The sequence below is a fragment of the Hakea prostrata genome, chromosome 7 (assembly GCF_041222555.1).
Source record: "Hakea prostrata isolate BN-2017 chromosome 7, UWA_Hpros_2, whole genome shotgun sequence".
Classification (NCBI taxonomy): Eukaryota; Viridiplantae; Streptophyta; class Magnoliopsida; order Proteales; family Proteaceae; genus Hakea; species Hakea prostrata.
Genome location: NC_142606.1, coordinates 69,975,960 through 70,098,117, shown reverse-complemented (window position 1 = coordinate 70,098,117; position 122,158 = coordinate 69,975,960). Strand labels below are relative to the sequence as shown.

At 38.3% G+C, this 122,158-nt stretch overlaps 2 protein-coding genes and 2 pseudogenes across 3 annotated transcripts; 2 read left to right on the top strand and 2 right to left on the bottom strand.

Moving 5' to 3' along the window:
- The first annotated feature begins 775 nt into the window (after positions 1 to 775).
- LOC149011906 (guanine nucleotide-binding protein subunit gamma 3-like) lies at positions 776 to 7,414 on the top strand. The gene is given in 6 exon segments (XM_089164447.1): positions 776 to 1,461; positions 1,464 to 1,540; positions 2,608 to 2,660; positions 2,837 to 2,881; positions 2,958 to 3,002; positions 6,999 to 7,414. Coding segments are annotated over 6 exon segments (597 nt in total). The 5' UTR covers positions 776 to 1,394; the 3' UTR covers positions 7,309 to 7,414.
- A 16,905-nt stretch (positions 7,415 to 24,319) lies between these two features.
- LOC149011905 (subtilisin-like protease SBT1.4 pseudogene) lies at positions 24,320 to 27,182 on the top strand (annotated as a pseudogene).
- Positions 27,183 to 42,640: 15,458 nt separating this feature from the next.
- Positions 42,641 to 51,490, bottom strand: LOC149011904 (TMV resistance protein N-like; annotated as a pseudogene). The gene is made up of 8 exons (XR_016174567.1): positions 50,832 to 51,490; positions 48,946 to 50,044; positions 48,306 to 48,590; positions 47,505 to 48,148; positions 46,986 to 47,418; positions 45,630 to 46,874; positions 43,779 to 43,977; positions 42,641 to 43,635 (listed from the first exon to the last, which is right to left on the bottom strand). The product of XR_016174567.1 is annotated as a TMV resistance protein N-like (transcript).
- Positions 51,491 to 84,212: 32,722 nt separating this feature from the next.
- Positions 84,213 to 97,794, bottom strand: LOC149011903 (uncharacterized). The gene is given in 9 exon segments (XM_089160680.1): positions 84,213 to 84,743; positions 87,434 to 87,466; positions 87,858 to 87,920; positions 88,119 to 88,430; positions 89,357 to 91,063; positions 91,066 to 94,322; positions 94,480 to 94,764; positions 95,120 to 96,218; positions 97,013 to 97,794. Coding segments are annotated over 5 exon segments (6,726 nt in total). The 5' UTR covers positions 97,561 to 97,794; the 3' UTR covers positions 84,213 to 84,743; positions 87,434 to 87,466; positions 87,858 to 87,920; positions 88,119 to 88,430; positions 89,357 to 89,526.
- Between the last annotated feature and the right edge of the window lie 24,364 nt (positions 97,795 to 122,158).

The following is a 122,158-nucleotide window of genomic DNA, read 5'->3' as shown; positions in this document are numbered from 1 at the left end:
AACATCACTTAATCTAAAATTCCCGATTGGCACATGCCTGGCTATATACGGGAAAACCCCCAAGTCTGAAAAACTCATATAAACTAATGTAAATATACAAAGAGAACATAAGTACACAACTAGTGAAGAAAAGTATTGAAATCTATAATTCATCATACAATTATGTTGAGTATGACTCATGCTTTACATTTGTTGTCAATGGACAGTGGGTCCTACGTCACTTGGGCAAAAATCGAATGAAAAATCAAACGGAATTCTGCTAAATTTTGTAAATTAGGTGATATATTGTCGAAAAATCGACTTTTCACGATATATAACTAATTTTTGAAATAGTCGATATCACTTATTGTTGCGACACACGATGATATATTGCCTGACATCTTGTACTTTGGTTACCATTCTTCTGATAGAAAAAACGAAGAAGAAGAATTCAATAATAATATATAGGTAAAGGTGAAACTGACCACCAAGGCAGAATTGTTCTAGTGGTTGAAATCAACACCTCTTAGTGAAAATGTCTTAAAATCCATCCCCGGCTTAATAAAGCGCCTTTGAAAAAAAAAAAAAAAGAAACCGACCGACAAAGGATTGTTATTACCCGAAAATTGGAGAGAATTGAAAGTGAGATGAAGGGTTAGTTTGTAATTGAACCAATAATTAACCGAAAAAAAAAAAAAAAAAAGTAATTGAACCCAATAAGGCAAAACAGGAAGCATTTTCGCATCAAAACCCAAAAATGCCGTTTTCTCTTTCCTACCTGATGGGTCACGTGCGGTCTGAGGTACGGCGTCGTGCTGCTTGTCGCCCCCATCTTCTGCAACCACGACGCCACAGACAGTGGAGTGGAACACAGCAGAAGAGAGAGAAAGAGAGACTCTCCCTCCCTCTCTCTCTTACTCTAATTTGCGTTTTCTCAGAATGGTTTCTTTCAGATATTTGCAGGCTTTACTCTGGCATTGGTTCTCCCTATTATGTATAACAGAGAAGAAACGTCGAAGGAGAACAGCTTTCTCTGCTACCTACTACCACAGTGATGGGTAGTGGCTATGAAGAAGTCTACTATTCCATTTCCAAATCCAAAGCTGCTTCTTCAGCACCCATCACTCTTTTCCTTTTTCTTTCATCTCTTTCTCTGTTTTTACAATCCCAAACCGCATTTAAATGACTAAGCATTCATAATTTCTGATGCCGTTCAGAGCTTTTACAGTGCTGTCATTATTTTTTTTTCAGAACTTTCACTAAGTTCTTCTGTCCTGTATCTATTCTTGCATTCATTGCTTAAACCCCTAATTTCTCCTACTTCATTACTTCCAACCACCCTGCAGAAACTCGTAGTTTCCTGTTCTCTTTGTTGCTGGGTTCGTTCGATAGTTTGGTTATTCGTTACAACCTCAATGGATACGACAACTCCGAGTGGTTCCTCTGTTCCATCTCTGCCGTTACCTTGTCCCAAGTCACCTCCCTGTATCCTGATTTGTATGGGAAGCGTCGGGAGTTGCTGAAGGTTCAGATGATTGAAAGAGAGATCGGTTTTCTGGAGGTGAGCTCTGCTACAAATAACTACTCATTTGATTAGGTTGACGATTCTCTTGTTCTTACTCGTATGCATTTTTCCTTTACCAATTCAAAGTTGCTCTTCAATACTTCTAACCAGACAGCTCTTTTGGAAGTTGAATGGATCTTGAGTGAATGATGGGTTTTATATCCATATTAATCATGAAATGACTAAAAAATGGCACCGGAAGAAAAATTGTGAAAGGGCATCTCTGCTCATACTAAGATTGTTCTCTCTTAACTAGTTGGCATTATTAGTAAAAAGTAGATCCTCGCTTCTTCTTCTCGCAGAAGGTTGATCCCCCAAAGAAAATCCCACTCAGCTGTAGCCTGAAATTTTCTACTAAAAGAAAAGGTGTAGCCAGTGCAGAAGGCTCTGGAAATTGCTGAATGAGGCATTCATACAAAAATGTGCTGAATCACATTTCTTGTACTAAGCTTCCTTCCCTTATCTCTGGTTGACGACTTCTATGTTTTAACTCATATTCTGGTGTAGTTTATTCACTTTCCTGCTGATTGAACCCAGTATAAGGTTCATCCGCAATTAGAATCGAGAGTCAGTTCCAAATTGAAATTTTTTTTCTTCTTGTAGGTAGAAATATGCTAAGCCCTCGTTCCTTGTTGTGGCTCACTAAGTGGGAAGTCAATGCCTTGCATTAGATGGGTCCTGCATACAGCATATCTTAGGCCATAAAGAAATCTTAAAGATGAATTCTTATCAGCTCCGGATGATCACACACAAATTGTTGGGCAATGTTAAACTGGGAAAAGGTTAAGACATATGGACAATGTCTACTTAGCTGTGATGATCATGATTGCAGGTTTTTTTTTTCATTCCAATGGTATTACAACATGTGATCCAGAGTTGTAATGATTAAAGTTTGAGTTATTAATTCAATAATGATTATTGAAACTAAAGAGAAAATGATTTTCTGACAAAACCATTACATAAGCTGGGTATGTTGAAAAGTACCAGAGTGAAAAATGAACACCTTATCCTTTTTAATTATTGCGTATGAAAACTGAAATTTCACACGATTTAACTGCAAACAGGATGAGCTAAAATCACTTGACGGTCTTTCACCTGCCTCCAGAATATGCAAAGAGTAAGCATGATCCATGCCCACTCCTTTTTCAGTTCTCATACTATACTGTTTTCCTTTATTCTGCCTGTTGAGGGGAATTGATCTTGAATGTGAAGCATGCCAGGTGCTTCTCTTACATTTGATTTATACATGTAGTCTATTGATCTGTAGTTGACTGCAGGCAATTCTTTTGGCAGGGTTGACGATTTTGTAGGGGCTAACCCAGACCCTTTGATTACTGTGTATGATTCTTTGGCATTAACCTTTGTCCATTGAAATTCAAATGTGATCAAAGTTTCACAGTATCTATTTTAGCAGGGAACGGAAGATTCGTAGATCCCGTCGCATCTGGAAGTGGCTCTGGTACTTCTTCACCTTAAACAGTGTTTATGTTCTGTCTACTTTGAGCATCAACTATGAAAAATATATAATTGTAGTAACTTGAAGCAAATATATAACTTGTAACAGATGAGCATGGGGATGAAGGAACTGGAAAAAATCCATCAAGTTAAATTTGCATTTCTATGATAAGCATATTCTTTGGATAGAAACATAAATCATTCTCTTCCGGTTGGAAGGAATGTGTCATTTTTAATATATATCTCTAATGAGACAGAATTTGAACATATAGTTGAAATTGGTATAAATTGACAGATATTAATTCTCTGAAAAATCACGTAGGCTTAATACAAAATGGCAGCATTTATGCATAGAAAGAATGCATCTGTATCCTTATATTTTGTTATTTAATTTAATTGTAAGAATCTAAATTCAGATTATGGTTTTTAAGCCTCATTCTTATTGATTTATATCTTAATTAAAACTTTTTGAATTGAGGTTTGAAGAATGGTTCTATGGCTTACATGTTTCCTAGAAATGCATTGTTATAGGCCTCAACTAGAATGATTGCGTACATTCTACTAGTTTTGGTTTCCGATGAAGAGCAAAATTGTTTCTTTTACTTCGATTTGGTGGTAAAATGTCAGCATTTTAGTAAATCCAAACCCCAGAACTACATTATGCATATTCTGGGTTTTTGTTGCTTTTATTATTGCTACTTTCAGAGGCTATTGAGGGTTTTCTTTAGATTTCTGATGATGGAGCATGTGTCGTCTATGAATCATTCATCTTGTGAAGACTTTTCAAAGTGATTTTGCCGGTAATGGGTCAGCGGAAAATGAAAGTTTTGAAAATGTCTTCCAAGGTCTAAATTTGTCAACGTCTCAACGATTTGGCCGGGGAAGAAGGTGGTGGAAGAGATGTTGCTGTAATACCTTAACTGCCGTCAGTGGCTCAAGCCATGGCACCGGCTGGTTCTTATCTCAACAGTTCATCTTGCCCTTCTTCCTCAACCTTTCAGTTCCAAATCTCTGCTTCTGCATGTTCCATCTCTCCTTCTCCCTTCAACCACTAAATGAGTTGAAGTGGGAGGAGACATGGTTGGGATGGGGTGGAGAAGATAGGTTGCAAAAGAGGTGGGGGTATGTTTTGTAATTTCTTTGCCCAAATGGCATTTACGTAATTTTAACTTTAATTTTTGAATGACTTAATAGGGTAAGGGTATTTGGGTAATTTTATCCATCATTTAACAACATAATTTAACTGTAGGTAACTTGTAATTATGCAAGTGGGTGCCATGTATTTTGGAGATACTAGTGGGTGGTCACTAGTTTTACCCAAAAAATAGTGGGTGCCGTGTAATTTTCTCTTGGATCTTTTATTAAGAACCAGCAGGCTCCCTAGGGCGTCAACTGTTTCTGTTGAGGTCTGTAACTCAAAGGACAGCACCTAAGTTGAACAAAAAATACTCTGGAAACCCTCCGGCTAGGTCTGGTTTGACTTCCAAACCTTTGGAGCTATGACGGGAGGGTATAGGGTCAATTTTTTATTTTTTATTTTGTCGTTGTTTGGGGGGGGGTGTTCTAGGGTTTGGTTACACTAAAATTAATTCTGTTTTTGTTGTCCCATAGTTCAAAATTGATCCTATAAGTCTAGGCTGTAGAAAGTAGGTCTCCTAGTTGGATCAGGACTCTTGAGGTGTTGGCTACAGTTAGGCTTGGAGAGGAGATAGAAATGGTGTAGGAGAAGGTAATCCCAAAAGGATTTAGGCTTTGGTCGAGTGGTTAGAGAGATATCAGTCTTTTGGATGAAATTAGGTTTTAGGGTTTTTAGAGGTAGAAGATGAACTGCAGAAACTTTGAAACTAATGGAATGAAGGCCTATTGATGAATATGGAAGTAGGGATGAGAGTAGGGAGGGGTGTGATCCTATTAGTGGATGGGGAGGGAAATAAGGTAGGAAATTCTAGGGGTTTTGGATGGAGGAAGAATGGGGTAACTTGTGCAAGGGTTTGGGGAGGGGAATAGGGTAGGGGATGCTGCTTCTTTGGTTTGATATGATTGCTCTTGAAGATCTTCAAACTCCTTTAGTGAATTTCAGGGTTGCCACAAGCTTTGAAGATGGTGGACAAAATTGAAATTGCAGAAAATTGTTTGAACACTCAAAACCCAGGTCATTGCTTGTTTATTCAATTCATCAAATCTAATTTGTACATGATATGAGGGGCTATTTATAGCCTCGTTACATTGAAGGAAACTAACTAGGACTTAACAAAGGAAATCTGCTTGGACTCAACTAAGGCATCCTATTTGGATTAGAATTCCCTTGTGCCATTAGACTTATCTTCTAAATGAGGAAAAGGACTCTTTAACTAAGAGGCTCCTAAACAAATACAACCTGCAAAATAAGATATCAAATTAAGACGGAATCCTACTTGAAAATTGGATTCTAACTAGGACATCTACTCAGATAAAGATTCTAACCAACTGACCAACTGAAAAACAGAGAGTAGATCCTTGCTCCCAAAATTATTCTGGAGCATTTTGGAGCCCAAAGGAGGTGGGGAAATAGTCAAATTACCCCTTCATAGGGTTCAGTCAGGAGGCTAGGTGTGCCAATAGGGGCCTGGTTTGGGCTTAAATTCTGAGGGTCCCTATAGTTGCCAATCCTGGTTACTTCAAGAAGACTCATTGAGGAGTTACTAAAACAACATTTTTTGATGATTACAAGTTGAATTTTTTTTTGCTCTTATTCTAAAATTTCTTCCTCCAGTGCCTGCCCCCCCAAGAGGTTAAAAAAAAAAAAAAAAACTTAGAGTTGGGGAATGGCAGCAGGATGAAGTTGATGCATCAGACATTATGGATGGACGGGAGATGCCATTAGGCATTGGGCCAATGGATTCTTGACTCTTTCTTGGAGCTCCCTCCTTGGCCAATGTGGCATAAAGGAGTTATTTATAGAATTACGGGAGTAATAGGCTCTTGTGGGATTCTATGGATGGGTGGGATTAGTCTAAATGGGGGTTATCTATGTCAGGGTAAGCTACTTAACTATTTTGTTTTTCTCCAAATACTTTAAAATTCTATGAAGAAGTTGGCTTTGAACCAGATCAAAACTCTTGGAGTGATGGTAGGTTTCCTTCATAAGCCAAGACCCTATCTTGAACTCTGCTCTGTAAAGTTTTTTGTTGTTTTCTGAATTTTTTGATTTATTTTTCTTTTCCATCTCAATTTATCTTGTTACCCTTTTTAACCTTCCCCTGTGAGAACCTAACAAATCTCCCATTCATTTGTCACAATGACGAGTTGATAGATGGATTGTCTATCAAAAGCTCTCGAAAACCTGTTACCCCCTATATAAAGTAAAAGCGCATGTTAGGCCTTTTTTATATAGGTGCGAGATGTTAATAACTAATGTGTTTCTCAGCTGTACATGACCTCTTCTCTTGTACGGTGACTTTTCAGGAATTCAAAATATCATGAAGATTGAAATCCTGACGATTATACCAAACCCTTCGCCCAGCAACCTAATCCAATGTAGTAATTACTCGTGTTACACAGAATGGAGGTTGTGATATACCACCCTTGTCTATCTGCTACTTCTTCATGTGTAGTGATGGAGGGTTCATAGCTAACTAAAAGGGGAGGTACTTTGTTATTTACCCCTTGAAGAAAAATTATACCGATGACTGTTTTTGGACTACCAATTGTGTTCCACTCTTGTTTTGCTGGAGCCTAAACCAAGTTGAGGGTTAAACCAGAACCCGCAAATGCTGAAATGGTTTTCGTGGCCTCTGTAAATATTTTGTGTTTTCTAATTCATCATGTTTGTGCAACTTCATCCCTCTATTGTTTCAAGCTGCAGAACCTAAGCAGAATCTCTATGTTTAATGAAATTCCTAGCCTCCGCCTTTTGTGCTTTGTAGGTGCACGATTCACACATATTTGAGATTTGAGAAGTGTTTCCTTACCAGTTTAACATTTGTCCCCATCCCCCAACCTTTTTCTTTCTGGTCAGTAGCGGAAAGAAGTCATGCTTCAGTTTTTCGTGGATTTACTGCTGCTGCTGCTGTAGTAGTTGCTCACTTCATCCAGAATCACCAAGCTGTTGTGCCTGTCAATCATCTGTAAACTTTCTGCGTTGCCACGGACTCCACTGCTGCCAGTTGAAGAGAATATCTTGTGGTAAATGTTGTTCTCTTCCCAATCTTTCCTGCGCCGGTTGCTGCTCATGCATCAGATGTACATGCTCTTGCCCTAAATTGACAAATTTATGTTGTTGTCCCAACTGTACAGAAACATGTGTTAATCCTTGTTGTCTATGTTATTAGGAATGCTCCAGCCTCATTTATATTTTGAAGTTAGAATTTTATTCAATGAAAGAGTATCCAAGTTGTAAGAATTCAAATAAATTGCAGTGAGTAATAAACTATGAGATACTTCTATCGGAGTTTTTATTTTCTCTGTTTTCCCAAAGGCTCTGATTGTTTCCTCATAGAAGAGGTAGAAAAAGACAGTTCTACACTGGAATATCATTTTCTGCTGTTTTGATGTAGAATGCAAAAAATGATACTGTAAATCAAGATATCATGGGAATAATTTACACCAAAACCAAAGGAATAAGGTTGTTTGGTTTAGGGGGCAGGGTGGAAAACAATGAATAGATTTCTTAATTTGCTACATTTTTGTGATGGATTCAAAAGTTTCTAAGCTTTAGCCCCAACACTATTTTTTTTTGGGGCAATCTATCCTTACTCAGTGTTGGCTTGTGCATGGGCTGCCCATGAATCTGTTGAGGTTGCAAAATTTGCTAGGAAGTGCAACCTGGTTGAAGACTAGTGTTGGTGTGGTTATTTGTTTGGTCAGGCATAGAGTTTTCAGTTTGATGAACTGTATGCTTTGAATGTGTGTACTTTGTAAGGTTGTGGAAAAGGATTGAGAAAGAAGGTCCTCTTCATAATTGAGCTGGTAACCCAAGTCACCATATAGTCCTGTGTGCATTGTGAATGTGTTTTAACTGGTTCTTTAGTTTTTATGGACAGGAGACTTGAGTTTATTATTTGACAGAAATCTGTCAGCTAAGGAGGATCTCCTGGTGAGAGAAGTATAGGTGACAGAAATCACCTAGGGAGGTTCTAGACAGACCTCACTTTGAAGCACCCAAGGCAAGGAAATTGCCAAGTGATCTCTTTACCCCCAAGTTCTATTATTTCCGGCTAGAAACGAAACTAAACATTCAAGTTCAGGGAGAGATGAAGGGCACTGCGGATTCCTTTCCTCTTCCATGGCCCTCTTGAGAGCCCAAATGCTGATTTGCATTTTACCACAAAATGACCATTTACCCTATTGAATGTGATAGCCCATGGAACTCTTTCATTTGATTTTGAGCTCCAAGAACCCTTGAGAGAGAACAGATTTTTAGTTGCTGCAATTTTTTATTTTTTATATTTTTTTTCAAAGGATAAAAGGGGGAGGGGAATAAGAAAACAGACAAACTTGATTTATAGCAGCATGAGCTGCAAGTTTATCTGCGACGGAGTTCCCTTCTCTAAGGGAATGCTGAATGGTAAAAGATTCAAAAGTTGAAGATGGATAGAAGATATCTTGTATAAGGTGCTTGATCTTCTATGGTGGAGCTTCTTCTTCGTTATTGATCATATGAACAACTGCTTCGTTATCACTTTCTAAGAACACCTTCTTAATGTTTTGGGCAATGGTAATTTGGATTCCTTTCCTGATGACAGCAACTTCATTTGGATTGCTCGAGTATTTCCACCCTTGAAACAAAAACAAAATAGGGCTTTTCCCACATGATTTCTCGCCACTCCTCCAAAACCTGCTTGATGATTGTTAAACCTTTGTTTATAGAAGCCCTATCTACATTAATCTTTATGAATGATGAAGGGGGCAATGCATCTAATAACTTTGTTCTTCTTCTTTGAGGTGATGTGATGAGAAAACACCAACTAATCAGCAGTTAATGATTGAGCAAGCCTCTAGATTTGATATGGGTTCTTATGAGGTCTTTGGTGACTAGCGTTGTTGAGAGCTAGCCAGATCAGCCACATAGCAATCAGATGAAGAATGAGAGCTTTGATCTCATTGTGATTTTTTCCTGCAAATTTAATCCAAGTTGAGATTTAATCAACAATATTAGCTGAGTGTGCCCACCAATAGATACTAAATTGTGCCTAAACCTGTTTTGCGAAGCAGCATTGTAGAAAGATGTGATTTGTTGAGACTTTTTCTTTCCAACAAAGGCAAATGTTGTTTATCCTACAACCTCTTTCATATAATAACACTGGATTTTGGAAGTTTATCATGAAGAACCTTCCAAATAAAGTGAATGATTTTTGGGGGAAAAGGAAGATGCCAAGTGAGACTCATTGGGTGTTCAGCATAATGGTTGTGATTCTCGATGAACAATCTATATGCTGAAGTGATGGTGAAAATACCTGAAGATGTTTGATCCCAAACAATTTTATCATGAGCATTGGATAAAGGCAAAGGTATGCTAAGTATTCTCTTAGCATCATTGGGCCACCAAGTTTGAACTCTGATCTCAATCCAAGAATTGTTTCATGGTCAATAAAGAAAGAGATTTTGGTGGGAGCCTCATTTTGAAGGGGAAGAGGGGCTTGAAGAGCTGAAATGTCAGGAATCCATCTATCAAACCAGGGATTTATCTGATCCTCGTTGCCAACCATCATGAGAATGCCATCCATCATCATATTTTTTGCTTTAATAATTGATTTCCACCCCCAAGAAGAATTTGAGGGAGTAGTTGTTTGAAGAAAACTATATTTCTTGAAGTATTTCTCCTTCATCATTCTATACCACAATGAGTTTTTCCCTATACCTAGCTCCCAAGGTCTTTTTGCCAATAAAGCCAAGTTCCAAGCTTTCATAGTTTTGATATTCAAGCCACTCAATTTCTTAAGATTACAAATTGTGATCCAGTTGACCGTGTGAATATGAGACTTTTCCCCATCAGAATCAATAGAAATTTCTGTTAACCGCGTCAATTTCATTGAGGGTCTTCCTAGGAAGGAGAAAAGAGGACATGAAGTGGGTGGGCATTGCTTGAGTAACAGATTGAATAAGAACTGCTTTCCCTAAGTCTTGCTTTCCACCCTTGTAACCTAAGATTCACTCTTTAAATCAATCCATGACAGTGCTTCTACTTGATTTTTCCATTGAAAAGAGGGATACCAAGATAAATATCCATCTTGGAGGAAGACAAGATATTACAATTTTCAGTTAGAAGTCTTCTAGTCTGATTGGGAGTACTCTTGCTGAAATGGGCCCTAGTTTTTTGAGTATTTAGTAATTGTCCTGAGTACTAAAGGTACTTCTCTATGATTTTTTGAAAATGATCAGTTTCTTGTGCAGATGCTTGACCAAAGAGGATTAAGTCATTAGCAAAAACCAAGTGTGTGATACTTTTTCCTCCCCTACAAATCTTGATACTTCTAATTTTCTTCTTGATTCTAGCTTTTTCAATCTAACTAGACAATAGCCCAGCACAAAGCACAAACAAGTAAGAAGATAGGGGGTCCTTTTGCCTCAAACCTCTAGTATGTTTGAAGAAAGTTGTTGGCTTTCCGTTTATGAGGATGGAGAATAGAAGAGTGGTAATAGAGAACATGATCCATTTGATCCATTCTAAAGGAAAATTATATGCATGAAACACTTTTTCAAGAAAAACCAACTCTATTCTGTCATAAGCTTTGCTCATATCTAATTTGATGGCCATCATCAATTTTTTTTCCTTTCCTACTCGACTGATTCTGTGCATAATTTCATGTCCAATCAAGATTTTATCTCGAATATGCCGACCCTTGATGAAGCCATTTTGATTGAAAGATATGATGTTGGGCATAATCTTAATGATTCTACTAACCATAAGTTTAGTAATGATCTTATTGCTTTCATTACAAAGACTTATGGGTCTGAACTCATTTACTGAGGTGGAAATGCCAACTTTGGATATAAGGGAAATGAAGGTTTCATTTATTTGGGAGGAGAAGGTTGATGTTTCGAAGAAGTGTTTCACATGGGCAACAAGATCTTGATGACAAATTTCCGGTTGCTGCAAGTCTATCTTCCTAAATTAACCAAGAAAGTCTATCCTCCTAAATAAATAACCATTATAATTCACTTGGCCAAAACCCTATAAATGCCCCCTTTTAAATCAACAATTTTTTATGAAGAACTTTTTGTGGTTCCAAAGGGAATCATGGCAAACATTATGGATGTGGTGACGTAGGTAAGGGTGTCAATTGTATACCAAAACTGTTTAACTGTACCGAATCGCACCGTCTAAAACTGTACTATACCGCATAGTTCAAAATTCGGTACGGTAGTATCGAAACCAAATTTCTTCAGTACGGTTGCGGAACGTACCGAAACTGAATTTCTTTGGTACGGTTCTGGTTTTAGGTACTCATACTGTCGGTATGTACTGAAACCGTACCAAATTAAAAGATATAAATGTAATTTTACAATTAAAACACTGTACCTTTACCCTATCCATAATTCCCTATTTCAATTTTTCGTTTCATCTTTCACTTCTCTTTTTAGAGTTACTTGTTTTGTCTCTATTAATTAAATTTATTTGCTTTGTCTCTGTTAATATCAGATTCTATCGATTGTTTGATTGCAATTTCATTAGGATCTCAATGAACTAATAACAAAAGTGGCATGGGTCTATTTGTACAAAAAGTGTACCGCACTAAATACTATGTTTAAATCTTTTTCCGTACCGATTTAATACCGATACCGTACCGAACTGTTTTGCAAATACTTGAAACCGTATCGTACCATGTAAATTCGGTACAATATAGTTTTCAGTATTCAAAGTTGGTACCATACAAAAACGTACTGATGGACACCGTTAGACGCAGGGGGTGATTGAGCTTTATGTCAACGTTTGAAACCATAATGGGGTGACCATTTATATTGTATACCTAATAATGTATACAACTTTACCCAAGAAATAAAAATATAATATTACATATGGTCAAAGGAAAAAGAACAGACAATATAAAGTAATGAGAACATTAGTTTCCTTTTCCTTAGGAAATAGAAGATTCAAGCAGTACTGATAATTTTAGATTTTCTTCCCCTGTGAAACCTGTGGAGATTAGGAATGACCATGATTCCAGTAAATTCCATATGAAAATTCTGAGCAAATACTGTGTTCAGAAAGCCATCAGAGATGCTAAAAGGGGAAGAAGTTAAAGAACTTTAGTTACATTACATGTACAGTTAAGATCTGCTTGACATTCTCTGCAATGTGTAACGTGAAAGTGAAGGGAGAGATGATTGTGATAGGTGACCTTAAACGTGAGAAGTTATGTTGCCTTCTGCTTTTACTAAGATTTACTCAATCTGCACGAGAAATCCATTTCTGCACTTCTAGGCTCCCAATAGCTCTCTCAGTAATCGTTAGACATGACACCAATGTCGAAATTGCTTGGGTGCTGCACAATTAATGTGCAGCGAAGACCGAGATTTTAATCTCATACTGTCTATTTTTAAAAAGTTTATTTTCACACTTTCTGAAAATGGACGGTCGAGATCGAAATTTCGATCTAGATCGAGATTTCAAACGTTTACAGCACAGTGCTGCGCATCAATTGTGCGGCATTGAAGTCGATCTCCACCAATGGGAAAACATATTACACATTATAAAAAACAAGAAGAAGAAGAATAAGCCTTGCCTAGTGGGGAAAGAAATGGATGTAGAGATTTAGGGTTTCATCTTCCTCTTTCTCTTCCTAGTGGAGGCGGTGGTTCCGAGAGAGAGAAATTTCAGGTGGGGGCTGCAGGTGTTTTCCGGCTGGCAAGATGCAAGTAAAAGATGGGTGAATGAATTCTCTAAGACTGCGTTTCTTTGCAAATGTGGGGTGGAAAAAAAGGGGTGGAAAAAAAACATGTGGGCCCCATGTATAGTGAGGTGAAGGAGAAGGAAACGAAAGGAAAGAATTTTGTGAAAAAATGATAGTGGTAAGTCCCACTTTTTACGTTTCTAAACTTTTTTACAAAATCCCACCAAATTTGTGAGGTTTCAAAATAAATTAGGGTGGGAAAGTTGGGCTGCTACATCATCAGACAAGTTTCCTCACTTTCCCACCCTAAACAATTAAACAATTAAACAATCTACAATTTTGGGGTTTAAGGGAAAAGTTAAAAATCTACACTTTTTTCAAGAATTTTTTCACCCCACTTTTATTCCATCAAACAAACGCAGCTTAAGGATTGGTCATTGGAGGGTAATTTAATCATAACAGCCGTTATATTTCAATTTCAAATTAATAAATGAATAACATATTTGGTTTTGTTAAAAGTGAACCACTACTAATTTTTTCCACTTAAGGGGGCTAAAGAGTTTCAATCCCCACTTAAGCCTTAAGGTGGTCACAAGCAAAAATCTCTTCTTGTTTTTTCTCTTAGTAATGGACAAACAAATAATTCAATAGGGTTATTTTAAAGAAGTTATTTTCTATATAAACTTATTATCAATAGTCTTTCGACCTCACCATCAATAGATTCAGTAGAACCTTGTAGTTAGGTTTCTCAATAATTGATGGAAGACTGAAGCTTGAGGTGAACACTCAAAATGGCGCTTTCAAGGGAAGAAAGAAAGTGGGATCAACAAACTCATTGATGAATAAAAAGTTCGGTAGATTTTGGAAGTTCTGTTGTTTCATGGAAACTTTTTTTTGGTCATCTTGTCGATCTCTAGACGCTTTATATGGTGCGAGTTCTCTCATATTGGTTGTTTCACGGAAACTTCTTTTTTTGTCATCCAGTTGATCTCTAGATACTTGATTTGGTGCGAATTCTCTTATACTGGTTGTTTCATAGAAACTTCTTTTTTGTCATCTCGTTGATCTATAGACACTTTATTTGGTGTGAGTTCTCTTACCACGTAAGAGAAAATAATTAGTGAGCAGAATCTACGGCCTTCTTGTTATCTCAAACACATTTTATTCCTACTTTTAGAAAGGAAACACAAGAAGGGAGAAAAAAAATAGAGGGGAAGAGCATCTTCCATTGGTGAATTGCAATGATAGGTTTTTTGGACAAATTTTCATTCTTTTTCTAACTTATAAGACCATTCAACAAGTATAAATTTGTCTTTTCGGTATTAGGACTTTGCCATAAGAACATATTTCTAACACAAAATTTCAAAGAGGTATAAATATAATAGTTTACAAAATCAAGAAATATATATATATATATATATATATATATATATATATATATATATATATATATATATAACAAAAGGAAGAGAAAATTCAAAAAAATGAAATAATATATGTTTTTAGAAAATGATATCTTAACTATAAAATAATAAGACTAATGAAGTCTTGAGTTCGAACCTTCATCCTGTTACTTTCATGGGTTCAGTCCTTGTGACTGATTTAATGATAAAAAAAAATAAATAAAAATAAAAAATCATAAAACGTGAATCATGTTGTTGACCGCATCAGCATCAGGGAGCTTCTAATCATAACAACCGAAGTTAATTAAAGAAAGATTTGGTTTCAATTGTATCCATTTGTTATGAAATGTAGTCTAACATACATATTTATTTTTCTTGATTAAAAAAAGATCTTACATATATTATGGAAACTCATTCCAAAAAAAATCAATTCTTTTTCAATGAATTTTTTATTGTTATTGATCTCTTACTAAGAAAACAAAGAAAGTTTGTGGGCCCATTTAATTTGACTAGAAAGAAAGTTTGTGGGACCCTGTATAATAGAATCCAAGATAGAAAAACCCTAGCCATTTGTTGCTTTCAAGTTTGGATCTAATAAGTGCATTTTTCGGATCTAATAATTTTGATGAAGATAAGAAATCATGGGCAAACATTATGCAAAATTGCTTCAGTTCAACACCATAAATGCACTCAACTTTTAAGTGAGGAGAAATAGACTATTAGATGGAGATCTCAGTGTATCATTGATAAATATACGATAGAGATCAAATTCTCGACCGAAATGCCGGTTCGTCAACATTATTGACGTGGTGATGCAAGAGAAATAGAACATCATTTCAACGTCTAGAACATATACGTGGGTAGACGACATCCTCAAGCAAAGCTGGTTTAGATCAACCAACTTTGTTCAAATAATGAACTACTTCCAATTTTGTCTTCACATCAATCAACTCCAACACAATCTTTTTCACCGGTAGATGGGGCCAGTCGAAAAAATAGGGAACATGATGCAACAAGAAGCAATCAATTTTAGTGGGTTTTCCGTGAAAGGGATCATATGATTTTTCCCTAAGTGGAGAATCTGGGGTTTTGGTACATCCTTACAAATATAAGGCTCGATTTCAGTGCTGCACAATAACTGAGGTGTCTACGGTTGGGATTTAAAATGGCGGTCAATCTCGACCATCCGTTTTACTTTTTTTTTTTTTTTTTTTGTTAAAGTTGGTGTAGTTCAAAATGTTAAAAAAAGAAGCAAAACGAGTGGTCGAGATCAAATCTTGACCACCACTTTGAATCCTCCTCATTCACAGCTCAGTGCTGCACATTAATTACACAGCAATGAAACCATATCAAGAGAGTAGACCGGCAAGATAGGATATTAATGCATGCAAGTGGGGTGACCATTTATTATATACATAATAATATATAAAATTCTACCCCAAAAAGTAATAATATAATATAATAATGAAAAAAAATAAAATTGAATTGAATACAAATGCTCAAGGTTTAAAGTATTGATATCGAATATCATATTGATACTTGATTTTTCATCTTTGGGCCAGTTTGCATTTCTCTTTCAAAAAACAAATAATTCAATAGACCCATTTTAAAGTAGTTATTTTCTATATTTATTATCTTTTTTTGGCCAAATTTAATTTTTAAATTTTTTTTTTTTATATGAGTTTTATCCGGGCCAGTTTGCGCGTACCACGATTACATCCTCAAATTAATGTCGTCGAATGGGTGCGAACCCAAGACCTCTCCGTGAGAGATTGAGCCTTTAACCACTTTTCTATATTTATTATCAGTACCTTTCGACATCACCATTAGTAGGTTCAGTGGAATCTTGTAGGGTAGGTTTATCAGTAATTGATGGAAAATTGAAACTTAAGGTGAACATTTAAATTGAAGCCTTTCCCGGGAAGAAAGACATCAACAAAGTTATTGATGGTTAAAAGCTTGGCAGATTCGTTTAGGAAGCTTCTTGGAAAGTTCTTCTTTTTCTTGTATTTCAAAATACATCTCATATAATAGGTAGATAGATAAAACCAAGTTGTGAATGGAATGCACCCATACAATTGAAAGATTTTCACATACATAGATAGAACAAATTATGAAATAAAAGGTAATCCATTTTATTTTTACTTTCATAAATGAAACTCAAGAAAGGAAAAAAAAAAAGGTGGCGGGGGGAAGAACATCTTTTATTGGTGAATTGCATTGATTATTTTTAAGGTAATTTTTCATTATTTTTTTAATTTATAAAGACATTGAACAAGCACAAATATATTGTTTTCTATTTAAAACAAACAGGGTTAGCCACAAGGATACATTTGTAACACAAAAATTTCAATGGGTGTAAATATAATAGTTTACCAAATGAAGAAGCATATATGTAATTAGTTCTAGAAAAAGAAGAGAAAAACAAAAATGATATGACATTTTACCAGTAAAAAATGGTATCTCAATCATAAAAGAGCAAGATCGAGGAAATTTTGAATTCGAAACTCTGTCTATTCACACATTCTCCTCCTTTTCCTTTCATCCCTTTTAGTAATAGAGCGAGAACCATGTTGGGGGCCACATCCGTGTAGGGGAATTCTTTAATCATATCAAGAAGTGAAGTCAATTTACAAAAGAAATTTTGGTTTTAATTGAATGCATTTGCTAATAAGTCTGGTCTAAATATATATATATGTGAAATTATTGAAAAGAATATCAATTATCTTTCCAATAGATTTTGGATTTTTTTTGAATACTTAACAAGGAAGAAAGTTTGTGGGACCCTGAGTAGTGATAGGAATCCCTACCCATTTGTTGCTTTCAAGTTTGGGTCCAATAAGTGCATTGGTTGGGTACAATCTTGACAGAGAATAATGAATGATTTAAACCAACAACCTAAAATTGGAAAAATTGAAATAGTTAAATGGGTATCTAATGATGTCAAAATTTGTGTACATCATAAGATTCTAACCATAATCAGGACTAGATTCATTTCAAAAAAAAGTGCTAAGTGCTTGCTCCTCGTCATATTTAGATTATCCCATAGAAACTATTTGTGCAGAAATCTAAAACCTTATTTTATTCACAATTACAATTCTAGAAAAGAAAAAGAAAATGAAAAAAAAATGATATAATATGTGCCTTCAAAAAATAATATCTTAATTATAAAGTAATAAGGCTAAGAATCTTTAGTTCGAATCTTCGTCTTTTTATCCACGTGGCCCCAGTTCTTATGACTGATTTGATGATCACACAAAAAGGAAAGAAAAAAAAATCATAAAACATAAATCATTTTGGTGGAGGGATCAACGTAAGGGAGTTTCTAATCATAACAACTGAAGTTAATTAAAGGGAAATTTGGTTTTAATTGTATAATTTCTTATCACATTTGGTGTAACATACATATTTATATTCTATCAAGAAAAGAAAGAACCTCTCTATATATATTTATGCAAATTCATTGAAAAGAAAATCAATTCTTTTTCAATGGATTTTGGATTGTCATTGATTTCTTAGTTAGACTAAGGGAAAAATTCTTAAGAAAAACGATATTGTAACGCTCCTGAAAGCATCCAATCTCTATTTTCACTTGTATTATTTTGGACCCGTATTTTTCTAATATATTGTAAATGCAGCATGCTTTTATGTCTTGCCATTTTGCTTGTGTTTCTAGAGAGATCAACGCTATAGCGGATCTTCTAGCTAGGAAGGCTCAGCTAATTGTGTATATGACTGTTTGGCCATTGTCCACTCTTTAGTTGCGGTCCATTCTTGCCGCCTCCTCACTTCCTGCCACTTGAGTTCAATAAAGTACTCAGGATTACCGGGGAAAAAAAAAACATGTGAAAGCTGTGGAAGTTACGAATGATTATGATTCCAATAAATTTCCGTATGGGAAATTCTGAAATAATACTTTGATTATTTCAAAGCCAATCAGGAATGCTAAAGGTAGTTGAAGAACCTATGTTACATCTACTAGTTGGACATGTTTGCTCAATCCTCGATGATGTGCTTCACATTCTCTTCAATGTGCAATGTGAAAATAAAAAGAGAGATGATTGTGATAAGTGGCCTTAAACTTGTGTTATGATGCCCTAGTAAGTGAAAATAAAAAGAGAGATGATTGTGATAAGTGGCCTTAAACTTGTGTTATGATGCCCTAGTTTGCTTTACTGGAAAGCTTAATCTCATTTTTGAAAGAAAAATAATAGAACTGTTGCGTCTAGAACTTCTTCGAGAGTCGGATAGTTGGATAACCTCTTGGAGGCTTCTCCAATTGAATACGTAGCTAAGATGCCTGCACTCACAAAGAAAACAAGAATGGGCCGGCCTAGTCTTGGCCGGGAATTGCCTCCGACGCCCAAGTTAGTCTAGGCAACAATAGAAGACCTTGAGATGGTTCTCAAGGCGTAGAGACTAATATTAAGTTGAATCTCATACCTTTCTTTTTATAAGATGAAGGTTTATATAGAGGATACCTGGAGGCGGCGTCTCATTGAATTTCGCCTATTCAGTTGAAGAGTGGGCGAGAGATCTTAGGAAGCACGTTCCCTTCTTTGGCGGGCCTAATAAAGCTGTTATTCCCTTATCCACCTCCCCAAATCTCGGAGTGGATATGATGGGTAGTTATCTCTAACTAACCTTCTTGACTTTGAATGTCTTTCACTTTACGAGCTCAAGTATGGCTCCTGAGGGAATAGATGCACCTGCCCGAGTGGGTGTGTGTCCCTCCCAAGGGACTCTTCGAGTCTCCCGAGGGAGGGGAGCACACTTACCCGAGGGGCTCTTTGAGTCTCCCGAGGGAGGAGAGTACACCTACCCAAGTGGGTGTGTGTGTCCCTCCTGAGGGGCTCTTCGAGTCTCCCATGGGGGTTCCGCCATTCCTCCTGAGAGTGTAACACACTTCACTCGAATGGGGTGTGTTTACTCCTGAGACCCCTCGGGCTATATATTCTCCACAACAGAAATTATACAACAAGACCCTTATGCCTAAAAATTGAGTTCCCCTATTTTTCTTGTTTGGGCTAGCTTTGCATTTCTCTCAAACATATAATTCAATATACCCATTTTAAAGACTTAAATAATTTATCTAAATAAATTATTTCCCTCCAAGTACCTATATTTTCCTTGTAGGAACCATATTTAGGGCTAATTTAGAGTTAGATTGTAGAACTAAAATGGAACTAAAACTACATAAGTTCGAATACTCTAAAACTAACTTGGTTCTTAGATCAAAATTGGATTACACAAGATTTAAAACCAAACTATAACTAAATCGATCAGCACCTTTAAATAGAATAAGATTCTATAGTTTTAGATTGATGGAAAATAAATTCAAACCCAAGCTATTAAAATCATAACTTTATTAAACAAAACATCCTTAATAATAAGATAAACTTATTTTCATAAAATAAAATTTTTATTATTTTTAAATTTAGATTGGGGTATGGCCAAGGGGAAGGGAAACTATGATAAATTGAAAATTGAACAGAAATATTGATTCCTTAGCTTTATAAGTTTAGTACAACAATTCTTTGAATTTGAGTATCACTAGTATATAATTATAAATGCAAATCACAAACTCTTAAATAAAAAATTAAAAAAATGTATTAAAAAAAGAAGAAAGGGGATTCATGAACTAGTATAAGGTTGTCCAAACAACTTGGAGAACCAATTCAGCTTTTACGTAACCCTGAAACTATAGAATGGCCTTTAGATCTACTCCAAATTAGGGGTGTAAACGGACCAGATTCAGATCGGATAACGGTAATACTATATCCGCATCCTAATATATTCGGACGGATTCGGATAATATCCTATTAGTTTTCAAACGGATTCGGATGATAATCGGATATTTATTTTCTTAAGAAGATTCTTCTAAATGAGCATGAATACAGATTGAATACAAGTTTTTGACTACTTGTTTACATCTTTACCTTTTTATTTGTAAGGGTTAGGTTTGAAATTTAAGAATTTAACAACTTTTGTAGTTATTTTACTAGAAAATCTAGAAAAATAGTCACACATCAAAGGTAAAAAATTTATAAAAATAAGAATAATAAATCTAAATAAGTAACTTAATCGGATAATTTTATCGGACAGATAATAATCGGTAAGCAAGGGGTATACCATATCTGCATCCTATTAGTAATCGGACGAATTCGAATACCTCTAAATAGATGCGGATGCGAATTCGGAAGCGGATTTCAGTTATCCATTTACACCTCTGCTTCAAATTCTCTCAAACATCTCTACTCAGGCATCTACTATCACTTTTTGCCACTTTAATCCTCCACTTTGCTAGAATGTTGTATTAATAAAACTAATCAGACTGTTAATATAACTGACACTACTAATAGTTCTATATATAGTAGGAATGCTATCTGCTTGCACTCTTTGTAAATATTTTTTGGAATAGTAATGAAGTTGTGCGTTTTTGTGATAAAAAAAATGAATTAATTATAAAACAACTACGAGTGATAGTAAAATAAATGGTTTTTATAGAAATTCTGTTGTTATGGTTAAGCATTCTCAGCAACAAATACATGTTATCATTATACAGTTAAGTACAGTTATATTTTCACATTTATAACTTCATTTATTGCTATGGTTTCAAATACCACAGTTATATATAAACTATATTACTATGATTTTTTTAACATAGTTCTATTTCGAGCTAAAAGAAAAATCGCTACAGCCATTTCAAATACTATTGTGTAAACTATACTGCTACAATTCAAAACTGCAGTTTTATTTTTGTAGTGTTGCTTCACTTCTAATTACCACCCTAATAAGTTTTGTATATTATTGTAACTTTTAGCTGCAATTTCTTTTTCCATAGTTACAATGTTTATTTATTGCTACGTTTTTGAATACCGTAACTTAAAATATCTTAAATTATTACAATTCAAAATCGTAATTATATTTTTGTAGTTAAAAGGAATTTTTTTCCGCTAAAAGGATCATCATATTAAGCGAAGAAAAAATATTAAAAAAACATCAATTAATACCGTATAAGGAACCAACTTCCGCTACTCGCAACAATTGTTGCTCCCAATACACACTTTCTCACTGGTTCTTGCGCAGATTAGAAAACCACTAATTTATAAAACGAAATCTAGGATGTCTAGAGGCATCCACATCAAGTTCATTAAAGATTGAAGCTGATCAGGGAATGTTAATATCAAAAGTTCCTATCCTTGCTGCTGAATTTGCCAAAAAATCTGCCACTGTATTAGTTTCATGATAGCAATGTGAAATCTTCCAATCTATAGTCAACAAATATTCTTGTAACTCTCTCCATATATGAAAGATATACCAATGTATTTTCTTCTGCTGTATTAAAGTCACCACAGCTTTTGAATCACTTTCTACCCATAGCTTTTTAATTTGTAAATGCCTTGCCCAACGTAATCCGTGAATGAAAGTTTTTAATTCAGCCTCAAAGTTGGTTTTAACATCTAAAAACATACTGAAATTGAAAACCACCGCTGTAACTTTATTTCAATATACTCCTCCACCGCTAGACCTTCCTGGATTGCCTAAAGAAGACCCATCAATATTTAGTTTAACCCAACTTACAGCAGGAGGATACAAAAAAATTTCTTGTGGAGGAGCAGCATTAAAGACAGAGAAGTGAAGGCCCAGTCTTCTTGCATCTGACAAAATGGTAGGAGTAACTTTTCTCCCATCCATTTTAAAGCCAAACTGTACTAAGTCTGAAAAAATTAAATCACCACCTCATCAGTCCTAAAATTTAAAATTTCAAACTGATTTGATTGCGGACCATCCAAAGAACTATGTTAGTGGCCGCATCCGCATTGGGGACTTCTTTAATCATATTAACAATTGAAGTTAATTTATAAAGGAAAATTTGGTTTTAATTGTATCAATTTGTTTTGAAGTCTAGTATATAATACGAAATTATTGATTAAAAAAATCCGTTTTTTCCCATTGTATTTTGGATTGTTATTGATTTGGTAGTTAGCCAAGAAAAAGTTTGTGGGACCCTGTGTAGTAGAATCCAATATAGGAATCCCTAGCCATTTGTTGCTTTCAAGTTATTGGTTGGATACAATCTTGACACTTGGAGCCTAGAGGATCACTAATGATTTGAATCCTTTTACTTTTTTTTCGGTAATAACTGATGATTTGAATCAATAACCTAAAATTGGACCGATTGAATGATGTCAAATCTGTATCTACCATTTCTCGTAGAATCTCTAGGAGGAATCTACCCATAATCCCAAGTAGATTCACTTTTGTATCTTTTGATAACATTTTTTGGTAAAAACTTTCATAAAATCCACACCATGCATTGTTTATGGAGAAAGTAGCTGGAGTGAATAAGAATTGGAGTCTAGAAATTTTTGTCGTGGTATAAAGGGGCTTTATTAAGCCGGGGATGGGGATATTAATTATTAATATGGCTTAGGGATAGTCAAACCCACGACCTCTTCACTAAGAGGTGTTAGTCCATCAAAATAGAAGTAAATGTTATCATATTTTTGTACCATACATTAGGAGAAGAATCCAGAAGGAATTCACAGGGGTCCCACTTTTGACTTATTTCTTTAGAATTCATTGGTGGAGCTCTCTCCTAGTGTGATGTAAATGTGTGAGGGGAGTACAGAACTCTATTGTAATAGGTTGAGGATCCTGACTCACTCTTAGAAATGACTCTTTGAGGACCTTGACGTTACACGGTTTATATGCTATAATTATTTTTGAGAAAATTTCAACGCCACTTCTTGACTTATTGCATACTGTTAATGTTGCCTTAGAGTAATTAAATTTATCATTCAGACTCCCTATTATTGATACGGTTAGTCTAAGTTTATTTATTTATTTTCAACATTACCCCCATATTTTAAGGAAATAAGATGGAAAAGGAGAGAAGAACACCAAAAAAAAAAAAAAAAAAAAAAAAAACTTACGAGAATGGAAATTATGAAGATTGCATAAGGAAAAAGAAGAGTAGTTGTGACAATAAATAAAAACGAAAACAAGTCAAACGTAGGGTTTCTCAATCAAGGGTATTTTTTTTTTTTTTTTCTTCAAAAAATTTAACTTGCTTATATCAGCACATAACGTTGATTTCTTGATAACAAAGGGTCTCACTAATATAAGTTTCTTACTATAGAGGTTCTGATTGATAAATTAGATAGCTCAAGGGGTAACATTAATTTTAAGGGATATAGTAAGAGAGTATCTCCGAAAATTTCCCATTATTTTCTCAACTAACAAACATAACAAAAATGGAGGTTTAACTTGTGCATTAAATGCACAACATTAAGTTGTGTATGGCCGTGATCAAATTGAAGGGTGGATGTTGAAATTTCGACCACTCATTTTGCAGATATTTTTATTTTTTTTCACAAGAAGATTTGGTTGAAAAAGTTTTAAAAAATTATATAAAGAACGAGTGATTGAGATTTTGATGTTGACCACTCATCTTATCCTCACCATACGCAGCTTCATGCTTGCAGTAATAAAAGTCTATTCAAGAGATACAGACTACATAAAATATCTTGAAAAAAATTAAGTGATTAGCTGCTTTTAGGTTTCTCTTTACAAAAATAGCTCTTCAATGTTTATTTTATAAAACTAATTAAAACTGAGTTTGCAATTATAAAATTAGGAAAAATAGTGTTTTTTCCACTTTTTTGGACATTTTTACCCTTAAAATTGACCATGTCGGCATAAGGGTGAAAATGTCCAAAGGGTATAAAAAATAATGACTTTTCCCTTTTGGACATAATAGTGATTTTCTCGCTCAATGCGATCAGTTTTAGGGGTAAAAATATATCCATAGAGGTAAAAAAAAATTAATATTTTGACTAGTTTTGTAAATAAAAACTGAGTTTTGGAGTAAAACATTAAGTTACTATTTTTGTAAGAGAAAACCTAAAATTAGCTAATCACGTAATTTTTTTCAAATATATTTCAATTTTCTATCTATAAGGTGGCATCGGGCCCACTAAGTATCAGATATTAGAAAAAAAACCATAATAAAAAGCCAACCAGCGGTAAAAGTAGACACGTGTGACTACTATATTTGCTCTAAGAGAGATGCGGAAAGATCCCTCTATAAAATGAAGCCAAAGGGTGATTCTTTCCAGCACCGCAACCGGTTTTTCTTGCTACGACAGACAGAGGTTTGTTCGTAAACCGCTTTAATGCGTTTTTTAATTTCCTGAAGCTCTAGACTCAGGAAGGATTAGCAGAAAAATGGAGAGAAGGATTAGTGTTGTTCCTTCCGTCTTCTTTTTTCTCTTTCTCTACTTCTCTCTCCTCTCCACTGCAAACATATCTTTTTCTTCTGCTTCGGAGCCAGAGACCTTCATCATCCATGTCTCCTCATCACAGAAACCGTTGATGTACACAACCCACCATCACTGGTATTCCTCGATTCTTCGATCTCTGCCTCACTCGCCTCCTTCTTCCCAGATCATCTACACCTACAACCACGCCGCCACCGGCTTCTCCGTCCGCCTCACACACTCTCAAGCAGCATATCTTCGCCGTGTTCCAGGCGTTCTCTCCGTTATTCCCGACCGGATCCGCCACCTCCACACCACCCACACACCTAGCTTTCTAGGTCTTGCGGAGGAGTCTGGTATCTGGCCTAATTCCGATTATGTTGATGATGTTGTCATTGGCCTCCTCGATACAGGAATCTGGCCGGAGCGACCTAGCTTTTCCGATTCTGGATTGACCGCTGCGCCTTCTAATTGGAAAGGTATCTGCGAAACTGGTCCTGAGTTCCCTGCTTGTACCAAGAAGATCATAGGTGCCAGAGCTTTCTACAAGGGATATGAAGCCGCAATGGGGAGACCAATGAATGAGTCCCTCGAATCCAAATCTCCCAGAGACACGGAAGGTCACGGCACACATACCTCGTCCACCGCCGCCGGATCTGCCGTTAAAAATGCTGGTTTATTCAAATACGCGGTTGGAGAAGCGAGAGGGATGGCTACGAAGGCGAGAATCGCCGCCTACAAGATCTGCTGGAGCGTAGGTTGTTTCGATTCCGATATCCTCGCCGCCATGGATCAAGCCGTTGCGGATGGCGTTCATGTTATCTCTCTATCTGTAGGAGCAGGTGGTTATGCTCCTCCTTACGATCACGATTCGATCGCGATCGGAGCTTTCGGTGCGATGCAGAAAGGCGTTCTTGTTTCTTGCTCGGCTGGGAATTCTGGACCTTCGCCTTTTACTGCTGTCAACATTGCGCCATGGATCCTCACCGTCGGTGCCTCCACCATCGATAGAGACTTTCCGGCCGATGTTGTCCTCGGTGATGGAAGAGTGTTCACCGGAGTTTCTCTTTGCTCCGGTGAACCACTCGACCGACAAAGTAGGTATCCGCTCGTCTACGCTGCCGACTGTGGTAGCAGATACTGCTACCCCGGCGAACTCGATTCCTCCAAAGTAACCGGAAAGATCGTCATCTGCGACCGCGGCGGTAACGCGAGAGTGGAGAAAGGGAGTGTAGTCAAGGCCGCCGGCGGTATCGGAATGGTAATGGCGAACACCGCCGAGAGCGGCGAAGAGCTCATCGCCGATTCACATCTCATCCCTGCAACCATGGTTGGCCAATCCGCCGCCGACAAGATCCGTGAATACGCACGATCGGATCCGGCGCCGACGGCCACCATTGTCTCCAGGGGAACGGTGATTGGATCTGCAATCGCCGCTCCCAAAGTCGCCGCCTTCTCGAGTCGTGGTCCGAATCATCTGACGGCGGAGATTCTCAAACCGGACGTCATAGCTCCTGGGGTCAACATTCTAGCCGGTTGGACCGGCGCGGTTGGTCCGACCGATCTGGATTTCGACCCTAGGCGCGTAGATTTCAATATCATATCTGGAACCTCCATGGCATGCCCTCACGTTAGCGGATTAGCGGCTTTGCTACGGAAGGCCCACCCTGGGTGGACCCCAGCCGCCGTGAAATCTGCCCTCATGACCACGGCTTACAATCTTGATAACTCAGGCAAGAACATCACTGATCTTGCCAACGCGGGTGAATCCACACCGTTCGTTCACGGTTCAGGACACGTGGATCCAAATAGAGCCTTAGACCCAGGTTTGGTGTACGACGTAGGTGTAAATGACTACGTGGCATTCCTCTGTGCCGTTGGATTCGATTCGAAGCAGATAGATATCTTCGTTAGGGACCATTCCACTGTGGACTGTGCTTCGCACTCACCGAAATTGAGTAGTCCCGGAGATCTCAACTACCCATCCTTCTCCGTCGTGTTCAAACCTAAAGCTGACGTGGTCAGCTACGATAGGTTTGTTACAAACGTTGGTAGTGTATCGGATGTCGTTTATGAAGCAAAGGTGTGGGGTCCACCGACGGTTGGGATTACTGTTAGCCCGAGCAAGCTAGTGTTCAGTGCGGCAAATCAGACACTGGGTTATAGGATAACATTCTCTTCTTCCTCTTCCGACAGTTCGATCAAAGATCAGACGGCTGCATTTGGTGGGATCGAGTGGAGTGACGGGACCCACGTGGTGAGAAGCCCAATAGCAATCAGATGGCTTCAGAACTCCGACTACGGTGTCTCATCTTATCTGGCCAGCATTAAGGAAGAAGAATCAGGGAGATCAAGCTTCTAAGTAGCATATCTGGTTTTTTGAAGAGGAAGAAGGGGTAGAAGCTTGTAATTTGTATATTGTTTATGTGTAATGTCAATCATGTCCACTAGATCATGGAGATCTGGGCTCTATTTATTCTGTTTCTTTTTGATAGATCCAGGCCCTATTTATTTGGTTTCCTAGAGGATGAAGAAGAAGGGGGCAGAAGCATCTCGGTGAAAAAAAGAGAGAAATAAATTAGTCATATATGACAACTAAGTAGCTGGTTAATCAAGTAGATTATCTTTTTGTTTGCATGTAAAATGTTACAAAACTTGTAATTAATGTATGCTTGATCAATTTAATGTAAACTAATTTAAGTAACATATGTGCACTGGTTTGAGTTGTCCTGTTGTAGTATATTTAAGTATAGACAACATGCAAGTGCACTTGTTTTGTGGTATTCAAATACAAGTTTGAATATAATTTTTTTTCTTCCAAACATTTAGTTATGTTTTGACAAAAAAATGTTTTTAATCTATCTAGTATATATATATATATATATATATTTCTTAGGCAACATAAATTAATAAATTCATCTGTGAAAGCTATGACTTAGGTTACCAAAAAAAAGAATGCCATGATTGAAATATGGATTTAGGTTTAATCTGTTACTGATATTTTCAATGTCATTTAACATGGTTTTATCCTTATTCAAGGATGAAAATCAAAATCAAATTTATGAAACAAAATGAGGTTAGAAAAATTGTGTGGAATGTTCATAATTTGACAGAAGAAAGTGATAATGATGCTTAAGCATGAAATAACTGAATTTTAAGTTTCCTCGGATGAGAGGTTACTGACATCGGAATAAAACATATTATATGAATCATGAGGTTCCAAAAATATAGTTTTCCTATAGGCTGGATGCCTCATTTGTAATAGTTGGGGATTGCACTCAATTGATTTGTCTTTTTTCATGTGGGATTCATTTATGACCTCACATAATTTGTTTAGTGTTGTGTTGTTGGGTATACAACCTTCCGGGTTTGAGTTATTGCATACGGGATTTATTCTATGTTGTGTCATCGATTAAATACTGTAATCTGGGTTGAGTAAAGCTTTTCATTTCGCTTTTCTTCATGTGGGTTTCTATGTTTTGAGGAATATTGACATACTTTTTTTTTTTTTGTGGGGGGGGGGGGGGGCCCGTCGTTTTTTTTTTTTTGTTTTTTTTTTTTTTTTTTTTTTTTTTCCCTTTCGGGTTTTTTATTGTTTATTTTTGGGGGTCCCCCCATGTAGATATTTCTATCCAGATCGCATAGATCGACTAAAAACACATTAGTATGATAATAACACAAGATGATGATGAGCATACCTTTCTATGGTTCTATTGGAGACGAAGCGCAGCGGAATATCTTCTTTATGTCTCCCACTAGGAACAAACTTGTGGTGGAAGTTGATTCTATGATCAACTTGATGTTGGATCTTCTCCTCTAGACTCCTCCCTATTCACTGGCTTGATGGTATATCCTTTCTGACTAAGCAGATGTGATTGTGATTATGATTAGGGTTTAGAGGAGGGACCTAGCATCCTTTATATAGGCAAATCCGTTAGATCGTCCATCAAGATCTAACGGTTCCTATTAGCCCACACTAGCCAGTCCATATAAGAGTTCTAGTAACCGTATATTACCCATATCAGACCAATAAGAAACCAAATCAAAGTGTAACACAATCAATGAAGCCCACCTTATGTGGAATATTCAATTAATATTCTAACATTCTCCCACTTGGGCTATATTGATTGTGACACAGTTGAGTAAAACAAAACTTCTCCTTTGTTTTAAGAAAACATTTGAAAAAGATACATTGAAAACATTTTGACCTTTATGTGCACAACTTTATATTGGTCTGAGGATAATCCTAGAGCTCAATCCCTTCACATAGAGCCTTAAGTACCGAATCATGGCAATGATCGCATCTTTTATGCAACACAGACCATCCATGGTCACAAATACTCTTAACTTTACTGAAAATGGATGCAATATGGTAGTGTGGCAACTAATGACACTTTATAGAAATCCTCATGTGTCATTCTGTTGTCAATCCAAATCTCTCACTTTATGGTTCCCACGAACCTGACTCAATGCCACGAGAGAATATACTTTATGGTTCCCACGAACCTGTGACTCAATGCCACAAAAGAATATACTTTACGGTTCCTACGAACCTGTGACTCAATGCCACGAAAGCATGTACATTATGGTTCGAACCTGTGACTCAATGCCACAAAAAATGAGATTATATGTACATTATGGTTCCCACGAACCCGTGTCATCTTTATAACTCGAGTTTTAACTTTATGTGTTACATGACACACCTTAAGGCTAATACATGAATGCCTTAGCTTTTGCTTAAAGGTTAACACATACCTTAAGACTTTCATAACATGCAACATGATAATAATGTGAAGATTAATATGTCACCAAAGAACTTTATTGAATTCAAATAAATTATCAGTGCATACAAGAGACAAGTACAGATAGAATACCTTATTACACAATAGAGCAAAATTCTCAAACTCCCACTAAACAACCGCATCTAAGTTTCCTCCTAAAACCCATAGTTACCGCATGTCTATCAAAGACGTCTGGGCAGGGACCCTTAGTTAGGGGATCTATAACCATATTATCTGTACAAATATGCTCTACTGTGGTGTCACATTCTTTAACCTTTTCTTTAATAGTCAAATACTTAATTTCCATGTGTTTAGACCCCGTGATACCCTTTTATTGTTGTTAACAAACAACACAACATTGTTGTTATCACAAAGATAACCGGATAGATCTATCCACAATAAAAAAATAATAATGTCAACTGTCTAATGAGGTTCCTTAACCAAACAACTTTTTCTTTAGTGGTCAAATACTCGACCATCATGTATTTAGACCCTATGATCACACATTTCTTGTTGTTAATAAACAACACAACTGAATTGTGATCATAGTACAACTGGATGGGTCTATCCAGAATGTTAAAATAGAACTGTCAATTATCTGATGAGATTCTTTAGTCAAACAATTTGAGTAACTGCCCCATAACATGTAGCAAACTCAACCTTTATGATGAAATAAGTAATTTTACCTTATTTTACACTTTTCACAATATTATCCCTCATGCCATCAAGGAAAACAACTTCAAGTAGACTTCTTATTATCCGGACAATTAGCAAGGTCAAATCTATATATATATACCTTAATGCTATAGGTCTGGAACAAGCTTGTAGATTATCTTATCATCAATTGTCCTCTTCAAGTATCTCAAGATAAGATATTTTCTTCAATTGTTCTCTCTCAGCATCCTTTATAGGACAACCGTAATAAGCTCATGTATCTCCCTTGAGAATCAAAACCATTCTCAAGTATGCAATCTAGCATACTGAACTTCTTTAAATATAAATTATATATGCCCTCTAAGAAAGATCCAATAAATAGCATGAACAATCCCTATGGATCTCAATGCCCAAGACAAAGATGCCTTACCAAGGTCTTTTATATCATAATTCTCAAATAACAATTGCTCGGTCTTTATGCAAAGAGGCCAACGTCACTACTAGTGAGCAATATATTATCAACATAAATAATGAAAAGATAAAATTTCTCCCACTGACCTTGCATATATATATATATATATATATATTGATCTACAAGTTTCTCAACAAAATCGAATGAAGTCACAACATTATCAATCTTTAAACACCATAGTTGGAAGCTTACTTAAAACCACAAATTAGACTTCTTGAGTCTACACCAAGATGATTAAAATCATCAACCGCAAAATCCTCGGGATCACAACACAAAATCCTCAAAGCTAAATGACATGGACTTCTTTATTAAGGTTTTCAATTAGAAAGGCAATCTTCACATCTATTTGGTATAACTCTAAAAGAGTCCTTAGAAGAGATAGGTGAGAAAATTTCACTAGTCAACTTCCTCTTTATGAGTAAACTCTTTAGCTGCCAGTCTGGTTTTAAACCTTACAATCTTTCTTCATGAATATTTATTAGTCTTATACACCCACTTAAAATAAATGGGTTTAAAGCCTTTGGGCAACTTAACAAGCTTCCCAAACATCATATTGTCTCATCAACTATATCATATATCTCGTTGCACCCAATCATAAATCTAATTAAAGACAACTTTTTAGTAACTAGGGTCAACCATAATGCCAATGTTATTTTCATGTTCATTATATCAAGTAGTCTGGGAACAAGCTATATTTCTTGGCTATATCAAACTCCAGAAAACTATTTAAGAATTCACAATTCTGTTGTCTTAACAATGATGGTAAAACAAGATCTGAGTAAGAAACAAATTAACAATGAAAAACTTTTATGTTCCAACTTCGTCAATACTTGATTATTCAACCTTAGATTTGCAGAACAACTCAAACGCTAAAATGGTTTAAGTTAGATTTATGAATAATTTGCAATGGAAAAGGGAGTAAAAAAAGAACATATTTGGAAAGGAACATGATCAAGGATATAAGAGGTTGTTATCAGGGCTTCACCTTATAAAAAATAATTCAGACAAAATAGTTTTCATACCATACTGTTCACTATGTTCACAAATGTGTGATTAAGCCTTTCGGTTACACAATTTTGCTCGGGACTATCAAACATAGTGAACAGACCAACTATATCCGAATCTTCCGAGTATTTGGCGAATGGGCCCTTAAGCTGTCCACCATCCTCATATCAGCCATAATACTTTCCTCCCCGGTCAGATCTAACAATTTCTTAACTTCAGTCTAAAAAATTCTTGAAGATCTTAGAGATTTAGATTATTCTTTAATTGAATACAAAAACCATATTAAGAGTGGTCATCAACAAATAGTGGTCATCAACAAATATGATGAAATAATAATTTATACGCAAGGTGGCGGAATAAAGACCACTATCTAGACACCAGGACTGAATGGGACAAGAGAAAATCAAATCTTCAAACAAGAACCAAATAATCATAACTTTCATTTTTGCACTTAGTTAACCAGACCTTATACTCAATGCAACTTCTACTTACAACAATCATCTTTATTTATAAGGAAGTTTTCACAGGTCCCAAATTGTTAGTCTGACCGGACTCTTAGTCTTTACCCTAAACATTTTTATGAGTATTGATGCTCATAAGAACAAAGTTTCTTCTTGGAAAAAGGTATTGGTCTTTATAATTCCAAACTCAGTAGAGGATGCAAAGGGCATTGATGGATAATAGCAAGGGTAATAAAAGAAACATTAGAAATCATGAGTTTTATCTTAAAAAATAATCATCCTGATGAAATAATCCCTAACTCCTCCAAAACCATCACACCTTATGATAAAAAACTCTTACAGAAATATACTTATTTCAACACTAGATGAGACTTAGTATCTTTACGCTATTGCATTCAACAATTTCAAAACAGTGCATTCAGTGGGTAAACAATTCATCAAGTGTTCCTTGATGGACTTCTTAATGGGCGATAAAAGAACATAACTACTTTTCACCTCCGCAAAAAATCAACTTTTGTCTTCTATACTCTTATGAGTCATATCCATCAGTTACTCAGTAACAAAGAATGTGTGGTTAACAACACATCATCTACAATTTCTTGAAGTTTGACTTTATAAGAATCTCAATAACAATCATATTGTTATAGACAAAAAATGTGACTAACAGAAGAGCACACATATATCATCATGAAAACACCTTTGGACAGAATTCATGACATACAGTTGTGATACTCCCTCACTTTATTAGTACTTTAATATGTAACTTATTAGTACATCACTAGAAAGAGCACACATATATCATCATGAAAACACCTTTGGGCAGAATTCATGACATACAGTTGTGATACTCAATCACTTTATTAGCACTTTAATATGTAACTTATAAGTACATCACTAGAAAGAGCACACATATATTATCATGAAAACACTTTTTGGCAGAATTCATGACATATAGTTGTGATACTCCATCACTTTATTAGCACTTTAATATGTAACTTATAAGTACATCGCTTTATTATCACAATGTGGGTAACATATAACTTATAAGTGCATCACTTTAAAGAGTACACATATATCATCATGAAAACACCTTTTGGACAGAATTCATGACATACAGTTGTGATACTCCCTTATACGTCGGCGTCCATGAGAGTATTCCAACCTTCGAAAATTTTACCACCTTTGGGTGTATAAACTTCTTAGATTAATCAACTCCCAACCAAATGTTGTACATGTCTCCCTCTTAATGCTATCACATAATTACCACCTTTGGGCGTATAAAAATGCATTAACATCAAGAGACATCCCATTACTATATATGGCTGACATTCCATAAACCCAACCATGAATGCCACTTTGGCAGTCACTCACAATCAAGCTCATGAAATTCTCATATTGGGATATACTTTATGTTACCCACAAATAATGCTAATACATTGTTTGGAAGAAATCCGGATTACCAAAAGGCAATCGAAGCATGTATAAAATACATCATACATTTATATAAAATTCCAAATTACCAAAAGGCAATCGAAGCATGTATAAAATACATCATACATTTAAAATTCGGATTACCAAAAGGCAATCGAAGCATGTATAAAATACATCATACATTTAAAATTCCGGATTACCAAAAGGCAATCGAAGCATGTATAAAATACATCATACATTTGCATAAAATTCCGGATTACCAAAAGTAATCAAACCCTTTATAAGGCATGCATGATATATATTTTACAATTGTATAATATCATATAAAACATGCTCACAATACAAAGCCATTTGATAAAAAAATCCATATTAAAAAATTCACCCAACGGTGAAGTTACATATACAACATAAATATGTCATATCATGTTTCATACATATAGAAGTGGAATTTGGTCCTGAAAATAATTCCATTGTGTCCGGAAGGGTCCAAAACATAAATCCCCAAAAGAATGCTTTAAAGTTCCTTACGGTTTAGCCAAAAATAAAAAAATACTAAATAAATAGCATTCCAATTATCGGCTCAACCAAAACATGATATATAATATTTCACATATATAGGGGTAGAATTGGGTCTTGAAAATGGTTCCATTGCGTTCGAAATGATCCAAAATATAAAACCCCAGAAGAACGCTTTAAAGTTCCTTCCGGTTTAGCCAGAAATAAAAAAATACTAAATAAATAGCATTCCAATTATCGGCTCAACCAAAACATGATATATAATATTTCACATATATAGGGGTAGAATTGGGTCTTGAAAATGGTTCCATTGCGTTCAAAATAGTCCAAAATATAAAACCCCAAGTGAACGCTTTAAAATTCCTTATGGTTTGGTCAGAAAGTAAAAAATACTAAAAAGATAGTATTCTGGAATTTCCCCCTTTTTTTTTTTTTTTTTTTTTAACCGGTTCGGCCAGCAATAAAAACGGTTTAAACAAAACAGAATCATATTCGATTGAACCGAATCGAACCGAAATCAAATTGAAATTGAACCGTTAACTTGACCCAGCGAGTTGACTCGCGATACCCTCGGGTCGACTCGCTGAGTAAAAAAAAAAAGAGTTGAATCAAAACCGGTCCAAACAGGAAAATGGTTCACCCGACCCAAACCAATTGGTCGAACCGTCGACTGGTCAACCGGGTTGACCCATTTGACCCGATAGGTTCAGATTCGAGTCACCCAGGCGGGTCATGGCCGGGTTGACCCGACCCGTTCAAAATGCCACGTCAGCACTATTATTTAAAAAATCCAGAAAAACGTTGCCGGATTCCGGCAGCGATTGCCGGCGCGTCCGAAGTCCGATGGTGACCCATAATATATCAATTTCTTCGTTTTTCCGAGATCTACGCCGTGGTAGTTTCAGATTTTCAAAATTCTTTCTAGAAAAAAAGTTATTGACAAAAAACCCCACGGTTACGATGAAAAATCAGGAGAGAAAAAAAATCACAAGTTTCATAGGTTCCATTCTAGAACCCTAAGTTCATCATTCAACAATCCTATGGGTCTTTAATCGATTCTATACAGGCTCTGATGCCACATGTAAGAATATTTCTATCCAAGATCGCATAGATCGACTAAAAACACCTTAGTATGATAATGACACAAGATGATGATGAGCATACCTTTCTATGGTTCTATTGGAGACGAAGCGCAACGGAATATCTTCTTTATGTCTCCCACTAGGAACAAACTTGTGGTGGAAGTTGATTCTATGATCAACTTGATGTTGGATCTTCTCCTCTAGACTCCTCCCTATTCACTGGCTTGATGGTATATCCTTTCTGACTAAGCAGATGTGATTGTGATTATGATTAGGGTTTAGAGGAGGGACCTAGCATCCTTTATATAGGCAAATCCGTTAGATCGTCCATCAAGATCTAACGGTTCCTATTAGCCCACACTAGCCAGTCCATATAAGAGTTCTAGTAACCGTATATTACCCATATCAGACCAATAAGAAACCAAATCAAAGTGTAACACAATCAATGAAGCCCACCTTATGTGGAATATTCAATTAATATTAAAAAATTATTTTATTTATTTTTTTTTTTCTATTTTTTTTTTTTTTTTTTTTTTTTTTTTTTTTTTTTTTTTTTTATTTATTAAAAAAAAAAATTTTGTTGTTTTTTTTGTTTTTTTTTTTTTTTTTTTTTTTTTTCCGCCTTTAAGTCTTACTATCATAGGGGAGAGACATAAGCCTTGAAAGTGAGTATCAAGTACCAATGCATTTTATTGCAATTCAACAAAAAGACGTATCGGTTATATCCAATATGGATGCAAGCAATGACCTAGTATTCCTCAATCAAAACCGAAGCAGAACTGATAGGAGAAGAAGATAAAGAAGAACGATCTAGCAGAAGAAGATTTACCTTTTTCACTTTAGATGGGAACCGAAGCAGAATTGTAGAAATGAAAACCAGCAGAACTGATAGGAGAAGAAGATGAAGAAGAACGAACTAGCAGAAGAAGTAGAAGAAGATCTACCTTTTTCACTGTAGATGGGAATCGAAGCAGAACTGCAGAACTGAAAACCTTTGGGATTCCTGAGTCGAAATGAACCTCCCACGTCGTTCCGTCGAAGTCGTAGATTTCCGTCAAGTAAATTTGGTAAATGCGCAAATTCCTCTTTCTTTTATAGTCAGGATGAAATCTACAGATTTCACCCCACACCCAAAAATCTACAAACTCACGATTATAGGCTAAAAACGTGAATCTCAAGATTTCGTGAATCTGCCCATTTCAAGTAACCAAACGGGAATAAATCTTCCATTTATGAATCTAGAGATTTGAAATCTCTAGATTCAAGAAACCAAACAGGCCCTTAAACTTTGTTTGGATGGCCTTTTTCATCCGTTTGTGCAAACAAGTCATCTTCTTAATTTCTTATAATTTTAATTTCCAGTTCAGTTGTGCTAGGGACTCTACCACTATTGAGGAATATGTTGTTTTCCATTGCTAGTTTGGCTTTATAGTTAACATTTATTTCAGTTTCCTTGCTTGGAATTTGAATAGTTAGAACCATAGAACTTTTTTTCGGCGAAATATCGCCGAAATTCGCTGGTTTCACCAGAGGGCGAAATAAAAATGAAGTCGAAACCGACATTTCAAAATTTCGCTGGAAAATCAACGATTTTCTGGCCAAACTTCAAAACCTTTTTTTTCTTCCTACTGCTCTATGAGTTTGAGGTGGGTAGCAGTCGTTGCTATTTTCACCGGAGAAGAAGAAGAAGAAGAAAGAGAGAAAGAGAAAAATGACTTGAGGCGGAAAAATGACCGATTTGAGTAGCGATTTCTATTCCTATTTCCGCTGCTATTTTCAAACCGGAGGACGAGAAGAAGACTGCCCTGTTCCGTCAGATCTTTTGCTCCCTTGCAACGACAACTTGAGGCTAAAGGGTCTGGGAGGAAGAGGTGGAGTAGTAGCAGTAGCAGAAAAAGCGGTCATCGACGAAGAATCATAGTCGATTTGCGAACGAACTGAACAAGCTTCTTGCCGAGATCTTGGCGATATTTCGCGAAACGAACGAAATATCGTTCCATGGTTATAACTAAGGGACCGTACAAAAATTGTGACTATTGGAGGGTTTTCTTTTTGTTTCTTTGATTATGTGAGATTTAGTCAAGACTCCATGTGTTTATGTGGGGTGGGAAGCCATGGGTAAGTTTTAATGATTTCTATCTGAGTTCTCCTTTTTCAGATAAGTGATATTGCAACTTAATTGATTTGTCTTTTTACATGTATGTTTCAAGTTCACAGTATTCGTTTGATGTTGTATTGTTGGGTATATTTTGACGGTATGGAATACGAGCATTTGTATTTCAGTTGTATATGTTCCTATTCATATGTAATAATTTTCAATATAAGAGAATTTTGGAGATTGCTATCTTTTTAATTCCCCAAGATATCAAAAGGACTATTAGTGTATCTTCTCTTATTAGTTTTTACCCTAATAATAATAATAATAATAATAATAATAATAATAATAATAATAATAATCTTCTCATGTTAGTTCCTTTTTTTTTCTTCTAATAAATAATTTGAGATTCATTAGGGTTCATTTACACGCATCTCAACTACATCCTTAGTGAAACTTTTAAATATTTATTATAGGCAAGACTTTACCCTAAGCACCAAAAGATTCAAGATTTAACCTCCTATATGGAAGCATTGATTTAGAATTCATGATGGAGTGACATCCTTAGCTAGGTTTGGAGATTGGTGTTTAGATTAAGTTTGGGGATGAATGATTTGGAAGCATGATCGAGGCTTGGAAGAATTGTAATGTTATTATTGTTAGTTTCAGAAAAAGTCAATCGATTATGACCGGATTCAATTGCAATGCCAACCAGGCCAAATACATACCAGGATTAAGGTACGTACCAATTAATTGTAAGCCTAAGATGAGTAGAATGTCGCAAGACTGACTGAGACAAGGGATGAGATAGGCGAAGAGGGTAGCGGTTAAAGGTGGTTATCAAAAGTTATTTTTTCACCAGTTGTTTGGATTCTTATCCAAGGGTAGTTGCCTATGGGTGGCTAATAGTTGTACTTTATAAATAATTATCATTTTGAACATAAACAAACACACAAATCAATCAAACAACAATTCTCTTTCCTCTATCTAAGTTTGAGCATATAGTGTAGATTTTAGCTGTCACACTTCACCCAGCCAGCTAGTACTGAACTTACCCGAATACTAGTATAGATGTAATTCATAGTCGCAAGATCAGGTTTACATTCAATCCCATAAACAATCCATACAAAAACATAATCATTGAGCAAGAATAATAGTCATGTAGAAATTGTTTAAAAAGTCTGCAAAAGTTTATGATGATAAGTGTATCAAAAGGAAGGAAAGGAAAAAAAATGTTTAATTACAATCATCGATAATTCTGTCTAAATCTAAATGATAAATGTTCCAATTAAACGCCTCTCTACCTCTATTGATAACTAAGCTCCAATAAAAAAAAGGCTAAGTTGTCATAGGAACACTCCAGACATGCACACAAGTCAATATCCCCATAACCTGGTAGCTCGTGAGAATCCGTCGGCATAGTGTACTCCTGTATCGTCGATTCATCATAATCTGCATCACAATCTAAAACAATATTTCCACAATGGGTGAGTTCTATAAAATTCAGGAAGATCCTCAACAACATATGTCCACATACTTAATACTTCACTTATGAAAAGTTTACATGAAGTGAAATGCAATGCAAGAGTCCTCCTAAGACTTTAATCATGTTGGTCTCTAATTAGGTAGACATGCATTAAGATGCACACAATCTCTTCTGGGTAGTCTCACACAGACATCTCATGGAGTCTCACCGATCTTGAGTATCATGATCGAAGTATAAGGATAGTAGTCCAATCAACAACTATGACAGGGGTTTAGGTCACACTATCTCATGACGACCAATTAGAATGATAACTGACACATATCAGGGAAATACCTAGCCCAATGCATAAGTCATTTGCGTTAACCTATTAATGAAAGTCCAAATACCTTCCCACATGCATTTCACACTTTTGGTTATCCTTCCAAGTCTAGAAAATGTCATATCTTCAAGGGATGGCTACCAACTATCTAATATTACACTCGTAACCCTATTGATAGTCTACATATAATAGGGCCGACACTCTCGTGTCTCCTCACAAAGTCTCACTGGTCTTGGGCGCCCACGAGCCCTACACCTATCATATGCAACCCCACCAAAGAATGATCCTCATGGTACATCTATGTCCCCTCATGGAGTCTTACTAGCCTTGGGAGCCCACTAATCCAATATAGCAACCATGGGTCATTCGGCTTCAATTCTCGTGCCAATAGGGTTGTAACACGTTAGGGGTATTACTAACCAAATGCAACTAGACTCTTACACATGCATCTAAGTCTACATGGCCATTGTAAGGTTTTGAGGGCAATGGTTAATGCAACAACTCTAGGTCAATATCCATGTTATTAACAAACAACCCAATACCCAAACCTTAGCATTATCACGGTTCAATAACAAATGCAATAAAGAATATACATATCCTGATTTCATATAATCTATAATCTACCATTCATATATGCTCAAGAGAAACATATTTAGAACGGTAAAATAGGCATTATTGATATAATCTAAGAGATCATGATTCAACTACATGTACACATGAGATTGAATCCCTCACCTAAGTGAAATAAACCTCTCAAATAATGACAAGATGTAGCCTAGCACGCATCGAAATATCCTAGATAATTCATTGTTTAAGTTAGACAAACATCAGAGATCAATCAGACTTCGAAACAAACAAAAAAACAGAGGCAGCAGGGCAGTGGTCTATAAGGGGGTCAAGCGCCGGTCCATGGGTGACCACCACTTAGATAGTGGGGTGGGGTCGACCGAGGGGGTCTTCTGCCGGGAGACCTCCACACGTGTGTGAACAGCATCCAAGTGCAAACTGTGTCGTTTTCACTCCTTCGCTTCTGATGAGTTCCAGGTCAATCAAGAGTTCTAAAACCCTCCCCAAAACATCCTCAACATCCCCAACAACCCTATATTGAACTAACAACTCAGATATAACAAAACACAAATCTAGATTTTCTCTGAGATCTTCCTGTGATGAAATTCAGCAACTAGAATGATTGGAGAATCATTCATGTCGCTTGATCCAATCATAAAATAGGGATTCTTTGATCGAATACATCACTTGACAATGATATCCTTCATCCAAAGTAAGAAGAAAGTAAGGGTAGGAGGTTGGGAATGAATTCTTACCTTTAATTTTTCAGAATTGGATCTAAATCATAATTCGTAATGGGAACACAACTTCCTCCGTCTCTAACATGAACCTTTGACACGTACAAGGGCTCTTTGACGGCTAAGCAATAAAACAATACGTTTTAAGGTGAAAGCGCTTTTAAATAGTGTTTAGAAGCTAAAAACCTAATTTTGCTCTTAAGGTATTCGCGGGCTCCAAGGAGGTCCTTCAAGCGGGTTGCCCCAAGCACCTACCTCCGATTGACCTCCCCCCCGATTTTTTACGGAGATGGGGTCTCTTGGGCTGGTTAGTCTGTGATACAAACACAAGCTTATACACCATTTTAGGGGCTCTTACCAAGACTAGGGGACCTTCCAACTCTATCTTTTGTCATCTATTAATCCACCTTCCCAGTCTGTCCGGGTTCGTGTCAGATCTTCTTCTAAAATTCAGCTAACTGCCACATCTACAATTATAATTTTCGGGTTAGGATCCTAAGGATTTCATAGTTGAAATGATCTCATCTATTAGGTAAAACCACGATGAGATTTGCAAAATGTCAAAATTGGTATAAAAGGAACTTAAGATGGACTAAAATGGTCCATTCTGGTTGAAATATGTAGGACTGCCACATGCTGAGATTTTAATAAAGATGGACCAAGATTTCAACCAACACTTGGTACCTTTTTTCCTGTTGGTTCTTCTTGGTTTGCTAGGGAACTAAGATTTCAATGCAATTTTGGGGAGATTTTAACTATGGTGGTAAGGCAGATAATCTTTTGGTATTTATCTCAGTCAAGCTTGGTCTATGGTGGTAAGGAGATGGTGGGCTTTATCAGACATGAGATGGATATGATGCAAATAGAGGAACAAGATTTAGGATATTTCAGGACTGCCCAGAGATTTATGGTCTGGATATACATGTAATTAAGGGAGCTCACTTCCTTGTTGATGGTAATGCCAAAGGTGGGGACAGGGATCTACTATTCTTCTTTAGTGAATAAAAATGACCCTTAGCGGAAAGCAGATGCATCGTTTACCTTGAAAAGGGCTCCAAAAGGACTTGCAGTGACCTGTAAATAATAATGGTGAAAACATACAATTAAACATTTCTTTTTTAAGAAATTAAAAATCATGTCTAAATCTAAAACACTAGCTGCTTCTGAAGAACCAACCAAAAAAAATACATTTAACATATTTTCTTGTGTAAATATTGAGAGCAATTAAAATCTGATTTTCTGATGTAGCAGAGCCATAGAACCTTGTGTTGTATATGACCACTTTTGTAAATATTCACCTTGAATTCACTCTTTCAGGTTGGGTTGGAGGGGAGGAATTCAAGACAGTTTGCACAGTATCTGCTACTGACTCCATATTTGACTCAAGGGAATTTAATTAAACTGATGACAAAATATTTGCCAAAATTCAACTATTAAGCCAATGCAAAGCAGAATGAGGAATATAACCTTTAACGTAGTAGCCTTCAAACTTAACTAGCACCTGTGGCTCCATCTGATTCACTCATGCTTCCTTTCATGAACAAGCACAGAAAACATAAACAAAGGATGAATGAGGAAAAACCAACCTAAATCAATTGTAGATCAGTAGACATGATCTTTCAATGAAAGACAACCAAAAATAAACAAGAAAAAAAGTGTCAAGGTGGTCAGCTCCCTTCTTCAATTTGTAGCTGTAGATAAGGGAAATGAGGTCCCTAGCAATAATACCTTATTGACAGAGCTGATGATGTTCAAGGTACTCAAGTTTTGCCTTCTTTGTCCCTGCAGTGTAAAGGCGTTTTGTGGCCATTAAAAGGCTGTATCAGATACCTCCATGACATTGGCCTTTGGCATCTGCCCACCAAATCATGACAATGTCATTGCAGCTAGGTCAATTGTCAAACAGTAGCTGAAACTCTGCCAAAGGAAACTGCAACATAGAGTTATAAGTTGGGTTTGGAATCTACTCTCTTCTATTTTTCTGTCCTTCAGCCACCTCTCATGGCTTGTCTCCACGTTTGATGCCACAACTACATTATCCTGAAACAGAAATGGATGAAAATCAGGCAGCGAGATGGGTAGCGGGAAAAAAGTTTATTTTTCTGCATGAATTTTTCAAATTTTAAAACCAGGGTGGTGGGGGTTGGGAATTCAAACTGAGGCAATCACTTAACAGGGCCAATACAGAGAATGAGATATAGAAAAATGCATAATAGAATCTGATTTTCTATAGTTTCAAAGCCATGGAACCTTTTGTTGTACATGAACATCTTTTGTCAATAGCAACCCAGAATTTCCTCTTTCATGTGGTAAAAGGGATTCAAGACGGTTGACACAGTATCCAGCCTTGAATTCACATATTTTAATTGAACTTGAGTTGTACTTGGCCATATTTTAGGTGCATCATGAACAATTCTCAGTTTTATTTATAGGATGATCAAAGGATCTAATTTTGCTTAGGAGATCTGCAACACTTCGATTCTGTTTTCCAGAGATTTACTCAATTTTAATGACCTGGCTTGAATATTATATGGGTTAATTAATGTGGTGGCCTTGTAACGTCAATCAGTATCTTTGGCTAGAACATCATTCACTCATCCCAAGTCCGAATTGGAGTTGAATCAATGTGTGTAGCTTGGCTGCTTCAGGCCTATATATTTTGTTCTGAGCTGAGAAAAAGAAAATTCAAGCAATGTTGTGTGCAGTGCTGGAAATTTGAATTCTATGTATTTGTTGTCTTGGATTTACTAGTGACATATTCTATAACCAGAGTAGTTTTGATATTGTGAAGAAAAAAATAGAGAGGTCGGGGAATTCTTCTAAAAACACCCCTTTCTTGTTGAGATGATTTTCTGATAATCATTATCAAGCAAATTTTAGAAATGAGAGCAGATTTTACCCAATTATAAAAAAAATGACAAAATATTGAGAGAGTGCAAGAGAGAGGGGTACCTGCAACTGCAATGGTTCTTTTTACTACCTGTCATTGGGTTATATTTCGATCCTCTCCATAAAATGCATTCGGAATTTTCAAGACCTTGAATCTCAGATAACTTCTTGCAGCCTTTAGCTGATAGCTGCTTCAGCCTTCAGCCTTTTACTAACTTCTTGCAGTCTGTAGCTTATAGGGTCTCCAGCTTCTTTAAATTTGACAGACATGGTAATGTGTCGATAGAAATGCATCCATTGACATACAAATACTTCAGATTTTCCAACCCATCGAGTCCCTGAATCTCAACTAACTTCTTGCAGTCTCTAGCTGATAGGGTCTCTAGCTTCTTCAAGTTGGACAGACATGGTAATGTTTCGATAGAAATGCATCCACAGACATACAAATTCTTCAGATTTTCCAACCCATCAAGCCCCTGAATCTCAACTAACTTCTTGCAGTCTGTAGCTGATAGGGTCTCCAGCTTCTTTAAATTTGACAGACATGGTAATGTTTCGATAGAAATGCATCCACTGACATACAAATACTTCAGATTTTCCAACCCATCGAGTCCCTGAATCTCAACTAACTTCTTGCAGTCTCTAACTGATAGGGTCTCTAGCTTCTTCAAGTTGGACAGAGACATGGTAATGTTTCGATAGAAATGCATCCACGGACATACAAATTCTTCAGATTTTCCAACCCATCAAGCCCCCGAATCTCAACTAATTTCTTGCGATCTCAGTAGCTGATAGGGTCTCCAGCTTCTTTAAATTTGGACAGACATGGTAATGTTTCGATAGAAATGCATCCACTGACATACAAATACTTCAGATTTTCCAACCCATCGAGTCCCTGAATCTCAACTAACTTCTTGCAGTCTCTAGCTGATAGGGTCTCTAGCTTCTTCAAGTTGGACAGACATGGTAATGTTTCAATAGAAATGCATCCATTGATATTCAATCTCACTAGATTTCCCAACCGATTGAGCCCCTGAATCTCAACTAACTTCTTGCAGTCTGTAGCTGATAGGGTCTCCAGCTTCTTTAAATTTGATGAGACATGGTAATGTGTCGATAGAAATGCATCCATTGACATACAAATACTTCCAGATTTTCCAACCCATCGAGTCCCTGAATCTCAACTAACTTCTTGCAGTCTCTAGCTGATAGGGTCTCTAGCTTCTTCAAGTTGGACAGACATGGTAATGTTTCGATAGAAATGCATCCACAGACATACAAATTCTTCAGATTTTCCAACCCATCAAGCCCCTGAATCTCAACTAACTTCTTGCAGTCTATAGCTGATAGGGTCTCCAGCTTCTTTAAATTTGACAGACATGGTAATGTTTCGATAGAAATGCATCCACTGACATACAAATACTTCAGATTTTCCAACCCATCGAGTCCCCCGAATCTCAACTAACTTCTTGCGTCTCTAACCGATAGGGTCTCTAGCTTCTTCAAGTTGGACAGACATGGTAATGTTTCGATAGAAATGCATCCACAGACATACAAATTCTTCAGATTTTCCAACCCATCAAGCCCCTGAATCTCAACTAACTTCTTGCAGTCTATAGCTGATAGGGTCTCCAGCTTCTTTAAATTTGGCAGACATGGTAATGTTTCGATAGAAATGCATCCACTGACATACAAATACTTCAGATTTTCCAACCCATCGAGTCCCTGAATCTCAACTAACTTCTTGCGTCTCTAGCTGATAGGGTCTCTAGCTTCTTCAAGTTGGACAGACATGGTAATGTTTCAATAGAAATGCATCCATTGATATTCAATCTCACTAGATTTCCCAACCCATTGAGCCCCTGAATCTCAACTAACTTCTTGCAGTCTGTAGCTGATAGGGTCTCCAGCTTCTTTAAATTTGACAGACATGGTAATGTGTCGATAGAAATGCATCCATTGACATACAAATACTTCAGATTTTCCAACCCATCGAGTCCCTGAATCTCAACTAACTTCTTGCAGTCTCTAGCTGATAGGGTCTCTAGCTTCTTCAAGTTGGACAAACATGGTAATGTTTCGATAGAAATGAATCCACAGACATACAAATTCTTCAGATTTTCCAACCCATCAAGCCCCTGAATCTCAACTAACTTCTTGCAGTCTCTAGCTGATAAGGTCTGCAGCTTCATCAAGTTGGACAGATGTGGTAATGTTTCGATAGAAATGCATCCATCGACACTCAAATACTTCAGATTTTCCAACCCATCAAGCCCCTGAATCTCAACTAACTTCTTGCAGTCTCTAGCTGATAGGGTCTCTAGCTTCTTCAAGTTGGACAGACATGGTAATGTTTCGATAGAAATGCATCCACAGACATACAAATTCTTCAGATTTTCCAACCCATCAAGCCCCGAATCTCAACTAACTTCTTGCGATCTGTAGCTGATAGGGTCTCCACTTTCTTTAAATTTGACAGACATGGTAATGTTTCGATAGAAATGCATCCACCGACATACAAATACTTCAGATTTTCCAACCCATCGAGTCCCCGAATCTCAACTAACTTCTTGCGTCTCTAGCTGATAGGGTCTCTAGCTTCTTCAAGTTGGACAGACATGGTAATGTTTCGATAGAAATGCATCCACAGACATACAAATTCTTCAGATTTTCCAACCCATCAAGCCCCTGAATCTCAACTAACTTCTTGCAGTCTGTAGCTGATAGGGTCTCCAGCTTCTTTAAATTTGACAGACATGGTAATGTTTCGATAGAAATGCATCCACTGACATACAAATACTTCAGATTTTCCAACCCATCGAGTCCCTGAATCTCAACTAACTTCTTGCAGTCTCTAGCTGATAGGGTCTCTAGCTTCTTCAAGTTGGACAGACATGGTAATGTTTCGATAGAAATGCATCCACAGACATACAAATTCTTCAGATTTTCCAACCCATCAAGCCCCTGAATCTCAACTAACTTCTTGCAGTCTCTAGTTGATAAGGTCTCCAGCTTCATCAAGTTGGACAGATGTGGTAATGTTTCGATAGAAATGCATCCATCGACACCCAAACACTTCAGATTTTCCAACCCATCAAGCCCCTGAATCTCAACTAACTTCTTGCAGTCTGTAGCTAATAGGGTCTCTAGCTTCTTCAAGTTGGACAGACATGGTAATGTTTCGATAGAAATGCATCCATGGACATACAAATACTCCAAGTTTTGCAACCCATCGAGCCCCTGAATCTCAACTAACTTCTTGCATTCTCTAGCTGATAAGGTCTCCAGCTTCTTTAAATTTGACAGATGTGGTAATGTTTTGATAGAAATGCATCCATCAACATCCAAATACTTTAGATTTTCCAACCTACCAAGCCCCTGAATCTCAACTAACTTCTTGCAATCTCTAGCTGATAGGGTCTCCAGCTTCTTTAAATTTGACAGATGTGGTAATGTTTTGATAGAAATGCATCCATCAACATCCAAATACTTTAGATTTTCCAATCTACCAAGCCCCTGAATCTCAACTAACTTCTTGCAGTCTTTAGCTAATAGGGTCTCCAGCTTCTTTAAATTTGACAGATGTGGTAATGTTTCGATAGAAATGCATCCATTGACATACAAATACTTCAGATTTTCCAACCCATTGAGCCCTTGAATCTCAACTAACTTCTTGCAGTCTTTAGCTAATAGGGTCTCCAGCTTCTTTAAATTTGACAGATGTGGTAATGTTTCGATAGAAATGCATCCATCAACATCTAAATACTTTAGATTTTCCAACCTACCAAGCCCCTGAATCTCAACTAACTTCTCGCAGCCTTTAGTTGATAGGGTCTTCAGCTTCTTTAAATTTGACAAATGTGGTAATGTTTTGATAGAAATGCATCCATCGATTTGCAATCTCTCTAGATTTTCCAACACATCGAGCCTCTGAATCTCAACTAACTTCTTGCAGTTTTCAGCTGATAGCCATGGCAATATTTCAATAGAAACGCATTCCCGAATACATAACTCAACTAGATTTTCCAACCTATCAATCCCCTGAAATTGAGTTAGTTTATTACAATCCCTGGCTTCTAGCTTCTTTAGCTTCGTTAAGTAAGAGACATCTGGAAATATTTCCATTGAGTCGCAGCCGATCACATACAATTCTTCCAATGATTCTAATCTGCCACCACCCACGATATAAATTAGCCGCTCACAATCGAGATATAGAATTCGTAGGTTCCTGAAAGACAAAGAAGAGACAGCCGGTAGTACTTCTAATGACGAATAATCTAGTGATGGGCACTTTTGTATAGACAGTTCATTGAGGGAGTCCAAATTCTCTAGCCCCAGAGTCACTGAAAAGTCCCTATTTCTCTCCAGAACTAATCTTTCCAGTTTGTCAAGCCCTGAAATGTAGGCAATTTTGGCAATAAGGAACAATCCTTCAACGAGAAACACTTCAGGGAATCCAATCCTTCAAGGCTTTCAAGTTTCACCAGGTTGGGGCAGCATTCAATTCGTATTGCTTCTAAATTTTTCATGCCCGAGAATCCTCGTATTTTTCTCAGGTTGTAATTGCAATGTAAGTGGAGAAATTTGAGCCTTGTAAGAGCATTGATGGCAGTGGATATCTCCACCAGATTGGGACACTCATTGACAAACAATTTCTCTAAATTCGTCAGAGTTGGCAAACTTGGTGGGAGTGATTTCATTCTGCATCCCCAAGCATGCAAATATGTCAAACTTGGAGGGAGATCCGGAAGTGGTATTATGTCTGTCTTTTCATCAGGACTTAATGGGGAATAATTCCAACCAATACTCAAAATTTGGTGGTTTGGCATGTATGGTAGCCATGTTTCAGAAAAATCAAAATATAGCTTCTTTTAAGGCTTCCAACTGGTAGGGGGCCCATCTTTTCGGAAAATGACGGATTCTTGTGTGTGAAAGTCTAAGTATTCTGAGAGAAGTCAACTCACAAATGCTGTTTGGGATATACCATAACCTGATACAGAAGCTCATGTCCAATGTGACTAAACTCTTAAGATGACCAATAGATTCATCAACTTCGACCAAATTACTACAGCAAAAAAGATGCAATTCCTCCAACTGTTTATTTGCCAACAAATTTGGAGTTCGGGATAGTTCATCACAACAGTTTAACTTCAGAACTTTAAGAGTTACTGCCTCCTGCATAATGGAATCAGGAACAACTTGATTAGTAGATATTAATTAAAAGATAAGTATTCTATAGTTACAAACTTACATATGATAAATGGCAAGCAATTACCATAGTTACAATTTTTTCTTTTAAGACTAGCTTAATATCTTATTCTTAGAGACTTACCTTGATATATTTCCAACCCATCCAATTGTCTGTGATCGTACTGTATGACAAATCAAGAACACACAATCTCCTTGGATTGATTGGAACAAATTGCATGGGGCAGCCGTGCCAACTAAGGTATCTCAGATTTGGAAACGAGTGCTCCAAGTTTCTAGTAACTCTGGCATTATCGACCTCAAGAATCCTTAGTCCAGTCATTGCTCCAAATCCTTCAATGATTATGCCTTCGGACTGGCTGATATCTAAGGTTCCAAAGTGACAGAGTCCTTCAACTTTGCTTGTTCCCTACAAAGTAAGCAACTAGCTTAATTATGCAAGATTTATATATCAAGTACAAAGCTGCCAGATTTACGAGCATTAATGCCCAAGTCTCTTAAGGATTTAGTGTATGGATGGGTAGGTCCATCATATTATAACGGAATAATGACCTCACTCAAGTCATCAAAAAATATTAAATGGGGTTATGAAAAATTAAACATTTGGAGCTGAGCTGTGGGTGTTGGATCCTTCCTAACAGGGATCCACCGATGTTTACCACTTGATTTCAAACCATACACCTTAATGACTGTTTTCTTAAGTTCAAAATATATAAAACCAATGATTGAAAAACATAGATAACTAATTCATTTATAGAACAAACCTGTTGAGTACTTAGTATTTCCTTTACGTCCTTAAATGACCATATCCTACTACGTTCTCCAAGCACCTTATAGTTTTCCCCGCGGACAATTTCTCTCCCTAGGTCTCTTAGCTGATCATGCATGTTGAACTCATTTCTTTCATTAATCCCAATGAGTGACTTTAAGCAAAGATTTTTAATTCCTAAATGTGTTGGAAACTCAAAGCTGTCCCATATATGACATGCAATGTCTTTTTTCCTTCCAATAAAAAAGCAAGCAATATCCAAAAACATCTCTTTCTCCTCATGATCTAATCCATCATAACTTATTCTCAATTTCTCTTGCACTTCTTTGTGGGGAGTGTTAGCCAACTTTTTCACAGCATCTGTCCATTCTATTTCTCCTAAACAACATAAATATGAACCTATAACCTTCAGCGCCAAAGGAAGTCCTCCACTAGTCCTTATCACATCTCTTGAGAGTTTCAAAAATTTTTCTGGAGGATGGTCCATCTTAAAGGCATGCTTACTGAAAAGTATAAGTGATTGATCTGGATCCATTTCATTGGGTTTGTATATCTTGTCTACTCCAAGATTATCCAAAATATGCTTATCCCTCGTTGTAATGATAATCTTGGTCCCAACACCAAACCAATCACCCTCTCCAATTATTGCATTTAAATTAGTATCTCTATCCACATCATCAAGAACAATAAAAACTTTTTTAGTGGATGATCTTTGCTTAATAAGAGAAGTTCCTTCATGGACACTACTAATGCTTTTGCTCTTCTGGTTCAAGATATTGGAGAGAAGTTGACTTTGCAAATGAGTAATTCCTCTTGTTTTGATAGTTTCTCGAACATCTTCCAAAAAGCAACATCTTTCAAAATCCCGATAGACTTTATTGTACACACATCTGGCAATCGTTGTCTTGCCAATACCACCTAAGCCATAGATGCCCACAATATGCTTATTCTGTTTAGATTCACTACTCAGCAACTCCTTTATTTTTTCTACATGAGAATCCATTCCGACCACATCATCTGAAATAGTCAAGGGGTTCTTGTGTAATTTACTCCAAACTTCCTCGACAATTAATCTTACTAACTTCCCCTCGTGCCTGCATAATTCAAACAAGAAAGAACATACATGAGTTGAATGATGATGTATATCTCCCGGATTCTCATTGAAGAGTCAATCGTAGAAAAGTTGCAAAGAACTAGTACAATTTGCTTCCTAGGTTATTGAACAATCTGTTTAAGTGAGAATGGCCTTAGAAAATTGGATATGAATCAAATCTAATGGTATAGAGGTCACATCAAATACATGGTACTTATATCATATCATACTACTATTATAAAAGCATGAATTCAAGTGAAAAAACGGAATTTCTATTTCCTCAAAAGTCCTTAACCATTCAATTTGCATACAATCATAACTAATACTCAACATTGTAATTTTGTTTCATAATATAATAATAGTTAATATTATTTGCAACTCCATTTTCAGTGATCCATAAATAATCACAAGTAATGCTTATGGGTCACAAGCAAGGAACGAAGTTGCGTCCGGTTCGCTAACTGGCGAAATATCGCCGAGATATAGAAATTTTCACCACCAATTTTTTTGAGTATTTTTACTCAATTTTGGTAAATTTGATGCCTATCCTAATATGATGCAAATATGTGGTAAATTAAAATTATTTCCTAAAAATTATTCCATTTAAATTCTCTTGTGTTTAAGCCTGCATCATTAGGACATAATTGCACATTTGGCATGAAAGTCCCTACATCATTAGGACATAATTGGACATTTGGCATGTTGAATTTCGGTAATTTTCGAGTTTTAGTGAACAATGGAAAGGGTATTAATTTAAGGTAATACATGTAGTTGTTCAGACTACTTACCCATCAGCAGTAGTCTTCAGATCCCAGCCTTTCAATTTACCAATATCATTCAGAGCCTTCCTCCATCCCTCTAGAGTCTCTTCGTCCAGAGTTTTCTCGTGGCGTTGGAAAGCAGTGTAATAGCTACCAGTCTGGTTTCGGACCTCCGATGGATCTACATGATAGAAAACTGGTAACACTATCATCTGTCTTTGGCCTTCCAGCTGCCTTTTCCTGCACTGCTCGGCAATCTCGGCAGCTTCAAGAAGGCACCATTTACTAGCAGCATAATCTTTCGAGAAGATGATAATGGCGATCTGGGACTGACGGATCGCAGAGAGAAGTGCCGGACCGATCTCTTCTCCAATTCGGAGTTCTTCGTCGTCTCTGAAGGTGTGGACTCCGATGTTGTTGAGAGCGTGGTAGAGATGGTCGGTGAAGTTGGTCCGTGTTTCACCTCTGAAGCTCAAAAACACCTCATATTCAAAAGAAGAGGAACCCCAGGAATTGTACTCTTGTGTGGCAGATGATGATGATCCATCCCTCTTTCTCTTCGCCGGAGTTAACATATTTCTCCCTAATTTCAAGATGCTAATGAAATTTAAGGGCAGAAAGTTGATTTGATCACTTGTTCGATCACTTTAATTGGCGTCTGGCGGAAAGCATTCAGGAGAAATGAAATGAAATGAATTGAAACAGCTCAAAAAGATGACTCGACTCTCAATAAAAATCTATACATGTACTCTCCATTTGCTCGAATTCAATTTGATATCAGTAGTAATTGACATGTATGAACCTTCCTTGCAATTTCCCAAGAAGATTCGACTCGACCCAAGTGTGGATTCCCTATAGTATTTTTATAACAGCATACTGAGCATGATTTTTCCTAATTAAAATAAAACATGCGAAGACTTGTTCAGATATTAAAAAAGAAAGAAATTTGTTTTTAGGTATCAGTAATGGTATATTCGCGGTGGTTACGCCCACAAATATTGATTCCATTTAGTATTTTTTAATGGTTCTAACATTTGTCTACAATCTGATTCAATATATTTTTTTTCGGAATGAGGTTCATCGGGGCCAGCTTGCACGCTACACGACTACATCCTCAAGGCGCTTTTTTATATAATTAATATAGGCTCGCTGTCTACGGAATAACTCTCCGGAAAAATAAAATAAAGATAAAAAGACTAATAAGAGCGAAATGAAACTTCCTCGCAATATTCTAAGATAACTCAACTCTCAATAGTGAAGTTGACCTAGAGGAATTTTCATGGTAACTTTCCAACAAGTAGCATGACTTTAATCATTGATATCATATACACGTCAATTTTATACCTCATTCATATTAATACTGAGCAAATATCATTTCAATTTGTTCTTAAAGGACAAAAGAATAAATTGTTCAACAAGCATTTATCACTAATTTTTTTGTTCTCACATAATAATAGAATGTAGAAATGGTCCCTGAGAATGTTACCAAATGCATCTTTAGAATCCTTGAGAAAGATTTGGTCAAGGCATGCCAAGCATGGTTACTACCTACATGCCAAGCATGGTTATTACCTAATTTTTTTTTTTTTTTTTTTTTGGGTCAAGGCATGTTAAGCATGGTTACTACCTTTTTTTTTTTTGGTTTTTTGGGTCATGCCATACCAAGCATCGTTACTACCTATCTTATTATTATTTTTTTAGGTAATATTCATCTGGACCCCTTAAGGTTTGGTCCATGTCATTTTTAGTCCAAAAAAATGGACACTTTGCATCTACCTCCCCTGAGGTATTCAATAAGATCAATTAAGGACAATTTGTGATTTTTATGACCAAAGTACCCTCACATCTATTCTACCGTAAGATTTGCATATTTTCTTCCCAATTAAATCCAACGGTGAAAATCAAAAGTGTGTTTTTCCTCTTCAACTCGGCGACAACCTCTGTTCTTAGCTGCCGTAATGGAAGCTCTACAACGCCCCATAAGGATGCTATGTTAGTGTTCTCAATGGCTCCGTTTGAAGTAGCGACAACGTGCTAAGTACAAAACCGAAAGGTGTGAGTGTTCTCTCTCTCTCTCTCTCTCTCTCTCTCTCTCTCTCTCTCTCTCTCTCTCTCTCTCTCTCTCTCTCTCTCTCTCTCTCTCTCTCTCTCTCTCTCTCTCTCTCTCTCTCTCTCTCTCTCTCTCTCGCAATGGCAAATGCAATGGCAACGGTAATGGCCAATTTGTAAAAATAGCTATCCATCTAACTTTTCCTCTGGAATAGAAGAAATGTTAAAACAACAGTGCTCGGTGACCTTCTCTCTCTGCTACAACTCTACAAACCGACGACAAAATCCGCGTTGGCAAGATTCCTCTCTCTTTGTCCTTCCCCCCTCTTCTGTGTCTTCTTGTCTCCCTCTCTGTTTCTTCTCTCAAAACCCTAACTTTTTAGAGTATCTCTTGTCACTCAAATCACTTACCGCCTTTCAACTTGCTTCTCCATGCTTTCAGTCTACCCCTCTTTAATCTTGTAGATTTTTTTTCTTCTTCTTTCGAATGGCTAGTTTAGAGAAAGAAGAGAGTGAGAGAGGAGTGTGATTACAGATTCATCTTCTCTCTCTTCGTAACCCACCTTTTTCTTAAATTATTTTTAAAATTCTAACTGGTTTGTTGATTTTAATATCTCCGCTACTTCCCTGGCCAGGAAATGGGCTGCACCAGCTCAAAGGCGGACGACTTCCCGGCCGTTGCTCTCTGCCGCTATCGGTGCCATTTCCTTGAAGAGGCAATCCGGCTACGTTTCGCTTTCGTTGATGCTCATGTTGCTTACATTCATTCTCTGAAAGGGATTGGAGCTTCATTGCATCGTGTCTTCGACCAAGATCTCGACAATTCTACTTTTTCTCCGCCTTCCCCTGTGCTTCCTCTTCCCACTCGAAGGAAGGAAGATCCCTTCGCTCTGCTGCAGCACAACCTTCCGCAACGATTCCGATTCAGGAGAATAGATGTGAGGGTATTTTGGTCATAAAAATCACAAATTGGCAGATGCAAAGTGTTTATTTTTTTGGACTAAAAAGGACATGGACCAAACCTTAGGGGGTCCAGATAAAAATGACCTTTTTTTTTTCTTGGTCAAGGCATGTTAAGCATGGTTACTACCTATCTTCTTCTTCTTCTTCTTCTTCTTCTTCTTTTTTTTTTTTTTTGGGTCCAAGCATGGTAACATTCTAACAAGTAGCATGGCTTTAATCATTGGTATCATATACACGTCGATTTTGTACCTCATTTATATCAATACTGCGCTGATATAATTTCAGTTTGTTCTTAAAGGATAAAAGAATAAACCGTTCAACAAGCATCTATCATTATTTTTTTGTTCTCACATAACAAAAGAATGTAGAAATGCCCTTGAGAATGTTACCAAATGCATCCATAGAATCCTTAAGAAGATTTGGTCAAGGCATGGCAAGCATGGTTGCTACCTATCTTTTTTCTTTTTTTGGTCAAGGCGTACCAAGCATGTTAACTTTCTAACAAGTAACATGGCTTTAATAATTGGTATCATATACATGTCGATTTTGTACCTCATTCATAAGTACTAGGCTGATACCATTTCAGTTTGTTCTTAAACGACAAAAGAATAAACCGTTCAACAAGCATTTATCATTCATTTTTTGTTCTCACACAACAAAATTAAAGAATGTAGAAATGCCCCCTAAGAATGTTGCCAAATGCATCCTTAGAATCCTTAAGAAGATTTGGTCAAGGCATGCCAAGCATGGTTACTACCTATGTGAAATCCTACCTAACCCAAACCTAGACACCCTGTTTGTTTTGGATGAAAAAAAACTTGTTTGATGTTTGACCTTGAAGTTGGACCTTGAGAAAAGTGTTGATATCTTTGGAAGGTCCAAGGAAGTCAGATCTCTCCCTTAGTGTAGATCTGAAGACCAGAAGTGAAGGAAGAAGACTTTGTGGGCCATCTCAATAGAAGACATGGTGTTTGACCCAAAACCCATGGATATTGATGATGGAGTTCCCTACTTGGAAACCTTATCTGATGAACTGCATCTTGATGTTGAAGAGCTTGGTTGATGGACTTAAGGCCTAGTTGGACATGTTTTGGAAGGTCTCTCAATGCTAGGTAAGTTGCTTGTTGAGTTGGGAGAAGCCCCATTGAAAATCTTGAGGTTTGGAGCTTCAATTCCCCTGATCTGGGTTTGTTGTCAGCTAGGGTCGACTAGGCCAATCGACCCATAGTGACAGGGTCAGACGCAGTTTTGTAAAACTCTGGTTTTTAGGGTTTTTTATGCTCTATTTATTGGAATTTCGTGGTAATCAGCCCCATTATGTTCCTAAGCATCTGGAGAATGTGGGAAGAAGCTTAGAACCTCCTCTTTGAAGCCAAGGAAAATCCCCAAGCATCCGTTAGAGATCCTCCGTCGAATCTTCTTCTTCAAGGTTTCTAATCGATTTGTTTCTCTCTAGATCTACTCTCTGTACTATCTCTTCTAATTGTTTTGATTGTGAGGATGGTATTACACTTCTGTAATAGCCTATTCTCTAATCCTCATAGTCTTAGAGTGAATCCCCATTCACTCTATGTTCTCCCTTGAAGTCATATGGTTATGTTCCATGTTTTTGATCTGGCATGAGACCATGAGTTACTCTCTCTTTGTTTTCTATCTACTTCTGTGATTGTGAGAAATGTTTCACGCCATTGTTACAACCTTTCCTTCTATCCCCATAATTTTTGGGTGAATCCCTTTTCCCTCTTTTACTTTGAGAATCTACTATGGGTTGATTTTAAGAGTCAAATTTAGGCTAACATTAAAAAATTGGTATCCATTCATAGACCTTGTTTTCTTTTTCTTGTTAGACCCTTCCCAATGCCAACTCTTGATTTTGAAATACTATTTTTTCTTTCCTAGAGTGAATCCCCATTCTCTCTAGTCTTTCCGTGAGATACATGGACTGTCTTGGTAAAACACTAATTTTATGGTTCGATTAGAACTCTTTTCCATTGACCTTTTTTTATGCTTGAATCATCATAGATAGTCTTAGTATGTTTCTGGGGAACTCCCCTTCGAATTTCAGAGTAATCGGACTTCAAACGAAGAATTTATGATTGATTTGGGTTGGGTTTTCTGTTCCGTACTGTTCTCAGGGTCGACTAGGCCAAGCTGCCCAGCCAATCGACCCACAGAGTCAGTAACTCCAATTTTGCTTTGGTTTGCTCCGTTTCGACTCCAATCTTTTGGATTTGTTCCTTATGTTCAATACATGTTTGTTTAAGTTTGTTTAGGTGATTTTGGATTTGTTCTTTGATCTCTCACCTGAAGATTATAGATTCGGAATACGAGGTAAGTACTCCACCACAATATACATATTTACATACTTGTTTTGATATGACTCGAATGCATGAGTTAGTTACTGTTGTTTTACCTTCTTTATAGTATATTACTTTTGTAATTACAGTAACATGTTCATATTATGATTTACATATTGGAATTAATCATGAATGATGTGAATGTGATTTGGACTATGATGTGATATGTATGGAATCATGATATGATGTGAATGCCTAAATTGTAGTTGTGGAATGGGGAATGCCTTTTTGGCATTTCTGTCTTTAGACACCAGTGGAGGTGGTATAAGATGCTTTCCATCATTCACTGACTGACCGTTGGAGACGGAGCGCTGATCCAACTGGTCGGCTCCGTTTCTAACAGTCCTTCTTCTACCTTGCAGGAGAGTGAGTTCTAGTTTAGATCAAGCCATATTTTATAAAGTTTGGTGTGAGATTCACGGTTCACAAATCCTGGCAAAATCTGCACCAACAATGTGCTATGCAGCACATGTAACAATTAATTGCAAGAACACAATTATGCGAGTTCAACATAGCAATAGATTTTTCAGCCTTTCACTTCTGCCACCGTGACAAGCAAAAGCAGCTTAAAAGCTTAAAATAGGAGTCACGGTGAAAACAAGAAATGCCTGCTCATTTGAAATCTCATCAGATTCTAATATCAGGTTAGGCTCCCAATGACTTGAACCACAAGTTTCAGTAGTCCATTTATATGCTTCCAGTATCAAAAACACAGAAAGTTCTGAAAACAAGCTCTCCCACCAACAGCTACACAAGTAGATAACAACCAGCAGCTTGATAATTCATGCTCAATGGTAACACCGTTTAATCAAATATAAAGCAAATTTTTGGGAAGTGATAAGGAAAGAAAGAATAAGCTTAAACCAGTCCGGTTTGAGCCCAGTCCAACCTGATCGGAATTAAACCAAGTCGGTTTAAGCCCAGTCCGACCAGTCCGGATCACGTTAGACCGACCAAGTCAAGGTTGGTCGAATATCTACAAAGGCTGAATAACAAGGTAAACCTGAATAAGGTTCTAGCCAAGGAAACATTATTCGGTCACAACTCAACTACTCATGTTTGAGTAGGACTCAAAGACTAAGACTCAGATCGCAACCTAATTAAGGTTTGAGTCCCACTCAAACTCATTCGGAGAAAAGCTATAAAAAGGTATGAGAACACAAGAGAAAGGTACGTTGAATAGAACTATCACTATTTGAATTCTTATTGTTCATTACTTTCTTGCCTTCCTTAGTCGGATCCCTAACTAGATCGTCGGAGGTGAAAACTCGATCTCCCCGGTCGAGCTCACTCTTGCAGGTTCAACCGGCTGAAGGGATGAATATGATTGTGCAGCAACAGGAAGCATCAAAAGAAAAATGATTCCATTCATTATCCATTATTTTCTAATGAGTCTATCAACCATTCTGTCCAACAAATGGTAGGCGTTGCATTGAATGCACAGCACAATGAGCATAACCATATGTCCAACTTGATGAACAGGATTCTCAATTTAAGAAAAAAAAAAACATTTTAATCTCTATTTCTATCATCATCTTTGTTGGATTTGTGATCTTTGCAATTCGATTCCTCTTGAAGAAAAAGGTGAAGTTTTCATAACCAAACCTATTGCAGGAAACAATGGCAATTTATTTTCTAATCTTTATCCTTCTTTCTAGTGAATTTGATAGGAAAAGAAAATATCCTAGACACTAAGTTATGCTAGAAAAGAAATATTTGCTTCATTCCACTATTCTAGAGGAAATAAGTATCAGAACCACAGTTTTCGAAATCTAAGACTTTAGGTGATGTTACATCCGCAGAGGCGAGAGACCATACCTGACTGAGAAATAGGGAAACTCTGCTGATTATGAGATATTGAGACTAAAATCAAACAACAAAAAAAACAGACATTGAGAAATTCCAACTAGGACGGCAAAAGAAGCATCCAAAAACAGAGAGAGCGACTGAGCATGATCGAGAGAGAAAGAAGACGAAGAAGAAGTTGAAGATCCCGAGCGGGAAAGAGGAAGCGAAAGAAGGCGCGAGTCAACTTTTTTTAATTTACTTTGGGTTCTGTAAATTAACTTTACGTTTTTATTTGAAATGTAAAAGTTATATATATATTCTTCAGTAAATTGCATTGGTACTCCAAAATGGAGGCCATAAGGCATTGACACCCCACTTCAAGTTTGAAAACATAGAGCCTGCAAAATTGGATTTTCATTGAATACTTAATGCAATTTGTCATTGAAAATGTTTAATCATTGTTTATTTTCTTTGGATTCCAAAAATATCCCTATAATTAACAATGACTTAACGGATTTCAGTAACAAATTGGACTAATGAATCTAATAAAAATTCAATTTTGGGTCTCTGTGTTTTTCAATCACAAAGTGGGCTGTCAGTGTTTTAAGGCTTCCATTTTGCCTTTGGGGTGTAAGTACAATTTGCTCTTTGTTTTTTGGTAATTAATATTTAGATTAGAAGAAGGAACTACCAAGTAAAACACCCAGTTGGCAGAATACTGAATAACCAAGGATCGAAAAGTGGCCAAACTGTCTCACTTGATAGACACAAAGCCTTCTTAGCTAGGGAATCAGCCAATCCATTGGCATCCCAACAAACATGAAAGAAATTACTATCAATACAATTGGAGGACAAAAGTAAAGAATCCTCCAAAATCCCCACAACTTCTACATGAAGTATCCCAGTTTTTTTTATCCCAAATAATAAGCTACTGATTTATTATCAGTAATGACACATAATTTGAGAAAACCTTTATCAATAGCAGCCTTCATAGCATGACAAATAGTTAGAGCTTCACCCAACAAAATGTGTGGGAAACTAAGGGGCATAGACACAACCAATAAGATCTCCCTTTCCAAAGAAATCAGAGCAAATCCAATACCACCTATTGATCCATCCTGTGATAAGCTTGCATCACTGCATCACAAAAAAATAGTAGATCTTGTTGTCCCAGATTAGGCGAAACTCTGGACAGAATACTTGTCCAATCATTTGAGATTCATTGTGTTTCCTGTTGAGACCATAAACTCAATTCTACCTGCAGAAAAAAAGAGGTAGAGGTAGAGTTGAGACTTTGTGGAAACTCCAAGGCTGCTTTGTTGACGTAATGAATAATCACCAGAGGATCACTGGCTCCCTGAGAATGCACTAAATTGCAACATGCCCCAATCAGAGATGCTAGAGAACAAAGAAGAATCAGTGCAGAAAGTTCAAAATTGCTATTTACTGCTGTATATGTGATCATTCCAACGTAAAATAAAATGTTGAAGACTTGGAGACGATCCTATTGGTGGGGAAAAACGAAGAGAGGAACCATACCAAATTGCTCATGCAAATGAATGCCACGGAGTATATGATCAATTGTTTTAGACTCACCACAACGAGGGCAGGTTGGATCCACTTGTATATGACGGTGATGTAAATTATATCTTGTGGCTAATGCTCCAGAGCATCCACGCCATAGAAATCTGGATATCTTATCGCGATGTTTTAACTTGCCAAATTGTCTTCCAAACTGCAGAGTGCTATCATGAGGGCCAACTCTTGATGTTGTAGGTTGATGCATTTGTGTATAATATTTAAGAGTTTTAAGGAGGTGGTTGTTTGCAAAATAAAAATAATCGCAAGCGCACGGTATCGTGTAGCTAAAGGGTCGATCTCAAGGAGATATGTCACTTAGAGTTTAATCTTTTAATGGTAATGCGAGAGTGCAATGATTCAGATTTGTTAACTAATTGATTAAACTAAATGAGCGGTCCTAATCCATACATCTGATGTGATCGAATTGAGACTAAAGATAACATAAATATAACCAATGCATAAATAAAAAGCAGGAAAAAATGCGAACAATAAACAAATAATAAATGGAAAGTGATCTGAGTGTCAGCTCTAGATCGAGGGAAGGGGAGTATAATTAGGATGACTTTGACCATGGACCCTTTGCCTTAACTTACAGTTCACCGATCGGGGGAACGGATATTAGAGAGAAAAAAATGTAGAAAGTAAATAATAAAGTAATAAAAGAAAAAGGGAAACCTTAACCAAAGAGAGGCATGACTGTAGGCATCTTTGATCCAGGACCCAAGGGGAAGGAGAACAATAAATAAATGCTGAAAAATAAGTTGCAGAAAGTAAATAACAAATCAATAAAAGGAAAAGAGAAACCTTAACCAAAGAGAGGCACGACTGTAAGCATATTTGATCAAAGACCCAGGGAAGGGAGAACAATAAACAAGTGCTGAAAAATAAATCCTAAGTTAAGAATAATGGAGGGGTAGATAGAAATGGGAATGGAGGGGGGGGAGAGAAGATTATTGCCAAAGCTTACTTACTAGCATGTTTGAATCTCGAATAATATAAAAAAAAACTTGAATGAACGATTTGAATCTCAACCAACCCTAACAACTAGATCTAGAGTGATCTAGATCTGCAATTGCTAGACCCAGAGAAAAACGAATCCTCAAACTAGAAACTTGAACTTGAAGTTGAAATTGATATTGAAGTTGCATTACATAGAAAAATTAAACCTAAACATTCAATTTAGAAATTAGAATCTCACAAAAGTAATCAAAGAAAACTAGAGAAAACCTAAATAAACTAGAGATAAAAGGAAGTGTGCTCCTCCTAAGCTCTAAAAAAACGTCCTCCCTTAAGAATTTGAGCGGACCTCTTTATTAGTAAAATTTCATGTTTCATGCCCAAAACTCCAAATGTTTGTTTAAATCTTAAAAAGTCCTAAAATTTGCAAAAACAACATAAAACCCAAAATAGCTTCACTCTAAGTATGTTAAACACATGCTTTATTTACTAAAATTTTACACATAAATGTGCTCATCAATAGTAACAATTACAAACAGAGAATTGTCTACACTTAGATGCACACCAAAATTGTCGATCCTCTTGTGGATACAAATGCAGATTTATTCTCCGAATTCGATCCACATCCACAAGATCCACAAAATTATGAAGCATATCCATTTTCCATTGCATAGTTTCTTGATCTATGAATCAGATACTAACAAATTATCAGGCACTATAGCTAGAGTTTTTGTTGTTTCCATACCAATATCACAGCGTAGCTGTTTGTCTCTCTAAGAACGATTAAATTTCCCCTTCCAATCGACCAACCCAATCCTACCAATAATGCTTCCCTACCCGGTAGTATGTTGCACCATCCCCAACTTGGTCGATGACTGACATAAGCTGTTAAGAAAGTGATATGTGGTAATAGATAACTCGCATAAAAAAATAAAAAAGAAAAAATAATAATAATAAAAAAGAAAAAGAAAAAGAGAGAGAAGAAATAGTGTGGATCAAACCACAGTTTAACTGTTGTCTTACATAGAAGGGCATGATTTTAAAGCAACGAGTTCCAAAAACCCAAACCACCATTATCTTTTGAAGCACAGAGACAATCCCAAGAAAGCCAATGTAATTTTTTATGACCATCCTTCTCTCCCCAAAAGAAATAAGAAGAAAGGCGCTTGATTTCTTGATGATGAGATGCCAGCAATCGAAAATGCATACTCGCATAATTGCTCACAGAAGAAATAATAGACTTTAAAAGTACCTCTTTATCGGCATGTGAAAGGAATTCCGACTTCCAACCATTAATTCGCCCTGCAACTTTGCTAGTGAGAGCCTTAAATAATTTTGTTTTAGTAAGCTCGAAATCTGTGGGGGGACTCAAATATTTTTTAAGACGAGAAGTGTAGGACATTCACAAAACACGTGAAAACCACCCCCTCAAACGACTCGGAGTATTTGGTGAGAAAGTAATCTCAAATAGTGAGTCGTTAGCAAATAAGAGATGGGAGACTACTGGAACACGACATAAATTCTACTTCTAGAAAATTGATCCGTAGTCTAAGCATGTTGGAAAAGAAAACTGAAGGCATGAGAAACTAAGGTAAAAAGAGCAAGAGATAAAGGATCTCCCAACCGAATTCCCCGACTTGGAAGGATTCGCCCACGTGAAGCTCCATTAATAAGAATATGATAGGATATAGACCGGAAACTTCCCATCACCAACAAACAAATCTTTATGAAAAGCCCACCCTTAATATCAGAAGCTCCAAAAATACCCAGTCAAGATGATCATATGCCTTTTGCATATCTAATTTGATCACCATAAAATTTCGCTTATGTTTTTTACAGTGGCGAATGTAATGGAACATCTCATTCGCTATAAAGACATTGTCGGAGATGCTTCTTCCCTATACAAAATCCTATTGAAATGGATTGATGATGGTGTTCAGAAACTCCCGTAGCCAAGAAGCAATGATTTTTATCATCACCTTACAAATCACATTACTCAAAGCTATTGGTCAAAGTTGTTCTGCAAATTCTGGTTGATTGACCTTTGGCACCAAGTACATGAAAGTTTCATTTAGAGTAGGAGAGTTATAACCTGAGGCAAAATATTCTAGCACTATAGAATATAAATCTTGTTGAATAAGATCCCAATACTTCGAAAAAAATGAATGGAGAGAATCCATCCAGACTTGACAATTTCAATGGACTCATAGCAAACAAAACCAACTTCACTTCCTCCAAAGAAGGTGGAGCACACTAAGAGTCATATTCTTCATTAGTGACCATTGTTGGAATAAAAGATAATATTGTTTCCAACGCCACTTTGGGTTTTTTATTTGCATGAATATACGTGCATTTCCCTTGCAACCAAACAATTTTTTACTTAGGCACTGTTTACTGAATCTGAAGTGGGGTGAGAATAAAAGGGTAGAAAAAAAGTTTGAAAAGCAAAATCTTCATGAAATCCCATGGTTTTTTTTTTTGGTTTGATGGGTTTGGAAAGTGGGCTTTAGGAAGCTTGTCTCGACTTATTACTTCTCGCACCCAACAACAAACAAGCTTCCTTAATTACAGTGCCTTAGAGATTATTTATTTGCCCAAAAAAAAAGGTGGGAAAGATAAAAATTTAGAGCTCATTGATAATGTTGTAGGGAATGTGAAAGAAAAGGGTTTTGTGAAGAAATTGATAATGTAGGTGCCATAATAAACAAAATAGTATAACTAGTAAAACTGCACGTGTGTATATCTGATGAAATATAAACTATTGAAATGAATAATACGTTGATTAATTATTAGTCCTGGTAAAGAGAAGATACATAAAGTGCGTTCACACAGGAGGCAAAGTAGTCCAACTCAGGAAGCATATTTGGATGTGTCCTAATTTAGACTTCTTCGGGTTACACCTAAAAATGTAGTACCTTTTTTAAATGTATATGGGAGCTTAATATGGTCCTCCTAGCCTAGTTTTGAGGACTATTATAGGGTTCTATGTTCTTTAATATATAGCATCTTATTCTATTTCATAATTCTAACTAGTATAGGCATTGAAAAAGCTTGAATTCTTTGTAGCAGCTGTTCTTTTGTTTCCCTGTCTAAAGATAAATATATAAAATAGAATCTCGTTTCTTACATACGAGGTTAAATGATGATAGTAATAAAAATTAATTAAATTCATATCAAATCACTAGAAGGCAGGGTTGATCAAGTAGCTAGCAATATAAACAAATTTTTTTTTTATTTTTTTTTCCTTCTTTCTCTTTACATAAAAAAAAAAAAAATAAAAATTTTTTTTTTTTAATAAAAAAAAAAAAAAAAAAAAAAAAATTTTTTTTTTTTTTTTTTATTTATTTTATCCTTTTAGAAGAAAAAGAGAAAAAATATAAAGGGGGGGGTTATTATTTATATTAAAAAAAAAAAAAAAAAAAAAAAGGAATAAGACATAAAAACAAAAAAACAATAAATATTTTTTTTTTTTTATTTTTTTTTTTTTTCCCCCCCCCTCAAAAAAAAACCAAAAAAAGAAGAGAGAATTTGAAAATATTAGGTATTGTTGTGGGGAAATATGGTCCCGGGCCTCCCCCCTCGGGAGAGAGACACCCCCCTCGGGAGAGAGGCACCCCCCTCGGGAGAGATACACCCCCACTCGGGAGAGAGGCACCCCCCTCAGGAGAGAGGCACCCCCCTCGGGAGAGAGGCACCCCCTCGGGAGAGATGCACCCCCCTCGGGTTGATGATTCTCTTCCCTCATAAAGGGTCCCGAGTGCCTCACTCGGGACAAATACACCTCTTTTGTAATCTGGTTTCTTCCTTGAAGAAGGTCCCGAGGGCCTCATTCGGGAGAAACACCTCCCATATGAGATGGCTCACTTCTTCCCTAAAGAAGGTCCCGAGGGCCTCATTCGGGAGAGACACCTCTATCTTGGCAGATTCATTTCTTCGTTGGAGAAGTGCCACACTTGGGAAAAATATCCAACTCTAGCATTTCTCAGAAGACTCTCTTGACTAAGTCAAGAAGAGTTAGTTACTCATAAACACTCAGCATATCTATTCCGAGAATTGGGGAGGTGAGTCATCATAACGGCAATATCAGGTGCGACAAAGAAGGAGCCGTTATTCCACTACACTCACTCCTCAACTATCGATCCGGAATCTAAGGAATCGCCGCCTCCAGGTAACTTCTATATAAACCTACCTCCAACATGGAGAAAGGTAACGAGAACTTTCATCTGAGTACTTACTCATTACGTTCTTGAGAATTCTCTCAAGAACCATTATTGTTACTTAGGCTGATTTGAGCGTCGGAGGCGGTTCCCCGGCCAAAACTAGGCCGGACCGTTCTTGCTTTCTTTGTGTGTGCAGGCATCTCAGTTATTCCAACTTGGTTGGAGAGCTCTTAAGGTGGTCATCTCAATATCCGACTCTCGAAGAAGTTCTATACGCAACAATTTGGCGCCGTCTGTGGGAATCGTCACAAAAAGTCATGACGAGACGTACCACACCTCAGGTGACAAGTTCTCAAATTCTCACTCGAGCGAGAGAAAGGGAGACAGAAAACGGACGTGTTGAAGAACAAACTCTCCCTTCTCTAGATCGACAAATTCCTATTCCAGAGGAAGGTCAAGAAGGAGTTCCGGAGAATCCCCCGTTAACTATTCCAACTCCATTTGGAGAAGGCGGTTCGAGTCAACCTCCTATTCCAGCGACAGTGGCCGATTTGCAGAATATGCAAAGAGAAGTCCAACAACAAATGTTGGAACTCCAAGGAGTCGTTCGAGGCTTAGTCCATCAGATCGGGGTACCATCCGGACCCCCCAGAAATCCCAAGAGGGACGAAGGCGTGAAGCCGTCCGTCAGATTCGGGATAGGCAACGCCCGATGAATGAAGAAAGGAGAAATCCCAGAATACCAAGGAGACCAGCCGAACGGGTTGGAGAAAGATCTCAAGGAGTGCATATTGAAGAGCCACGTCCCCGAGAGGATCGGTCGAGGGGAAGTGTGTTCCACCGTTTGGCTGGGCTTAGGCAAACTCAAGATTTACCTAGAAAAGGGCGCAGAAATGAAGGAGTTCGGGAGCAAGAAGGAGAAAGTCACGGAAGAGGCCATTCTAGATCTAATAACCCGAGAGGGTCGGTTAGTCAATATGGATCTTCTCATGGACCAACTTCCCAATATTCTGATCTTGGAAGTGTTCGGTCTCCGCAAGTGCGTCAAGAGGCGCATGGTCTCGGGAGAAGATTAGATGCCATGGAGAGACGGCTTGATGATCGGGACCTCGATGACGACTATGATGTGGTTGATAGAGAACCCTTCTCGAAAGAAGTCATGAGAGCACCTCTTCCACCGAACTTTATCATGCCGACATTCACTCCCTTTGAAGGTAAGTCCAATCCTCGAGAACATATTAGTTATTTTAAATCGGTCATGGCTGTTATTGGCCGAGAAGATGAGCTATTATGCCGAACTTTCCCGGCATCTCTCAAAGGCCCGGCGATAAAATGGTTTTCTAGCCTACCGCCAAGATCCATCCAAAACTTTCGAGAACTCGGGAGAAAATTTATTGCCCGATTCCGAAGTTGCATCGGGAGTAAGAAGACAGCAGATAGCCTTTTTGCCATCAGGCAAAAACCAAATGAGTCCGTTCGGGACTTTCTTCTCAGATTCGATAAAGTGGCTATTGAAGTCGAAGAATTGGATGATACAGTAGCGTACAATGCGCTATGGAGTGGAATAACCCAAAGACGTTTGCTCGAGGTATTACTCCAAGACAAGCCGAGGACTTATGGAGCACTTCTCAAGAAATGCCAAAAACAAGCAACGGTTGCAGAAGTTATCGAAGCCCGAGAAGAGTCCACAAGAGGCGTAAAGGACAAGAAGAATAATGGAGAAAGAGGTCAGAATTCAAATGCTCGGGCAAGAGATGACAAAAAGGGAGTTTGGAAAGAAAGAGACTTTACACCTCTTAATACTAAGAGGTCAGAAATTCTATTACAGATCAGAAATAACGACAATTTGAAGTGGCCGGGCAAGATAAGAGCCCGACTCGAAGATAGGAATATGACAAAGTATTGCCGTTTCCACAAAGACTACGGTCACCATACGGATGAGTGCAGAAATCTAAAGATCGAGATCGAGAAGCTCATCCAGGCAGGGGCAACTTGAAAAATATCTTCGAAGAAGCGACAAGATCGAGAGAAGTCCCCACCTAGATCAACTAAAAGACTCAGATCCAAAAGTCCCGAGAGGGCATATAAGAATCCTGAGAAGAAACCCGACACTCGGGAGTTTTCCCCCATTTACATCGTTTTGGGAAATCCGACGGAAGAATCCATTAAGAAGGCGAAGCAAAAGGCACGATTCGTTGGATCGATGCAATTGCCAAGAAAACGAAGAAATGACCTATGCCCAGATCCAATAACCTTCACCGACGAAGATCTCAAGGGCGTCACTTCTCCTCACGACGATGCTATAGTTATCAAAGTGAAATTGGCAAACCGAGAAGTTCACCGAGTTCTCGTGGACACGGGATCTTCCGCCGACTTACTATCTTATGAAGCATTTAAGAAATTGAAGTTTGAGGACGAGATGATGACTCCATGTGGGACTCACTTATATGGGTTCGCCGGGTCGTCCGCCATATCCGAAGGGACTATCCAATTGGATCTAAGGATCGGGACCTCCCCTCGGGATGCAGTCGTCCAAGCAACATTCATGGTGGTTCGGGACCTTTCAGCTTACAACGTTCTACTCGGGAGGCCAACTCTTAACGCCTTAGGGGCGGTGGTTTCTCCAACACATATGAAGTTGAAGTTTCCAACCACAGCGGGAGTCGGGGAGTGCTCTTCGGATCAGCGACTCTCCAGACAATGTTATGTGAATTATCTTAAGAAAGTCAAAAAAGCCGAGAGATCGGGCAATACAATGAGTATTGAAATTCGGGATGATCGGGATGAAGAAGCTATGCAGAGAGCCGAACCAGTTGAAAAGCTTGAGCGAATTCAACTTCATCCGGATCTTCCCGAGAGAGGGACTATGATCGGGTCCGAACAACCTACGGAATTCAAGGAAGAACTCACCGAGTTTCTCCAAAACAACCTAGATGTATTCGCGTGGTCAGCCGAAGACATGCCCGGAATAGATCGAAGAATTGCAGAACATAGCTTATGGATAAGGGATGATGCAATTCCAATGATCCAAAAAAGAAGGAATTTTTCGCTCGAGAAACATGCTGCCATCAGGACCGAAGTAGAGAAACTAGAGCAATCGGGTTTTATAAAACCCATAGAATGCCCAACTTGGTTGGCGAATGTAGTCATGGTGAAGAAAGCCAACGGCAAATGGAGAATGTGTACAGATTACACGGACTTGAATAAAGCATGCCCAAAGGATTGCTATCCACTTCCTCGGATCGACCTTTTGATCGACGCTACAGCGGGACATGAAGTATTGAGCTTCATGGACGCTTATTCGGGATATAATCAAATTATGATGAATCCCAAGGACGAGAAGGATACGGCCTTCATGACGGATCGAGAAAGTTACTTTTATAAAGTAATGCCATTCGGGTTGAAGAACGCTGGGGCCACTTATCAGAGAATGGTAAACAAAGTCTTCAAAGACCAAATAGGAAGAAATATGGAAGTATATGTGGATGATATGCTCATAAAGAGTATCGTCCGAAGAAGTCATTTGGAAGATCTTGAAGAAGTTTTTGATACTTTGAGAACATACCAGATGAGGCTAAATCCGGAGAAATGTGCTTTCGGAGTTTCTTCCGGAAAATTCCTTGGGTTTATGGTATCCCAGAGAGGAATTGAGGCAAACCCGGAGAAAATCAAAGCCTTGCTCGAGATGGAGTCGCCAAGGACGGTTAGAGACATCCAATGCCTAACCGGAAGAGTGGCAGCCTTAAACAGATTTATCTCACGATCGGGTGAGAAATGCTTGCCTTTCTTCAAAGCTCTTAAAGAGCTCGGGAAGGCAAAAGATACCTTATGGACCGATGAATGTCAGCAAGCGTTCGAGAAATTGAAGGAGAAGCTCGGGACTCCACCTCTCTTAGCCCGACCTTCAACGGGAGAACAATTATTCACATACTTAGCCATTTCTCCAATGCGGCAAGAAGCGCGGTCTTAGTAAAAGAAGAAGGTACTTCACAAAACCCTATCTATTTCATAAGTCATGTTTTAATAGATGCCGAGACACGATATCCGGATGTGGATAAACAAGCTTTAGCACTTGTAATCGCATCTCGAAAACTCAGACCGTACTTCCAAGCTCATCCAATTGTAGTCTTGACCAACTTCCCGTTGAAGAAGATACTACAGAAACCAGACTTAGCCGGAAGAATGGTCACATGGGCTATTGAGTTGAGCGAATATCAAATTGAGTATAGAACTTGTCCAGCCATAAAGGGACAAGTTCTGGCCGACTTTATTCTTGAGAATAGCATGCCTAGTTCGGGAGTAGAAAATTCACCCGGTCCAGAGTTATGGACTTTGCATGTTGACGGCTCGAGCAACTCTTCGGGGAGTGGAGCAGGACTAATGCTTATCAGCCCGGATGGGTTCACTATTCATTATGCTTTAAGATTCAACTTTAAAGCCTCTAATAATGAGGCCGAGTATGAAGCCCTACTAGCAGGACTAAGACTTGCCCGAGCCCTAAGAGTCCGAGAATTGGAAGTCCGAAGCGACTCGCAGTTGATCGTGAATCAAGTTCGTGGCGTGTACGAGGCAAAGGAAACAAGAATGGCAAATTACTTAGCCAAAATTGATGATTGTCGCCATTATTTCGATCATCTTGAGATAAAGCAAATTCCGAGAAAGGAAAATGAAGTAGCAGACGAGTTATCCAAGTTGGCTTTATCCAAATATTCGACCTTAGGCTCAGCCGTTTATATTGAACAGTTAGAAATTCCTAGCATTCGGGAGGCCGAGGCGATGGATATTGACGAAGAGCCTAGTTGGATGAGCCCAATAATATCATATTTGAAGAACGATATCCTTCCGGAAGACGTCAAGGAGGCTAAGGCAGTTAAAAATCAAGCAGCGAAGTTCACCATTATTGAAGAACAACTTTATAAAAGATCGGTCACACAACCTCTTCTAAAGTGTGTTGGCCCTTCTCAAGCTCAATATGCCTTAGCCGAAGTACACGAAGGAATATGTGGAGCGCATATGGGAGGCCGAGCTTTGGCCCATAAAATAATACGCCAAGGCCTTTATTGGCCGACTATTCAGAAAGATGCCGTGGAATATGTCAGAAAATGCAAGCAATGTCAACTTCATGCATCTGTTCCGAAGACTCCGGCTGTCCCTCTTACATCTGTCTCTAGTCCGATTCCCTTCGCCATGTGGGGAATGGATCTGGTGGGAAAGCTCCCTAAGGCCGCCAACAATAGAGAATATTTGGTCGTGGCAATCGACTATTTCACCAAGTGGGTGGAAGCCGAACCTCTCTCATCCATTACTGAGAAACAAATGGAGAAGTTCTGTGAAATCCCCAGGATTTCTACCCCTTTAACCCGTGGTTTTAAGACCGAGAACCTGGGCCTTGATTTGGCGACAATTGTGGACCATTCAATTCGAGCCCGAAGGATTGGAAATTAAACAAATGTTGGTAAATGACCCTTATAATGACTCAAAAACTGACTTAGAGTTTAAGTGAAGAGAGAAGATTAGTCTCGATAGTGTAAAAAGGGTAATGTTGGAATATCTGTAGATCAGTGATGGAAAATCCGATTGACATAAATAAGATATCAAATCAAAGATCGTCGAAAGACCTTTCCAACGAGCCAAAAATCATCAAAATCGGAGTTCGTTTGGGGGTCCAACCATGAGCCAGAAGTTTGAGCCGTTTAGGTGAACCAACCCCCACCCTATTTTCTATTTAGGGGCAAAATTGGAAATTCGGATTTTTAAACCCTATTTATGTTTTATCTCATCCGTAAACGCATTTTTGGAGGCTAGAAAGAGGCGGAAGCTTTGGAGAAAAGGAGAAACGAAAGAGAGGAGTGATTTCCATTCTTCCGAAGGTGTCTGTGATCCGAATCTTCGCAAAATCATTACGAAAGGTTAGTTTTATTTAATGCTTCTCTTACTCACAATTTTGTGAGTATTTTCTCTCCTTTATTTTTGAGGAATCTTGAAAGGGAAGGTCGTTAGGTATCTTGGTTGCTTTCCTTTATTGTATTAATGTCCCTTCCTAATTTGTGGGAGTGATATCTTTTCTCTTCTGTTGAGGGATCTATGAAAGGGAATAATGATAGGTACCCTAGATGCTTATATTTTCTTATATTAATGTTTCTCTTGAGTTTGGGAGTATTGGTTTATCTCCTTGCAAAAGATTTTAGAATTTTGATTCTCAAGGTCACCCACGGGTGATTTATGAGAGCCAAATTTGGGGCATTTTGATTTTGGTCAAATTTAATAAAATTGAAGGTACCCGTAGGATCCTTTTGTTTCCAATTAGATTTTCCCAAAGTTTTGTTTCATTGTAAACTTCGAGTTGGTGGCAAATTAGTGACCATTCACTAGTAAGGTTGAGAACTACCCTTTTTAACCTAGTTTTCAGATTTGGGTTTTTGTGGGAAGATTTTAAGATATCATTTGAAACCCAAATTGGCTCTAATTTGTGATAATTATTTATTTTGCATGAATAGGTTAATATATCTTTAGTCACTAATTTGTGAGAAGGAATTATTGATCATTGGAGGAAGAATAAAGTAAAAGGTGAGGAATATACTTAACTTTATATTACATGTGTAATGATGTCAGTTACTTTTCATTATTGATATCTTGTATTGCTTTAGTATTATCTTGTGGTTATATTATGTCTTTTGTTAAATATGAATTGCTATGATTTATGTTTATTATTACTTCTGATGTTGCTCCTTGCTTTGAAATCTATTATTGTTGTTATGAAATGGAATGTGATTGTATGAGAGGAGAAATATTATTATTTCTTCTACCTTGTATTTTCTACTAGGGTTGTGGGTTCACCCATTGCCCTAGTGATATTATATGATTGCTTACATTGTAGTTGGGAATGGGGAATGCCCTTTGGGCATTTCTGCCATAGGATACCAAAGGAGGCGGTATGGGACGCATTCCTATGGTGCCCTTGGCTCTTTCCCGATTACTAATTTACATATTTAGGGCATGTCTAGAAGTGTTTGGTTAGGTGACCTCATGAGTACTACTACCCTTTCGGCAGGGGTATTGAAGCCGGTTAACCCGTGATGTTAGTGGCTGGGTCCTGTATGTCAAGCAGGCCCACTATCATCATAGAGAGGTAGGGTTGCATATAATAGATAAGGGCTCATGGACGCTCAAGACCGGTGAAATGACCCGTGAGAGGACATGGAGATCATCCTGTTCATTATATGTGGATGACCACTGGGTTAATGAATGGGGTCCAACAGATGCCTCCATTGAGGATTCCATTCATAGGTGGGAAGGTATTAAACCAACAGAGCACTAGGCGTGAGGGGAAATATCCGGACCATATGTAGTACGAGACCATATGACTTTGCATTGGGCCTAAGATTATCCTTGACACGCGCCAGATCTTATACCAATGGTGATGTGAGAGAGTGGTGACCTAATCCCCAACCATGGCTTGACAAGACTTTACACAACAACCGCGGAGAACCCAACAGACGTGCTTGAGTGCCGTGAGGGAAGAGTGATGAGACCGCCCAAAGAAGACTGGTGTATGACTTAATGCGTGTCTACCATAGAGACTTCATGATAGAGTTAGGAGCATAATCATTCACATATCATATCATTGTCATTAATTACATTATTGATATTCATGTTATATGTGTGGTGTGGAATCTTGAGAATGAATGTGTGATATGATGTTGAGTTGACCTCACTGAGTTCTGTTGAACTCATTCCTTTTATATGTCTTTTTTCTATTAGATTATGCTGCAGGTTATGAGGACTTCTTCCAAATGGAGGATGCGTTACCAGTATGTCTTCTTGAAGGAGTGACCGAAGAAGAAGTGGACGCACATGGAGCTTCATGCCAGTATCAAGACTGTTCTTTTGGATTGGATTCCATTAGAGAACTAGTCTACTTTAGTTTTCCGCTGCTTTGAAAATTACTCTCTTTTCTTTTAAAAACTCTGATGTTATATTTTTATTTTGAAGTAATGGATGATTGTAACCATTATTTCGGTTTTGATAACTTAGTATGATAAACTTGATTTATTCTTGTCCATTTAATTATGCTATATCATATTTTGTATGGATTTGTCACTGAACCTAGATCTTGCGGTGTATCACCCCCACGGGCATTCGGGTAATGACCGGATCCGGCTGGGTGGGGTGTGACAAGTTCTTTCAAGAAAGAATCATTTACAGATTTGGAATCCCAAAAATCCTTGTGACCGACAATGGAAAGCAATTTATCGGAGCCGGCTTCAAGAATTTTTGTGAAAAATATCACATTGAGCATAGAACATCATCTGTGGCGTATCCGCAGAGCAATGGGCAAGTTGAAATAACCAATCGGACGCTGTTGGATGGAATAAAAAAGCGCTTGGAGACGAGTCGAACCAAATGGGTGGAAGAGTTACCAAGCGTCCTTTGGTCATATCGCACCACGGCTAGAACTCCTACGGGAGAAACACCTTTTCGGCTAGCCTACGGCACAGAAGCACTTGTCCCTGTGGAAGTATTGGCAGAATCAAAGAGATATACTGACTTCAATGAAGAAGCAAACGAAGAAGGCTTGAAGAGTAATCTTGATCTAATAGACGAAATACGGAGCATGTCAGAATACCGGAATCAAAGATATCAAAACCGAGTAGCTGGATACTTCAATACTCGGGTAAAAAATAGAAGACATCGTACGGGTGACTTAGTGCTCCGCAAAGTTGCGGCTTCAGACCCAAGAAACCAAGGCAAGCTCTCACCCACATGGGAAGGACCTTATCTCGTCGAACAAGAGACGAAACCAGGAACCTACAAGCTAAAAAGCTTGGCCACGGGAGAGACAATCGATCGAACTTGGAATTCCATGAACCTTCGGAAATTCTATCAATAGAATTAATCCAAACATGTAACATTTGCAGGTAAAGTCAAAGGACCATTTGATTTTCAATAAATCCACGTCTTCATTGCCGACATCTATCTCTTCGAATTATTCAATGGCGTTACACTCGGGACCTCGCTCGGGTAGCCACGCGGGAGTTTTCCCCACCTCTCATGAAAGTCCAAGTGAGACTCTCATGAGATGGAATTATTCAATGGCGTTACACTCGGGACCTCGCTCGGGTAGCCACGCGGGAGTTTTCCCCACCTCTCACGAAAGTCCAAGTGAGACTCTCATGAGATGGAATTATTCAATGGCGTTACACTCGGGACCTCACTCGGGTAGCCACACGGGAGTTTTCCCCACCTCTCATGAAAGTCCAAGTGAGACTCTCATGAGATGGAATTATTCAATGGCGTTACACTCGGGACCTCGCTCGGGTAGCCACTCGGGAGTTTTCCCCACCTCTTAAGAAGAGCCCAGGGAGGTTCTTAACAAGCTTAAGAACCCAAGAGCGCTCTTCAAATCAACGAAGAACCCAAGAGAGTTCTTGACAAGTTCAAGAACCCAAGAGCGTTCTTAAGAAGAGCCCAGAGAGAGTTCTTAACAAGCTTAAGAACCCAAGAGCGCTCTTCAAATCAACGAAGAACCCAAGAGAGTTCTTGACAAGTTCAAGAACCCAAGAGCGTTCTTAAGAAGAGCCCAGGAGAGTTCTTAACAAGCTTAAGAACCCAAGAGCGCTCTTCAAATCAACGAAGAACCCAAGAGAGTTCTTGACAAGTTCAAGAACCCAAGAGCGTTCTTAAGAAGAGCCCAGGGAGAGTTCTTAACAAGCTTAAGAACCCAAGAGCGCTCTTCAAATCAACGAACGAACCCAAGAGAGTTCTTAACAAGCTTAAGAACCCAAGAGCGCTCTTCAAATCAACGAAGAACCCAAGAGAGTTCTTGACAAGTTCAAGAACCCAAGAGCGTTCTTAAGAAGAGCCCGGAGAGTTCTTAACAAGCTTAAGAACCCAAGAGCGCTCTTCAAATCAACGAAGAACCCAAGAGAGTTCTTGACAAGTTCAAGAACCCAAGAGCGTTCTTAAGAAGAGCCCAGGAGAGTTCTTAACAAGCTTAAGAACCCAAGAGCGCTCTTCAAATCAACGAAGAACCCAAGAGAGTTCTTGACAAGTTCAAGAACCCAAGAGCGTTCTTAAGAAGAGCCCAGGAGAGTTCTTAACAAGCTTAAGAACCCGAGAGCGCTCTTCAAATCAACGAAGAACCCAAGAGAGTTCTTGACAAGTTCAAGAACCCAAGAGCGTTCTTAAGAAGAGCCCAGGAGAGTTCTTAACAAGCTTAAGAACCCAAGAGCGCTCTTCAAATCAACGAAGAACCCAAGAGAGTTCTTGACAAGTTCAAGAACCCAAGAGCGTTCTTAAGAAGAGCCCAGGAGAGTTCTTAACAAGCTTAAGAACCCGAGAGCGCTCTTCAAATCAACGAAGAACCCAAGAGAGTTCTTGACAAGTTCAAGAACCCAAGAGCGTTCTTAAGAAGAGCCCAGGAGAGTTCTTAACAAGCTTAAGAACCCAAGAGCGCTCTTCAAATCAACGAAGAACCCAAGAGAGTTCTTAACAAGCTTAAGAACCCAAGAGCGCTCTTCAAATCAACGAAGAACCCAAGAGAGTTCTTGACAAGTTCAAGAACCCAAGAGCGTTCTTAAGAAGAGCCCAGGAGAGTTCTTAACAAGCTTAAGAACCCAAGAGCGCTCTTCAAATCAACGAAGAACCCAAGAGAGTTCTTGACAAGTTCAAGAACCCAAGAGCGTTCTTAAGAAGAGCCCAGGAGAGTTCTTAACAAGCTTAAGAACCCAAGAGCGCTCTTCAAATCAACGAAGAACCCAAGAGAGTTCTTGACAAGTTCAAGAACCCAAGAGCGTTCTTAAGAAGAGCCCAGGAGAGTTCTTAACAAGCTTAAGAACCCGAGAGCGCTCTTCAAATCAACGAAGAACCCAAGAGAGTTCTTGACAAGTTCAAGAACCCAAGAGCGTTCTTAAGAAGAGCCCAGGAGAGTTCTTAACAAGCTTAAGAACCCAAGAGCGCTCTTCAAATCAACGAAGAACCCAAGAGAGTTCTTGACAAGTTCAAGAACCCAAGAGCGTTCTTAAGAAGAGCCCAGAGAGTTCTTAACAAGCTTAAGAACCCAAGAGCGCTCTTCAAATCAACGAAGAACCCAAGAGAGTTCTTGACAAGTTCAAGAACCCAAGAGCGTTCTTAAGAAGAGCCCAGGAGAGTTCTTAACAAGCTTAAGAACCCGAGAGCGCTCTTCAAATCAACGAAGAACCCAAGAGAGTTCTTGACAAGTTCAAGAACCCAAGAGCGTTCTTAAGAAGAGCCCAGGAGAGTTCTTAACAAGCTTAAGAACCCAGGAGCGCTCTTCAAATCAAAGAAGAACCTAAGAGAGTTCGAAGGCGTTACACTCGGGACCTCACTCGGGTAGCCACTCGGGAGTTTCCCCCACCTCTCATGAAAATCCAAGTGAGACTCTCATGAGATGGAATTTTATCCATGAGATACATTTCTCCCCAAGTCCTTCATTCGGGACCATATTCGGGACCATGAAGACACACGAGACCAGTCAACAGAGAAGCTTAATGCATCAGTTTGAAGAAAACAACAAGTTGCGCAACTATTCAAAACATTTGGCCAAAGGGACCAATATTACAGAGAAAGCGCAAAGTTGCGCAAAATTCAAACATTGTTTATAAAAATTCCAAACGTTTCTCAGAAAACGGAAGGAAGAAAAGGCTGAAGTCTTTCACTTCTCAGGAGAATTCTCACGCTCGGGAGGATTGTCTTCACCAAGCCCGTCGCCACCAGGAGCTTCTTTCTCAAGACTCTCTCCAGAGCCCCCCGCTTGATCTTCATCAACATAGAGAAAAGGGTCGGGAGGGCTGAAGGGTTCTTGGCAGTTAACCCCTTCGGGTACGGCTCTTTGAAGAGTCTCATAAACTCTACCGTCTAGCATTCCGCCTAATTCCTTCGGGTTAGGAATATCGAGCTGTCGGAGAACAGCAGTGAAAGCATCATTAAGCCCGAGGCGGTAGGTAGAAGCAGAGAGAGCCACCTGGAGATTCTTGAACTGAGAAGTGCCGAGGTAAGAAGTGATGATCTCTTTCTGGACCACCTCGGGCACCTCATCGGCACTGACGGGAAGTTGCCTGGCAATGGACTCCATCTCAGCTTTCTCACGCCTTAACTTCTCCATTTCTTGAAGGGCCTCTTCCAAATTTTCCTTGGCCTCGGAGAGTTCCCCCTGGAGAGCCGCCTTGCTTTGAGATATCTCCTTCAGCTTCAAGCCCCTTTCTTCGTCACGTTTCTTCAATGACCTGACAGTCTTAATAGACTCAGAAAGGTCTGCGGCGGTGCGTTCCTGATCTTCCTTCAGCTCTCGAAGCTGATCTCTCAAGTGCTCGGAACGAATGAGGCACTCGCCCATGTAATGCGCCCCTCCAGAGAAGAACCTAGAGAAAATACGGAATACCACGTTAAAGAAATCACTTGGAGAACTATGAGGGACTAAGGATGGAGAATTACCTGTAGGCGTCGGCATAAAATTTGTCGTCCAAAAGATCCTTCAGATACTTTCGGTCCGAAGGGATCATCCCCTCAAGAAGCCAAGATCTGGCAGTGTTGGAGTCCCCCAGCACGGTGTCCGAAGAAGTCAGATCCCAGCCGGGAACGAAGACAGGGGACTTTGGAGAGTCCTCCTCAACAGCCTTCTCGCTCTCCCGAGCCCTCTTCAAGGGCCTTCCCGAGCGACTTGAGGGAGAGGCCTGGGGAATACCTATCTCAGGAGGCCCCCCTCCCAAGGAGACGCTCTTCCTTGCGGCCTTCTTGCCCGAAGGCTTGGACGATCCCGGAGCGCCGAGAGCTTGGACAACGGGACCTGTGTCCGAAGCACCACCTTTCTTCGCTGGCTTTCGGGCGAAAGCCTCTTTGACATTCCCGGTTGTCAATGCCCGAAGAGCGTCGATGTCCAATTTGCTAGACACTGCGACAACAAACGAAGAAAGTCAGAAAGTGCAAAGATAAGAAAAATATACAAAATTGAAGAATGTCAATGAAGAAGGGGCTCACCCGGAGAAAAGCCCCACAACTGAAGAGCAGCCGGATACTCAGGTAAATATCCGTGAACTGCGGCTGAATCTCCGCCGACTTGGATGATCTTTTCTAAAGCCGCTTCTTCGGCAGCGGATAACTCAATGGGATTGTTGAGTCTTTTAAGATCGAGTTGGATTTCTTCACGAAAGAAGTTGGGAATGGCGGCGGAACTGGGGCAAGTGCGACAAAAGAAAAAGTGATGTCTCCACCCTTTGGTGGAGGTAGGCATAGACTTCGGCAAAATGATGTTGCCTGACCATTCCACAGCGTCGGTTGCCCGACGAAGAAGAGAGAGCCAACCCCCTTTTGATTGACTCTTAACTTCAAAGAAACGATGAAGAAGGGGGAATGTTGGTTCGACTCCCACATTATGACAAAAACCAACGAAGCAAGAAACACTTCTCCAACTATTCGGAATAAGGTTGGAGGGAGAAATTCCGTAATGGACGAGAAGGTCTTCAAAAATTTTCTGAACGGGAAAGCGAAGACCTCCTAAGAAGGCATCGTAGTAAAGGGGAGAAGGCCCCGTTCGGGGCTCTCCAACCCGACTAGAAGAAGACGGGAGCTGAAAGAGATAGTCTTTTGGAATTTCGCAGAAATCCCTTAGACGCGCGGAGATATTTGGGGCTGAGATCTCCGGGATAGAACTCGGGACCCGAAGACTTGAGGTTATAGTCAATGTGAGAGGGCGTCTTGGGTTTGTTCCTTTCTTCGAGAATTGCTTCTTCGGAAAGCAATTCGGAGAAAATAAAAGCAGGCCAGCGATTGTGGCAATCTTGGGGACGAGAAAGGGGTGGGCGAGGCGAATAATGTCTCTGACTCACTCGGAATTTACTAGGAGATTGATTAACACTATCAACTTCCCGTTCATCCGAAGAATCCATAGAAAGACCAAGGTTGACTAAGTCCGTTCCTAAGTCGGAGCAAAGAGGTTCTTGGTCAAGAGGGTCGTCCCTAGCTAAGTCAGCAGTCGCTCTCACAATACGAGAGTCGGAAGAGCCAGAGAAAGCATCTTCACTAGAATAATGCATGGATTGGGTTCGGGAAGACGTCTCGGGACTGGAGATCGTGGCAGTCGGGACCTCCAGTCGGGAGGAAGCTCGGGCTATTTCCTTGCCTTTTCTTAAATTATCCATAATACGGAAATGACAAAGGAAAGAAACGAAGAAAAGTTAGAGAAACTTACTGGTTTGAAGATTGGAATAGCGAGTTGGAGAAAGCGAGTTGGAGAAAGCAAGCAACGCAGTCAGGGGACTTCAGAGGGAGTTTGCAAGCAAAAATTGAAAATGAGGATTGAACCTCTATTTATAGTGAGGAGTAGGAAGATGAAGAGACACATCCAACGGCTGTGAATCAAGCAAAGCGACGGTTGAGATCTGGCACATGAAAGGTCGCAATCCAACGACCAGCAATGAACAGACACAACGGTCAAGATTAAGGGACTCAAGATCTCAATCAAACGGCCCTTGATCGAATAGATCAACGGCCGAGATAACACGACCATTCGCATATCAGGAGCAGCAATAAATGTGAATTAGTACGACGGTTGGGAATTGCGAAGGCCTTGGAGAAATAATGGCTCTCATTCAAGACGACGTCTTAAAAGTTTCTCCAAGAAGAAAGAAAATTTTCTAAGAAGCCTGGGAATAACATTCCATACGTTTCTAGAAGTCAATCGCACGGAATGGGGGGCTCTGTTGTGGGAAATATGGTCCCGGTCCCTCTCCCCTCGGGAGAGAGACACCCCCCTCGGGAGAGAGGCACCCCCCTCGGGTGAGATACACCCCCACTCGGGAGAGAGGCACCCCCCTCGGGAGAGAGGCACCCCCCTTCGGGAGAGAGGCACCCCCTCGGGAGAGATGCACCCCCCTCGGGTTGATGATTCTCTTCCCTCATAAAGGGTCCCGAGTGCCTCACTCGGGACAAATACACCTCTTTTGTAATCTGGTTTCTTCCTTGAAGAAGGTCCCGAGGGCCTCATTCGGGAGAAACACCTCCCATATGAGATGGCTCACTTCTTCCCTAAAGAAGGTCCCGAGGGCCTCATTCGGGAGAGACACCTCTATCTTGGCAGATTCATTTCTTCGTTGGAGAAGTGCCACACTTGGGAAAAATATCCAACTCTAGCATTTCTCAGAAGACTCTCTTGACTAAGTCAAGAAGAGTTAGTTACTCATAAACACTCAGCATATCTATTCCGAGAATTGGGGAGGTGAGTCATCATAACGGCAATATCAAAGCGACAAAGAAGGAGCCGTTATTCCACTACACTCACTCCTCAACTATCGATCCGGAATCTAAGGAATCGCCGCCTCCAGGTAACTTCTATATAAACCTACCTCCAACATGGAGAAAGGTAACGAGAACTTTCATCTGAGTACTTACTCATTACGTTCTTGAGAATTCTCTCAAGAACCATTATTGTTACTTAGGCTGATTTGAGCGTCGGAGGCGGTTCCCCGGCCAAAACTAGGCCGGACCGTTCTTGCTTTCTTTGTGTGTGCAGGCATCTCAGTTATTCCAACTTGGTTGGAGAGCTCTTAAGGTGGTCATCTCAATATCCGACTCTCGAAGAAGTTCTATGGACAAACCCCAAAAAATAAAAAAAGAAAAAAAAAAAAAAAAAAAGTATTTTAAAAAAAAATAACCCCAAAGGTGACTAGCCGAGCACACAAAGAATTTCTGGCAACACCTACCAACTCGTAGATTCGTGTACAGATCGAATCAATAAAAAATAATCCATGCTCTCCATATTCAGGTGATATTTATTGCCTTCTCGCTGAAACTTCTGTTGCTGTACAAGCGCATAAGCCCTAATACATTTAATGCTTATTATAAATAGAACTAAATGATTTGAACTATCAAGCTTGATTGTCATCTGATTTCCTTTCGCAGAATCATGTAATAAGACTCAACATCATACTGAAGAATTAACCACCTTAGATCCAACCCTTTTTCTATAATTCACGGCAATCACTTGATCTTTGACCTTTACACTATCCCTATGATCAGCAGGTAATTGTTGTGGATCAAGCATAGACTTTGAAGATAACTCCATGGATGAAAGCACGCCAGATCTCAAAATCTAGTGATTGGAATCGTCTCTCCTTTGACAAAAATAAAACAAAAAGTATCTCTTGTTGCGACTGGAGTTTGTTATTGCTGTTTTGTCATTTTTCTGTTGATTGATTCATCGGCATGATGGATAGACTTGGACCAAGTCGAAGTTGACAACGTTGAATGAAGTTTGAAAAACCATAGTTACAACAGAAGAGATGCATAATCACAAAGAGTGGAAGGTAAAAAGTTTTTAATGAAAAATATGAAAGGTGATGGGGATAAGATAAACAGTTTCTCAAAGGAGGGACAGGAAGAGCTTTATTTATGGGAAGATGAGCCGTTACATAGGAAATACAAGAGAAAATGAGAAATTTAATTAGGAAAAGAGAGGGATACCACATTGATTTTTTTTTCTTTCATACGCTGAAATAAATCCATATCTTTTTAAATTGAAAAATAGTTATGCTGATCTCTAAGTGTTATTGAATTTCAAACTGAGGAATTTTATGTGTTGAAAATTTTAATGGTTAAAGCTTTTTTTCCTAACAAATTTTTGCATTTTATGGGTTGGACATCGCAAATTGCACTGAACATGTAAAACTGCAATTAATATTGACATACTTTGCTACTGATTGATATAGAGTGAGGGCACAGCCTGATCATCCATTTGATGGTATTATAGATTTGTAAATTTCATTTGACACTTTCAGGTTGAATACTGAATATTGATGGATCTGATCAGTTTATTTTTGTTATGTAGGATATCATTGTGCTATGTATATGTCCCATGAAATGACAAATCGTGAGGTTTCTCATGTTGTTATGTATGCATTGATTGATTCATCAGATTTTAAGGCTCTTTTTTGTATCAATTTTCATTGTCAATTATGAACGAAATTTATTATTTTAAATTGTTTGGCATCTATTCTTAATTTTATTTTTATTTAAAATAATAGAAAAACCTCAAAATCCATAATGAACTTTTTGTCCATTATGTATTATGATGAGAATTTCATTATCTTTATTTGTGTAAGTTTACTAAAGTTTTATAAGTAAAATGAGGGTAAAATAGTCAATACACATTCTTTTATAACAACCATACTTTTTCTTTCTTTTCTCACTTGTTTACTATCATTTTTTTAACAATTTTTTATCTTGACACCAAACTTATTTTCCATTTCATAATTTATTTTCGATAAAATTCACCAAACCATTTTTCATTATTGACCAATAATGAATTTTTGTACCTATTTATTTTAAATAGGCATAATAGAGAATGATAATTGATACCAAAAAGAGCCTAAGTCCTACTATCATAGGGGAGAGAAATAAGACTTGAAAGTGAGGTATCAAGTACATGCATTTTATTGCAATTCAACAAAAACACGTATCGGTATCGTATCGGTTGTATCCAATATGGATATTATTGTGGAGAACATATAGCCCGAGGGGCCCCCCAAGACGAACATACACCCCCACTTGGGATAGGGAAGTCTTCTTAAGGGAAGTCCTCTTAGGAGGATTCTGGAGATTCCCTCTGGAGTAAAACACATACCCTCTCGGGACATGTGTCTTCTACATGCTCAGGAGGAACGGTGACCTCTCCTAAGAGGCACAGAAAACCCCCTCGAGAGGAAGTTTATTGACCCCCTCGGGAGGAAGCATATTATCCCCTTCAAGAAACATGTTCGGAATAAGCTTAAGAATCCCACTTGGACTAAGTCCAAGAGTGACATTGAAGACGGCCAAGTCAAGAGAGTTAGTTATAGATAACTACTCAATAAGGCCGTTCTGAGAATTGGGGAGATGAGCTATCGGATAACGGCTCTATCTGGTCCGCCAAAGAAGGAGCCGTACTCCGAAGATATTTCACTTACTCTTCAACTGACGATCCGAAACTCAAGGAAGCACCGCCTCCAGGTATCTTCTATATAAACCCACATCCTACATGGAGAAAGGTACGAGATTCATCTGATCAATTATTCATTACGTTCTTGAGAACTCTCTCCAGAACTCTTATTGTTGCCTAGGCTGACTTGGGCGTCGGAGACGGTTCCCCGACCAAAACTTGGCCGGACCATTCTTGTTTTCTTTGTGAGTGCAGGCATCTCAGCTATTCCAACTTGGCTGGGGAGTTCTTAAGATGGTCATCTCAGTATCCGGCCCTCAAAGAAGTTCTAGACGCAATAGATACATATCGGCTAATATCTTATCATATGGTGGGATGCTTTAAACTTTGCTTGAAAAGCCTTTTCTCATCAGTTTGTACAAACAAGTCATAGTGAGCTGTTTGAAACTTGCTAGTTGATCATTTGTCTTCTTAATTTCTTGTAGTTTTAATTTCCAGTTCAGTTGTGATAGGGATATATTCTACCGTTATTGAGGAATATTTTGTTCTCCATTGCTAGTTTGGCTTTACAGGTAACATTTATTTTAGTTTCCTTGCTTGGAAGGGACCGTACAAAAATTGTGACTACAGGAGGTTTTTGTTTTGCCTTCTTTGACTATATGGGATTTGTCAAGACTCCATGTGTTTATGTGGGGTGGGAAGCCATAGGTAAGTTTTAATGATTTCTATCTGAGTTCTCCTTTTTCAGATAAGTGATATTGCAACTTAATTGATTTGTCTTTTTACATGTATGTTTCAAGTTCACAGTATTCGTTTGATGTTGTATTGTTGGGTATATTTTGACGGTATGGAATACGAGCATTTGTATTTCAGTTGTATATGTTCCTATTCATATGTAATAATTTTCAATATAAGAGAATTTTGGAGATTGCTATCTTTTTAATTCCCCAAGATATCAAAAGGACTATTAGTGTATCTTCTCTTATTAGTTTTTACCCTAATAATAATAATAATAATAATAATAATAATAATAATAATAATAATAATAATCTTCTCATGTTAGTTCCTTTTTTTCTTCTTCTAATAAATAATTTGAGATTCATTAGGGTTCATTTACACGCATCTCAACTACATCCTTAGTGAAACTTTTAAATATTTATTATAGGCAAGACTTTACCCTAAGCACCAAAAGATTCAAGATTTAACCTCCTATATGGAAGCATTGATTTAGAATTCATGATGGAGTGACATCCTTAGCTAGGTTTGGAGATTGGTGTTTAGATTAAGTTTGAGGATGAATGATTTGGAAGCATGATCGAGGCTTGGAAGAATTGTAATGTTATTATTGTTAGTTTCAGAAAAAGTCAATCGATTATGACCGGATTCAATTGCAATGCCAACCAGGCCAAATACATACCAGGATTAAGGTACGTACCAATTAATTGTAAGCCTAAGATGAGTAGAATGTCGCAAGACTGCCTGAGACAAGGGATGAGATAGGCGAAGAGGGTAGCGGTTAAAGGTGGTTATCAAAAGTTATTTTTTTCACCAGTTGTTTGGATTCTTATCCAAGGGTAGTTGCCTATGGGTGGCTAATAGTTGTACTTTATAAATAATTATCATTTTGAACATAAACGAACACACAAATCAATCAAACAACAATGCTCTTTCCTCTATCTAAGTTTGAGCATATAGTGTAGATTTTAGCTGTCACACTTCACCCAGCCAGCTAGTACTGAACTTACCCGAATACTAGTATAGATGTAATTCATAGTCGCAAGATCAGGTTTACATTCAATCCCATAAACAATCCATACAAAAACATAATCATTGAGCAAGAATAATAGTCATGTAGAAATTGTTTAAAAAGTCTGCAAAAGTTTATGATGATAAGTGTATCAAAAGGAAGGAAAGGAAAAAAAAATGTTTAATTACAATCATCAATAATTCTGTCAAAATCTAAATGATAAATGTTCCAATTAAACGCCTCTCTACCCCTATTGATAACTAAGCTCCAATAAAAAAAAGGCTAAGTTGTCATAGGAACACTCCAGACATGCACACAAGTCAATATCCCCATAACCTGGTAGCTCGTGAGAATCCGTCGGCATAGTGTACTCCTGTATCGTCGATTCATCATAATCTGCATCACAATCTAAAACAATATTTCCACAATGGGTGAGTTCCATAAAATTCAGGAAGATCCTCAACAACATATGTCCACATACTTAATACTTCACTTATGAAAAGTTTACATGAAGTGAAATGCAATGCAAGAGTGCTCCTAAGACTTTAATCATGTTGGTCTCTAATTAGGTAGACATGCATTAAGATGCACACAATCTCTTCTGGGTAGTCTCACACAGACATCTCATGGAGTCTCACTGATCTTGAGTATCATGATCGAAGTATAAGGATAGTAGTCCAATCAACAACTATGACAGGGGTTTAGGTCACACTATCTCATGACGACCAATTAGAATGATAACTGACACATATCAGGGAAATACCTAGCCCAATGCATAAGTCATTTGCGTTAACTTATTAATGAAAGTCCAAATACCTTCCCACACGCATTTCACACTTTTGGTTATCCTTCCAAGTCTAGAAAATGTCATATCTTCAAGGGATGGCTACCAACTATCTAATATTACACTCGTAACCCTATTGATAGTCTACATATAATAGGGCCGACACTCTCGTGTCTCCTCACAAAGTCTCACTGGTCTTGGGCGCCCACGAGCCCTACACCTATCATATGCAACCCCACCAATGAATGATCCTCATGGTACATCTATGTCCCCTCATGGAGTCTTACTAGCCTTAGGAGCCCACTAATCCAATATAGCAACCATGGGTCATTCGGCTTCAATTCTCGTGCCAATAGGGTTGTAACACGTTAGGGGTATTACTAACCAAATGCAACTAGACTCTTACACATGCATCTAAGTCTACATGGCCATTGTAAGGTTTTGAGGGCAATGGTTAATGCAACAACTCTAGGTCAATATCCATGTTATTAACAAACAACCCAATACCCAAACCTTAGCATTATCACGATTCAATAACAAATGCAATAAAGAATATACATATCCTGATTTCCTATAATCTATAATCTACCATTCATATATGCTCAAGAGAAACATATTTAGAATGGTAAAATAGGCATTATTGATATAATCTAAGAGATCATGATTCAACTACATGTACACATGAGATTGAATCCCTCACCTAAGTGAAATAAACCTCTCATAATGACAAGATGTAGCCTAGCACGCCTCAAAATATCCTAGATAATTCATTGTTTAAGTTAGACAAACATCAGAGATCAATCGGACTTCAAAACAAACAAAAAAACAGAGGCAGCAAGGCAGTGGTCTATAAGGGGGTCAAGTGCCGGTCCATAGGTGACCACCACTTAGATAGTGGGGTGGGGTCGACCGAGGGGATCTTCTGCCGGGAGACCTCCACACGTGTGTGAACAGCATCCAAGTGCAAACTGTGTCGTTTTCACTCCTTCGCTTCTGATGAGTTCCAGGTCAATCAAGAGTTCTAAAACCCTCCCCAAAACATCCTCAACATCCCCAACAACCCTATATTGAAGTAGCAACTCAGATATAACAAAACACAAATCTAGATTTTCTCTGAGATCTTCCTGTGATGAAATTCAGCAACTAGAATGATTGGAAAATCATTCACGTCGCTTGATCCAATCATAAAATAGGGTTTCTTTGATCGAATACATCACTTGACAATGATCTCCTTCATCCAAAGTAAGAAGAAAGTAAGGGTAGGAGGTTGGGAAATGAATTCTTACCTTTAATTTTTCAGAATTGGATCTGAATCATAATTCGTAATGGGAACGCAACTTCCTCCGTCTCTGACATGAACCTTTGACACGTACAAGGGCTCTTTGATGGCTAAGCAATAAAACAATACGTTTTAAGGTGAAAGCGCTTTTAAATAGTGTTTAGAAGCTAAAAACCTAATTTTGCTCTTAAGGTATCCGCGGGCTCCAAGGAGGTCCTTCAAGCGGGTTGCCCCAAGCACCTACCTCCGATTGACCTCCCCCCCGATTTTTTACGGAGATGGGGTCTCTTGGGCTGGTTAGTCTGTGATACAAACACAAGCTTATACACCATTTTAGGGGCTCTTACCAAGACTAGGGGACCTTCCAACTCTATCTTTTGTCATCTATTAATCCACCTTCCCAGTCCGTCCGGGTTCGTGTCAAATCTTCTTCTAAAATTCAGCTAACTGCCACGTCTGCAATTATAATTTTCGGGTTAGGATCCTAAGGATTTCATAGTTGAAATGATCTCATCTATTAGGTAAAACCATGATGAGATTTGCAAAATGTCAAAATTGGTATAAAAGGAACTTAAGATGGACTAAAATGGCCCATTCTGGTTGAAATATACAGGACTGCCACATGCTGAGATTTTAATAAAGATGGACCAAGATTTCAACCAACACTTGGTACCTTTTTTCCTGTTGGTTCTTCTTGGTTTGCTAGGGAACTAAGATTTAAGTGCAATTTTGGGGAGATTTGAACTATGGTGGTAAGGTAGATAATCTTTTGGTATTTATCTCAGTCAAGCTCGATCTATGGTGGCAAGCAGATGGTGGGATTTATTAGATATGAGATGGATAGGATGCAAATAGAGGAACGAAATTTAGGATATTTCAGGACTGCCTAGAGATTTCTGGTCTGGATATACATGTAATTAAGGGAGCTCACTCCCTTGTTGATGGTAATGCCAAGGGGGGGGGGGGGACAGGGATCTACTATTCTTCTTTAGTGAATAAAAATGACCCTTAGTAGAAAGCAGATGCATCGTTTACCTTAACAAGGGCCCCAAAAAGACTTGCAGTGACCTATAAAAAATAATGGTGAAAACATACAATTAGACATTTCATTTTCAAGAAATTAAAAATCATGTCTAAATCTAAAACAGTAGCTGCTTCTGAAGAACCAACCAATAAAATACATTCAACATATTTTCCTGTGCAAATATTGAGAGCAATTAAAATATGATTTTCTTGTGTAGCAGAGCTATAGAACCTTGTGTTTTATATGACCACTTTTGTAAATATTCACCTTGAATTCATTCTTTCAGGTTGGGTTGGAGGGAGGAAATCAAGACAGTTTGCACAGTATCTGCTACTTATTTCATATTTAACTCCAGGGAATTTAATTAAACTGATGACAAAATATTTATCAAAATTCAGTTATTAAGCTGATGCAAAGGAGAATGAGGAATATAACCTTAATGTAGTAGCCTTCAAACTTAACTAGCACCTGTGGCTCCATCTGATTCACTCATGCTTCCTTTCATGAACAAGCACAGAAAACATAAACAAAGGATGAATGAGGAAAAACCAACCTAAATCAGTGGTTGATCAGTAGACATGATCTTTCAATGAAAGACAACCAAAAATTAACAAGAAAAAATGTCAAGGAGGTCATCAGCTCCCTTCTTCAAGTTCTAGCTGTAGAAAAGGGAAATGAGGTCCCTAGCAATAATACCTTAATGACAGAGCTGATGATATTCAAGGTACTCATGTTTTGCCTTCTTTGTCCCTGCAGTGTAAGGGCATTCTGTGGCCATTAAAAGGCTGTATCAGATACCTCCATGACATTGGCCTTTGGCATCTGCCCACCAAATCATGACAATGTCATTGCAGCTAGGTCAATTGTCAAACAGTAGCTGAAACTCTGCCAAAGGAAACTGCAACATAGAGTTTTAAGTTGGGTTTAGAATCTACTTTCTTCTATTTTTCTGTCCTTCAGCCACCTCTCATGGCTTGTCTCCACGTTTGATGCCACAACTACATTATCCTGAAACAGAAATGGATAAAAATCAGGCTGCGAGATGGCTAGGGGAAACAAAGTTTATCTTGCTGCATAAATTCTTCAAATTTTAAAACCAGGATGGTGGGGGGTTGGGAATTCAAACTGAGGCAATCACTTGACAGGGCCAATACAGAGAATGAGATATAGAAAAATGCATAATAGAATCTAATTTTCTAAAGTTTCAAAGCCATGGAACTTTTTGTTGTACAAGACCATCTTTTGTCAATAGCAACCCAGAATTTCCTTTCATGTGGTGAAAGGGGATTCCAGACAGTTGACACAGTATCTGCTAATACTGATTCCAGATTTTAATTCACATATTTTTTTTGAACTTGAGTTGTACGTGGCCATATTTTACGTGCATCATGAACAATTCTCAGTTTTATTTATAGGATGATCAAAGGATCTAATTTTGAATAGGAGATCTGCAACACTTCAATTCTGTTTTCCAGAGATTTACTCAATTTTAATGACCTGGCTGAATATTGTATGGGTTAATTAATGTGGTGGCCTTGTAGCGTCAATCAGTATCTTTGGCTAGAACATCATTCACTCATCCCAAGTCCGAATTGGAGTTGAATCAATGTGTGTAGCTTGGCTGCTTCAGGCCTATATATTTTGTTCTGAGCTGAGAAAAAGAAAATTCAAGCAATGTTGTGTGCAGTGCTGGAAATTTGAATTCTATGTATTTGTTGTCTTGGATTTACTAGTGACATATTCTATAACCAGAGTAGTTTTGATATTGTGAAGAAAAAAATAGAGAGGTCGGGGAATTCTTCTAAAAACACCCCTTTCTTGTTGAGATGATTTTCTGATAATCATTATCAAGCAAATTTTAGAAATGAGAGCAGATTTTACCCAATTATAAAAAAAATGACAAAATATTGAGAGAGTGCAAGAGAGAGGGGTACCTGCAACTGCAATGGTTCTTTTTACTACCTGTCATTGGGTTATATTTCGATCCTCTCCATAAAATGCATTCGGAATTTTCAAGACCTTGAATCTCAGATAACTTCTTGCAGCCTTTAGCTGATAGCTGCTTCAGCCTTCAGCCTTTTACTAACTTCTTGCAGTCTGTAGCTTATAGGGTCTCCAGCTTCTTTAAATTTGACAGACATGGTAATGTGTCGATAGAAATGCATCCATTGACATACAAATACTTCAGATTTTCCAACCCATCGAGTCCCTGAATCTCAACTAACTTCTTGCAGTCTCTAGCTGATAGGGTCTCTAGCTTCTTCAAGTTGGACAGACATGGTAATGTTTCAATAGAAATGCATCCACGGACATACAAATTCTTCAGATTTTCCAACCCATCAAGCCCCTGAATCTCAACTAACTTCTTGCAGTCTCTAGCTGATAAGGTCTCCAGCTTCTTCAAGTTGGACAGATGTGGTAATGTTTCGATAGAAATGCATCCATTGACACTCAAATACTTCAGATTTTCCAACCCATCGATCCCCTGAATCTCAACTAACTTCTTGCAGTTTCTAGTTGATAGGGTCTCTAGCTTCTTCAAGTTGGACAGACATGGTAATGTTTCGATAGAAATGCATCCACGGACATGCAAATTCTTCAGATTTTCCAACCCATCAAGCCCCTGAATCTCAACTAACTTCTTGCAGTCTCTAGCTGATAAGGTCTCCAGCTTCTTCAAGTTGGACAGACATGGTAATGTTTCGATAGAAATGCATCCATGAACAAACAAATACTTCAGATTTTCCAACCCATCGAGCCCCTGAATCTCAACTAACTTCTTGCAAACTCTAGCTGATAGAGTCTTCAGCTTCTTCAAGTTGGACAGACATGGTAATGTTTCAATAGAAATGCATCCATTGATATTCAATCTCACTAGATTTCCCAACCCATTGAGCCCCTGAATCTCAACTAACTTCTTGCAGTCTGTAGCTGATAGGGTCTCCAGCTTCTTTAAATTTGACAGACATGGTAATGTTTCGATAGAAATGCATCCATTGACATACAAATACTTCAGATTTTCCAACCCATCGAGTCCCTGAATCTCAACTAACTTCTTGCAGTCTCTAACTGATAGGGCCTCTAGCTTCTTCAAGTTGGACAGACATGGTAATGTTTCGATAGAAATGCATCCACAGACATACAAATTCTTCAGATTTTCCAACCCATCAAGCCCCTGAATCTCAACTAACTTCTTGCAGTCTCTACTTGATAAGGTCTCCAGCTTCATCAAGTTGGACAGATGTGGTAATGTTTCGATAGAAATGCATCCATCGACACTCAAATACTTCAGATTTTCCAACCCATCAAGCCCCTGAATCTCAACTAACTTCTTGCAGTCTCTAGCTGATAGGGTCTCTAGCTTCTTCAAGTTGGACAGACATGGTAATGTTTCGATAGAAATGCATCCACGGACATACAAATACTCCAAGTTTTCAAACCCATCGAGCCCCTGAATCTCAACTAACTTCTTGCAGTCTGTAGCTTATAGGGTCTCCAGCTTCTTTAAATTTGACAGACATGGTAATGTGTCGATAGAAATGCATCCATTGATATACAAATACTTCAAATTTTCCAACCCATCGAGTCCCTGAATCTCAACTAACTTCTTGCAGTCTCTAGCTGATAGGATCTCTAGCTTCTTCAAGTTGGACAGATGTGGTAATGTTTCGATAGAAATCCATCGACACTCAAATACTTCAGATTTTCCAACCCATCAAGCCCCTGAATCTCAACTAACTTCTTGCAGTCTGTAGCTGATAGGGTCTCCAGCTTCTTTAAATTTGACAGACATGGTAATGTTTCGATAGAAATGCATCCATTGACATACAAATACTTCAGATTTTCCAACCCATCGAGTCCCTGAATCTCAACTAACTTCTTGCAGTCTCTAACTGATAGGGCCTCTAGCTTCTTCAAGTTGGACAGACATGGTAATGTTTCGATAGAAATGCATCCACAGACATACAAATTCTTCAGATTTTCCAACCCATCAAGCCCCTGAATCTCAACTAACTTCTTGCAGTCTCTACTTGATAAGGTCTCCAGCTTCATCAAGTTGGACAGATGTGGTAATGTTTCGATAGAAATGCATCCATCGACACTCAAATACTTCAGATTTTCCAACCCATCAAGCCCCTGAATCTCAACTAACTTCTTGCAGTCTCTAGCTGATAGGGTCTCTAGCTTCTTCAAGTTGGACAGACATGGTAATGTTTCGATAGAAATGCATCCACGGACATACAAATACTCCAAGTTTTCCAACCCATCGAGCCCCTGAATCTCAACTAACTTCTTGCAGTCTCTAGCTGATAAGGTCTCCAGCTTCTTTAAATTTGACAGATGTGGTAATGTTTCGATAGAAATGCATCCATCGACACTCAAATACTTTAGATTTTCCGACCCATCGATCCCCTGAATCTCAACTAACTTCTTGCAGTTTCTAGTTGATAGGGTCTCTAGCTTCTTCAAGTTGGACAGACATGGTAATGTTTCGATAGAAATGCATCCATTGACATACAAATACTTCAGATTTTCCAACCCATTGAGCCCCTGAATCTCAACTAACTTCTTGCAGTCTGTAGCTGATAGGGTCTCCAGCTTCTTTAAATTTGACAGACATGGTAATGTTTCGATAGAAATGCATCCACAGACATACAAATTCTTCAGATTTTCCAACCCATCAAGCCCCTGAATCTCAACTAACTTCTTGCAGTGTCTAGCTGATAAGGTCTCCAGCTTCATCAAGTTGGACAGATGTGGTAATGTTTCGATAGAAATGCATCCATCGACACTCAAATACTTCAGATTTTCCAACCCATCAAGCCCCTGAATCTCAACTAACTTCTTGCGGTCTCTAGCTGATAGGGTCTCTAGCTTCTTCAAGTTGGATAGACATGGTAATGTTTCGATAGAAATGCATCCATCGACACTCAAATACTCCAAGTTTTTCAACCCATCGAGCCCCTGAATCTCAACCAACTTCTTGCAGTCTTTAGCTGATAAGGTGTCCAGCTTCTTTAAATTTGACAGATGTGGTAATGTTTTGATAGAAATGCATCCATCAACATCCAAATACTTTAGATTTTCCAACCTACCAAGCCCCTGAATCTCAACTAACTTCTTGCAATCTCTAGCTGATAGGGTCTCCAGCTTCTTTAAATTTGACAGATGTGGTAATGTTTTGATAGAAATGCATCCATCAACATCCAAATACTTCAGATTTTCCAACCCATCAAGCCCCTGAATCTCAACTAACTTCTTGCAGTCTGTAGCTGATAGGGTCTCCAGCTTCTTTAAATTTGACAGATGTGGTAATGTTTCGATAGAAATGCATCCATTGACATACAAATACTTCAGATTTTCCAACCCATTGAGCCCCTGAATCTCAACTAACTTCTTGCAGTCTTTAGCTAATAGGGTCTCCAACTTCTTTAAATTTGATAGATGTGGTAATGTTTCGATAGAAATGCATCCATCAACATCTAAATACTTTAGATTTTCCAACCTACCAAGCCCCTGAATCTCAACTAACTTCTCGCAGCCTTTAGCTGATAGGGTCTTCAGCTTCTTTAAATTTGACAAATGTGGTAATGTTTTGATAGAAATGCATCTATCGATTTGCAATCTCTCTAGATTTTCCAACCCATCGAGCCTCTGAATCTCAACTAACTTCTTGCAGTTTTCAGCTGATAGCCATGGTAATATTTCAATAGAAACGCATTCCCGAAGACATAACTCAACGAGATTTTCCAACCTATCAATCCCCTGAAATTGAGTTAGTTTATTACAATCCCTGGCTTCTAGCTTCTTTAGCTTCGTTAAGTAAGAGACATCTGGAAATATTTCCATTGAGTCGCAGCCGATCACATACAATTCTTCCAATGATTCTAATCTGCCACCACCCACGATATAAATTAGCCGCTCACAATCGAGATATAGAATTCGCAGGTTCCTGAAAGACAAAGAAGAGACAGCCGGTAGTACTTCTAATGACGAATAATCTAGTGATGGGCACTTTTGTATAGACAGTTCATTGAGGGAGTCCAAATTCTCTAGCCCTAGAGTCACTGAAAAGTCCCTATTTCTCTCCAAGACTAATCTTTCCAGTTTTGTCAAGCCCTGAAATGTAGGCAATTTTGGCAATAAGGAACAATCCTTCAACGAGAAACACTTCAGGGAATCCAATCCTTCAAGGCTTTCAAGTTTCACCAGGTTGGGGCAGCATTCAATCCGTATTGCTTCTAAATTTCTCATGCCCGAGAATCCTCGTATTTTTCTCAGGTTGTAATTGCAATGTAAGTGGAGAAATTTGAGCCTTGTAAGAGCATTGATGGCAGTGGATATCTCCACCAGATTGGGACACTCATTGACAAACAATTTCTCTAAATTTGTCAGAGTTGGCAAACTTGGTGGGAGTGATTTCATTCTGCATCCCCAAGCATGCAAATATGTCAAACTTGGAGGGAGATCCGGAAGTGGTATTATGTCTGTCTTTTCATCAGGACTTAATGGGGAATAATTCCAACCAATACTCAAAATTTGGTGGTTTGGCATGTATGGTAGCCATGTTTCAGAAAAATCAAAATATAGCTTCTTTAAGGCTTCCAACTGGTAGGGGGCCCATCTTTTCGGAAAATGACGGATTCTTGTGTGTGAAAGTCTAAGTATTCTGAGAGAAGTCAACTCACAAATGCTGTTTGGGATATACCATAACCTGATACAGAAGCTCATGTCCAATGTGACTAAACTCTTAAGATGACCAATAGATTCATCAACTTCGACCAAATTACTACAGCAAAAAAGATGCAATTCCTCCAACTGTTTATTTGCCAACAAATTTGGAGTTCGGGATAGTTCATCACAACAGTTTAACTTCAGAACTTTAAGAGTTACTGCCTCCTGCATAATGGAATCAGGAACAACTTGATTAGTAGATATTAATTAAAAGATAAGTATTCTATAGTTACAAACTTACATATGATAAATGGCAAGCAATTACCATAGTTACAATTTTTTCTTTTAAGACTAGCTTAATATCTTATTCTTAGAGACTTACCTTGATATATTTCCAACCCATCCAATTGTCTGTGATCGTACTGTATGACAAATCAAGAACACACAATCTCCTTGGATTGATTGGAACAAATTGCATGGGGCAGCCGTGCCAACTAAGGTATCTCAGATTTGGAAACGAGTGCTCCAAGTTTCTAGTAACTCTGGCATTATCGACCTCAAGAATCCTTAGTCCAGTCATTGCTCCAAATCCTTCAATGATTATGCCTTCGGACTGGCTGATATCTAAGGTTCCAAAGTGACAGAGTCCTTCAACTTTGCTTGTTCCCTACAAAGTAAGCAACTAGCTTAATTATGCAAGATTTATATATCAAGTACAAAGCTGCCAGATTTACGAGCATTAATGCCCAAGTCTCTTAAGGATTTAGTGTATGGATGGGTAGGTCCATCATATTATAACGGAATAATGACCTCACTCAAGTCATCAAAAAATATTAAATGGGGTTATGAAAAATTAAACATTTGGAGCTGAGCTGTGGGTGTTGGATCCTTCCTAACAGGGATCCACCGATGTTTACCACTTGATTTCAAACCATACACCTTAATGACTGTTTTCTTAAGTTCAAAATATATAAAACCAATGATTGAAAAACATAGATAACTAATTCATTTATAGAACAAACCTGTTGAGTACTCAGTGTTTCCTTTACGTCCTTAAATGACCATATCCTACTACGTTCTCCAAGCACCTTATAGTTTTCCCCGCGGACAATTTCTCTCCCTAGGTCTCTTAGCTGATCATGCATGTTGAACTCATTTCTTTCATTAATCCCAATGAGTGACTTTAAGCAAAGATTTTTAATTCCTAAATGTGTTGGAAACTCAAAGCTGTCCCATATATGACATGCAATGTCTTTTTTCTTTCCAATAAAAAAGCAAGCAATATCCAAAAACATCTCTTTCTCCTCATGATCTAATCCATCATAACTTATTCTCAATTTCTCTTGCACTTCTTTGTGGGGAGTGTTAGCCAACTTTTTCACAGCATCTGTCCATTCTATTTCTCCTAAACAACATAAATATGAACCTATAACCTTCAGCGCCAAAGGAAGTCCTCCACTAGTCCTTATCACATCTCTTGAGAGTTTCAAAAAAATTTCTGGAGGATGGTCCATCTTAAAGGCATGCTTACTGAAAAGTATAAGTGATTGATCTAGATCCATTTCATTGGGTTTGTATATCTTGTCTACTCCAAGATTATCCAAAATATGCTTATCCCTTGTTGTAATGATAATCTTGGTCCCAACACCAAACCAATCACCCTCTCCAATTATTGCATTTAAATTAGTATCTCTATCCACATCATCAAGAACAATAAAAACTTTTTTAGTGGATGATCTTTGCTTAATAAGAGAAGTTCCTTCATGGACACTACTAATGCTTTTGCTCTTCTGGTTCAAGATATTGGAGAGAAGTTGACTTTGCAAATGAGTAATTCCTCTTGTTTTGATAGTTTCTCGAACATCTTCCAAAAAGCAACATCTTTCAAAATCCTGATAGACTTTATTGTACACACATCTGGCAATCGTTGTCTTGCCAATACCACCTAAGCCATAGATGCCCACAATATGCTTATTCTGTTTAGATTCACTACTCAGCAACTCCTTTATTTTTTCTACATGAGAATCCATTCCAACCACATCATCTGAAATAGTCAAGGGGTTCTTGTGTAATTTACTCCAAACTTCCTCGACAATTAATCTTACTAACTTCCCCTCGTGCCTGCATAATTCAAACAAGATAGAACATGCATACATGAGTTAAATGATGATGTATATCTCCCGGATTCTCATTGAAGAGTCAATCGTAGAAAAGTTGCAAAGAACTAGTACAATTTGCTTCCTAGGTTATTGAACAATCTGTTTAAGTGAGAATGGCCTTAGAAAATTGGATATGAATCGAATCTAATGGTATAGAGGTCACATCAAATACATGGTACTTATATCATATCATACTACTATTATAAAAGCATGAATTCAAATGAAAAAACAGAATTTCTATTTCCTCAAAAGTCCTTAACCATTCAATTTGCATACAATCATAACTAATACTCAACATTGTAATTTTGTTTCATAATATAATAATAGTTAATATTATTTGCAACTCCATTTTCAGTGATCCATAAATAATCACAAGTAATGCTTATGGGTCACAAGCAAGAGAACAGCAGTTGCGTCCGGTTAAACCCAAGTGCGAAATATCGCCGAGATATAGAAATTTTCACCACCAATTTTTTTGAGTATTTTTACTCAATTTTGGTAAATTTGATGCCTATCCTAATATGATGCAAATATGTGGTAAATTAAAATTATTTCCTAAAAATTATTCCATTTAAATTCTCTTGTGTTTAAGCCTGCATCATTAGGACATAATTGCACATTTGGCATGAAAGTCCCTACATCATTAGGACATAATTGGACATTTGGCATGTTGAATTTCGGTAATTTTCGAGTTTTAGTGAACAATGGAAAGGGTATTAATTTAAGGTAATACATGTAGTTGTTCAGACTACTTACCCATCAGCAGTAGTCTTCAGATCCCAGCCTTTCAATTTACCAATATCATTCAGAGCCTTCCTCCATCCCTCTAGAGTCTCTTCGTCCAGAGTTTTCTCGTGGCGTTGGAAAGCAGTGTAATAGCTACCAGTCTGGTTTCGGACCTCCGATGGATCTACATGATAGAAAACTGGTAACACTATCATCTGTCTTTGGCCTTCCAGCTGCCTTTTCCTGCACTGCTCGGCAATCTCGGCAGCTTCAAGAAGGCACCATTTACTAGCAGCATAATCTTTCGAGAAGATGATAATGGCGATCTGGGACTGACGGATCGCAGAGAGAAGTGCCGGACCGATCTCTTCTCCAATTCGGAGTTCTTCGTCGTCTCTGAAGGTGTGGACTCCGATGTTGTTGAGAGCGTGGTAGAGATGGTCGGTGAAGTTGGTCCGTGTTTCACCTCTGAAGCTCAAAAACACCTCATATTCAAAAGAAGAGGAACCCCAGGAATTGTACTCTTGTGTGGCAGATGATGATGATCCATCCCTCTTTCTCTTCGCCGGAGTTAACATATTTCTCCCTAATTTCAAGATGCTAATGAAATTTAAGGGCAGAAAGTTGATTTGATCACTTGTTCGGTCACTTTAATCAGGAGCACTCAGGAGAAATGGAATGAAATGAAGTAGCTTCAAAAGAGAGATAAGAAGACTACCCACCAAGAATGAAATCGCAATAAAACTTCCTCGCAAATTTCCATCCAAGATGACTCGACTTGACTCTCAATAGTGAAGTCGACCTTTAGGAACTTTCCTCGTAACTTCCTATGAAGTAGCTTCCTCGTTCCTCCTAACCCCTTAATAAGAGTCTATGTACTCTCTCCACTTGCTCGAATTTAATATCAGTGGTGATTCCCTTGTGTAGATTCCCTATAGTATTTTTATAACAGCATATTGAGTATGATTTTTTAAAATTGAAAATAAAACATGTGACCTCTTCATCAGATATTAAAAATAAAATAAAAAAATCAAGAAAAATAAAGAAAAAGAAAAAGAGTACGTTTTAGGTATCAGTATTGGTGTATTGGCGGTGGTTACACTCGCAAATACCGATTCGATTTAATACTTTTATGGTTTGAACATTTGTCCACGGTGTGTTCTAATTCAATATCTTTTTGATTCACTTGTCGGTCACTTTGATCGCCATTGATGGGAAAGCACTAAGGAAAAATGAAATAAAGTAACTTCAAAAGAAAGATGAGAGGACTCCAATACAAGAGCGAAATCGCAATGAAACTTCCTTGCAATATTCTAAGATGACTTGACTCTCAATAGTGAAGTTGACCTACAAGAACTTTCCTGGTAACTTTCTAACAAGTAGCATGGCTCTAATCATTGGTATCATATACACGTCGATTTTGTACCTCATTAATATCAATGGTGGGCCGATACCATATCAGTTTGTTCTTAAATGACAAAAGAATAAACCATTCAACAAGCATTTATCACTATTTTTTTTCTCACATAATAGAAGAATATAGAAATGCCCTCTGACAATGTTACCAAATGCTTCCATAGGATGATTTGGTCAAGGAATGCCAAGCATGGTTACTAGCTATCTTCTTTTCTTTTCTTTCCTTCTTTCTTTTTCTTTTTTTTTTTTTTTTTTTTTTTTTTGTAACCAAGCCTTTCATTTCATAAAAGAGAGTAAAACAGGAATTGGAGCCGACCAGAGCTCAAGCAACCAATTAGAGGAACATGGTCAATAACTCGTGTCTGAAACCAAGTGGGCATTCTGAGCTAGATGATCTGCAACTACATTGGATCCTCTAGAAATATTCTTGAGATTGAAGCACAAAACCTTAGTGGAGAAAAGTCTTATATCTTCCACAATGGGCAAAATCTAGGTTGGGGTAGGGGAGTTAACATCCAAAACACAGTTTACAAGTTGTTTGCAATCCGACTCCACCTCAATGAAGTCAAAACCATTCGCCCAAAGCTTCAAGAATTATGGTTCTTAGAGATGTTGCTTCTCCTTCGAGGGTTGAGGTGAATTGCTTCAGTTTTGATACAGCAACTAATGGTTTCCCAAGTGCATCTTATATGATGATTCCCATTCCACCTGCCCTTGTCTTTGGCATCAAAAATACATCAACATGAAGTTTGACAAATGGAGGAAGTGGACATCTCCAGCTAGCATTTGGTTGAGCCGTTGCCACATGTGTGTGTGGCTTCCTAACATCCGAGCTGTTAAAGGCATCCCAAAATTCTGTAAGTCGGCAGATTCAGCAGCCAAGACAACTTCCTCTGGAATCCATTTCTTTTCCCCAACCACCCTTCAATTCCTTGCTTTCCATAAGAACCAAAGAATAAAGGAAATACGACTTTTGAATTTTCTTCCCCATCGTGTGAAGCTAGATAACTAAACTGATACCAACTTTTCAACCAATCTGCCATGCTAGTCTGTTGTGAATGTGCACTTCTCCATGATCTTGAGCATCCAAACCATATCGTTTGGCAAATGTACAATGAAGCATACACTAAGTTATTGATTCCTCTTCCATTCTACATTCCCCACACATTGCATCTATCTTAATTCCTCTTTTGATCAATTCTTTAAAAACAACAACACTTTCATTACAAGCTTTCCAAATAAAATTCTTGATCTTAGGCAATGTTTTGCACTTCCACACCTGTTTCCAATTAATTGAATTCAGACTCTCCCACGAATGAGATTTTAATGAAGATGGTGCCTTTATATCTTCAATTTCCTTCAAATTTTGAAGTAGTCCATAAGCTGATTTTATAGAGAATTTGCCTTCTCTAGTACCACCCCACACTTGAACATCATCTGAAGGAAACAAAGAAAGGAGAATGTTGAGTATTGTTGCAGCTTTGGTTGGGGAGAACTATTTCCTTACTTCATCTTCTTTCCAGGTCCGCTTAGATGCATTAATCAAATCAGCCACAACTTCAGTCTTCAGGTTTAGATGTGATGACTCAAAAGCCTTCTAACTTTGGAATTCATCTATGCTTCCATACCTTAATTGATGTCCCAACTTTAATTTTCCACAACAAACCTTTCTTAAGAACCTTCGTCCCTTCTAAAATGCTCCCCTATGCCCAAGAAGGTTTATTCCCCACTTTAGCTTTCAAGAGGGAAGACTGGGGGAAATAAATCTCTTTAAGGAATACTGCCCAGTTTGCAAATAGTTGAGTAAAAAGTCTCCAAGCTATCTTACACCAAAAGGGTTTGGTTTTGCATCCAATGATCTCTCAAGCCAATGCCCCCTTTCTCCTTAGTCTTCCTCAATCTCTCTAGGACATCCAATGCACAACCCTTTCATCCTCCCTTCCTCCCGAGAAGAAACTATCAGCCTTTTGACTTCACCTTATCATGGATGGATTTCGGTATTTTAAAGTGAGAGGTAACATAGGTTGAAAAGGATAAAGCTACTGATTTTAGAAGTACCTCCCTACTCGTTTGATTGAGTAGCTCTTTATTCCATCCTTTTAATCTCTTCTCCAGGTTATCACTCATTGATGGACAACTCTACTTTATAAACCCCAAAGTCTGTAGGTAAGCCTACATACTTTTGCAGACCATCTCTACATGGTACCCTAAAGATCTTAGAGAACCATCACTCTTGAAGGTGTGTTAGGGCTGAAGCAAAGGGAGGACTTCTTGTAGTTTATTGCTTGGCCAAATGCTCTACAAGATGTCTCAATGCATTCCCTTGGAGTGTAGGCACTTTCCAACCTTGTTTATGAGAATAGTAAACAATCATCTGCAAACATCAAATTTGTTAAGGGTGTTGTTGTCCCTCTAATCTTAATTCCCATGACCTTTTTGGATTTCTCTTTAAGCTTTACTAAATTAATGAGGTATTGAGAATAAATCACAAAAAGGGAAGGGGGGAGAGGATCTCCCCGTTGAAGGTGATAGTAAAATCTCACAGTACCATTAACAATAAATTAGTACTTCACAGAAGAAAGAAATTGCATACCATATCAATGAACTGAACTCCAAATCCAAGTTTAGAGAGAATGGCATCGACAAACCTCCATTCGACTGTATCATATGCTCTCTTCATATCAAGTTTCAGTGTCAGTAGAGCCTTCTTCCCCTTCTTCCTTCCTTTCAAATAAGGCAAAGCTTCATGGGCTTTATAAACATTGTCCGAGATCAATCTACCTTTGACAAATGCTAACTTAGATAAGAGAATAATCGAGGTAATACCATAAGCAACCTGGATGCTAGGACCTTTGTAGCTATTTTGATGGCAACACTACATAAGCTGATGGGTTTGAAATCTTCTACTTGCTCAGGGGAGTCCTTCTTGGGAATTAGGCAAACCAGAGTGTCATTACAACCCTCGGGTAAGATGCTTACAGAGAAAAACTTTGACATGAAGCTACAAAGCTCCACATGAGTTAGATCCCAAAAACGTTGAAAGAATAGGGAAGGGAAGCCACACCTAAACTTTTTAAGGGACCCATTTCAAACAAAGTTGTCTTGATCTCTCCTACAAATGGTATGGATGTGAGTTGAGCATTTTGAATTTCAGACACCATAGGTAGCAAACCCTTCAATGCCTCTTCTAGGTGTCGGTTTTCCACTTCCACAGAAGTGAATAATTCTGCATAGTAATCCTCAAACAATTCATAAATGTCCTTCATATGCATTCCATTCACCATCTCAATTTTTCAGTTTCATCACCCGATTATGTCCTTGTAATTTCTTGAGCATGAAATAATTTAGTATTTCTTCCTCCATCTTTCAGCCATTCTACTCTAGATTTCTGTTACCATAAAATTTCTTCACACTTGAGCAAATGATCTAGCTCGTGTGATGAAGTATTCTCCCTAGCCATAGTGTCTTGACTAGCTTGATGGCCTTGTAGACCAGCTTGATGGCCTTGTAAACCAGCTAATTGTTCCTTTAACTTGGATATTTGGTTTTGTAGGTGACCTAAGCAGTCTTTATTCCAGGTTTGTAGCTCATGTTCACAATAGCTAAGCTTCCCAAATAGTAATGAAGTAGGAACCCCTCTTCTGTAGAATTCTCTTCCACCTTCCTTTCCCTCTCATGTCTAATCACACCATCACACAATGGATTGGCTTCAAACCTAAATGGCCTTAATCCTTTAGTTGGTCTACCATTCGTATCTAATGTGAGGGGAGCATGATCAGATGCCACTGCAGCTTCAACGAATACCATAGCCTCAGGGAATCAGTAAACCACTCTAAGTTTGCTAAAGCTCTATCCAATTTTACTCTTATATTCCCTTTTCCTATCTTTTGTTGCTCCAGGTGAATTGAGAGCCATAAGTACCTAGGTCTGCAAGTCCAAAATTATCGATCATTTCTTGGAACTGATGTACATCTCTTGAGCCTTTATAGGAACCTCAACTCTTTTCATGCCAAGAAAGGGAGGAATTAAAATCCCTTGCGCAAAGCCAACCCCTTGCCTTTCCTTACCCTTTTCGATTAATGAATCCCATGCTTGTTCTCAGACTTCTAATTGGATTCCCATAAACAAAAGTCAAGAAAAAACTTCTTTCCTTCTTCATATGGATCAAGCAATCAATCATATTTAAAGAAGCATCGAGCACAACAATCTGAAAATGTGCCTTCCAAAACAAGGCAAGCCCACTTGCTAGGCCGACTGAGTCCATTGCAAAGCTATAATCCATCCCTAAACCTTTTTTAATTTTCTCAACTCTTCTTGAGTTTGTCTTCGTCTCCATCAAGAAAATAATGTCAGGACCTCTTATGTTTAGTGAGATTCTTAAGAGAGCAAACTGTAGAGGAGGTCACTAAACCTCTACAGTTCCAACTTATAATAATCATCGCGAACCACTGTTGATGGTATGTGAGCTGAAAGTTTGGTGAGGATGGTGAGATAAAGGTTTCCTGAGTGGAAGTGGGTTGATGGGTCATGAGCTGAAGGTTGGGTGATGAATCCATCAAATCCATTTGAGGGTCTGATGTTGGGCCATGGTCCAAATAGTAGGGGTGGGCCAAATGAACATAATGGGCTTCAGAGATATGAACATTTGGGCTCAATGGGCATGATGGGATTGGGGAGGGTGTTAACTGTGAATGAGTGGGGGGAAAGGGAGTTTTCAGTATGAGTAGGGTGGGCCAGGGATACCAATGCAATATTAGGTAAAATAGATAATATTAGGGTTTGAAGGTCGGTTGTGGGTGTGTTTGGGTGGGAAGGGGAGGTTTGCGGCTGTAGGAGATGTAGCAGCAAGGTGGCCAGGGAGTTTTGTAGATGGGGATGCATCGGTTGCACTTTTGGCTAACAATTCTTAAGAGAGAAGCTAAGGTGGCACAGGGTAAGGGGATGAAGAGGGTGAGAAAGAGACGTGAACATGGTGTAAATCATCTATGGCTTGATTAAGTGGTCCCTGATTCAGAGAGTTTTGTAGGTTTTGCAAGATGTTGGAGATGGTGACCAGAGAATTGTCGGGTACCATACCTCTTCATTGTGTGACTTCTTCAGGTGTTGGAACCTCTATACCTGGTTGTGGTGCCAAAAAATGGCTTCAGTAAAAATCCGATTCGGTGAAATGTTTAGGTACGGTTTACTCTATTAGTCTTCCATCAGGCGTCGTTCCCCTTAGATGTGCCCCCAATTGATACCTTCCTCTTGCTCAATCTCCAAATATTGCCGGACATCTATCATTTTGATGCCCCCAACAGTCCACACAAGTAGCAAAAGGTAGGGAGTCGTTCCCATTTAACTACTACTTCCGCCAGATCTTCGGTTTTAGGTCTTGCCGGAATCACTGACTTTAAGGGTTTTCTTCTATCTACTGTGATACGGCATCAAAAGTAGCATACCCTGTTTCCAAATTGTGTACCTTGTATCAGCATCCCCATTCCCGATGTTCCAATTTTTGTTGCTAAATAAAAACCGAAGTCCATGGAGAACAGCTCATGTGGAATATTGTGAAATTGGCACCAGAAATCCAAATGTGTAAATGCCCAATTTTCATCATCTATCCAAGGTTCTAGCCTCAGTAAGTTGCCACCCACCGTCCTATTCTGGACGTGTCGTATTAATATTGGAAAGTGGAAAAAAGAATTTACCAAATATGTTGAGGGAAGTAGTACTATTCTTATGTGTGCTTGCTTAGTTTCCAAGGTTTCTTCTACATAAGCATATAATTGATCTAGCATTTATGATCTAGCTTTGAATATCTAGTTATACCCCCCCCCCCCCCATCATCTTAGCCTAATAAGTTTCTCTATTTAGAAGAAAATATCCTTATCTTAGACATGTTATGTCCACCATAAATCAATACAATCAAATGTAAGTACTCTACTGTCCCACACTCATCAATTGCACCCCTAATATATCAAATCCAAGAGGAAGGAATGCAGCTCGAGAGGAAATCACTCAACGTGCCTGTAGAATGAAGGAACACAAATTTACTAATCCTGTGAGATGAAAAGTAGTTGTAGGAACAACTAACGTATAGAGGGGGGAAAAGTCAATTTATCTACTGAGCAAAAGTAATAACAGGTATATGGCTACTAATTGTCTTGCCTCAATACCTCCTGACAAAGTAAAACAAAGGAAAACAACAAAAGAGAGAGAAGAGAATTGGGGAAAGAACTTCGGAAAGAAAACAGAGAATAGTCATGTTGTAGGTATATAAAAGAAATTATAATCCAGTCCCAAGCATATGCATTAATACAAGACCGAAATAACTCTTTCTAGCTTTCTAGCTTTCTAGTAGTCTTTATGTAGTTTCTTAACATTAAAAGACTAAAACAGCCCAGCTAATAAAATCATGGATGCACAACTTTGTGAAGGACTCAATAAAAGTTAACCAGCAAGCAATAAAAAGATCAATTAATCGAATATCTAATAGATATATCATTGACAGAAGAAAAAGAAAAATGAAAAAAATAAAAAATAAAAAGGCGACAGTAGAAAGAATGACACCAGAAGGCACCATGTTAGGGGGTGTTTTACCTTAGTTCTTGGAGGACTGTAGCTGCTTGGGAACCGGATTGTTTAGAATTCAAAAATAACAATCCAAAAATGTAGTTGGTATTCCAAACTTGAGATTGTCATAATCTGATCTTGAATGAGGGAAAGAAGGGGACTTATAACAATCATAACTTGATGCAAAGTTAATGGTAGCAGTACAAAACAAATAAAATTAGACCATCAACATTACAAAGAAAACCCTGTTTTCAGGCAGCCAAACTTAAAAAGTTAAATGTCAAAACATTTATCACCCTTTCGGTATGGCTAGAAGAGAAATGAAACGTTGCATCTAATGCATGTACTAGGTAAGAAACAAAGCATTCATATAAATTTCTTAGTATCCCCTCTCTATGGTTTTTTTTCCCCCCAACAGATCGTTTTCATATCAAAACAAATTAACTGACAAATCTTGTAACTAAGAAATACTTGCAAATAAAGCTTGTTATTATTGCAACACAGTAAGGGCTAACAAATTAATGAACTAATTTTTCTTGAAAGATTTTCCATTGCTACTGCATGAAACCATAAGCCAATTCCTCCATGCATTCATTATTTCACCATACATTAGTTGGAAGAAGAAAAAAAAGGCACTTGACAGAACGGGATGCAGCTGCATAACATGCATTCATGTGTATGCTGTACACCTTGACAATCACAATTTTGCTTGCAGAAATTGCTACGTAGTTTCTCCTCATGACTAGCACCTGAAGTGTTGCCACTATGGTGCTCCAATTATTACCTATCAGTACCTTTGAAATTCAGCAGTAAGGGTGCCATCAATGTCACTCATTAAAGGTGCAGCAGAGAATTGAATTAGAGAAAGAAGCCCTACTCTTTCTAGTAGCATAGAGTAACAATATATTTTTCAAACCCAACATGAAAGCCCTAATTAAAACAGTGCATGATAAACGTCTCTGTCCTTTCCATTAAATATCACTGACAATAGCAGAAGCACTACTACCAAGCTGATGTAAATAGACAGAACCATCCACATATCCATGTTTTCTGGATATGTTGGATGATATTGAAGCCTGAAGAGTACACAGTAAATCCAATTTAGAGTAATCCTGAGCCAGAAAAATCCAGCAAGAGACTAATACATACTAAATGGAGGAAGTCTGTAATTTACAGTGGGTAGACGGATCACAGTATGCTAGAAGTTGGGCTGAATATTGGTCAGAACCATTTGAATAGAACCCTGCAAATTATTTCTTGGAAACCACATTGAAAATTTGTAGACTATATGATCATCTACCAAAAGGGTGATCGAAATTTGGAAGCTTAAATAACCAAGATGATGTGAACATGGATTGACCCCCCCGCCAAAACCTCAAGTGAGCCCCAAGGCCACCAAAGCATGCTAGCGAACCCTAGTACAGGGGTATTTTGGGCATTTGAGGCCTTGTTCATGGCTGGAATCTAATTCCAGAATTCCAGTAGAGTCCCAGCCCAGTTTAAATTCTTTATTTGAGTTGTGATTGAGTTGGTTTCATTGGTTAAGTAGTAGTTAGATAAGACTCTTTTTACACAAGGAGCTCCTATAAAGAGAACCCTAGTTAAGTTGGTCTCCAAGTCTTAGTTGAGGCTCCCAGTTTGAGTTAAGTTCTTTCTTTTTCCTGTAAAGGCTATAAATAAGCCCCATTGCCCATAAATTCTTAAGTCTGATTGTTGAATGAAAAAGTTAGAGTTGAGGATCAGGGTTCCTGTTGAGGGGACCTCAGCAAATTATATAAAGTTATTCTTCAGTTTTTCGCACCATTCAGAATTTCCTGTTAAGTATCCACAAGTTTCAAGTGAGTACAGCAAGCCATAATCCCTGTCCCCTCTTTCCCTCTCCATCGTAGGTAATCTCCACCCCATTCCCTACAATCCCAGCAAGCCCCAGCCCCTCCTTCCCCTACCCCCACAAGACCCTTCCTGCCTCACCCCTATGCTACACAGGCTCCCCCATTACATTCCCCTGCTGCCAAAGCTTGGCAGCAAGCATCCCAGGTCCCCACGATACCCCTAGCACCCTCTCCCACCCCTACTACCCCCTCTAGACCTCTCCCCTACCCCTCTCTGTATACAGCACCCCTCCCCCTTCTCTTCCTACCTTCAGCCCTCTCTTTCTGCCTCTTCTCTCTTGTGGCAGAAAGGAAAAAGTAGAAAACAGGGGGAGAAAAGAAAAAAGAAAGAAGAAGAAGAAGAAGAAGAAAGAAAAGAAAAGAAGAGAAGAGAAGAGAAGAGACGAGAGAAAAGAAGAAAGATCAAGAAAGGTTGCCCAAGAACTTTCCAAGAAACTTCCCCTTCTCCTTATCCATCCCCTTTTCATCATCCCTACACCTTCCCATACCATCCCATTCAGTTTTGTTAAATCAAATCTTACCCAAAACCCTACCCGTATAGATTTTGTTAAAACCCTAACAACCCTTGGGATCCCAATTTTTTTTCCTTGTCTTTCTCTCCAATTCCCATCTAAATCACAACAACCTGTATCATTCCTAAGAGCTTCCCACAACTTCCTTAAATACCCATAGGCGTCCCATAATATATTACAATTATTTACTGGAAGATTCTGGGAGAATCCTTAATTCTAGCGAATCTTTCCAAGAAACCCTAACCCTACAACTGGATTCACATTATAAGAACTTTGGATAGTCTCTGGGATAAAATGATAGCTGTGAGCACAAAACTGAAGCCTTTGAGTAGATCCAGTCGATTCAGTTGGGGTCTAATCTTAGGCAAGTTGAAAAGTAGAATTTGTGGCCAATTAGGTTCAACCTACACTTCTAATAGCCATGGCCATTGTATATAGAACAGGATTGGATGCCTATTTGTGTGGTCTATGAATCTGTATTCCTGCCTTATATAAACATTCTGAACACTCAAAATTATGTTTAGAATTGGCCAAGTCAGCCAAGTCAGAATAAAACCATGAATACATAAAACAAAATCACACTAAAAAGGTAGAACAAAGACAAACTAAATGCTTATGCGCAATAGACCCGCTAAAACTCACTTCATGACCATGGCAGCTAGCAAAGCAAAATGCAGTTTCCAACCAAAATTTTACAAGGCAATCATCAGAACCTGAATCACATATATCCCAATGCAATCGGACATGGCAATAGAATACTCCATAAACATTAAAAAAAGTGTATATATATATATATATATATAGAGAGAGAGAGAGAGAGAGAGAGAGAGAGAGGAGAGAGAGAGATCAGGGGAGCAAATAATAATGATTGCAAATGGAACTTATCCAGAAAAAAATGGCTGCTGATGCTCCTAAATGGACTAATTCAATGCCAAGATTCAAACTACATCAAGAAAAAGTAATTCAACTGGAAAATATATGATAACAACGCGGCCTAGAAATGGATGCTGAACATGATTCGTTGTGAGGTTGGACAAAGATCATAACTCAGTATGGAACTAGAAAGTTACAAGAATTGTCACAGAGATCTAGGAGAGCCACGAATGGGTATTCATAATGGAAAAAATCAACCGTGCTGTTTAATCATTGGAGCACAATAACAGAAAGATAAAACCATATCAATCACCAAACAAGTTAGCGCTTAATTGAAATATTAGCATAATTAGTACCATCCATGATTCGGTTAAACTACCATGTTATGGTGGCTAAAGAAGAAGTTAAGTTAATCTTCTTTTCAAAAATAAGAGTTTTGGGGAGATGGGGTGTAGAAGTGAGGATCACAGAATGAAGGGTAACCAATTAGCCAATTACCGGATGGACTCCGTCCCAATTAGCAACGTCTAGACTCTGAATAAAAATAAATAGATGCATCTCCATGCTTCTTCAAAGGACAAACTTCAAGCATAGATTCCATGGATTCTAAGTTCCCAGTTCCAAGTCACTTGTCCTCTCACAAATGTCACATCCCGCCCTAAATCCACCAAGGGGGTACCCTATCTGGATTACCCGGGGAGTGAATCACGGTCCCGCCGATCAAGTTTAGGAACGATCATAGTCACTTAGCACAATAATATAATCAAAAGCAAGAACAATTCTTTGTATTCAAATAATTTAATAATAAAAGTCAAGAGAGGATCTCAGAAGGATCACAAAGGACATCAGAGTGCGGAAAAGATACCAATAAAATAAATGATCAACATGCGGAGATGAGGTGGAAATTCCCTCTACAACATTGGCGGAAGGTAGATCAAATAAAATTAAGGGTTACAACCGGTTCCCAAAATGACAAGGGAACAAACTAAATTATGGTCTCGACAATTCAAATAAAAAGGTTAAAAAGGGAATGAGACGGTATCCCATCCCTAACACATAAGTGCAAAACTGAACTGCTCCAAATAAGTCCCAATCTCGGACTACTAGTCTTTACCAACTTGGACACCGTGACCAGTGGGGTACGGGTCATCAACTTGGTCTTTAGAGTGTTGACCATCATAGTCAACAAAGTAGTACCCTGGAGTAGAGTCTAACAAAAGATGTTGCAAAAAGGAGTGAGTTCAAAAGAACTCAGCAAGACAGTTATTCCATAAAACATAAGCCATATGATACAAACCACAACATGATGCAATATGTTATGAAACACATGATGCAAGTATGATTCTAACTCTATGAATGCTAGTCTTTAAGGTAGACATGCTTTAAGTCATAGCACCATACTTCTTTGGGTCGTCAGTCACTCCCCCTTAACCAATTCCGTATCTTGGGACTGCCGTGGTAGTTGGGTAAAGTCCTCTCAAACCATGGTAGGGGATTCGATCACCACTCTCTCACATCACCATTTGGTATAAGTATTGGCGCATGTCAAGGTAAATCCTAGCCAAATGCAAGTCATCTACTCAGTCGTATCAACTCAGATCCAGATACGTCCATTCCTCGCCCCAGGCGATCCTTTCCGGTATCCTTCACACTAGAGTCAGCGTAATCCCGGATTACAGACTCATCAACCCTATTTTGGTCATCCACAAATAGTAAACAGGAAGCTCTCACGTCCTCTCACGGGTTGGGTACCGATCTTGAGTGCCCGTGAGCCCAAGTCTAGCTATTTGCAACCCTACTAATAAATGGCCCCTTCTGGGTATCCGTAGCATGGTTTATGTCCTCTCCCGAGTTGGTTTCCGGTCTTGAGCACCCATCAAACCATACACTACCACGGGTCGTTCGGTCTCAATGCCCTTCCGATTCGGGTCTGACACGACAAGGACAATCCTAGCCACACAACTAGACAATCCTATGTATGTCATCCAATAACCCGGGAAAGTGTCGATGGGCACCTTCGGAGAACATCCCATACTATTCCCTCCGATGCCCAAGGACAGAAGCGTCAATAGAACACTTCCGAATCCCAAGTTATACCTAAGCAATCGCATACTCAAGTCCATCATATCTCATACATTTAATACATCATCATGATAAAAGTTAAATCATAACATCGAAATGATCCATCATGAACACAAGTAACAAGAATAATAAATCATTATGACAAGAATATATGAAATCACAATACTACTGTTCTAAAACATGCATAGCAGTCCTATGATATTCAAAAGCAATTAGGAAACTATGTTCACTAAGTATAAGCACCAAAACATAAGTATATAGCCTATGTGTTTATGGAGATAACCGTCCTTACCTTAAGTTGAGTCGATGACGATCCAAGAGTCATAAAGGAATGATCCAATAATAGTGTTAAGACCCTAAACAAACATAAATAAGAGATTAGAGAAGAAACCGGGAAGATCGGAGGTTGAACGGGTCAAAACGGAGCAAGGTTGCTGTCAGTGGCATGTTTGGTCGATGCTCTTTGGTTGATGGCATCGACCAAAGAGGATCGACCAAAAGTGGTTTCAGACAGCAAGTTGGATTTTGGTGATTTGGTCCGAAATCGGTCTTCCGGGGCTCAGATCGATCCGAAACTTGGAGAGATGATTAATAACAATGTAAGAACACTACCTAGCAAGTATTATCATAATCCAATGGTCCAAATGAAAACCCCCAAATTGAGGTCCTATGTTCTAAAGACAAGAATCCTAGCATTCATGAGAAATCGATGTAATTGAAAGGGAAGCTAAAGAATTAGTTGGGGAATGGGTTAGGAACAAGATTACAATCATTTGCAAGCCAGAGATTTGACTAATCATACTCCACGTTTCAATCTAATATAAGAAATCAAGTTGCTAAGTAAGGAATCATGGTAATGCATATGTAAGGATCAAGATGCAAGTGAGGCATAGCAAGAATGGAGGAAAATCAATGTAAATGGGAAGAGACCTTCATGGCAAGGTGTTTGCAAGGTTGCAGCACCTTGGCCATGGTCTCATCAGTAAAAAGAAGAAGAGAAGTGGGTAGGATAGAGAGCAAGAGAGAGAATCATACCTTAGAAGATGATACTTGGAGAAGAGAGACAATGATTGCATTGATTGGGGGCAAGAATCCTTCACAAATACCAAGAGAGTGCCTTGGGAAGCTCCACTCTCGTTCTCAGTGGTCTAAAGAGTGTAATAGGGCTCAAAACACGAGGCTAGCATATATAGATGGGAGAATATTCCAACAACATCTTTTACTCGAATCTGGACAACTTTGGTCATTGCTCTTTGGTTGATGGCATCGACCAAAGAGGATCGACCAAAACAGGTTTCAGCAGAAAAGTCAACAATAGTTCAGCAACTTCGGACAGGGATTCGGAGGGCTATACGAGGTCAAATTGAGTGGGGTTTTCTCCTACAAGTCCATCAAGAAGTCTAGTTTCGGGAAATGTCTTCGGATTGAGCACGGGAGTTCATTTGGTACTTCAACTAATTCACCCCTCTTCGCTGCGCAGATTTTCACTAAACACCGACAATGTACCCAAGTAAGGGGTATCATCGTCAATGTCCATGGGTTTCGGGTCAAACGCCATGTCTTCCATAAAGAGGGCCCACAATGACTTATTCCTTCACTTCGGGACATTGAATCTACTCTAAGGAAAAGGTCGGACATGACCTCCTAAGGCTTTCAAAGATAATAACACTAAAATCAAGGTCTAACATCAAACAAGTCTTTCTTTATCCCAAAACAAATAGGGTGTCCTGGCTAGATTTGGGCTGGATTTCACATTCTCCCCCCCCTTAAAATAATTTCGTCCTCGAAATTGGGAGAGTACTAGGCTTTCGAAAGAGATGGAGATACATCACTTTTACCTTGACTTTCTTCTCCCAACATCTTCGGAAAACAATTAACAATAAGTCTTTTGTAAGAAACAAGGAATAAATCTAACATTCTTTGAAATCAAACCGGAAGTATGATCATGGCTTCATGAAGATTTCACAAGGATCATGGCGAAGATCAATATGAAGATCATAAAACCTAAAAAATGAAAGGAGATAGTAGAAGAGATGGTTGCAAGGATGCAACATTTTCTTCATAGTCTCAATCACAAGGAATAAAACATAGTAAGAGTAGATCAATACAACACAAGGGAGATTACTAATCTTTGATTGAAGAACAGGAGATGAAAAGCTTGATGTCTTGAAACAATTAGAAGAAATAACAAATCATAAAGGTCACATTTGATTCCTCTTTGAAATCATTATGTGGGGAAAACACAAGGTTATAGAGTGTATGGAGATCCACTCTAGAACAGCAGGGATAGAAGAATTAGTCATGGGAATGACTTAAGATCACCCTCTTATCAAAGGGAAATAGAAGGGACAAGAAGAAATCATAGGGAAAATAGATCAGCTTCGGGGTAAACTTCTACTAAATGAAACTAGGCAACTCATATGACAGAGAATAAATCAAACAACGTATACGGTAGGTATGCATTTGGCACAGCAGCAAGGTTAGGATTAGGTGAGATTTCACAACAAGTCAAAAGCATTCTCCTCTCCATTGCCACCTTTAACAAAATATACCTGATAGGTTCTTCAAAATCCACAATTTCGATCCACTAACATATCACAGATGGGTTCCTCTATCTGGGTACCAACTGAGCATGTTACTGGATGAGGAATCATTGAATGATTGCATTTGTAAAAGGCATTTCATTTGTAATTTGCCAAATTTTACTAAAAACCAATGTAAATGGAAAAAGCACAAAAGAAACCATAATCACTAGAATATGCAATTAAGAATGAAAGAGATCACAGGAATTAAACACCATCTACTGATGTAGTTAGGATTATTCAGTTGAGCACAAACAAACCACACATTCAAAACTCATCCAGGCCAATTTATGTTATGAAAGTATTGCTGAAAATCACCTAATAAAACCGATTTGTTCATTCAGAAGCAAACTCTATATCGCCATTACTGGTTTTGAGTTTTGGAGGTATTCACATTTTTATTCGAGATACTAGAAACGCAATTAGCTTGGTATATAATACTCTTTTTTTTTTTTTCCTTTAGAACTAAGAAGGAACATCAAAATATATGATAATCTACATGTTACCTTCAGAAGAAATGAAAAATCCGTGAATCCCAAAAACAAGTACCACAGAGAATTCCAATCGATTAAATCAAGACTGAGGAACAGAGTGAGATTTTAGTGGTGAAAAGGAGAAGAAAAAGCTTCAGAAACTATGAGTATCACTTGGTGTTTGATTTGATAGGAACCCTCAAATCAAATAGGACATTTAATATCAAAACCAAGAAATTAACAAAATAAATTGGTTACAATGGTGCCAGTCACCCCCACAGCATTCTGCTGCGCTCAACCAATAGGCTGCCCAAACACTCACACAAAATATTCCCTACCGTCTCCTATTGATTCTGCCCTATTTATAATCCCCTAACCACACTAACCCCCTCTCTCCCCTCCACATGGCATGACCTTGGGTCCCTAACAATGTTCTTACCTGAGTGTTGCAGGGACTGTAGTGGTAGCAAATGAGAGAGACAGACAACTGATTCGTCTTCATTCTTCCTTTGGCAAAAAAAGGGCAGGGTTATTTGGGGTAATAGGGGGAGGTTGTGAGAGTGCACGTTATTTTCGTCACCTATGTCGACGTTTTGCAAGAAATGCCAAGATAAATGAAGAGTTCAACAATTCTAAAACTCCTATACCTATAGTGAAGTTTAGGTCCCCACATAGATGCACAGATAACGGTATTTAGGTCTAAACAATGGCATAGATGAATGGCCCTACCAAAAACTCCTATATCTATCACGGCATTTACAACTAAACACCAGCATAGATGAAAAACTCCACCTAGCCCGACGTTTATTGATAAATGCCAGCTGTTTATCCTAAGTGCCACCGTTGACCCCTTTTCTTGTAGTGAGGATAGCTACCTAATTAGAAAGGGAACACCCTTTTGTCATCTTCATGTGAAGCCCAGCAGGGTCTACTCAACTGGCAAACCAGTGGCACCAACTTTCCTAGTTCATGGAATGCAATTGACACAAGTCCATGCAAGTGGGAAGGGATAGCTTGACACAAATGGAAGAGTAAAAGATAAGTTAACATTCTTACTCCATTCGTGCTGAGCTCAACAAATTGAATTTTACCTCTTTTCAGCATCTAGTCAATCTCAATTTTGTTCGAATGGGCTGTCTGGAACTATATCAGATAACATTGGTATGATATCTGAACTGATACATGTTGATCTGTCTTCAAACAATCTTTTGAGTAAACTGCCTTCTTCGCTAGCTACTCTTACCAGATTATTCAAGTCGGACTTTCTAAAAACAAAATAAATGGTGAAACAGATGAAATTCTATTCACCAACTAGACCAACCTCACTTCCATCAAATTTCACAACAATTCTATCCTAGAAAAAAACCCTTGTTACTGTGGGTAAGACGGTTAACCTTGCATTCTCTTTTTCTCCATCAATAGTATCAATGATTCAATACCCAAAGAGATAGGAAACCTGGAAAATCTAAGTAAGATCGAGCTAAGCTATACAGATGAGAAGAATAACAAGCTCTCAGGTTCAATACCTACACAGGTTGGGAACTTGAGCAATTTAAGTAAGACGGACCTAAGCTACAATGTTCTTTATGGTCCAGGGCCAACTGCAATGGGGGATTGGGCAATTTGAACCAGTTAGAACTAAACAAGAACAAGCTAAATGGATCAATACCTGTAGCAACGGGAAATCAGAGAAATCTCCATATATTGGATATGAGTAAGAACATGCTCACTGGTTTAATCCTAACGCAAATTGGAGACTTAGGACGGTTGATACTACTTAATCTCAGCCACAAGAATAGCTGATAAATAAATGCTGAATAGGTCAAGTGGTTTTGGCTCTGATTAAAGTTGATTGAAAAGAAAAGGATAAATACAAAATAATGATAACACCGAATGACTGAATTCCATTTAAAAAGCATGAGAACGTTGACATATATTTAAGATAACTCACCATCCATCCAACTTGACACTGTTGAGTTGATCAATAGACCCATTTTCAATCCATAATAATGTATCACTGAATTGTAGATTGAAGAAACATTCACTTGATCTAAAGTGTACAAGGCACCATAATACTGCATATCTGATATTGCTAGATATAATGCAAACTGAAGAGGAGACAACTTATAATTCAGTTTTTTAATCATTTTATGTTAAAAACAATGGATTTCCAAGTATATTGCCATGCAATAGAAGGGAAAGAAAAAAACAGGCCACTTTAGTTCTCCATGCATTATTCATGCAAAGATGAAATAAATTTCAAAATCTAATTCAGCACCAATCTATTCTGATCACAGAAAATGGCACCATAGATAATGTGAGACTGCATGAGAAGTTGAAGTAAGAAATTGATAATCAAAATCCACTTCAGATCTGAATCCTATTTCAGGGGCTAAACCTGGCTCAAAATCAAGTCAAGAAGACAAATTTTATAGTAATACAGCCTTACCATGCACTTACTCATAAATCATTTGTCTGTGTGTTGTGAATAAATCACCCTGGACTAGGTTCATGTCGGCCCAGCTGGGATCGACCTGTGGTTCAAGCCAAACAAGGGGTCAATCAAAAGCCACACAAGGATCTAATCCTGGCCATCGGATTGAAAGCGCCCAATCGACAGTTAAGAGAAGTTCAAGCCAACAAAAGAAAACTATAAATAGGGTTGTGGCGTTCACAGAAGGTAAGACACTTTATTTTCACTCACTCAAACCTGCACTTTTCCTGCCTTCAGACATTCAAACACTTCAGAGGCTCCAAGGAGCTCTACAAACCTAACTTTCCATCATTCACTGACTTGACTGTCGAAGACGGAGCGCCGATCCAACTGGTCGGCTTTGTTTCTAATAGTCCTTCTTCTACCTTGCAGGAGAGTGAGTCCTAGTTTAGATCGAGCTAGATCTGATAAAGTTTGGTGTGAGATTCACAGTTCACAGACCCCAGCGAAATCTGCACCAACATTTGGCGCCATCTGTGGGAATCACTTTCAGAACAAAAGCCATGGCTCAGTCGCCTGAGCGAGAGGAGGTGATGCTAATGAATGAGACGACAGAAACTAGTCAAAGAGGGATAAGAGGGAAAAATCCAAAGAGAAAAATGAGAGAAGCAATAACACTACTGCCAGCTCCAGCGATGCTTACTCGTCAGAAACAAAAAATCCTTGAAGATCATTCACCTCATCCCCTCGGAGTTCATATAGACACGAAAAACAACTTGCGGAAGCACCTGTTACAACTTCGCAACCTGGATTTGATCCAAATAAAATCTTAGCTCAAGTGGAGAATATGCAGCGTCAGATTTTAGATTACACAAAATCTGATGAGGTCGTATATTCGGCAAATCGGAATTCCAAAAACAAGGAGAATTCCAGTTTCAGCAAATATCACAACTCCTCTTTCCCGAGTTCATACGGTCTTTGACCAAAATCCTCGAAAGAAAGAGTTGAGGCAGAGTCAGAAAAAGCCAGATATCAACAAAGAAGGCTACGGAGAAAGCTCAAATCCGGATTTCAATCCACTTGAGCTGGAAGATCAAGTTTCAAAAGATCAACCAAGCCAAAGCAGAAAGAGTAGAATTCCAAGAAGCCGAAGAGATGGAAAAGAAAAAGAAAAAACACAAAAGTTAGCCAGTGGTCATTTTGAAGTCCATGGATCTGAAATCAGCAAAAGATTTCGTATCTTGAACGACCAGATCCAACGACTAACGAATAAGGAAAATGAAAAAAATGTGGAGGAATCTATAGATTAAAATCCATTTTTGAAGGAAATAATGGTGGCACCATTGCCACATAATTTTAAACTCCCGATATTCACAATGTATAATGGAAGGATAGATCCACTAGAAAATTTGGCTCAATTTAACTCGGTTATGATGCTCGCCGGAGAGTCTGAAGCTTTGAAGTGTCGGTCATTTCCTTCATCTCTAAAAGGCCTTGCAACAACCTAGTTTTTTAGTCTACAGCTGAATTCGGTTGGAAGTTTCAAAGGTTTGACAAGAATTTTCTTGTCACGTTTCCAAAGTAGTATGAAAAGCAGTAAAACAGTGGACAATCTGGCAGCAATTCGTCAAAAGCCAGGAGAGTCAGTACGAAATTATATGAAGAGATTCAACCAATAATAAATTCAAATCAAGAATCTAAACGAAGCAGTGGCTTATGATGCGATGTTCAGAGGACTAACTGCCGATCATTTATTAGAGTTTCTAATAATGAGCAAGCTAGCGAATATTGCAAAATTAACATTACGGTGTAATCAATATGCAAACATGAAGGATATTCTCAGAGGCAAGGAAGGAGATTGATAGTGATGGAAGCAAACGAAAGGAAAGTGGAACATTACGGTCTAATCAAAAGGATCGAAAGAATAATAAGAACTATTCAAGAAGCAATCGCCAAGTTAGAAAAGATGTTCCACGGCTAGTTCTGGATTAGTATACACCTTTGAACTCATGAAGATCAGAAATTTTGATGCAAATTTAAAACTAGAAATTTATAAGATGGCCAGCGCCAATGATTGCAAAAGCAGAGGAGCGGAATCTAAATAAGTTTTGTAGATTCTATAAAGACCACGAACATGATACAAATGACTACAGAGTTTTGAAAAATGAAATCGAACGTCTGATCGGTCAAGGACGTTTAGATTGATATATTCATAGGAGAAATGGAGGACAACAAAGAAACGGTGAACAACTAAGAAGATGGAAAAACAGAGGACCGAGAGAGGAGCCAGGCAAAGAAAGATTTTCAGCCTAATTCTCCAACCGAAGATCATGAAGACCAAAGGCCTCAACAAAAGCAGTCACCATTGATGACAATATTGGGGAGCATAAATCTGAATTCAATTTCAAAATCAAAAGCTCACGCCAGGTTCGTTCATTCTATAGAATCTCATACTGTACCAAAGAGAATAACAAAATGAAGGAAATAACCTTCACAGAAGAAGAAATGTCTGGAATCCAACAGCCACATGATGATGCAATTGTGGTAAGTATTGAGGTGGCAAACTGTGATGTTCACAGAGTTTTAATTGACAAGGGTTCCTCAGTAGACATTATGTCATATGAAGCTTTCCTGTGGTTGAAACTAGATTCTGTGAAGATAAAACCGTGTAGAACCAGATTGTTTGGATTCTCTGGACTTTGGAGAGTCTAACCCGTAGAAGGAACTGTCGAATTGACAGTAACACTGGGATCCCATATACGAACAATAACGACAAGAACAAAATTCTTGCTGATCAGAAATTTGTTAGCATATAATATGATTTTGGGGAGACCAACTCTAAATTCAATAGGTGTTGTCATCTCGACGAGACATCTAAAAATGAAATTTCCAACAGAGTAAGGCGTTGGAGAATGTCGATCTGATCAGAAGTTTTCCAGGCAGTGTTACACGACATTTCTGAAGGACTCAAAATCTCAAGGTAAAGCTCTAACCTTAAATATTGAAATTATGGATAACAGAGATGAAGAAAAGATCTAGAGAGGTGAACCAGTGGAGAAGCTAGAAAAGATTTCTTTAAAACTTGAAGATTCTGAAAAGGGGACCATGATAGGAGTTGATCAGATAGAACAAAACAAAAGGTTGTTGACAGAATTTCTTCGAAAGAACGTAGAAGTGTACGCATGGTCTGCTTAAGATATGCCAGGACTGAGCAGAGAGGTGGCAGAGCATAGCCTTTGGATTGACAGTACCGTAAAACCTGTGAAGCAAAGAAGGAGAAATTTCTCATCAGCAAAGCATGAAGCCATAAAAGTCGAAGTTGAAAAGCTCAGAAAGTCAGAATTTAGAGAGCAAATTGAATGTCCAAAGTGGTTAGCAAACGTGGTGATGGTGAAAAAGCACAATGGAAAATGGAGAATGTGTGTAGACTACACTGATCTAAACAAAGCTTGCCCAAAAGATTGCTATCCATTACCACGAATTGATCAGCTAATAGACGCCACTCCTGGTTACCATCAAATACTTATGAAAAAGGAGAATCAGCCCCATACAGTATTCATGACTAACCAAGAAAGTTACTATTACAAGGTAATACCTTTCGGTCAAAAAAAGGCCGGAGCAACATACCAAAGGGCAATAAACAAATTATTTGCTGATCAGATTGGCCGTAACATGGAGGTGTATGTGGATGATCTCTTGGTGAAGAGTAAAGTTAAAGCTGATCATCTTTCTTATCTGGAAGAATGCTTTAATGTTATGAGGAGAAATGGAATGAGACTTAACCCCGAAAATGTGCATTTGGGGTCTCATCAGGAAAATTTTTGGGGTACATGGTCACCCAGAGAGGTATTGAGGCAAATCTAGGAAAAATAAAAGCTATTTTAGACATGACACCTCCAAGTAACATGAAAGAAATTCAAAGCTTGACAGGGAAGATAGTGGCCCTAAGTAGATTTATATTTCGGTCTGGAGATAAGTGTGCACCTTTCTTCAAAGCATTAAAGAATTTAAATGCACAAAATGAGTTCAAATGGTCAGAAGAATGCTAAACTTCATTCGAAAAACTGAAAAGGAGACTGACCAGCCCACTATTGTTGTCTCGGCTGATTCCAAGGGAGGCTTTACAAGTTTATTTATCTTCTTCAACAGCAGCAGTAAGTGTAGTATTAATACAAGAAGAAGGTATGAATCAAAATCCAATTTACTTTGTAAGTCATACATTGCTAGTTGCAAAAACTAGATACCCCGAAATTGAAAAACAGGTCTGGCTCTAATAGGGCAGCCAGGAAACTTAGACCATATTTTCAAGCACACTTTATTATTGTTTTAACTAATTGGCCGTTGAAGAAAATTCTTTATAAGCTTGGTCTTTCTGGGAAAATGGTATCCTGGATAACGGAGCATGATATTGATTATAAGCCCAAAACTGCAATAAAAGCACAAATCTTAGCAGATTTTGTCGCTGAGAGTGTCTCACCACCCATGGATCAAGGAAATCCCAGTGAAATCCCTGATAGATGGATTCTCCATATTAACGGCTCGAGTCACTCTCAAAGATCTAGAGCAATATTGATTCCTTAAAGTCCAGCCGGCTTTGTCATTCAAAGTGCACTCCGCTTCGAATTTCTCGCTTCTAATAATGAAGCAGAATATGAAGCTTTAATTGTAGGACTCCATCTCGCCGATCTCTTGTGCGTGCAGGATGTTGAGGTCAAGAGTGATTCTGAATTAGTGGTCAGCCAAGTGACAGGGGTATACAAAGCAAAAGATGATAGGATGATTAGCTATTTGAAGAAGCTGTTTGAATGCAAGACATGGTTCATACGAATCTTAATATTAGGGATGTTAGAGAGATGAGTCACTGAAAATGATAAACAACCGCTAAAGAAATAGAACTGAGCAAAACGTATTGAAAGGAAAACAAAAACGTTGCTGTTGCATTCTGTTTTCTGCTTTGTTTCTTCAATAGTAAATATTGAACGCAACATACAATAATATAGGCCACACTTGAACGGTTAGATCGCCTGACTCTTTTCAAAAAACTCTCCTAAACGTAAGGAATACACGTATCCCTCAATTGACTAACAAACCCACCTAAAAACAAGGAGCACACTTGTTGTAATTGACTAACAAATTAAAAAGCATATCTGTTGTAACTAACTAACAAACTAATGTGAATTACCTGACCCCACTCCTAAAGATCGTGCCCAATTTTGCAATCACTTTCAATACTCCCCCTTGATTCATAATTGGATACGCCAAGCCTGCTCCTAAGATGACAGTGCCTCATTCTTGACAAGGACTTGGTGAATATGTCGGAACTAATTTGCTCAGCAGATCTTCTGCAATACTTCAACTGAATCTCTCTTGTGCTAACCATTTCACAAACATAATGATGTTTAATCTCAATATGCTTACTCCTACTATGCTGAACAACATTTTTTGCTAGAGCCACTGCTAACATGCTATCACAGTAAATTACAGTTGCTTCCTTCTGTGATTTTCCCAAATCATTCAACAACTTCTTGATCCACATTGCCTGGCATGCTGCTGAAGCCAGTGCCACATATTCTGCCTCGCAAGAAGACAATGCAACACACTTTGTTTCTTAGAGCTCCAGGTCACCACCCCTGATCCAAGCTTAAAACAATTGCACGATGTACTCTTCCTATCATCCAAAGACCCTACCCTTGCCAACGTCGAGAAACCCATCATTCTAAGATCTTCCTTCTGTGCATACCAAATGCCATAATCTGTTGACCCGCTAAATATCTTAGAATTCTTTTGACTGCTCCAAAATGTTGTTTGCTAGGCCTATGCATGTATCTTGACACCATTCCCACTGAATGAGCAAGATCAGGCCTACTGTGAGTGAGATACATTAGTGCACCTACAAGACTTCTAAATTGTTTGCTATCTGCGTAGCGAGTTCCATCATTATCTTTCAGCTTTTCATTCATGTTCATTGGAGTGGTAGCCACCCTTCACTTGGTCATTCCAGTTCTTTTGAGTAATTCCTCTGCATATTTCTTTTGTGAAAGAAATATTCCATCTTTTGTCTGCCTTACTTCCAATCCCAGAAAGTAACTAAGCTTCCCAAGATCTAACATCTCAAACTCCATCATCATTTTCTGCTTAAAATCTGATATAAGAGAATAATTAGATCCCATGTAAATCATATCATCTACATATAAACAAACCACAATGCATTCCTTTGTTGTAGTGTACTTTACATACAATGTAGGCTCATTTTCACTTTTGACAAACCCACATTGTATAAAGTATGCATCTATCTTCATATACCAGGCTCTTGGGGCCTGCTTCAGCCCATACAAGGCCTTCCTTAGCTTGTAGACT